At 41.2% G+C, this 144,179-nt stretch overlaps 2 protein-coding genes and 1 pseudogene across 6 annotated transcripts in view; all 3 read right to left on the bottom strand.

Annotated features, from left to right (window-relative positions):
• CDKAL1 (CDK5 regulatory subunit associated protein 1 like 1) overlaps nucleotides 1-10,263 on the bottom strand; it is a 667,880-nt gene extending 657,617 nt beyond the window's left edge. Inside the window, exons 1-3 of one of the 2 annotated variants that reach the window (XM_053668249.1) lie at nucleotides 10,203-10,263; nucleotides 9,118-9,161; nucleotides 953-1,122 (exon numbers count right to left, since the gene is read on the bottom strand). In XM_053668249.1, coding sequence (XP_053524224.1) covers nucleotides 953-1,122 — 170 coding nt within the window. In that variant the 5' untranslated portion in view covers nucleotides 9,118-9,161; nucleotides 10,203-10,263. Of the gene's footprint in view, nucleotides 1-952; nucleotides 1,132-9,117; nucleotides 9,162-10,202 lie in introns of those variants that run through there. The other variant, XM_053668248.1, reaches the window with a different exon arrangement.
• Nucleotides 10,264-57,456: 47,193 nt separating this feature from the next.
• E2F3 (E2F transcription factor 3) lies at nucleotides 57,457-131,105 on the bottom strand. 4 transcript variants are annotated; one of them, XM_037153621.2, is made up of 8 exons: nucleotides 130,343-131,105; nucleotides 70,750-70,861; nucleotides 69,760-69,813; nucleotides 69,286-69,505; nucleotides 67,937-68,095; nucleotides 64,967-65,081; nucleotides 63,029-63,164; nucleotides 57,457-60,972 (listed from the first exon to the last, which is right to left on the bottom strand). In XM_037153621.2, exons 1-8 carry the CDS (start codon nucleotides 130,739-130,741, stop codon nucleotides 60,710-60,712), a joined length of 1,458 nt encoding a protein of 485 aa, XP_037009516.1. In that variant the 5' UTR covers nucleotides 130,742-131,105; the 3' UTR covers nucleotides 57,457-60,709. The 4 variants fall into 4 exon arrangements, with proteins under 4 accessions (XP_037009516.1, XP_037009517.1, XP_037009519.1 ...); XM_037153622.2 differs by having other exon boundaries at nucleotides 69,286-69,487; XM_037153624.2 differs by lacking the exon at nucleotides 69,760-69,813 and having other exon boundaries at nucleotides 69,286-69,487; nucleotides 130,343-131,104.
• Nucleotides 85,743-85,857, bottom strand: LOC119055424 (uncharacterized; annotated as a pseudogene).
• Nucleotides 131,106-144,179: the final 13,074 nt, after the last annotated feature.

Raw genomic sequence — 144,179 nt, 5'->3', positions numbered from 1 at the left:
AAAAGGGCTTTCAACTTGGACTGCCCTAATAATTTATAATTAAACAGAAATTGCCTTAAGGACAGGTTCAGGAAAAACTTGTGAAACATCAGTCATTTTTAAAATAGAAGCAAACAGCCCTGACTGGTATGGCTCAGTGGACTGAGCACTGGCCTGAGAACAGAAAGGTCACTGGTTCAATTCCCAGTCAGGGTACATGCCTGGGTTGCAGGCCAGGTCCCCAACTGGGGACATGCAAGAGGCAACTGATGTTTCTCTCACACACTGACATTTCTCTCCCTCTCTTTTTCCCTCCCTTCCTCTCTCTCTAAGAATAAACAAATGAAATCTTTTATAAAAAAATAAGTAAAATAGAAGCAAATATTTTCATATATTTTAAAAGCTTAATGATCCAAACAAATTCGAGTATATTAAAATTTCCACAATACTAAATAAATAAATATAAGCATATTAAATTATGCAACTGCATAATCAATCATTCCTGGCTAGGTTTTATCAGAATTTCTCCTGAGATTTAATAATGTAAACAGTGCAATAATTCGTTTCTACCCAATGCCTTTACCTGAACCATAAGTATTTGTAAGTTCGCGAAGAAAAATCAAATGCCCAAACCACCTCTCTATCATAAGAACCACAAATTCCAGTAGAAATTTTAATTTGGAAATTACAGAAAATTACATACCAGCTACAGTAATATCTAAGAGGTGAGGGTAGGGTCCTATCTACACAGCCAATACTGTCCCAGGCCTTCAAGGAGCATGCATTTTAAGACCTTTTTTTAACCAATTACATTGCTAAATTAAAATACATTCAAATAAAAAAATTAATCTATACACTTTCTCTCAAAAGTTTGAAGATTTTTAAAAAAGAGATCTTATGCATATCACATAGACCAGTACTATCAGCTTCTCCCCTGGAATGATATGGAATTAAAAAAAAAAAAAAAGCTTACCTGTCACTTGGTGGACTCTCTTCCTCTTGCAAATATTGTTGGGTATTTCTTTTTCGCACCTTTGGAACAATGTGCTTTCTTGCAAAATGCCTCTCTTGTGGCTTTGAATCTTGCTGCGACACAATATCTTCTATGTCATCCAGTAGTACATCACAGGATGCAGAAGGCATCTTCTCCATCACATAAAAAAGTTATAAACGATACAAGCTTATGAGTCCCTCAGAAAATCTCTTTAACGTAGCTTCACCTATAAAGTACCTTGCTGAACTTGAATCCAATAAAGCATTTTGGTTTAACTTCATGTTTACAGAAAATGCAGAGATAAAGAAACATAAGGACACAATTAGACAAACCCTATTGATAGTGGGACATTCCAAGGCTAAAATTGAACTATGTCTTCAACAAATCAGTATCACGGAGAAAAAAGCAGGAGAACTGTTCGAGATCAAAGGAAACTTAAAAGCACACCACCTAAATGCAACGCATGTTCTCGATTAGATCTTACTTTGTCCAATCAGCTGCAAGACACTTGGGGAACAACTACGGAAATCAGAATGTGAACTGGGTGTCAGATAATATCAGGATAGTGTTATCAGTGATTTTCAACCTTTTTCATCTCATGGCACACATAAACTAATTACAAAATTCTGTGGCACACCAAAAAATAGATTACATTTTTTACAGATCTGACCAAAAAAGAGGTATAGTTTTGATTGATCTACAAAAAAAATAGTAATAGTAGTAATTACCTACTTTTTTTGTTCCAAAGTGACTTTTGAAAAAATCAGGTGCCTATACTTGTATATAAGGATTTCTGGTACCAAGAATTAACCAATTCTTACTATACAACATGACCAGTAAGATGCAATTCTATTGTATGACCTATGTATTTATGGTTCAAGACAGGGCATTCACACCAGATGGGTATTGTGTTGTCTGCAGTCACTTTTTTTGTTTGGCAACCTAAGGGAAAAGAGGTCAGTGCTAACTAGTAAGGTACTGCGTGCTTTAAAATTTCTTGAAGCATATCAGTTCAAAATCATTGCTATATGTCACCAAATATAAAGTATTGCCCCTATGTTTAAAAATCTTACTTTTTTACACTGAATACATTATTTATGTATTATAAGATAGCTTTCTTTGGAGATGCATATTGAATATTTGGAGTTGAAATGTCATTATATTATAATTTACTAAAATAAAAATTAGATTAAGACATGTAGAAAAACATTTACGACTCTTAAATCTAGGAAATAAATGTATTGGTGCTCATTATCCTATTCAACTTTCTGAATGTTCAAAATTTTTGTTATCAAGAAAAGAAAATGTGGACACAGCTTCCAGGAAGACAGAGTAGACATGCTTTTCCCTACCTTTCCTGATAAGTACAACTAAAATTCTGGACATTATATATAAAATAAACACAAGAAGACTTTGAAAGGTGGAAAGAAAAAAATAACAGGCTGGGGACCTTGGAACCCAAGAAAAAATACAATGGTGAGTTCCTTGTGGTTTATTTTTCCTCCTGTCCCCAGACACAGAGCTAAAGAAGCCAGCAACCCAGAAGTGCCAGCACACATAGATAATAAAAGCCCCCAACTAAAGCCTGTTTTCTTGTCAAGGAACCAGAAAAGGGGCAACCAGCAAAGACAGAAAACTTTGACAATAACTATTCTGCATGTGGAAAAAAAAAAACTCTACAAAACAGAAAACTATAATCCCACCTGCAGACAAGCCACAAAAGGCCAGGTGGGGACCCTGGACTTCCAAATTAACCCACAAAGCAGTAATGAAGCCCTACTCACCCACAGTGTCAGTGCAGATTAATTAAACTGACGTTAAGTTTGAAATTAAATTCCTATCAAAATCTAAAATAACTGGTAAAAACAAGAAAAAAGTGGGACAAATTAGATAAATTTTAAGACTTATTAAGTAACCAAGACTGTGTAGTATTGGTAAAATATAAACACATCAACAAAACATGACAAAGAACCTGGAAATAGACCTACACGAATAAGCCCAAATGATTTTGCACAAAAGTACAAGAGCTGTTCAATGGAGGAAAGAGAGACTCCAAAAATTAGTGCTGGAGCAATTGTACATTTATAAACAAAACTGTAAACTGCAACCTAAGTCTCACATCTTATAAAATGTACCATGGACTTAAATGTAAAATATTAAGACTGTAACTTTTAGAAAAAATCACAAGAGAAAACTTGCTAGACCTAAAGCTAGGTGAAGAGTTCTTAGAGTTGCCACCAAAAGCACAATCAATAAAAATAAAAATTACATCCAGATATCATCAAAATTAAAAACCTCTGCTCTGTAATGGACCCTTTTGAGAGAATGAGAAGTCAAAGTACAGAGTAGAGCAAATATTTGCAAATCTGACAAAGGACTACTATCTTGAATTAAAAACACAATACTGAAAAAAAATCCAATTAGAAAATGAACAAAAGAAAGACATTTCACCTAAGAAAATATACAGAAGAGGTAGGACAGGGGGAGGGGGGAGGAATGGTGAAGGAAGGAATTTCGTTTGGGGTGGTGAACACACTATTCAATATACAGATGGCATATTACAGGATTGTACTTCTGAAACACATAATTTCATTAACCAGTGTCACCCCGTTATGTTCAATTTAAAAAATGCAATAGCTACAGATACACAGAGGCCTAATAAGCACATGAAAAGAGACTCAACATTACTACGCAGCTATCAGAATGGCTAAAATAACAAATAGTGAGGCCCTGGCCAGGTAGCTCATTTGGTTAGCATGTCATCCCGACATGCTAAGGTTGCAGGTTCAATACCCAGTCAGGGCACATACAGGAAGCAACCAGTGAATGCATAAATAAGTAGAACAACAAATCAATGTTTCTCTCTCTCTCTCTCAAATCAAAATTTTTTTTAAATAGTGAGAACACTAAATGCTGATGAGTATGCAGAGTAACAGAATCACTCGTACAGCCCTGATGGGAATATAAAACGGTACAGTTGATTGGAGAAAAAAGTTTGGCATTTTCTTTAAAAAATTAATTATTTAACTACCATGCAACCTGGCCATTGTATTTCTGAGGGCTTAATCCATGAGATGTAAAGAGTAACAATCACAAAAAAACTGAACACAAATGTTCATAGTACCTTTCTTTGTAATAGCCAAAACCTAGAAACAACCCAGATGCCCTTCAGTAAATTGAACAGTTAAACACAAATGTGGTACATCCTTACTCAACAGTAAAAAAGGATGTACTGTTGATGTATGAAACAACCTGGGTGAATGGCCAAAGAATGATGCCGAGCGAGCAAATACAGCCAATCCCAAAAAGTCACATGCTGCATAATTATTTATGTAACATACTTGAAATTGAAATTAAATTACAGAAATGGAGAATAAAATAGTAGTTGCCAGGGATTAAGGAGAGGACAGCTAGGAGGAAAGTGAATGTGAGTGTAAAAGGGCAACATGAGAGAAGCGTGTGGTGGTGAAAATATTCTGTATCCTGACTGTACAAATATCAATATCCTGGTTCTGGTATTATATTGTAGTTTTGCAAGATGTTACCACTGGGGGAAACTGGATAAAGTGTATAGCTCCTCCACATAATTTTTATAACTGTAGGTGAATCCATAATTATGTTACAATAAAAAAAATTCTCAAAGAAACTATCTTGAAAAAAAAAGAAAGAAAAATAAGATATACTTGAAAGTACACTTCCTGGTAGCACTACTACTAATCCTATATCCAGACACAAAGAAGGTGCTTGGCGTCAACTCATTAACCATTCACAACTCCATTAGGCAGACAGTGTAATTATCCTCACTTCAAAGCAATAGGAAACACAGAAAAGCTAACTCACCCAAGGCAGCACAGCAAACATTCCATGCCAGGTGAGCCCAAGCCAATGTGCTGTGTGGCACTCTACTGCCTACTTACTTAATGTATGTACAGAGAGTGACCGCTCACCTGGGCCACCAAAGCCACTGTAAAGAATCCTATACTGTCCTCTGGTCTCAGCCTTTCTGATGAATTTTCCTTCTCTTCATTTGCCAAATTCTCGTCTTTTAATTAACAACTTTCAATTAAGAGTAGCTTCCAGCCATGACTCTGTAGCTCAGTAGGCAGGGCACTGACCCACAAATCAAAAGGTAGCCTGTTTGATTCCCCATCAGGGCACATGCCTGGGTTGCAGGCCAGGACCCCAGTTGGGAACATGCAAAAGGCAATTGATGGATATTTCTCTCCCTCTCTTTTTCCCTCCCTTCCCCTCTCTCTAAAAATAAACAAAATCTTTTCAAAGAAAAAGAAAGAGTGGCTTCCAGCCAGGCTCATTCTGTGCCTTTTACTGTAATATCCTCTTTACAACTATAACAAATTATGCCCTGTAAATCACACAAACCTATGTTCGAATCTCAGCTAGCGTTACACAGTTAGTAAGAGCAAAATAAAAAGATTACAATAACCCAATAATCCAAATGACAATCAATCAAGGACTTGCTAAATTAGTTAAAATGCACACCATGTGGGCATGGAGGGCTGTTTGTGGGCTGTCAATCACAAACCTCCTCCTTCCATAGACACGAGACGAGGTGACATGACCCAAGCCTGCCAGAGTAGCCCATCCTCCTGGCCACAGTGACCAGTTCAGGGTTGGATATCTCAAGCCCTACCAGTCAGAATCATCACCAGGACTTCTGTGCCAAGCTAACGGGAGAGATGGATCCTCTTTTCACTGAAGTAGCTAAGTTGGGAGGATGTCAACTTGATGATGCTGGAGACCACCTGCAAGTCACAGGGCAGAAAGCCACCTAAAGAATGAACTACAGCAGAAGAGATAGAAGCCATACTGACTTATTTGAGCACCCAGATCCAACCAATGCCTGAAGCCTGATGCTGCCCACTCTGCCCGGTCATGTCAGCCAATAAATTTCTTCTGTGGCTTCAGTTAATTTGAGTTGGGTTTTCTGCTCTTGCATACAAGAGTCCTGGCCAACTCAGCAAACTCGGTAAGGTGAAATGAACTAAGTTAGTCTTTCTCAAATTGGTTCCATTTGATATATTAACTATCAGTGAAAAGATGGATCTGTGGTCAAATTAATAGGAAATCTTGCCTCCTTATAAATTCTCAGCATGCATAAGTAGAGCAAAGACTGTGAAGAACTGCTTTCAGTAAAGAAACCACCTCATTTATCTTAGAAATTTTCCGAAAATAATTTTCTCATAGACCTCCTCTTAATAAGGGTAATGATCATATTGAAACAGAAAGCTTGAATGAAGCTGATCTCAGATGCCCTCCCACATTCTATAGGTGGATGACTTCCTTCGTTTACCCAGAAGCAGTTCTTACCCATGTACTCAGCCAACCAATATGTTGCTATGAATAACCGTCCACTTCCCTAAGAACACCCCCTGTACTCTGACCTACTCAGGCAAAGAATTCCAGCAATGCTCCTTGTTCCAGCAATGCTTCCTGCTTCTCCTTCGCATATTCACTAATTGTCCCCTTACTAAATCATTACTATCTGGATATAAGCATACTATTATTTCTCCCATTTGAAAAACTAAAACCTTATAGCTGGGATGGGAGAAATAGACAAAAAAAAACTGTACTTGAAAAATAACTAAATAAAATTTTTAAAAAAAAAACCTTATCTTGACCCCACTTACTCCATTTACCTCCCCATCACATTTCTCTCCTTTAAAGAAAAACTGCTTGCAAGAGCTATCTATACTTACAATCTCTAGTTTCCCCTCCCTTTCTTTCACGAACCAAGCTTTCACCCCCATCATTCCACCAAAACTGCCTGTCATGATTTCAATGATACATACAATGATCAATTCTCAGTCATCTTATATGACCTTATCTGTAGGACAACACACCCCCCCAAGTTTTTCTCCTACCTCATTAGCCACTCCCTAAGTCTCCTTTGCTGGTTCCTCCTTGTGTCTGTTACAGGACCCCTTTTGATCTCTACACAACCTGTTCTCATCCAATTCCACAGCCCTGAAAGACCAACTATATTATATAACCAGTCCCAGTCCTCCCCTGAACTTCAGACTCACATGTCCAACTGCCTATTCAACAACGCCGCTTGAATGTCTAATAGCTATTTCTACCTTAAAAAGTCAAAATGAGACCTAACTGGTGTAGCTCAGTGGACTGAGCACTGGCCTGCAAACCAAAAGGTCACCAATTTGATTCCCAATCAGGGCACATGCCTGGGTTGCAGACCCTTCATCACCTGCTTAGATGTTTTCCTTCTTTTGTTACTATTTCTTTCTACTGCAATATACTCTGTGTCTGTAAAGGTTTTTGTGTGCTCTGTTCACTGCTTTATTCCAGGTGGAGCCTAGAACTATGTCTAGCATATTGCACGTTCTCAATATTTTTACTATAGACTATCCAGTCTAACAAAATATGGCCCCTAGCTAACCCCTCTGTCACCTCCCACTCTGTACCAACTGTACTAACCTTTTAGATATTCTCTAAGTATGCCAAACTAGTTTCTGACTCAGGGGCCTTCACAATTGCTATTCCTCTGCCTGGAAGATCATCTGACAGAAGAATACCATCCTCTGCCAGAATATATCCCCTCTGCCTGCAATATCTCTATGGCTTGCTGCCCACTTATCTACTCAAATGGCACCTCCTTGGAGACCGTTCCTAAACAGCATGTCTGAAATAAGGACACAGGGACCGAGCATTCCCCACACACTCTCACTAACCTCTAACCCTGCTTTATGCTTCATTTCTCTTCATAGCACTAACCTACCTGATACCAGATATACAATTGCATCTGTCTTTCTCATTACACTTTAAGCTCCAAAGGCATCATCTCCTTTCCACCACTATATCTAGAACACTTTCCAGTATTCTCATGTGTGTAGCCATGGTTGTAAAACAAAGTTCTACACCAGTACTTTTCAGTGTGGTTCCCAGACCAGCACAATTAGAATTACTAGGGAACTTGTTAGAAAAGTCTTGAGCCCCACCTTAGATCTATTGAATCAGATATTCTGAGTAAAGCCCAGTAATCTTTAATAAGCCTTCCAGATAATTTTGATGGCCACTAAAATATGACAATCATTTTTCTAGAGTTATTCTTTCATATAAGTCATCTAGCATGTTTGTCAAAAATGCATTACCTAGTCAGCTGATTTTCAACAAGGATGCAAAAAAATTTCATTGGGGGTAAAAACAGCCTTTTCAACAAATGGACAACTGGAGAGCCACATGCAAAGAATGAAGGTGGATTCTACCTCTTATCATATACAAAAAGTTAACTCAAAATGGATCACAGACCTAAATTTAAGAGCTAATACTATAAAACTCTTAGAAGAAAACATAGATGTAAATCTTCATGACGTTAGATTAAGCACTGGTTTCTTAGTTACAACACCAAAAGAACAAGCAACAAAAGAAAAAAAGATGACACCTTATCAAAATTCAAAAATTTTATGCTTCAAAGGACACCATCAAGAGAGTGAAAAGACAACTCCAACCAATGGGAGAAAAGATTTGTACATCATACTTCTGATAAAAAGTCTTATATCGGAACACATAGAAAAAAAGTTAAGCAACAGAAAGACAAATAACCCAGTGCAAAATACAGACAAAAGATTTGAACAGACAACTCTCCAAAGAAAATAGACAAATGGCCAGTAAGTACGTGAAAAGATGTCAGTATCATTAGCTATCAAGGAAATGCAAATCAAAATCATGATATATCACTTTACACCTGCTAGGATGGCTAGATTCAAAAAGGAGAGAACAGCACTGTGGATTAGAACACCCAGAGAGAGAAGAGAGAAGAGGAAAAGGGAAAGGGTCAAGTCTTCAGAAACTCCAGATTTAACTGCCAAATAAAAGAGAACCAGCTTTTAATGGGAACCAAGATGCAGCCACCACATACAGGAACGAACCAGTTGGTCATTAAAGGCAAAGGCGGAGAGCATGTCAGTGGACTCAGTCAGTGTAGCCTAACACAGACGGAAGGTTAAGTAGAATAAATGAAAATGTTTCTTGGATTTAGTGATATGGAGATCATAGCTTTTCCATGTAATAATGGTGGGAAAGTTACTAAGAGCTTGGGCTAGCTTTCTGCACATTATATAATGTGTAACATGTCACTCAAACAAAAAAGATTTAAAATAAATGAGTACCTTGATTATCTGCAATTACTCTCAAATCCTCTTGAAATACAGGTCTGGAAAATAAAAACTGATTAGAAAAAGCAAGTTCACAAGTTCACAAAACCACAGTAAGAACTCTTTAAAAATTACCCAAAAGAAGCCCTGGCTAGTGTAGCTCAGTGGATTGAGCGCGGGCCTGCGAACCAGACAATCGCGGTTCGATTCCCAGTCAGGGCACATGCCTGGGTTGCAGACCTGTTCCCTGCAGGCCAGCTCCCAGCAGGAGATGCACAAAAGGCAACCACACATTGATGTTTCTCTCCCTCTCTCCTTCCCTTCCCCTCTGAAGATAAATAAATAAAATCTTTGAAAAAAAAATTACCCAAAAGAGATTAGCCTCCATAAAACACTGTCTTATACAGCAGGCTTAATTATGATCCATACTATTTGCAACTTCTTACTGATTCAAACAAGTGTGTTGACATCTACCGTATTTGCCATGACTGGAATCCAGCGTCTAGCAACAGTAATACTGTCCGGCACTATCACAGTCTGCATGATTCAAGTAAAACCAAAAACTACAAAACGGAAATGAGGAATGAAATAGGTAGACATCCAGATCACCTTCCATCTGAAAGACACGTGTTGCCCTGAGATGCAGACTGATTTTATGAGTAAACAAGAATGAAAAGTGAAAACACAAGACACCTACTCTTACGACTCCAGTTTAAATTCTTAATGAGATACAGCTCTGTGAAAGCTAAGTAACTGCGACAGCCTCCTCCTGTCCTACACATTCACTAACGCAGAAAGTAGGAGAACGAATAAAGTTTATCTTGACAACAAGGAACCGAGATCCCTTAACACTCCGTACAGCTCTGCACCACCTGAAGCCAAAGACCCTGTCCTCACTTTTGGCAGCGCTCCCAGCCTCCCCGTTCCCCGTCCCAGCTGGCAGGTCCCCCTTTAACTTCGAAACAAACCAGCAAAGACTGAAATTGAGGAAACAGGACTCTGCCATGAAACGAGCTCCGCCCGTACTGTGCCCCAAACTGATCTACCCGCCACCCTTACCCAGCAGTCGAGAAATAACAAACCAAACCAAAGAGACCCACCGCTCTCCGGAACAGCACAGACTTCAGATGGAGCTCGCCATGACACTTACGTCCCGCCTCGTTCAATTGCGCATGCTTGGCGACGGTGGCCCGGGGAGATCAAATTGCACCATTGTGAAGCGCGAGTTCTGATTTAATTTAATTTAGTAATGATTATGCTTACGTTCCTTTTGGTAGCAGAGGCTAAAATACACGCCCAAGGGATAGTGTTCTTAGAACCAGTTAACTTCTCAGTACTTACTGTATGCCAAGCACTGTGTTAAGGTTAAGGTCTTTGCATAAACATCTTCTCCCGACTTATTTATTATTATATATTATTTTACAAAAGAGGAAACCGGAGTTTAAGTACTTGCCCAAAATCACTCCCCCAGTAATACCTCTGTGATGCATCCAGCTATTCCTTACTCCCAAAGAACCTGCTTTTTTCATTACATTTTCTAGCTTACTCAACCTTTTGTGGAAAGAGGTCATATTAGGGAAGAGAATAGAAAAAGGACAGAGAAAGAAAATTGGTAGATTAAATTTAACATAGGTCACTAAACACCAAGCAAGTTAGCAGCTAAACTGTAAAGCAGTTTACCAGAGAAAGAGAACTTCCGTGGAGTATACTGATTCTGACCTGGTTGTTTTACACGTGTTATCTCACTTTATTATTCTTTCTCCAAGACAGTATTTGACTTTCCATTCCCCAGAAGACTTTACAAAGTGGAGGCCATGAGCCACGAACAGAAAGTCAGAAATCATTAGCTATGTGTCTGACTCTGGGTTTCACAGTGCCTTGGAGGAATTGCCTTACTTTCTAAATGCCTTTCCTAGTGCAATTCCCTCAAATTAAAACGCCACCCTTTGCTCATCCATATCCATGAAGACTCTAAACTGTGTCCAGGGACTCACTGCAGACTTCACCCAGTGAATTATAACTGTTTATGTTGTCTCCTCTCTTTCACTAGACCCCAAAAAGCAGGCCCTAGGCAGTCTTCTTGGCTATAATCCCTCTGCATAGCACATAATCACCACTCAACAAACAGGAATGAAAGAAAAACTCCACTCCTTTTCCCTAAGCTCTAGTTAAATTCAGTTAAAGAAATTTTATCTTGTGCACACCACATGACATCAAACACTGTGCTTGATGCTAGAACTAGAAATGAAAAGATCACTCCCACTACTATTTCAGTCTACTTCAAGGAAATAGTTTGAGTGGAGAATAGCAATCATCATGGAAAATGAATGTGGACCTGTGGATCACAAAGGGCAGGCTCCTCCTCTTGCAGGAAGAGGTCAAGATTTCCCATAGGATGAAGTAAGAAAAATGGATAAGTATAGTCCTGGCTGAGAAGACAGAGAGCAAGTTCATGGACGCCTGAAACTGTGAACTATTCTTGTACATCATAAAAGCAAAAAGAGTTGGGTAATGGTAGAGAAGGCTGGAGAAGGAAAGTGCATGGAGCAGATTAAGGTGAGCCTTGTTTGCTAAAATAGAGACAAGCATTTTAGTGCTTGAGCAAATTCTTCTCTCAGGAGGATGGGTGGAGTACAACACTTCAGATATGAAGAAATGCTGAAAGCCTAAGTTAAGCTGGAGCCATGAGGAATTAGAAATGCAATAAAAGGACAGAAAAGATACTGAGGAATAATATTAGCAAGATTTGGTGATTGATAGGTGCTGAAGAAAATGATACAAAGATGTTTCCAAGTTTTTGGATAAAATGACTAACACCAGTACCACTTTGGTGAATTCTGCCTAGTTAGGGACTTAACTCTGAATCATATGACAAGCCAGTGGCCCTCCCTCCAGGAATTTACATTGCAGAAGTGCTCACAATTAACAGAATGACATATGTGCTAGATTATTCTTCGAAACTGCTTGAAATAGCAAGACTGGAAACCCTCTCATTTCTAATGAGGAGACTAGTCAAATATATTGTATTTGTGATATCTACTATGCAGCTCTTTAAAAAGAACAAGTTTGCATTTAATGTGATAAGACATTCTTAAGTGAAAAAAGAAAGTTGAAACTGTATATACAGTAGATGAATATACTCACTGGAAGACAGATAGTATCTTCGGTAGAATATATAGAAAGTAGTAATGAGGTTGTCTCTAGGATAAGGAACTGAGTGGCTAAAGGAAGATCTGTTTTCCCCCATATAACACTTTGTACATTTTATTTTTAAGTATATTTGGTTGATTAAGCTATTAGAGTTGTCCCATTTTTTTTTCCTTTTATTCCCCTCTGCCCTCTACCCTCCTCCCTCCAACATTCCCCTGCCTTAGTTCATGACCGTGGGTCATACATATAAGTTATTTGGCTTCTCAATTCCTGTACTAGTCCCAACTTCCCCCTATCTATTTTGTGCCTACCAGTTATGCTTCTTATTCCCTGTACTTTTTCCTCCATTCTCCCCTCTCCTTCTCCCCACCAATAACCCTCCATGTAATCTCCATTTCTGTGATTCTCTTCCTGTTCTAGTTGTTTGCTTAGTTTTTTTTTTAAGTTCAGTTGTTGATAGTTGTGAGTATGTTGTCATTTTACTGTTCATAGATTTTTATCTTTTTTTCTTAGGTAAGTCCTTTTAACATTTCATATAATAAGGGTGTGGTGATGATGAACTCCTTTAACACTACCTTATCTGGGAAGCATTTTATCTGCCCTCCCATTCTAAATGATAGCTTTGCTGGGTAGAGTAAATCTTGGATTTAGGTCCTTGCCTTTCATGACTTTGAATACTTTTTCCAGCTTCTTCTTGCCAGAAAGGTCTCTTTTGAGAAATCAGCTCACAGTCTAATGGGAACTCCTTTGTCGGTAACTATCTCCTTTTTCCTTGCTGCTTTTAAGATTCTCTCCTTATCTTTAATGTTGGGTAACTTAATTATGATGTGTCTTGGTGTGTTTCTTCTTGGACCCAACTTCTCTGAGCTTCCTGGACTTGTATGTCTAGTTCCTTCACCAGATTGGGAAAGTTTTTTCTTCATTATGTTTTCAAATAAGTTTTCAACTTTTTGCTCTTTCTCTTCTCCTTCTGGCACCTTTATGATTCAGATGTTGGAATGTTTAAAGTTATCCTGCAGGTTCCTAAGCCTCTACTCACTTTTTAAAATTATTGCTTCATTTTGTGCTGGTTGGATATTTATTTCTTCCTTTTGTTACAATTTGTTTATTTGAGTCCTGGTTTCCTTCCCTTCACTGTTGGTTCCCTGTATATTTTGCTTTATTTCACTTTGTGTAACCTTCATCTCCTCCTTTATTTTGTGACCATACTCAGTCATTTCTGTGAGCATCCTGATTATCTGTGTTTTGAACTCTGCATCTGATAGGTTATCTCATCGCTTAGTGCTATTTCTGGATCTTTGATCTGTTCTTTCACTTGGGCCGTATTTCTTTTGTTTCATTGCAGCTGTTATGTTAGAAAGGGTAGAGCTGTAGGTATTTGCCAGGGTGGGGAGACCCACATTGCTTCCTTGTTGGCACTGTATATGGGGAAGGGGTCCAAGAGGGAACGGTGCTGGTTGCTCATCTCTCACCCCACTTTCCATCACTTCCCTCACTTCCCACAGATTGTGCCCTTTCAGGTGCTGATTCCCTGGTGAGTGGGCTTGTGTATGTTCTAGGACCTAGTGGGTCTCTCCAATGGACTTTCCTGTGAGACTGGGAGTTTCTCCCACCACTGCAACCCCTGCAGGTTTTTACAGCCAGAGGTTTTTAGGCTTTAGTTTCCCACGCTGGAACCCTGTGCTGCAAGCTCTGTCTCACTCCCCAGTTGTTCTTTCTGGTTTATCCGCACGTGAATGTGGGACTGCCCGGTCTGGCACTCTCCACCTTGCCTGCATCTTCCCCACTCCAGTTTCCCATCTCTGCCCCTCCTCCCAGTCTGGATGAATGTTTTCTCTTTAACTGCTTCATTGTCAGACTTCCATGAAGTTCAGTTTTCTGGCAGTTCTGGTCATTTTTTGTCTTTAAATTGTTTGTTATCCTTCTTTTGGTTGCTTAAGGACATGAAGCATGTCTATCTACCCATGCCTCCATCTCAGTTGGAGTTCATATTTTTGTGCCATACAAATGCATTGTTTATTCAAAAAATAAATGAATACATTTTATTAAGGAAGTTAAAATAACATTTGATGATTTATAATTTACTGGTTTATCTGTTACATTGTACTGTGCAACTTTAATTTTCCCTGTTATGAATATATAGATTTTAAGTATTTTATCGTGGTAAAACCTCCAGAACATGAAGTTTACCATTTTAATCACTTCTAATTATACAGTTCAGTACAACTGCACTGAGCAAATTCACAATATTTGTGCAACTGTCACCACCTTGCATCTCCAGAGCTTTTTCATGTCCCCAGCTGGACCTCTGTGCCCATTAAACAACTTCCATTTCTCTCTCACCTCAGCCTCTGGCAACCACCATTCCACTTTCCGTCTGCATGAGTTTGACTGTTTCAGGTACCTCTTATCTGTCCTTTTTTTAACTGGTTTTTTTTTCCACTTCGCATAATCTAAGGTTCTTTCATGTTGTTGTAGCATGTCAGAATTTCTTCCTTCTTTTTTAAGGCTGAATAACCTTCTGTTGTATGTTTATTTCACATTTTGTTTACAAATTTTAAGTATTTATGCTTTGTCTCTCAAATAAGACTGTAAACGTCAAAAGAATAGACACTTCATATTGTTAATGGATTTAGCCCATAACATAGTATTAAATATTTTATGAACGTTTGGTGGTGAAAAACCCAATTGTTTTATAGTACTAAAAATGCAAGTGAATCTACAAAATAATAGTAAGAGTTATCATGTTTAACAACTTAAAAATGTTTGTCATTAACTATATTATGCCCTCTGTGAATTAACAAATTTATTCATCACAATAACTCTCTAAATAGTCTGACAAATTAGGAGTACTCTTTCCTCTCATTAGCCTTTGTTTTGTTTTGTTTTGTTTTGTTTTGTTTTGTTTTGTTTTTCTCAAAGGAAAAAACTGAATCTTAAACAGATCGAGTTCAGTTTTTTATTATTTTTTATTTTTTAATTAGAATTGACATATATTTTATTAGCTTCAGGTGTACACCCCAGTGATCAGACATTATGTAATTCACTAAGTGATCATCCTGATAAATTTCATACCCTTCAGACACCGTACAGTTATTAGAATATTGTTGACTATATTTCCTATGCTATACTTTTTTCCAATCTTTATTGTATTTTTTCTATTATCATTTATCCCCTTATATCCCCCCCCAGAAATCACCACGCTATTGTCCATGTCCATAAGTCCTTTTTCCTTCTTCCCCATGACTGTTCTGTAAGAACCAATTTATACTTCTTAATCACTTTACCTTTTCACCCACCTATGCCCAACATCTCTCCTATCTGTCAAAATGTTCTGTGTATCTGTATGTCTGTTTCTGTTCTGTTTGTTCATTTATTTTGCTTTTTTTAGATTCTGTTGACAGGTGTGTATTTATTGGCATTTTTTTCATATTTTTTCTTTTTCTTCTTAAAGAAGACCCTTTAACATTTCATGCAATACTGGTTTGATGGTGATGAATCCCTTTAGTTTTCAGGGTTTGTTTGTTCATTGTTTTGTTTTGTTTTCTCAAGAAAGCTCTTTATATGTCCTTCAATTCTAAATGGTAACTTTGCTGGGTAGCATAACCTTGCTTTTCATCACTTTGAATACCTCTTGCTACTCCCTTCTAGCCTGCAAAATTTCCATTGAGGAATCAGCTTACAGTCTGATGAGAGCTCCCCTGAAGGCAACTAACTGTTTCTGTCTTGCAGCTTTTAAGATTTTTTTCTTTGTCTTTAACCTTTGGCATTTTAATTATATGTCTTGGTATAGGCCTCTTTGGGTTCATCTTATTTGGGACTCTCTGCCCTTCCTGGACTTGTATGTCTATTTCCTTTACCAGATTAGGGAAGCTTTCTGTCATTTATGTTTTTAAATAGTTTTCTAAATTTCTTGTTCTTTCTCTTCTTCTGGCCCCCCCATGATGAAGCATGAACCAGACCATTCAGATGGAAAAGTTACTGGAAACTACTTGGGTGGGCCCACATGTTGTGTAGGATGGAGTCTCAGAAAATCATGAGGGTGGGATGAACAGTGTAAGCCCTTTTGATGGAGACTCATATATAGCACCCCACCTGCTGACTCTGTTGAGTGGGGGGGCAGGGGTCTCAGAAAAGCAACAGTGGCCTTTGCCAGCATTTCTCTCTGGCAGAAAGCTGCCCCTCTCCCCCATATCTGCTACTCCAGCACTGGAGGTCAGAGGGAGTGAGTCCAAGTAAGTCCATATGTGGACCCTTTGAAAGAAACTGCTTTGGACTCCAGAAGCCCTCTATCTTTCTCAGCCTCAATTTGGCTGGTTTTTACAGACAGAACCCTGGGCTGGGGGGCCTATTGTGGGGCTGAGACCCCTCAATCTTCAGGGGGGACCTCTACAGCCAAGACATTTCTTCTAATTTTTATCTGCCACAAGTGGGTGTGGGACCAGCCTGTTCCTATTCTCCATCCCTCCTACCAGTCTCGATGTAGCTTCTTCATTAAATCCCTAGCTGTAGGATTTACATTCAGCTAGATTTTAGTCAGCTCAACATGATGGTTGCTCTGTAGTTTAGCTGTAATTTTGATGTGGTTGGGGGAGGATGTGAGTACTGCGTTTTACCTACGCAGCCATCTTGACCAGAGCTAGTTGAATTTTTTAACAACTCCATAGGAATACTTTAGAAAAAAGAAACTGCACACTTTCTTTAAAAATGCAATTAGAGAAAAACATTGGAGGTAAAAGAATGGTAAGGGGAATTTGGAATAAAATTAATAAGCCTTCAGAGTGATTGATTCCATTATTTATGTTAGTCTTTACAGTGAAAGTTGAAGTATGAACAATAATAAAGTTAGAGAATTCTTACCTCCTCAGCTACCAACCAAAAAGAGTAAATTATGAAAATTGTAATAATTTAAGAACACATAGTTTAGATTTAGCATACTATGATCTGAGCAATTAGCAGTGTGCTTATAAATTTGTACCAATAAATATATTTTTATGGGAAATAAATTAGATATTTAATTCACTCAAACAATGAGCCCTGGCTGATGTGGCTCAGTGGATTGAGTGCTGGCCTGTGAACCAAAGAGTTGTTGGTTCGATTCCCAGTCAGGGCACATGCCTGGGTTGCAGGCCAGGTCCCCAGTGAGGGATGTGCAAGAGGCAACCTCACATTGATGTTTCTCTCCTTCTCTTTCTCCTTCCCTTCCTCTATGTACAAATAAATAAATTGAATCTAAAAATAATAATAATAAAAATTAGTATACATGGAATTTCCTGTGTAAAATATTTAAAACTATTAAAAAGTTTTCATAGAATGAAATTCAAAGTGGAGTAATCTTTTTTTATATAAGGTAAGAAAAGTATAAGTAATGTGTTCTCAATTTTTTTTTTTATATCTTTAGAGAGGAAGGGAAGGAGAGAAGGAGAGAAACATCAGTGTATGGTTGCCTCTTGTGAGTCCCCTGCTGGGAACTGGCCTGCAACCCAGGCATGTGCCCTGACTGGGAATCGAACCGCGATCATGTGGTTCGCAGGCCCACGCTCTATCCACTGAGCTACACCAGCCAGGTCAATTTTTTAAAAGATTTTTAAAAAATTTATTTATTTTTAGAGAGAAGGCAAGGGAGGGAGAAAAAGAGGGTGAGAAATTGATGTGAGAGGGAAACTTTGAATGGTTGCCCCTCATACATGCCCCTACTGGGGACCAAACTGGCGACCTTTAATTTTGCGGGATGACGCCCAACCCACTGAGCCACATGGATCAGGGCAGTGTTCTCAATTTTTAAAGTTCAACAGGTCAACATGTATATGCAAGCATATTGTTATTTATGTAAGCTTCCCATCGCATGTGACGGAAAGCTAATTGTGTTTTCTCAAGCAAGAAGTATCAGGGGGAACATGATAGTTAATGGTAGACCATGGATTTTCATTGCAATTGATTAATGTTAGAGTAAATTCCCCAGATGGACACCATACAACTGAAACGTTTTTTAAGAAGATTTTTTAAAATATCAAAGAACCTATGCACCACAATGTTCATAGCAGCACAATTTACAATAGCCAAGAGTTGGAAGCAACCTAGGTACCCAACAGTAAATGAATGGATCAAAAAATTGTGGTACATATACACAATGGAATTCTATGCAGCAGAGAGAAAGAAGGAGCTCCTACCCTTTTCAACAACATGGATGGAACTGGAAAGCATTATGCTGAGTGAAATAGGCCAGGTGTTGAAAGACAAATACTATATGATCTCATCTTTAACAGGAAGCTAAACAACAAAACGAACAAGCAAGCAGAATAAAAACTAAGACACTGAACTAGAGAACAAGGGGACAGTGACCAGAGGGGAGAGGGAAGGGAATTTAAGGGGGAAGGGGGGAGGGATTTGGAGGAACAAATGTGAAGGACACAGGGATGAGAGCTAGGGGGTGTGGAGATGGGAGGGAAGTGGGGAGCACGGGACGGGGCGGGGGCTGGGATGGGAGAAATAGACAAAAAACTGTACTTGAAAAATAACTAAATAAAACAATTTAAAAAAAGAAAGGTTCAAGTACAAAAAAAAAACAAAATAAAATAAATAAAATTAATTTTTCCTATAGTCAAAAAAAAAGAAGATTTTTTAAAGTATTGCTTTTCCTAAAGTACTGAAGATGAGGAAATAAGTTAGGATACTATCACAGTAGTTTACAAATGAAGCCAAGAAACAAAGATGGTGACCATAGAGATAGAGGAAAAAGAACTATGGCAAAGAAAATTTGCCCCAAATTGGTATAAGCTTCAGTGCAGAGAACAGAAGAGAAGGACAGTGATGGTCTTTAAAAAACTGAAAAAAATAATATAAAAGCATGATGTAAAGTAAGTGAACCCGCTGTTTTCTTTGGACTAATGCTAAATTTTCTCCATGTAATCTAACCACTAGGGGTCAGAGTGCTATACTTCTAATACCAGCTCTCCAATACTACAAATGTATGCACACTGGTTTGGCTCAATTCTATAATTAATTTGATCTTTTCCTTCTCCCACTCTCAGCACAATTGGTTTGGGGGTGTACCTGGGGCCCAGACCATAGCAATGAGAGCACCACATTCCTCTACCAGAGTGCAGGTAGCCCACCTGGAGCCAGAGCGAATTCTGGGTTCTCTCTCACCAGGGAGAATCTCCTGCCAGTGGGATGGTTCCAGGCAGCCATGTGGAGAACACCTGCCTGAGACTCAAGCCCTGTCAGAGGAAAGTTGAGCTGAGTGAGAAAGGGAGAAATCAGTAAATTCTGAAGACAACTAGGCCCCTGACATCCCATATGCCTGGAGCTAGGTTTACTTCTGAGCTGTTCAGTTTTGTAACCAAGTATATTACTCCCTTTTTAACCCCTGGAGCAAATTTGAGTGGGTCTCTTTCATTTACTACCAAAAGAATCCTGGCTCAACTTGTTTTTACATATTATTTTGACGTAATTTAAACAAATAACTTGTATCTGTTTTCTAACTCTCTGATTGCTTGTAAGTATGTGTGGGAAAGAGATGTATGATGTTTTCTGTCCTTCAGTAAGATCTGAATCAAATAGCAAACTTATTGAGTCATATAATAATTTATTTATTGAGTGCATACAGCAAACAAGGACTGTATTAATGCTCAGAAAAAAGGGCCAAAATCTCTACCCTCTTAAGAGTTTATTACCTGGCTGGTGTAGCTCAGTGGACTGAGCTCGGGCCTGCGAACCAGACAATCGAGGTTCGATTCCCAGTCAGGGCACATGCCTGGGTTGCAGACCAGTTCCCTGCAGGCCAGTTCCCAGCAGGGGATGCATGAAAGGCAACCATACATTGATGTTTCTCTCCCTCTCTCCTTCCCTTCCCCTCTAAAAGGTAAATAAATAAAATATTTTTAAAAAAAGAGTTTATATGCTAGTAAATATAGATAAACAATATACAATAAATGTGATACAAATAAAATTATATTTTCCATTCAAAGGTGATAAAAATAGCCAAAAAATTACAGCAAATTAAGGAGAACCAAGCATGAGTGCTTGCAATTTATAAAGATGTTGGTCAGAGTAGGCTCACTGAGAAAAGGGATCTTTAAGCTTGAAAAAAATAAGGAGATTAGCTAGGGAATGTGGGTGGGGGAGAGAAAATTCAAGGAAAAAAGAACATATCCAATGGCAAGTCTCTAATAAAGAAGCAGACTGGGCTTGGTCCAGAGAACGCAGGAAGATGAGTTGTTGGAATGGAATGAGCGATAACAAAGGAGGTTGAAGATGAACAAAATCAGGTCGTATATGGCCCCTGGGCCATAGTCAGAACTTTGGCTTTTATTCTGAAATGGGAACCTTCAGAGGGTTAGGAGAAGAGGAATGGATCAAGAAGTTAGAAAGCTTTTTCAATAATCCAGGCAAGCACTAATGGTATTCTGGACTAGGGATGTTACATTACAGGTGATAAAAAACTATTAGATTCTGGGCATATTTAAGGACACACTCCTAAAGTTTTGTGTAGAATAGATTGAGGATTTGGGGGAAAAAAAGAGAAATGGAGGATGATTTCCAAGATTTTGACTTGGACTACAAGAAGAATGAAATTTCCTCAGTGGAACTATAATAGATCCCTAAAAGAGAGCTAATGGATTTGAGGTGTTCTTTTTTTTTTTTACTCTTTATTATTTTATATTTTGAAATAATTTAAGATCTTTTTAATTTTCAAAACTATTACAGTTAATCCATGTGCAACTTTCACCCCACTCCTACAAATTATAACATTTTACAAAACCAAAGTATAATTATAAACCAGGAAATTAACATTGATATGATGCTATAACTGCCCCAATTCAGGGCAGTTTCTCCTTCTTTCTTTGTTTTTCATAACCTTGACATTTGTTAAGACCACTGACCTGTTGTTTTATGAAATGTCTCTCAATCTGAGTTGGCTGTGGTTATGAATATTTGGCCATACTACTACAGAAGTGATGCCATGCTACTCCTAGCCCATGACATCAGGAGGCACGTGACGTTTTGATGTGTCATTGCCAGTGATGTGCTTTGAACACTGTCTCTCCGATGTAAAATTGCAATTTTTCCCTTTGTTACTAGTAAGGGTCTTGTGGGATGATACTTTAAGATTACATAAGTATCTTGTTCCTCAGCATGTATTTGCCCACTAATTTTTGCATCCATTCAAGATTCCTGTAGGCAACAATTATTACCGCGCTCTTTGCCAAATGGTAATTTTCCATTTTCTTTTACTTTTATTATTAGATGAGCTGTCCCTTCTCATTATTTATTTATCTGTTCAACAATGTATATTAGTATGAAAATTTATTTTATCCTATGGCTTATAATTTACTAGCAGCATTATTCTGATGCTCAGATTATCTCATATTTGGTCATTGACCTTCAGATTGGCTTCTGTGTTTTTTTGACAAGCCTCGCCCCCACCATTTTTCTTTTTCGCACTTTCTTATTTTCTGGAACTGTTACTGAACAGAGGTCCAAGGGTGGGGAGGCAATATTTGGCCCACCCAGGGATGCCAAAAACTGCTACAGAACAACAGGGGCCCCTCCCAAGGACAGTATAATAATACCATCCAGGCCACCTACTGGGCTCATCTGTCCACCGCCAGAGGAAAGACATCTCTCAATGCCAGAGATTTGTGAAAAGGAAAGGAAAGCTTTATTTAAAGCTATACAGACTTAAAGTAGTGACCCAATGTCCCCATTAAAATGTCAAAGTCCTTTAGGAAAACCACAGATGCCCACAGCGCTTCCTTCCCCCCTGCCCTAGTTCAGGGTACCGTATCTCAGGAAAAGAAGCACACATCCGTGTTTCAGGTTGCTGGCACTGTCAGCTGTGTCCCCATCCGGGCAGGATCTCTAATTACTCCATAGCCATGTGGCACCTTCTCATGGCCTACTGGCAAGAGTTCTTTCACCCTTCTTCCAGGTAAAGCCTCTGCTGCTTCCTAGGCCATGTGGCCAAAAAGAGCACTCCCAAAGCTGCGTGGGCCTCCACTACCAAAGCTGCAGGGGTCTGCACTCTGGCCAAAACCGAATGGTTCTTCTTCTCTTCCTACATGGCTATGGGAGTCCCTATTCTGGCCAAAAGTGTGTGTTTCTCCTCACATGGCCAAGAGGAGGTCCTCACTCTGCCAAAACAGCGTCGTAGCTCTCCCTCCTCAATGGCTGCCTGTCTGCATTTAAATCCCAGAGCCAGTTTCCTTTGCATTCCCATTTCCGACTCCTCCCACAATCGGTTACACCTGCCAGGACTCCTATATCTTCCCAACTTTACTGGGCTGCCATAGTGAGTCTGGGCAGGCGTGGCCCCATGGTGTGGAGCCAATCACCTCGAAGCACTCACTCAGGCTCTGTAACTAGGGGGTGTTGCCTTCCAATTACATCCTGGGTGGAAGTCACTCCTTTCTCCCTGGCTCAGGGCATAGCCATAGCTATTTAACATATCTATGAAACCAGTTAAAGGTTATAGGTATGTTAAATGACCATTTTAGAGGTTATATGCAAAACTGTTGCTATGCAAAACAACTCTCAATGGCCCTGCTCCATTTGTCCCTTCCCCCAGCTGACATCTGTGGGGGGATGGGGTAAGGGGTGAGGACATCTTATATGTCTTTCTAATATTTCCTGGACAACTTGAGTTCTGGACCCCATTCCAAATTCCCTTTTTGGGGGCCCCCCTTTTGGCTACACCCTCTTACAGAACTACAATATGCTCCAGGATCATCTGGTACTTTCTCTGCCTCATGCCAGGAATCAGACAGTTCTCTAAGGAGTCATGATTCCTTTTAGTGGAAAATGGTATTTAGAAACCAAGATATGATCACTACATGTGCTCATCACAGCTAGGTGGCATTGCTTCAGGAAATCAGTTTTAAACCTGTTGAACTTGAGATGTCTATTAGACATCCAGTGAGATTGTTAACTTGGTAGTTAGATTTATCAATCTAAAGTTTAGATGAAAAGTTTGGGATAAAGATATAAATTAGAGAGTCATTGGCATATAGATGATATATAAAGCCCAAACACTAAATGAGATTAGCTATGGAATGAATATAAATAGTGAAGTGGACCAAAAACTGAGACCTGGGGCACTCCAATGTCAAGATGAGGGAGAAGAGGAAAAGCCAGCAAACAAAACTGAGAAGGAACACCAGTAAGGTAGTAAGGAAAGTAGGAATCGGGTATCCTAGATGACAAATGATAAAAGTACATCACAGAGGAGGGAGTGATTAACTGTGTCAAATTATGCTGACAGGTGAAGTAAAATGAAGTCCGAGAACTAATCATTGGATTGAGCAACTTGAAAGTAGTTTTGAAGTGGTATGTGTAAAAGTTGAATGAGGTTGGTTCGAGGGTGAAAAAGAGACAAGAACTGGAGGTGGCACATACAGTAACTCTGTGAAGACCTACTACAGAGTAGCACTGATATGGAACTACAGCAGTGGAGAATGAGGGTTTAAAAAGATGGGATTTTTCCACTAATGCATTTATTATATATTATTCAGATCAACATCCTTTGCAGGAAAAATTTTTTAAGATAGAAGAAGCGAGACTGAGCATGTTTATATTATAAATAAGAAGGATGTGGCCCTGGCCCGCCAGCTCAGCTGGTTAGAGCGTTGTCCCACTATGCCAAGTTTGCAGGTTCCGTCCCCGGTCAGGGCACATACAAGAAGCAACCAATGAATGCATAAATAAATGGAACAACAGAGCAATGTCTCTCTCCCTCTTTCTCTCTCTCTCTCTGCGTTCCCCCGCCCCTGCTTTCTCTCTCTCTAGAAAAAATCATACAACAAAAGAGAACAATCCCATGGAGATGGGAAATTTTGTTGGTACGGTACAGAGCAAACTATTGAAGTGATATCCCTGAGAAAGGATGGCAACTAAAACCTCAAGTACATTTGGCCGATATATTTTTTTAAGATTTTTATTTATTTATCTTTAGAGGGGAAGGGAAGGAGAGAGGAGGAGAAACATCAATGTATGGTTTCCTTTCGTGCGTCCCCTGCTGGGAACTGGCCTGCAACCCAGGCAAGTGCCCTGACTGGGAATTGAACTGCGATTGTCTGGTTCGCAGGCCCGTGCTCAATCCCCTGAGCTACGTGGCTGATGTTATTTTTAAAAATCAAATGTTTTTTAAAATGTGACTTTTTTAAACTAGAGCTTTCTAATAAAACATTAGCAGGGACTATCAAGAGTTGACTAAAATATCATCCTGGAACTATATAGTTCACTGGCAATATCAGATGTGATCACTGCCAGGAAATGTGGAGAGAAATGATCCTTTTCTTGTTTTTTTTTTCTTTTTTAACTATAGGACACTAAAGTGGCTTTAAAAAAAAATGTGCTCATTATATGCTCACTATTAGCCACATCTCTCACTGGCTTCTTTCCAAATATTTTCTTGCAAGCAATAAATCTGTAGGGGAAATTTAGAGATTTGCAATTCTACTGAGAGCAAATTTCTTTGAGAGTGAGTGGTGGGAATAACAAAGGCTGGCAAGGGCTTCACTAGTCAGAAACTCTGTCACAGAACAGAACAATCCTTGCAAGCTGATTTCATGGGAATTTACTCCCTGAAGCTACAGAGAAACCAGGTTGCATTGGCAGAGCTAGGAGGGGAGGAGGGTATTCGGTCTTGGTTTGTTTGATTTATTTGGTTATTCTAAATTTCTCAAAGACCCTCTTTAGGGTTGTTGCCCTTTCAATAGGAGAGTAAGAGCAAAGACCAAAAGAAAAACAACTAGGACGATATAAAGGAAACAAGATTTTTTTCTTGCCCTGGCTGTTGTAGCTCAGTGGATTGCGCATGGGCCTGTGAAGCAAAGGATCGCGGTTTGATTCCCAGTCAGGGCACGTGCCTGGGTTGCAGGCCAGGTCCCCAGTAGGGGATGTGGGAGAGGCAACCACACATTGATGTCTCTCCCTCTCTCCTTCCCTTCTCCTCTCTGAAAATAAATAAATAAAATATTTTTTTAAAGATTTTTTATCTTGATTTCTGGTTGTGTTGTCATAGTTTCCCTCTATAATTTCTCAAGAAATGATTTATAAGAAGAAAAAGGAAGTAGAAAAATGTTTAGTATAAAGATACTCAGTGAATAATTATAGCATTTTCAAAGCATATATTTAACTATGTTACATATAAATATGGACAGAATTCATATCCTAAATGAATGTGCCCAAAGAGAAACTACACTCCTAATGTTGATTTGTTTCTACACAATTATGATGTAATATTAGGCAAATGACACACATAAGTTTATTTAATTGGTTGTTGATTATCTTGGCTAATGGGAGGAAACAATGCTGTGGTTAATCCAAAACAATCTAAAGTCATTAGTATTTGACTTTGAAAAAATATTGTATGGTATTTAGGAATGAATGAAGATTATTTTTAATATTCTAAGATTTTTTTCAAACTTCAAACAAAACAATGAAAACACATTGAGTTTCTCAGCTTATTTATCTATTACTTAGCAACTATTTCAGATCATCATTGCTTTTCCTTATCAAGAAGAACTTACTCTAATTCTATGTGGCTCAGCCGGCATGGACTACTTCAGCAGCTGACTAAGACCAGTTCAATGAGAGCCTAGCATTTCTCTGACCTACATTACTAGATTTGATGAATACATATCACTTGTGCAAGCCCCATCATCATATCCTATCCTGCTGGCAATAGATTCATGGATGAACACAAGGTAATAACTATGGCTCCTCAACTGCCATTTTAAAAAATATTTTATTTATTTATTTTTAAAGAGGGGAAGGGAGGGAGAAAGAGAGGGAGAGAAACATCAGTGTGTGGTTGCCTCTCACATGCCCCCTACTGGGGACCTGGCCTGCAACCCAGGCATGTGCCCTGACTGGGAATGGAACCAGCGACCCTTTGTTCTCATGCTGGCACTCAATTCACTAAGCCACACCAGCCAGGGCCCCAACTGCTATTTTAAAAAAATGACCATACCCTCATGGACTTTGTTGATTGATCTAGAATTGAGCCCCGTCCAAAATTGGGCCAGTTACAGCTCTTTCTCCATGATTTCAAAGGTGAGACTAAGAAAGTCTATGGCCAGTTTTGACATCTCTCTGACAGAGGAGTTGTGTATTACAGATCTTTCATGTGAGTGTGAGAGAAGAGAAAGCTGTTCTAGAGAGAGAGAATGAGAGAAGAGAGAAGAAGTCAGGGAGAGGGAAGCAGAGATAAAAATGAAAAGTCCTTCTTCTTTTCCTTTAGACTAGGTTTAGTTCTCTGAGGGTAAAATTTGAATCTTCAGTTTATTTTTTTCTTTGAACCTAGCTCAAGTTGGTTTCTCATTGTTAATCAACAAAGTATATTAATTCTGCAGCCCTTGAAATTGCCATACTGGCAAAGAAGGCAGATGAGGGTTGCAAATTTGTAGGGCAGATGGAGTAGAAAGACAAGAGGAGAAGGAAATTGAAGGCACCAGAGAGAGGAAAGTTGAAATGGCTGAAATGAAGGTCGAGTAGGATTGAGAGGAAAGAGAAACCAAAAAATGGAATAAGCCCAACTAGAACAGGGAGAGAGCCAAGGGACTGGAGGGCAGTGTTAGATGATTTGCTACTTTGTGGGAGTCAGAAAGTGGGAGGAAGGATGCAGCATGAGAGTGAGATATAAGAGGTCGTAGAGCCTTAAGTTGTAACAAGATCCAGGACGTGGCTAGGAGAGAGGTCTGTTGAAAGGAAATAAGAGTTAGAGACTAAGGAACTCTGATGCTAAGCAATCGAGTATATAATATAGCTATGAAAGTGGCAGAAGTTATGTAGAAAAGACTGTGAATCAAGTGTCCAAACCCCAGTGTATATGTGTTTGTTAGAAATACAGGCACTTGACAGAATCAAATTATATTGGAAATTTTACTTTCTCAGTGTCAATATGAGAGACTGAGTGGATGAAGTATTATATAAAAGGTCCTGACTTTTTCAAATATAGAATTGATATCTGTAATAAATTAAATGAGATAGAGGAACTCTATAGGGCATACAAGTGTTCTCTAGGCTACCAGTGGCAATAAAAACAGAAATAAATAATAAAATATGAAATAAAAAACTACTTGCATAAGAACAATTTTAATTCTCCTAAATAATGACATATCAAGGAGAAAATTAAGAACACAATAAAAGTCTTTTTTAAATAAAGTACTTCTCAAAATTCTTGAAATGCAGGAGAACTCAGAAGAAAATAGATGCTCTTAAATCATTTTATTACTAATAGACAACTAATTAAATAGACATTCATTTTCAGATGATAGAAAAGAAAAAAATTTAAATCTTGCATAAAAAACGCTAAAAGCAAATAAAGCTAACTAGAAATTAAAAATGCACTTGAAAAATGAAATCAAATGTTGCTTTTTAAAGAGACTAATATAAGGAAGAAATGTCACATATAACACAGTAAATAGAAATGAGAGGCAGATACACCAAGCAAATCAAAAGTAATAAAAAATTATAAAATAGAATGTTATAAGAAGAATTTTTATAGAAGTCAAGAAATGTTTATATAAATTATTCTTTAAAATACCAGAAAAATGGAAAACAACTGTCCACAATCTTTCAACTAGTAAGCAGTTAATCTTTGGGACATACATCCAATGAAATATTATTCAGCAAGAAAAATGAATGAACTCCTTAACACATATGAAAGTATGCTGCATGAAAAAAAGTCAGATTTAAATGTATACTTACTGTCTGACTCCATTTGGATGACATTTAGTAAAAGGTAAAACTATAGGGACAGAAAACACATCATTAATTGACAGGAACTGATGGTGGGGGAAGGATTAGCTATCATTGGCATGAGGGAACATTTTAGGTGTTAAAAATGTTCTGTATCTTGATAGTGGTGGCTATCATATGATTCTGTACATTTATCAAAACTCAGAACTGTACACTAAAGGTGAAATTTATTCTATATACATTGTACCTCAATAAACCTGGATTTAAAAAATTATAATAGACAAAATATTAAACAATAATATTAAAAAAACAGGGAAAATAGTTTTTACAAGAGAGTATTACATAGCAATACAAATTAAAAAGTGTCAATAGTATGACACTGATATAATTAGACTTAAGTATAGGTAATATCTCTGACCTAAATATAAGTAATGGTTTACTAGTGACTCTTTTTTTCCTCTTTTCCTTCCCTTAACTTGTCTTCCTTTCCTCTGTTCCCCCGCCCTTCCTGAACAATTCAGTGAAAAACCAGTAGGCTGTGAGAAAGTACAGTGGTAGAGCTACCCTGGAGAAGTGTGGCACTTTCTTAAAAAACTCAACATGCCTTTGCCATAATGACCCACCAATCACATTCCTGGACATTTATCCCAGAGAACTGATGACCTATGTTCACACAAAACCATGCACACAACTGTTCTCAGTAACTTTAATTGTAATAACCTGCACTAAAACCAACCAACATGTCCTTCAGTAGGTAAGTGGTTCAACTATGGTATATCCACATGATGCATGCTATTCGGGAGTGGTGACTAAGCTTAGGATGTCAGTGCCTGAGTTGAGTGAAAAGGGTATCAGTGTAGGATGGCACTGGTACCAGCCTGGTGCAAAGTGTTAGAGCCCAGGCAGAGTGAGACTAGTGTCTGACAAAGGAGGGTGGGTGGTAACTGGTATAGCGTGTTGTGTCAAATCCCACCTGGGGTAAGGAGGGTGTCCATGACGGGAGGAGGCATAGTGGCCAAAGTGAGAGATTAGTTACATAGAGGAGGATTAAGCAAGTATGTTAATATATTGAAGATAATAGGAACCAAGTTTTCTCCTGTCAAATAAGAATTATAAATAGGATAAAAGGAAAATAAGAATAAACCCTGTGGTACTGAATTTGAATCAGAGATGTCAGTGTGAACTCATTCTTAATACATAAAAGTAAATATAAATGGAATGGCATGTGTATATACCATATGTGTGTACATACATAATAAGTATGTGGGGGTGATGTGTGTGTGACTGTCTGCGTATCTCAAGTAAAAGGGGTTGTTTAAATCTTAGGATGGATCATGCTTCAGGCAAAAGTGGATTTAAAGCCTCATATAATTTCACCCAGGACCCATTTCTCTTCATCTCTTGGATTTATCATTCATTTTAACTTCATTTTTATTCTCAGACCTGGAGGATGGTTAGCTTCCAGGCCAATTTCCATGTTCAAATCCAGGAAAGAAAAAAAAACATTATTTTCATTCAATAATTAAAAAAAAAACTTCCTTGCATGCCTGGAAGTTTCTAACTTGGTCTTGTGCTTATCCTTGCAAAATCTTTATGGAACAGGGAATGAAATGTATTGATTGGCTAAAGCTGAGTCACACCCACATCTGGAAGCAAGGGTGGAATAAGCTCACTGGTGTACCTGGATTGGTTGTGTGGGACAGGGTGGTTCCAAAGAGGAAAATTGGACTACTTTTGGTAGAATTACGATGAGTGTGTCTTGGGGAGCAAAATGGATTTTTATTACTCAGTTCATTCCTTTTGAAAGCTCAACTTTCCCACACACCCATTTTCCCATACATCTGTCTTAAAACATGTCCACTTCCATATTGAAATAACTTATGCAACCAAAACACATTCACTCATTCTCAAAATAAACAACTCAAAGTCCTATCTAGTTGTTCCATTGAAATACATGTCTCAAGTTCTTTGTATAATTTCATATTTTCTAGAAAAACCTGACTTAAATGATCAGGCTCTCTCTCTGACAAACACACACCCCAACATTTCCTAGATTTCCTGGATAGTCAGATCAACTGGTCATCACACTGTAGCAGCCATATAAGAGCAACCATCTGCTCTCAATTCAAACATGCTGCTCAGCTATGAAGAGTGCATTTAGCTAACAGCCTCCATCAGCAGCTCCTCTAGGACCTACCCCAGCTTGTCAGCTGAGGTCATGCCCTTCCTGGGCAACCCAGCCAAGCAATGATTAAGCATGACAGGCTTATTCATATCTAGCCATTTCTGTCCAGTGAAGCTACTGTAACTGCAATGTTTGCTAAGGAACTCTCCATTGCACTGACTCAGGCTTTGTATGATCTGCATTGTTCACCAAAGGCTTTCCCTACCCAATCCAACTTGCTGCACCTTTATCTTTTCCAGACATTACTCTCAGGAGTTTTTTAGAGTAGTATAATGTTGGTTTTTTTCCCCTGTGGATTTTTCTGGCACTCCCTAATAAACCTTTTGCACTCCTAACTGCATCAGCATCTGCTTCCCAATAGCCTCCAACAACTTTTCTCGGGAAAAGAGAAGAGTAGGAAAAAACAGACAGTGATCTACAATCTATAGTATAAATCATACACTGCGAGGCAGGGCTAGCAATGTCGTCAGCCTTCGCAATGGGCAAGTTTCTTGATCACTCAAACTGGTCCCTTTTCCTCTGTGGCCACATTTAAGGTGGATATTACAGAGGATTTCCCTTTCTGAGGTTATACCCCTTTAGCTATTAATCATGTGGCAAGAGTTTTCTAAATGAAATAATCATTAGTTTTTGTTTGTCAGACTTGGAGTTTAGTTAGTCCTTGCTTCCATGGAATTCTTTGGACTAATATCCAAAGTCAGATGAAAGTTGAGTCTAGAACTGGACCTATGGGTTTCTGTTTCTTAGCAACAGACTCCAGTGCTCTGTTGTTCTTCAATAACCCTTAGCTTAATGGCCTTCATCTCCACATCTGTCTTGAGTCATTCATAACGATGTTCAGTACAAGTAGGTGAAGCTAACCTGCTCCAGGCTTGCAGTTCAGCCACATTATTGTAAATGGTAACTGCCCCCTTTGCCAGGCAGAAGTACATTAAGGGAGGTGGTTGGATGGGACCTATGGGATCAAGAGTGTTTTTAAAGCATTGATGCTAGCTCTTAGATTTCAGGTTTCAGCCCTTTCAACCTAAGCTGTCCCTTTTGGAGTACCATAACATGGACCACAAGAAATAGCCAACACACTCTAAAATTTTCACATTGTCCAACTGTATTTTCTAACATTTAATCTTTTGTCAATACATGGTCTGAGTCCCAAGATAAAATACAAGATAGTCATTTGACCAGCTGTTTCACACTTCATATTAAGGATTAAGTCTTACCAACTTAGCCTAGGAAAGGGGGGTCTTCACTCTTATTGAAACTACTTGTAACTTGGATGGATCTAGAACTTAGTGTCTTTTATACTCCAATTCTGGTATGAAATTCTTCATCATTTAGACTCCTTTTTAGTTACAAACAATAGAAACTATAATGCAAATTAGCTTAAATAAAGATAAGTTACTGGTTTATATTACTAAAAAGTCTTGTTAAGATCTCGCTTCAATCAAGCTTGGATTAGGAAGAAGGTTAAACAAAAAAATGTCATCAAAATACCACTTCAATTTCTTGTCTTGAAAGGTTTGGTCCTGTTCTCTGGCTCTACAGGGTAACAACATGGCTGCCTATAAAATTGTCTTCCCAGATTTAATTCAATAAAGAAAAAAATTAAGTGTGCATTTCAGCAATCCCAACAAAAATCTTATTTCTTTTTATTAGCTTGATTAGATTACATAGTTGACCTGGAACAAATTCACTGTAGCCAGGAAAATGTAATACAGTGCATGGCAAAAATAAGTTTACAGTTGTGAGTACATGAAACACAGAGTTTATTCTTGTATTATTTGTATTTATTAATTATTGTATTATTTTCCATATGAACAACTGTAAACGTACCTTTGCTCTACTCTGTATTGTAATTAGTCAAACTGAATGAACATAAATTCTATTATAAATTTATTTTTAAAAAATTTTAAGGTTTCATTTATTTACTTTTAGAGAGAGGGGAAGGTAGGGAGAAAGAGAGGGAGAGAAACATCAACCAGTTGCTGGTTGCTTCTCACATGCTCCCAACTGGGGACCTGGCCTGCAACCCAGGCATGTGCCTTGACTGGGAATTGAACCAGTGACCTTTTGGTTCACAGGCTGGAGCTTAATCCACACCAGCCAGTGCTAAATTCCATTATTTAAATAACAGTTTTATTGAAATATAGTTCATATACCATACAATTCAACCCACATGGAAACAGGGCACATTTCTCTGGAAACAGGACATGGCGTGAACACCATCTAAAGCACCTAGACTGAAAGTCACAGAGGCGAGGTTTCCCAGAGAAAAATGGGCACCGTTATTAAAAGAGGGGTAAATAGTACTGGCCACCAAAAACTGAGCTTGGCTAGTGCGAACCAATATTGTAAGGATCCTACCTGACATATTGAAGCTTTGTACAGTTAACAGCTACTCTCTAGATTATCTCCAAAATGCACTACTTCATGGGCTTTGGCTTAAAATAACTTATTTATTGCTTTTCTATGGATGTTGAAAATGCCTTAAGTCCCAAGTTCTTATCCACAACTGTACTTGGCTCTGTGTTTTCTGCATAGTTGACACACAAAAAAGATTTATGAATTTCATTATTTACAACTCATGTTGTTCTCTGGCTAGTGTGGCTCAGTTGCTTGGGCATCATCTTATAAATGAAAGATCGTGGGTCAGGCAGGGCACATGTCCCCAGCTGAGGTGTGTGCAAGAGGCAACTGATTGATGTTTCTCACATCCATGTTTTTCTCCTCCTTCTTCTGCCCTTCCCCCTGTCTTTGGAGTCAATAAAAGAAAAAAAAACCCTCACTTTATTTATTTGAGTCCTAATGTTAATTCTTCAATTCTCCAGCAACGTCCTGGGAAGGCTCTGTGGCTGATTGGGAAATGACTAGACCAGTACTTCCCAGTCAGGGCTCAATGGCAGTGTGGGCTCACACGTGCCCCTGCAGTAGGTAAGGCTTCAGAGCTCAGACCTGGAGTCCTATAGCCCTAGCTTTGAATTCCAGTTATAACACTTTCTAATTCACTAAATTTGGGAAAGTCATTTAGACCCCCTAAACTTCAATTCCCTAATTAGAAAATTAAGATAATATCCCAAATGACTATTAGGAAGATTATAAATGAGATGACATACATATAGGAAGATAGAAAAAAATCACATTCTCCTGAATTAGTCTTGTGATCTAGTACATGAGTTTAGAAGAAATGCTTTGGCGTGCTTCTTCAGACCCTAGAGTCAAGCTCTGCTATCAAAATATACTGCCTTCTACAAAAGGGGAATCCTGTTAACTGAAGGCCTTTCTGAAGGACTTTTGTTTCTCTAAATGTTGAATAGAAGTTGAATATACAAAATTTGATGGGTAGGACCTGAGAGATGGGGTAACTCTGTGAGGAAGAAGAATGAATGGTCCTGACGGGTGTGGCTTAGTTAGTTGGGCATTGTCTTTTTTTTTTTTTTTAAGATTTTATTTATTTATCTTTAGAGGGGAAGGGAAGGAGAGAGGGAGAGAAACATCTATGTATGGTTGCCTCTAGTGCGTCCCCTGCTGGGAACTGACCGGCAGGGAACCTGCCTGCAACCCAGGCATGTGCCCTGACTGGGAATCGAACTGCGATTGTCTGGTTCGCAGGCTCGCGCTCAATCCACTGAGCTACACCAGCCAGGGCAGTTGGGCATTGTCTTCAAGCAAAAGTTCACCAGTTCAATTCCTGGTCAGAACAAATACCTGAGTTGTGGGTCCGGTCCCTGGTGGGAACATGTGCAAGAGGCAACTGATTGGTGTTTCTCTCCCTCTCTTTCTCCCTCCTTTCCCCTGTCTGAAAGTAAATAAATAAAATATTTAAAAAGGAATCAATGAGGTTGGTGTTGAAGGGGCACTGTATCCCAAGGGATAATTGTTGGCACTTCTTCCCAGGGCCGTGTTCAGCGACATCGTGCTGCCTGTATGAAATCGAACCCGTGAGAATAGTTGCACCGCCGCAGGTGGCAACTCTGCAGACGAGCCCTTCCCCCCTCCCAGCATGGCCTGTGGATGTTCACAGCACAGCACTTTGTAAAACATCCCTATCAGAGCAGTGGGGGAAGATGCTGTGGCACAGGGATGTCTAAGAGACATGTTTTTCACGGATCACTTCCTTCTTACTCTTCACTTGTTATCTTTAGTAAAGTTCCTTTTAATCCCTACTGTTTTCAATTCAAGTGAGTTTTTGAAGGAAATAAGGACAAAGGTACAGCTGCTAAGTACAGACAAATGGTAGCAGTAAATGTCTTTATTATTATTCATAACAACAAGGACAAATGGTGTCTTTTCTCCCTCATGTGGGTGCTCATGGAGCTGCTTTCCTGAGCAGAACAGATTTCTTTTCATCTCCTTCGTGACAGGCTATAAGCAGCTCAGGGTCCCCTATTCTGAGAGGCCATCACTCTGATCAAGTCTCACCCACGCAGAAGTTCTGAGGTAGTGACTTGGAAGCTAAAGCCCGGAGCTGGCAGTGGCCACGGGAGAGAGAGTGTGTGAGGAAGCAGGAACACGCTCCAGGCAGAGGGAACTGCAAATTCAAAAGCTCCAAAGTAGAAAAAAGGGCTGGTGAACCTGGAATGTATTCATTGGAGAGAGTGGCTTGAGATTAGGGTTAGAAAGTGTTACCAAGGAGTTTGGGTTCTTTTCTCCTGATATACAAGAATTTAGACCAGGGACACTAATAAAAGCAAAGGCTGATTTACTGAGGCCCTCGGAGGAGGATGAGAACACTGAGATAGCGTCCCAGGTTCTGCCCCTGGAGCATGGGACTCAGGGTTTTCATTCCTTGGGAACATGAAAGTTGCTGGGGTCAACTGATCATGGGGTGGGCCTGCAAGCATTTCCTTTTTTGAAACACTGATGTCCCGGTACCTGTCAGCCAAGCAAGAGATTCTGCAGCACTTATTATCGGATGCAGGAAGGAACATGGGTTGCCTTTAGAGCTGAAAAACAAACTTATAAGGAGTCAGAGTAGTTCCTGCACCATTGTTCTATAGCTTCCTGGTCATAACTGCCATACTTCTGGCAGGGCTTACCTCAATGGAGCAAATTGTTCCAGCAGGGCTTGATTCCATGCACCAGTTTTTGGAAACATTTTATGCTACCTGTTGCAGAAGTAGGCTGAAATCAGCCATGCTAGGCCTTTTATAACCCAAGAGTGGCTGTCTGGCCTCAAGGAAATTGTCAGGGATTACAATGCCAAATTTCCCGATGCTCAATATTAACTAAATCCTGGTTGACAGATACAATATTAATATAGGATTGCCTGAAGCATATGGAGTGCATGGCTGTCTCTAAAAATCTTTGTGTTAAGTTTGAGGCGCAGAGAGCCAGACTGCACTGTGGAAAGGTAGAATGATTTAATGTCACAAGGCCAAATTAAAGGACATGTGGCAGCCAGTATCCAAGATCACCCCAGTGATGCTCACCTTTGTCTATGCCCCTCCCACATTGAATCTGGCTGACCTGTACACACAGTAGGGTATAGCAGTGTGTAATTTCTGAAGGCTGGGACATACAAGACATTGTAGCTTTGTCATTTTCTTTCCTGGATCATTCATTCTGGGAAAGTCAGCTGCCATGTCATGAGGAAACTCAAGCAGCCCTTTAAAGAGGTCCAGTTGGGAAGGAACTGAAGCGCTCTGCCAACGGCCAGCACCAGCGTGCCAATCATGAGAGTGAGCCAAGTTGTGAATCCTCCACTCCCACTCAAGCCTTTGATGACCAACAGCCTAGCTGATGTCTTGATTACAGCCTAATGAGACACCTCAAGCCAAAATTACCTAAATAAGCTACCCCCATATTCCTGACCACAGATGCTGTGTGATATAGTCAATATGTATTATTATTATTTTAAGCCAGTAAATTTTGGTAATTTTTAATGCAGCAATAGGTTAAAGCAGACATTATAAGAAACATTCATAATCAACTATTAGCTACAACAATAGCACTGTTTTTAGTTTTGAGTTTTGGCAAGTTACTTAGCCTTGCTATACTTCAGTATCCTGATCTGTCAAAAGGGACTCTTTAATGCCCTGGCTGGATAGCTCAGTTGGTTATAGCATTGTCCCAGTATGCCAAGCCTGTGGGTTTGATCCCTGGTCAAAGCACATGGAAGAGTCAACCAATGAATGGGAGGATGCGTGGATTCATAGAATGAACTAATGTTTCTCTCTCTCTCTCTGTCCCTAAAATCAATGAATAAAAAAGATCTTTAAAGGGGCTAATTTACAATACCTATTTTTCAGAATGTTTATAGCATTAACTGAAATAATAGATGTAGATATTTTCAACAGTAAAATGGAATCAGAGACTGCCTGTAGTAGAAATTCAATTAATTTCATTATTATTATTTGCTGTTGTTATCACTGTTATTTAATTATTAATTATTATTTTTATTTATCTTCAGAGGGTAAGGAAAGAAGAGAGGGAGAGAAATATCAGTTTATGGTTGCCTCTCATGCATCCCTTGCTGGGAACTGGCCTGCAACCCAGGCATGTGCTCTGACTGGGAATCGAACCGCAATCCTTTGGTTTGCAAGCCGGCGCTCAATCTACTGAGCTACACCAGCCAGGGCTCGCTATTATTTTTTAATTTTAATTTTAACCAAATCTGTTTCTCCTCCTGTTTTTCAAAATTAGTTAGTAACAAAATGATCCAGACAGTCAAAATATCAGAAACCTGGACATTATCTTTGACAGATTGTATTCTTGTTCTTTATATCCAATCAACCATTATGTTCTAAGAATTGTATCTACTAAGTACTTTCATACTATTTTCTTTATCCCTACTCCCACTGCTTTAGTTCAAGCCTCCATCAGCTCCCATCTAGAGTACTAAAATAATTCCTAAATTGTTTCCTGCCTCTAGTCTTATTCCACCTGAAATGGCTTTTCACACTGCAGTGACCTGTCTACAACACAAATATGGTAAAGCCGTTCTCTGGTGAATACCTTTCACTGGCCCTCTGACAGCTTTATAAAGTCCAGTCTCCTGAGCATGACCTGGAAGGCCTGTCAGGAGCTGGCCACTGCCTGGCTCTCCTCTTATTGACACTGCGTATCAAGTCTTAATTCTCTTATTTGTTGTGTTTGGTGCTTCTCTTTCACTGTATTGATTTTCTTTAGGTGTTTGGTGGTTCTTCTTTTGTTTTATGTTTTTTCTTTCTTGTTAATGTTTGCTATGTGGGTCTAGATTAAACAGCTATTTCCATGCTCAAAGTGAGGCTCTAGTCCCCTATCCATGGATTCAAGTGTTGATCACAGAAAGCCAGTACTGATTGTTGCAGGTGAGAGCTGGACCAACGTGAAGAGTAAGGGCATTCACACTCTGAGACCTGGAGATAAAAAATTCTGTACAAAAGTAAATTATTAAAGAATACACAGATGCCTTTTCCACTCAGGATAGGCACTCAGTCCTGGGACAGCAGGATCTGCCTCCCTAAACATCCACCCTCACACTAACACTGTTCAAGCCCCAGAGAAACACGTTTCTTAATCTCACATCCACGACCCAGAAACAAACAAACAAAACAAGACAATCCTGTCAACTGACATGAAGGTTTGCAAGTTGTGCCCTATCAATTCCAGAAATGGGTATTGTTTCAGCTGGGAGGATTTGAGAGGCAGAAACATTGAGGAAAGAAAATACAAACCAATTATTTTGCTAAATCATTCCTCTCAATGAATGCAATAGTTTCTTGCATAATAAAGGATTATTTTCTAAGAAGGCTGAGCCTCTATTTTCTTGTTTGCTTTTGTGGATTGGCAGATTCCTTTGAATTAGCTCAATATATGAAATAATCGTACATGACAGCTGAATAAAATTTTGCAATATTAAATAATTCATGTTATTCTTATATTCAGACATAACAGACATATAGCATGAATTATGATCCTATTGGCAACTAGATGGATGATGAAAACTGAATTTATGACTAGCATTTAGTGTATTTATTTTTTAATTAATAACATTAAAATTATTTTATTGATTTTAGAGAGAGGAAGGGAGAGAGAGAAGGAGAGAGACATTGATTTGTTGTTCCACTTATTTATGCAGTCATTCATTGATTCTTGCATGTGCCCTGACCAGAGGTGGAACCCACAACCTTGGTGTATATAGATGATGCTATAACCAACTGAGCTACTCAGCCAGGGATCCCAAATAAAAATTATTTAAATTAAATTTATATTTCATCTTAAAAATTTAACATTGTAAATACAATTGTAATGTTGTCAATTTATTAACTGTAATTTGAGTTTCTAATGAACTTTAATAATTTTCAATGTTTTAGAAGAAAAACACTTTTGAAAACATGGAAAATAATTTTCACATTTAATTTATATGTTTTGAAAAAACAACTTAAATTTTGTACATTTTAAATACAATGAGATTTTATTCGTATTCCCTCTGGTAATTATTGTCAATGGAACACAGTTATATACAAATTTTGATTATAATAATAAAATGAATGATTTTGCTGAAATGGTCAAGAGAAATAAATGTTATAGAATAAATATATAATAATTTATGAATTATAGATTTTTAAAATATATAAACATGATTGACCCATTAATAGAATGTCCAGACAGGTTATTGAGAGAGATACAAAGAGAGAGAGAGACCGAATGTGCCTTGTAGTTACGGCAGCACCTTACTGTTACCGGGGTCCCTGGACATCTTCTGAAACACTGTTTTTGCTTTCTCTTAAAAGTGCAGTGCTTAAGACTTCAGTTTGGAATTTTTCACCTTGGCCAAAGTCTAGAGTCACCTCTGGCTCTTCCTTACTTAGCTCTCTGACCAAACTATCCATGATCATTTTAACTAAGGCCTTCCCTGTCATACTTAGAAAAAATAACATTCTCCAGGTTTTATTCTGGGAGCAAACTGTGGGTTAGCACATGGGAGGGTGCAGGGGAGCCAACAGATGCCATTGTTCCAAGTCAAATCATTATAATTGCTATAATGATGCATTTGGCCTCTTCTCTTTTCTTCTATTGACATACAATGAACTTGGGCTTTTTTAAGGAAAATCTGTTCTTACCCTTGAAATATTACTGAAGAGATTTTTCTCTCATTTTGTGTTTTGGCTACAGTTTCTTAATCTTCTTTCTTTGCTAATCTGATGCTATAAATATTCTATTTTCCAGGAATTCCTCAACTCTTTTATCTGCTGCCTACAGCCCTTCTAAATTTATGGTGTCATTATGAATTACTGTTTTTAAAATATCTTTCCTGACATTCCAATAGGCATATGCACAGGAAAGGAAATCATTATTTGTGGTTAACGTGTCAGCTCGATCCCAGTACATCTACTGGCATTTTTGTTTAATTATATTTTATTGATTATTCTATTACAATTGTCCTAATTTCCCCCCTTTGCCTCCCTCCACCCAGTACCCTCCATTTCCGCTGGTGATCTTCCCTCCTTTGTTCATGTCCATGGGTCATGCATCTAAATTCTTTGGCTACTCCATTTTCTATACTTTACATCCCCATGGTTATTCTGTAACTACCTATTTGTATTTCTTAATCCCCTCACCACCTCACCCATTCCTGAATACTCCTCTCCCATTTGGCATCTATCCAAATGCTCTCCATATTCATGCTTCTGTCTTGGTTCTCATTTGCTTAGCTTGATTTTTAGATTCAATTATTGATAGATATAAATTGTGGGTTTTTTGGACATTTTATTGTTCATAGTTTTGATCTTCTTCTTTCTCTTAAATAAGTCCCTTTAACATCTCATATAATAATGATTTGGTGATGAACTCCTTTAGTTTGTTTCTTTTCTGGGAACAACTTTATCTACCCTTTGAGTCTTTTTTAAAAAACATTTTATTTATTTATTTTTAGAGAGGGGGGAAGGGAGGGAGAAATAGAGGGGCAGAGACATCAATGTGCAAGAGATATCAATCAGTTGCCTCTTACACGCCAGCAGTTGGGGACCTAGAGTGCAACTCAGGCATGTGCCCTGACTAGAAGTCAAACTGGCAACTTTCAGCTTTCAGTTCCCTGAGCCACACCAGACAGGATCTGCACTTCAATTCAAATGACATCTTTGCTGGGTAGAGCAATCTTGGCTGCAGGTCTCTGCTTTTGATGACTGTGAGTGTGTCTTGCCAATCCAAGCCTGCAAAGTTTCTTTTGAGAAATCAGCTGCTAGCCTTCTGGGAACTCCCCTAGGGGTAACTAACTTCATTTCTCCTGCTGCTTTTCAGATTCTCTCTTTATCTTTAACCTTTGGCATTTTAATGATGATGTGTCTTGGAGTGAACCTCCTTGCATGCATCTTGCTTGGGACTCTCTGTGCTTCCTGGACTTGTATGTCTATTTTCTTCACCAACTTATGTAAGTATTCTTTCATTATCTGTTCAAATATATTTCCAATTTTATACTCTTTCTCTTCTCCTCCTGGCACCCCTAAAATGCAAATGTTGGACCTCTTAAAGTTGTCCTAGAGGCTGCTTATGCTATCCTCATTTTTTTGTATTCTTTTTTCTTCTTGTTGTTCTGATAGGTTGTTTTTTGCTTCGTTATGGCCCAAACCACTGATTTGAATCCCAGCTTCATCTATTCTGCTGTTGTTTCCCTCTCAATTGTTCTTTACTGGAATCATTTTCTGACTGAATCTTTTTTTGTTGTTGAAATCCTCACTAAGCTCCTTGAGCATCTTTATAGCCAGTGTTTTGAACTCTGCATCTGATAAATTGCTTATCTCCATTTGGTTTAGCTCTTTTTTCTGAAGTTTGATCTGTTCTTTCATTTGGGCCATGTTTCTTGGTCTCCTCATTTTGGAGTCTCTGTTTGTTTTTATATATTAGATAGAGCTGCTTTGACTCTGTGTCTTGGTAGTGTGGTCTAATGTAGTAGATGTCCTATAGGGTCCAGTGGCCCAGCCTCCCCTATCACCCAAGCTGGGTACTTGAGGTATGTGCTTTGTGTTGGCTGAGTACAACCTCTTCCCTTAGTTGAGGCTTGGTTGCTGTTGGCAGGTCAACGGGAGGCATTTACCCAGGCCAGTCAGCTGCAAGAATTATCTGTGACCATTGACTACCAACTTTCACCCTCCGTGGAGGATCTGCTGTGTAGGGGCAGGGTGGTGGTGCTCCAATGCAGTCTGTCACTGTCCACTAGGTGTGCTGCCCCTGGGGTTTCCTGGGTGGTGTGGGGCAAGGTCTGCTCCAACCTGAGTTTGCTCCCTTTATGCCACCCTGCCTGCACTATAAAGCAATCTGAGATAGCTACTACTTGTGCTGGGGTTGGAGATACCCAGGCAAAGCCAAGCTGTGAATCTAGACTGGCTGGTGCCAGTACCAGGACTGGTGCTCACTAAGTCCAGCTGTTGCTTGTTTGAGAGGATTTAGGAAGCTATAAAGCATGAGCCAAGACCAGCCATTCATATAGAAAAGCAGCTTGGGTGGGCCCGTAATTTTGGTGGGGCACATTCTCTGGGGATCTCCAAAGAAGGTCAAATAGTGTTAGCCAGGTTGATGGAGTTTCAAATATGGCACCAGCTTGCCAGTTCTTTGGCTCTATGGAGGCAATGTTTAGCAAAGGGACAATGGCCTCTACTCACCTTGATGCCAAACACTTTGGTTGCTCCCCTTATGCCAATGATTCCTTTCAAACCGCTACCTCAGTGGTGGGGCTCAGAGAGAGTAAATCTGAGTAGGTGAGTCAGTGTGTGGGTTCTTTAAGAGGAACTGCTTGTGGCTCCAGCAGTTCTTTCACCGAACTCCATCCCCATTGGTATTTGAAGCTACAATTGTGGGCTTTATCTTCCTGGTGCTGGAACCTTGGGTTGGAGGCCTGGTGTGTGGCTGGGACTTCCCACTCCTAAGATAATCCTCCTGAATTTTGTGGCTGTATGAATTGGCTTCATATAGCCAATTGATGTGGCTGTATGAAGAGGCAATGCATGTCTGCCTATGCTGCCATCTTGACTGGAAGTACCAGTACTGACATTTTTAATCTCATTGCCTGGCACTTGTGAGCTTAAGTGCTACAAGAATGCTTGAGTCCTCTACACCACTGCTCCATTATGCTCCTGAGCCTTTGGTCATGCTGTTTTCTTTTTTCACTCAAATATTCTTCCCACTTTTGCTCACCTGGACAACTCTTACTTATTATTCAAAACTTAACCCATGCATTCTTTTGTCTGGGAAAGAACTAATCAAATATATAAATAAAATAAAATTTCTGAGACACCTCAGTTTGGTTTAAGTCCTCCTTCTATAACATCTGTATACACTATATCTCTGAGATTCTCAGATAAAGTATTTGGGAAACACGTACTAAAAATTTTTTCATTGTTATCTGAAATTCAAATATAACCTGGCATCCTGTTTTTGTTTTCTAAATCTGGCCACACTAAATAGCTCCTCACTTGCTATACTGTATAGATTTTACCTTCTCACATGAGTACCCCTCGCTTGGGGACTCGCTTCGGGAATGAATTCCCTACAAGGAATTGGAAAAATTCCTTGCAGTAAAGAACCATATTTTTTTAGTGGGGAGTTGGGGTAGTGGTATAGAATACATATATATTTTTAAAATCTCTGTTCCCCTAGCAGCTGACAAATTGTCTGACATACTAGGGTATGTTAGTAAGGATCTTTTGGTTGCAAGTAATACAAACAAAACTGAAGCCCAATTAAACAATGAAGAATTTATTATACAGAGAATTTCAGGGTAAGAATGCAGCTGGCTTCAGAGCATGTGGAACTCATTGCTCTCTTTGTTTCTCAATTCTGCTTTTCTCAACCCCTGGGGTCCCTTTTTCTCTGATTGCCATGGCTTTCTCTGCTTCTCAGTTTATGTGAAAGATGGCTATACACACTCCTGAATGGTTAATCTTCTTCATTCAAGATATAGATGCTAGTGTCTCTTAATGCCAATTCAAATTCATGGGAAAGAGACTGTTTTCAATCAGCTGAGTCTAGGAAATGAGGGTCATGTAATAACAGAGGGTCCACCTGTGAACCTATGCTGTGATCATGGAAATGAAGGAGGGGTAGATGCTGAAAAGGTTTCTACCATGTAGATGCTGCATTAGTCAGAGTTCTTCAAAAGATAGAATTTGTAGGGAGTGAGTATGTGTGTATGTGTGTGTATGATTGGATGCAGCCCACCCACATTAGGGAGGGCAATGTGTTTTATTTGAAGTCCCCAACTTTAAATGTTAATTTTGTCCAGAGACATCCAGAAAAATGTTTGACCACGTATTTGGGCACCATACTGTAGTGAAGTTGACATATAAAATTAACCATCACAGATAATCAAAAAATATTTGCTGAATTCAAGAATTTTTGTTGTTTAGTAAATTTAAAAAGTGTTTTTCCTATGAAGATTCTCAGAGAAACTGTCAATTTGGGGTCTCAGAACCAGGAATAGTTAGACCTTCTCCTGAGTTCTGCTTTGTTTCATCCAATGAACCCTGAATCATATAGGTGGTCATGTTTCTCTGTTCATGTTGGTTCTGAAAACAGTGAAGTTGAATTAGTGTTCCTTTTACACCAAATGTGCAGTGGTCTATGGATGCATTCTGCACACTAATCTCACTGCTATATATATTATCTTTAAGACAACTCTAATGCACGACTTCTGGTCAAGACAGAGGAGCAGGTGGACATGCTTCATCTCCTCATTCAACCAACCACAAAAAGAATAAAAGAATTACAACTAAATCTCAAAATAAATAACACCAAGAACTGTCAGAAAATCGAATTGTATGGAAGACCAAAAACCAAGGATTTAAAGAAGCCACAGTCATCCAGACAGGTAGGAGTGGCAGAGATGTGGAGACAGGGCAGAGAGGCAAGAAGACAGGGTATGGTGTGGCGAGGTGGTGGCCATGGTGTAAAAAGCATGGGTGCTCCCACATTCCCGTGTGTGGATAAAAGTTGGGAGGGATGTGATCCCAATCCCACGCCAGAACACACAGCCCAGGGTTCAAGCACGGGGAAGATAAAGTCCCATAACTTCTGGCTATAAACATCAGTGGGGGTTGGGACAGTAGAAGAAACTGTCAGATTTGCAGGAAACTTTACTTAAATGGTCTGCATGGTCTTAAAACCTATGCAAACCCAGCCACTTGGGGATTCAACACAAGGGTATAGCTGGAAGGGTGCATTTGCATAAGGAAAATCAGTGAAGTTACTGAAAATGAGGCAAGTGCTTTGCAAACTGCCAGGAGCCAGGCAACAGTACAGTCCCCTTTCTGAGCCCTCCCCCAATACAGATCCACAAAGCAGTAAAGCAGGTTTCCCCACCCTGGAGATTACTTCAGGCTCTAACCCACACAATTTACAGGTGTCTTTTACAGGGAGTCAAAATAGCTCTACCTAATACACAGAAAGAAACAGGGAGGTTGCCAAATTGAGGAGAAAAAGAAATATGTCCCAAATGAAAACACAGAACAAAAACCCAGAAAAAGAACTAAACAAAATGAAGATAGCCAACCTATCAGAAGCAGAGTTCAAAACACTAGTGATCAAGATGCTCAAAGAACTCATTGAGTATGGCAACAACATAAAGGAAGACATGAAAGTTATACTAAGTGAAGTAAAGAAAAATCTATAGGGAACCAACAATGAAGGGAAGGGATTTGAAGCTGGGATTCAGATCAATGAATTGGGACATAAAAAAGAAATAAACATTCAATCAGGACAGAAAGAAGAAACAAGAATTCAAAAAAATGAAGATGATATAAGAAGACTTTGGGACATCTCCAAACATGCCAGTACATGAATCACAGGGTTCCAGAAGGAGAAGAGAAAGAGCGAGAAATTGAAAACTTATTTGAAAAAATAATGAAAGAAAACTTCCCTAATTTGGCAAAGGAAATAGACATGCAAGTCCAGGGAGCACAGAGGGTCCCAAACAAGATGGAATCAAAGAGGACCACACCAAGACACATCATAATTAAAATGCCACAGGTGAAAATCTTTTTTAAATTTTATTTATTTATTTATTTATTTATTTATTTATTTATTTTTAGAAAGAGGTGAGGGGAAGAAGAAAAAGTGGGAGAGAAACATCAATGTGTGGTTGCCTCTCATGTATCCCCTCCTGAGGACCTGGCCTGCAACCTAGGTATATGCCCTGACTGGGAATCGAACCTATGACCCTTTGCTTCATAGGCCCTCACTCAATCCACTGAGCTACACCAGCCAGGGCAAGAGAGAATCTTAAAAGCAGAAAGAGAGAAGAAGTTAGTTACCTACAGGGGAATTCCCAGAAGACTGTGAGTTGATTTCTCAAAAGAAACTTTGCAGGCTAGAAGGGACTGGCAAAAAGTATTTAAAGTGATGAAAAGCAAGGACCTACAACCAAGATTACTCTAACCAGCAAATCTATTTGGATAGACTGGAAGGGCAGATAAAGTGCTTCCCAGACAAGGTAAAGCTAAAGGAGTTCATCATCACCAAGCCCTTATTACATGAAATGTTAAAGGGACTTATCTAAGAAAAAGAAGATCAAAACCATGAACATTAAAAAGACAAAACATTGATGTCCTATGCTGACTTCTGGCCAAGATGGAGGTGTAGGTGGAAGTATCATGCCTCCTCGCACAACCAAAATTAAGGACAGCCCAGATTTAGAAACAAAAACACAACCAGAACAGACAGAAAATTGAACTGTTCAGAAGTCCGACAACCATTCAACCACACTGGTAAGAGGGGTGGAGTTGGCGGCCCATGGAGAGGGGTAGTGGCAGGAAAACGCGGTGGCTGCCAGACCCGGGAGTGCAGGCAGTGTGGGGCTGACTGTGGTCAAACATTTGCGCTCAGATAAACTAGGCAAAAACGGGCAGCAAGACAGACTGCGCAACCCAGGGCCCCAGCGATGGGAAATAAAGCCTAAAAGCATTGATCGAAAAGGTGCTGGGAGAGACTCCCAGCCTCATAGGGGAATTCATTAGAGAGACCCACCTGGGAACCAGCATCAGAAGAGCCCAATTTGCTTATGGGAAGCGGCAGAGGGGTCTGAAATCTGAGAGAGAGCGGAACAAGTGCCATTGTTCCCTCTCTGACCCTACTCCCACATACAGCATCACAACCCATCCACTGGATTGCCCCGAACTGGTGAACACCTAAGGCTCTGTCCCTCATATGTAACAGCTGCGACCAGACCAAAAAATTATGACTCAAGCAGAAGAACAACTCAAAGCCCCAGAGCCAATACTTTTAAGCGACCAAGAGATAGCCAACCTATCAGATGCACAGTTCAAAGCACTGGTGATCAAGATGCTCACAGAACTGGTTGGATTTGGTCGCAAATTAGATGAAAAAATGAAAGCTACACTAAGTGAAACGAAGGAAAATGTACAGGGAACTAATGTACAGGGAAAGGAAACTGGGAATTAAATCAATGGAGTGGACCAGAAGGAAGAAAGAAACAACCAAACAAAAAAGAAGGAAGAAACAAGAATTAAAAAAGATGAGGAGAGGCTTAGGAACCTTCAGGACATCTTTAAATGTCCAACATCCAAATTATAGGGGTACCAGAAGGGAAAGAGGAATAGCAACAAGTGGAAAACTTATTTGAACAAATAATAGAGGAGAACTTCCCCAATCTGGCAAAGGTAATAAACTTTTAAAAAGTCCAGGAAGCTCAGAGTCCCAAAGAAGGTGGACCCAAGGAAAAACGCACCAAGGCACATCATAATTACAGTACCCAAGATTAAAATGAAGGAGAGAATCCTAGAAGCAGCGAGAAATAAGGAGACAGTCACCTACAAAGGAGTTCCCATCAGCCTGTCAGCGGATTTCTCAAAAGAGACCTTACAGGCAAGAAGGGGCTGGAAAGAGGTATTCCAAGTCATGAAATCCAAAGACCTACAGCCAAGATTGATCTATCCAGCAAAGCTTTCATTTAGAATGGAAGGACAGATAAAGTACTTCTCACATAAGATCAAGTTCAAGGAGTTCATCATCACCAAGCCATTATTATATGAAATGTTAAAGGGACTTATCTAAGAAAAAGAAGATAAAAAAGATGAACAGTGAAAGGACAGCAAACTCACAGTTATTAACAACCACACCTAAAACAAAAGCAAACTAAGAGGACAGCTAGATCAGGAGTGGAACCACAGAAATGTAGATCACATGGAGCGTTAGCAACAGGGGAGTGGGAGGAGGAGAAGGGGGGAGAAGGTACAGAGAATAAGTTACATAGACAGTGGGGAGAAAATAGACTGGGGGAGAGCAAGAGTAGCGTTGGAAATGCAGAAGCTAAAGAACTTATGACACATGGACATGAACCAAGTGAGCAGAAGGGGGTGTGCAGGGTGGAGGGAAATGAAGAGGGGGAATGGGACATCTGTAATGGCATAATCAGTAAAATATATTATTAAAATAAAAAAATATAATATATTTTAAAAAGGCAAAAAACCTCACAACTATCAACAACTGAATTTAGAAACAAACAGACAACTAAGTAAACAACCAGAACAGGAATAGACTCATACATATGAAGATCATTTCGAGGGATATCAGTTGGGAGGGGAAAGGGGGGCATGGGGGAAAGGTGTAGTGATTAGAAAGCATAATTGGCACATACAAAATAAACAGGGGGGTGTTAAGAATAGTATAGGAAACAGGGAAGCCAAAGAACTTATATGCAGGACCATGGACATGAACTAAGCGGGGGATTGCTGGAGGGAATGGGGGTGTCAGGCAGAGGGGGGCAAAAAGAAAATAATTGGGACAACTGTAATAACATAATCAATAAAATACAGTTAAAAGAGGCAACTTTAATGCATTTTGCACACTATTAATATGGGAGTGAGCACACTATCTCACTCCCATATTAACCTTAAGACAACTGCAATTTTTAATTCTTTTTTAAAAAATATTTTATTTAGTTTTTGGAGAGAGGGGAAGGGAGGTAGACAGAGAGGGAGAGAAACATCAATGAGCAAGGGAAACATTGATCGTTTGCCTCTCACACACCCCCAACCAGGAACTTGGTCTGCAACCCAGGCACGTGCCCTGACTGTATAGGATCCGTCAATCTATTGGTTCACAAGCCAGTGCTCAATTCACTGAGCCACAGGCCTAAATTTTTCATTCTTAATTGCCTTACTATGTTGCTTGGAGGTGGTTGTTATGTGTTTAAAAATTTGTAGTCACCATGATGTACATTCCATCTCCGAAATTTACTTATTTTATAAGTGAAAGTTTGCACCTTTTAGTCACTCTTTAACCTACTTTACCTCTCCCTCACTCCCCACTTCTGGCAACCACCAATCTGTTCTCTGCATCTCTGAGTTTGTTCTTTTACATTCCACATATAAGTGAGATCATACAATATTTGTCTTTCTCTGTATGACTTATTTCACTTAGTATAATACCATGAAAGTCCATCCATGTTGTTAAATGGCAGGATTTCCTTCTTTTAAAAAAGCTCAATAACATTCTACTATATAGAGCGACCAGCAGAAGTTAATACCATTGAGTGTGGTTGGCAGGGTACTTGAATGTCTTGCACAAGATGGACAGCAATTTGAACATTTTACCTAAAGTGTCACATGTGTGCTTGACTGTGATATTGTTATGTTACAGAATTACATGCTTATGATTTTGTAATAAAAGTCTTTATGTAATGAAAAAGGGGCATTATTTGTGGACCCTGTATATGTAAAATAACACATATACCTATATAAAATAACTTTATATACATGTAAAAAATATATAAAATAACATTTGTTCCGTTCATCTATTGATGACACTTAAGTTGTTTCCAAGTCTTAGCTATTGTGAATGATGCTGCAATAAACATGGTGGTGCAGATTTCTTTTTCAGGTAGTGTTTTTTTTTAGATACATACCCAAAAGTGGAATTGGTAGATCATATGGTAGTTCTATTGTTAATTTTTTGTGGAACCTCCAGACTGGTTTCCACAGTGGCTGTATCAATTTACATTCTCACCAGCAGCACACAAAGGGTCCCCATAGTAGTTTGTTTTTATTTTATTTAACACCCTGTATGGAAAGACTATGAATTAGTATAGAAAGAAAGCAAACACCTGTTGAAATTCTTGATCTACTTTTTATAAAGACCAGATTTCTTCATTTTTAAAAAATTTTTACAGATTTTATTTATCTTTAGAGGGAAAGGGAAGGAAAGGAGAGAAATATTAATGTATGGTGCTTCTCATGTGTCCCCTGCTGGGAACTGGCCTGCAACCCAGGCCTGTGCCCTGACTGGGAATCAACCACGATCCTTTGGTTCACAGGTCTGTGCTCAATCCACTGAGCTATACCAGCCAGGGGCAGATTTCTTCATTTTTAATGATTTTGAGTGAGCAGTTTATATATTTTTATGAGTCATCATGTGATCTGATTCCCACATTCTTCCCACTCAGCATTCCTGTTCAGAAATGTAAAAGAAACTCAGCACATATCAATATCTTACCATTTAAAGCAAAATGAAAGAAAGGCAAGTACTCAGTGCTGCAACAACAAAACACCTCCGGGCATTTTTTACAAACCAGCCCAAACTGCACTTATTCTACTGTCCTAAAGCATATGCTCTTTTGTTCAGACCTTCAAAAATGTTGACTTCCAGAAAAGGCCCTTTGCCTAGTGGTGGTAGAGATGAAAAGTGAGGGAAAATGAGACAGAGTTGTTGGGAGCAAAAACAGAACAGAGAGAAGCATCTTTGTAATTATATATAAATCTGTTCAACAAGTATGGCTGGCATTAGAACTTTCCTGAACAGTCTGGAAAAGTCTCCTTAATTACATTGCTGTATACTTAAGTTTGGAAGGTTACATTGAGGCCACCATATTTTTGATAATTGAAGCAAAGGAAGTTATTATTATATTTCACTCTGAGTTGAGGTGTTCCATGTACTCTTCATTTGGTACCCTGCAAGCAGTCTGACAAGGCAGCTTTAAGGGACAGACACCAAAACAGGAAGAGGCCAGAGAATGGTCTCCATTTCCTTTTCTATTATCATGTCACCTCCTTGTCCTGGTAAGAAAAATAGTCATCTTCAAACAAGAGAAGTTTTCTTAAATGACACAGAATTTCATTGAAAGGTTAGTACAGTGTATTTCAGTTATGCTAAGTAATTACCAGAAGAACTAAAAGAGGAAAAAAATGGTAATTTTACCATGAAGAGAATACCTTTGTAATTTTGATTTAAGAGGCTAAATAATTAAAGGATTAAAAGGTCCTAAAGAAGATTTTAAGAGTTGAGTGGCTATTTCCGGAAGGTATATAATAGAATATTGTTTTACAGCCTCTGATCTTTCATTAATTGCATGCTGTGATAGCCAGAACAGTAAGTCCCAAGATGCGACGTACTAAGCCTGGGTGGTAGGAGGGGATTTCTGCTGGTGGAGTGGGGATGTCAGTGCTGGGCAAGTGCGTTCAAGTCAAGTTCACACTGATTGTGATAGCCTGACAAACACTGGACCAGAGAGGAAAGAAGAGAAAGCAAAGAAGATACAAAATAAGCTGTGGAATTTGGGAGTGAGACAGGCAAGAAGGAATAAATCAGCAAGAATGGTTCAGAAAGGTCTTTGTTACTCTGATTTTCTTTCCCTAGAATTTTTTTGAAATTACTCCAAAAAGGGGCAGGGCACCCAGTGCAGAATCAGTGGAGGCTTCCTCCTCAGCTCTTTCTGCTGTTATAGGCCCAGCCCTGCTGACACTTAACCCCCAGCAAGTTGTCCCTGGGGCCATTATGGAGAAAATAAGTGAACGCAACTGGACAAGGGGCCTGGAAGAAAAGCATGTTTAATCAAGAGTGGATCCTGGAACTTAGTATGCATGTATCTGCAATAATTCTTGGCCTTTAAAAAAAATGAATTGTAAAGAAATACAAGTCTTTAAAAAATAAAATAATGAATTGTAAAACATTGACTCTCTATTAATCCTACCCAATTCTCTATTCTTATCTCTCCTTTAGAAGTCTTTGCTGCAATGTACAAGAGAATTCAATGTACGGTGTGTTATTTTTCTAATGCTAGTTGGCAATACCGGGCAATGAAACATCACATTTAGAAATCTAAAGGTCAGTTGGTTGTCAAGGAACCTGTCAATCCTTTGCCTGTATCCTTCCGGCATTTTAGGGCCCAAACTTAAGAAAAAATTTTAATTGTGTGATTATTTCATGTACGAAAGATATGTAGTATGAATGTAAAATTAGATGCTTAATAAAAAATGAGTACTTGTGAACTCACCACCTAACTTAAGAATGAGTCAACAATATTTTTGAATTAAATGATGTTCAAATTGTCAATGTTTTTTTCACAGATCATGCTTTTGTTATTGTATGTCAAAAGTCATCACTAAATTCAGTTTGGCCTGGATGTCCTTTTATGTTATCTTCTGGAAGTTTTTTGATTTGTGTTTTACAGTTAGGCCTATGATATCTTTCAAGTTAATTTTTGTGAAAGATGTAAAGGCTGTGTCTAGATTTATTTATTTTTGTATGTGGGTATCCAGTTGTTCTATGACCATTTGTTGAAAAGACTATTCCTCATTGAATTGCCTTTTCTCCTTTCTCAGAGATCTGTTGACTATATTTGGGGGACCTATTGCTGGACTCTCTATTGTGTTTCACAGATTTCTTTGTCTATTCTTTCCCCAATGCCATACTGACTCGAACACTATAGCTTTATAGGAAGTCTTCAAGTTGGGTAGTGCCAGTCTTTCAACCTTATTCTTCAGTATTGTGTTGGCTACCATGGGAGTTTTCCCTTTTCATATAAACTTTAGAATCAGTTTGTTGCTATCCCAAAATAGCTTGTTTAGATTTTAATTGGGATTGAGTTGAATCTATAGATCAAATTGGGAAGAACTGATATCTTAATAATATTACCAAATTTTTAGGACTATAAGGCACACCGGACCATAAGACGCACCTAGGTTTTAGAGGGGGGAGACTAGGAAAAAAATTTTGAAGCAAAAAATATTGTAAAATATTTAATAACCTGTCACCCCACTCCATTGCCACCCCCCCACAGTGAGCCAGGTAAGCTACATTCATATTATAAAATGCACCCCCATTTCCTCCCAAAGTTTGTGGGGCAGAGTGTCTTATAGTCTGAAAAATACAGTAAGTTTTTTTTGTCCATGAACATGGAATAGATCGCCATTTATATAGATCTTTGATTTCTTTCATCAGAGCTTTGAAGTTTCCCTCATGTAGATCTTATACATATTTGGTTAGGTTTATACCTAAGTATTTCCTTTTCTTGGTGCTGTTGTGTTTTTAATTTTAAATTTTTATTTCTGGTATACAGGAATACAATTAATATTTATATATTAACTTTGTACCCTGCAATATTGCTATAATCACTTATTAGTTCTAGAAAGTGTTTTGTAGATTTTTTGGAATTTTCTACATAAACAATCATGTCACCTACAAAGGACAGTCTTACTTCTCCCTTAACAATCACTTCGCCTTTTATTTACTTTTCTTGTCTTCTTGTGTTACCCAGGACTTTCAGTATGTTGTTAAATGAAGGCGGTGAGAGGGATACCCTTGCCTTGGTTCTAGTTTTAGGGGGGAAGCATCTAGTTTCTCATCATTAAGTATGATATTAGCTGTAGGGTTTTTGTAGGTGCTCTTTATCTATTTGAGGAAGTTCTGCTTTATTTTTAGTTTTCTGAGAGTTTTTATCATGAAGAGGTATTTTGTGAAATGTTCTTTCAGCATTTACTGATGTGATTTCTCTCCTTTAACTTGATGTTATGGATAGCATTAATTCATTTGCAAATGTTGAACCAGGCTTGCATACTAGAATAAATCCCACTTAGCTGCAGTATATAGTTCTTTTCATATTTTAGTGGATTTGATTTGCTAATATTTTGTTGAGCTTTTTGCATCTATGTTCTTGAGAGATATTAGTCTCTGGTTTTCCATTTATATAATAGCTTTGCCTGGTTTTGATATTAGGGTAATGCTGGCCTCATTGAATGGTTTGGGAAGTATTCCCTCTGTTTCTATTTTCTGAAAAAGATTGCAGAAGTTCTACCTACTCCTTTCCTTCATTACACTCCTATGCCTGTTCTTGCCTTTAGCATCCATCCATTTTATTCCCTTAATATACACCCAAACTCTGAGTCAGTGATGATGGCACTTCCTCTTTAACTAAAGAAACACCCATTCTTTGGTTTCTTGCCAATGACAGAATTTAGCTTGTGGCTCTTTTTGAGCATGTTGGATCTCCTTCTCTCTCCTCCCATCTCTAAGCACACACATTCTATTCCTATCCCTAACCCATTTAAACAAGCTCTTTTTGTTGATATGATTTAATTTTTATTTACTTATGTTATTTCAGTTCTCTTCTATGGAATTGCTCCTTGGGTCTCCGGAGTGTGGTCTGATGCTAACTGGTTTTCTTCCTCTGTTTACATCACTGCCCACACACTGTTCTGTCACTTGTAGATTGATTAGTTACTTCTGCAGCTGTTGCCATCAATTACAAAAAGTTTTAGGTGAAGAAACAAGGGATATGAAAATACTATGTAAACTGTAAAGCTCTGTACAATGCTAAGGACTAGTCAGAGGTGAGATACAGTTTTTTAAGGGCGTCCAAAGCTGAAAAGTGGTCTGTATTAGGAAGAGAAGCCTGAGTCTTATAGGGGAAACAGAATATCCTATTAGGAGCTGCAGCCAATTTGATTCATCCTCTATTTAAATAGAGTGCATTTATTTTCGTCAAAGACCGAGGACAAAGAATCACTGAGAACTTCTCCAAACATACACTTCCCACAGCTTCCATCTCTCCCAACTTGTGCCCAGCGTAGGCACAGAGAGAGGATAATGGTGGCTCGCACCATGGAATGTGGTAGGAGGAGTGGGAAGAACTACAGTGCTATAGCGGACAACACGACAGGGCTCTTCTTCCAGAGTCTCATGCTAATTCGAAGTGATGAATGGACCGGCTATGTATGGTTCCAGGGTGGAGACTGGGAAGAGGCAGTTTTCTGATGAGTGAATTTGAGCAGGGAGCTAAGAGACCTTATGGATACAGTAGAAAGAGTGTTGGACTAGGATTCTGGAGACTTTTCTTTGAAAAAAAAATTGATAACCGATTGTCACATGATGAAACCAGCTTCTTGTTGGGTATAAGGTTGGTTACCTACCAACTTGAATTCAGTGATTCTATGATCATTGCCAGTTGACAAGGCTTTGGCTGAGTTGAAAAACTAGGCCTTTGTTAATGTTTTTGTTTATTTGTTTATCTTAATTCCTGGGGTTTTAATCTCATGTTTCTGTGTTCCTGACTTGTGTGCAGTCAGCCACTGAGGTTGATACAGAAAAGAGAGGATGCACACGTCTTCCCTTTCCTCTGGGAATCATCTGCTCTGCCCCATGGTAAAGGCCCAAGTCCCAACACGTCCCAGTGGAAGCATTGCTGGAATTCCAAGTTGCTTCCGAGGCACATCCCTGATAACACAGAACTTTGTCCCTCTGTGCCCCACAGCACTTCCCAGACACTGCAGCATACACAACTCCAGAACTTTTTGATAATACTCTTCACACACAAAAAAGCATATTAATTTCTAGTACTATAAGTATTAGAGAATATTATAATACATTGTTCTATTTGTCTTTTCAGTTAAGTCCCAGATTTAAGGGCACAATGGAAAGCTTGCTTTTTGCATTCAACTTCCTGCTATGAATGTTACTTCTTTTAACTTCTGATCGACTCCTGGCTGATAAATTCTAAGTAGCCAGTGCAGAAATTCTCAGCAATACCTCAGTGCATGATCATTTACTCTTGTCATTTTCCTTCATGAAATCAGGTTGTAGTCTAGACGTAGAGTGAGGCTCCCCAGCTCCCTAGGTTCTAGGAAATGCATCTGTTGATTTACGTCTGCGTTGTGCCTACTCAGCAGCCTTCTGCAAGCACTTTGCATCCAGATGTACAGGTCCCTGACCCACTCGGATGAGAATCTCTCCTGCTTTGTAAAGGCTTCATCCTCCTTTCATCTCCACTTCTGCATCTAACCATCTGTCTTTCCAAGTCTTCAAACATGGCTTCAGTAAGAAAAAAATACTTTTTCACTATCTGGCCCTCAGTATTTGCTCCTTCTAGCTAAAACTTGTTTCCCCCTCAAACTGTAAGCTTCCTCTTGCTGTCAGGATTGTGACTTTTCCTCTTTGGACCCCAACACTTCAAGCAGTCCTGGCATAATCACTTTAGGCTTGTTCAAGAGTAGAATGAATAAAAGAACATCAGTTTCTCTTAATGGACACTGTGTGAGTGAACACAATTAATTTTTCTACAATGGCTTCATTTTCTCTCTTAATATTATTGAGACCAATTTCTAAATTATTCCCAGAATAGAAGAAGGCCACTTATGAAAAAATACTCAGGTTCTGAATCATAAAATATTTACACATCCTAGTCATACGTGCATGTTTTTAAAGGATGCAGCCCTATATGATTGATTCACATTTATCTTGTCTACATTTTCCACTCTTTTTGTATGTGGGTAATTCTTGTTTTTTTTTGTTAGCTCTGACCACCTCTTGCCTTCAGTAGTCTAAATGCGAGAAGGAATACATCTTAGTATCATTTTGTTCAGATTTTATCACTGGTTTAACTATAGAATAACTGCTGGCCAAAGACACAGGTATTCTTGCATTGGGTATTGGGTATACAGATAGTAGCTATGTTGGATGACAAAATCAGGTCATCCAACTCTGGGATTCATGGGACTCTAGACAGAACTAAGGATGAACGCAGAAATGCAAAAATAATAATAATTTCAGGACAAGGTACAAAATGTGGAAGATGACAGCACAGGTGAAAAGGCTTGAAGTTCATTCTATCACTGTTGCCTTGGGTTGTTTTTAGAAGAAAATTCTTCAGCCTCAAACTCTGTCTACAAAATGGGAATAATTCATTCAAATATGTATAGGTGTTATGTGCCAGGATGCATCCTAAGCACTGGGGGCACAATACTTATTGGAAGAGGAGATAACAAATTAGCAAGAGATGTATGCTTTGACAAGAGTGCTCAATAAAGCACTTACAATAGTACCTAGAGTTCCTGTAGCCAAAAGGTGAAAACAACCCTAATATTCAACAACTGATTAATGGATAAACAAAAATGTATAAACAAATTTTATCTATTAATGGATAAACAAAAAAAACATACAAGGGAATATTATTGGATATAGAAAGGGATGAAATACTGACACATGCTATAACTTGGATGAACCTTGAGGACATTATGCTAAGTAAAAACAGACAGATGCAAAAGGTCACATATTGGATGATTCCATCTACAGGAAGTATCCAGACTAGACAAATCCACAGGGTCAGAAAGCAGACTAGTGGTTGCCAGGGGCTGGAAATAGGAGATGGGGAATAACTGCTCATTGGGTATGGGGTTTCCTCTTGGGGGTCAGAAAATGTTGTAAAATTGTAGTGATCTTACACAACCCTGTGAATTAATTAAACATCTTTAATGGGCGATGTTGTCATTAATGGTGTTTTACCTGGCAGAATATAAACAGTACCTGGCATAATATAAGCATTCAATGCTATATATTACTTTATAGCAAAACAAACAAAAATCACTCAAATACGAAATCACCTAGGTTAATAAATTATTAAATATATTTTTAATTACTGGAATGTTATGCAGCCTTTGGAGAATGAACATGATCTATAAGTACTCAAGGAAAGAAAGATGTGTAAGATGTAGTTAGTTAAAAAAAAGACCTAGAGAGGTGTATTTTTGGTATGCTTTGTTAAAATATACACATCCAGGCATATACGTTTTTATATAAGTGCAGTGAACAATGGGATCGTGAATAAAAATGAAAACAGTGGTTACCTCTGGGGTGACCAGAGTGGGAAGGGCAGGGAATGGCTTACTTTTTTGTATACATTGAAGTTTTTAGATGAGCTTAGAGTTAAGAGTGTGACGAGGCAGGCAAAAAAGCCCTAATATGGCATTACAAGAAATACAGAATAACAAGGGAAGTAATTACCAGAATTGAGAAAGAAACTTTATTGGCTTCATACTCCTGATGGGGAACAAAACTGGACTTGTCACTATCTCAGGGTGAAAGCCCTCAGTGCCAGAGCGGTCTCCGCAGGGGTCAGAGACGCGGCAAGTGCCCGCTCTTCCCAAAGTGGGGCCGTGGGGCCGCCACCAGGGCTCCGCAAATGCTTGTTCCATGTTCCTGAAGTGTCCCAAGTGGGAGGCAGGGCATACAGTGTTTTAAGCTTGTGTTCAAACTTTCTCCTTAACTTGTTACAGCAGGTCTTTAAGCATGAAATTAATACAGGAGCAGAAGACTGCAGTAAGAAAATCCATTCACAAGTCTGAACTCTTAAAAAAAATCATTTTATTGATCCTTTACCATACAAAATTTATTCAAATTACACCCATTTGAAGTGGTAAGATCACAGCTAGAGAACAGGTTACCCTGTAACAAATCTATTTACAAAATCCATCATAAAAGCTTTTTTTTTTTACATTATATTACACATTTTCTTTTTCCAACTAGCATACGACACAAAGCTAAACTGATTAGTAGTTTGCCTTCTCCCAATTTGGGGAGAAATACTTCCTTTTGACAAAATCTTGTACCCCAGAGGAAAAGCAATTCCCACAATCAGACAATTGCCACCCGACTCACCCCTCAAGGCGTCTTCCCTCAAACCCCTGCTCTCACACACACACGAGTTGTCATGCACACGCCGAGTTCTTCCTTCTTTTTCCTGAAAGCTAAAGCTTTAAATACTGCCATTTTATTTACAGATCTACACTCAAAACAAAAATGAAACAAGAACCACAACAAAACCCAAAATATAACACTCTTAAAAAATTACAAACCAGCTAGAAAATATTCTGGCAGTGTTTACAAATTAATTGCTATCTCTGTACAAAATTGCTAGATAATGAAAATGTGAGTAGACTACATACCAACTTAAATAGAACCATTGCTATGCACAAGTCTGTACATATAAACACATACCTTAACACTGTTTGACAGCTCATGTGTTGCCCTTTATACAGTTTATTTTCTAAGGCTCACACAGTCATAATTCGCACACTTGTAACTTTTATATTAGCCATTTCATGTGTGAGCTTTAATAGCAGCAACTCAATGGTACCAGGAAACCGGCATACTTTTTGACTTAAAGTTAACACTAATACTGGACAACTAACCCACTTTGTGTGCCGGATACTGTCTCAAAAAGAAAAGGACTGACACAAACAGAATACAGCATGGACATTTAATTAATTAATGTGCACCAGTTAAGCCCATTAACTGGAGATATCTTATGCGTGAAGGAACTTTTAAGACTTATTAGTATTCCTTTCATTAAAAAAAATAAATACGGCATTACATTATGAAAGGTTTAACGAGAAATTCAACAAAACACAGAACAACCTAGCCAGGCGAGCTCAGTCTTCAGACTTTGGGGAAAAGTCAGCTCCGTGCAGCTGGCAGAGAATCACACAAAGCTGGAAGCAGAGGCAGCTAACCAGATGAGATAAATATGGGAAACGGGGAAAAGCTTGGCATAAATGGTTTCCCATACAGGAAAAAACCCCACAGTGCATTTCCAGTAGGCACTTGACACAAAGCTCTCCCTCCCTCCCCCCCCCCACCCCAATGCTTCATCTCGGACCACATGATATTTGTACCAAGTCCAGTGTGTGTGAGGGGAGGAGGCTAAGGATGGAGGCAGAAGAAAAGAAGGGTAATCTGCACCTTTGTTTTTCTTCCCAAACACACACTCATACATACCTACACAAATTATTTAAAGTGCTGGTGTCATGGTTTTGACCCCACCACCACTTTGCATATTGTGGAAATCTATCTAGAGTTTGTGGTTTTGTGTTTTGTATCTTTCCTAAGGGATATTCTCAGTTCCATTACACATGTGAATCGAGTGCCTACTATGTGCCTACCACTGCGCCAGGCACACAGCATTTCAATTTCTGTTCGTTTTAATAAGACTCCCTCATTCCCGTTAGCATCCAAGGAATGGATTTGAGGTACTACGTCACATTCCCGGTGGGCAATGGCCATCTTCCCTGACCAATGGGAGAGCCTATCTTGGACATAACTGGTGGGATCTGCAGCTTACACGAAGCCTCCAACTTGGGACACCATCCCTGAAGAGTAAACCAGGGAAACACCCTGTCATTCTATCACTTCATTTTCCACGCCCGCACTTCCCTTGGTCCAACTTAACTTATTCCTTCATAGAGGAAGGGGCAGGGGTTCTGGCCAGGGGTATGGCAGCCCCCCACAAAGTGGGAGCTCCCTGCTCTCACCAGCTTGAGTAAATGCCACTGATAGGATGCCACTCACACAATGGGATGTCTTTCTCCCTAGAGGCCTCTCCATCTGACCCCATCCTGAGAAGTGGTCTCCCTGAGTGCAGTGTAAGAGAGCCCTTTCCCGGGTTGCAGGGCCCGGGGAAGCCCAAGGACAGAGGGGTCTGCACCTGCTGCTCCTCGGGATTGCTACGTCATCTGACCTGGTTCTCCTTGCAAATGGGCCACCCGAGCCAGCGAGCTCCAAGACCAACTCGCTCCGAGCTCCCCCTCCAGGGAAGGAAGCCAGATGGGGCAATGCTTCTTGCAGAGGCTGATAAACCTTAGATCACACGTTTACATGCTCTGATCAGAGAGGTTCTCTACCTCTGCTTAAATAATTTGAATTAGTAAAAACTGCTTCAAAGTAAACAATTGAAATGGTGCTGGGTGCCACAGGAATGCTTAAATGGCAGCTAAAAAAATAAAAACTCTAAAACGATCCACAAAGAACTCCTAAGTAGGCATTTGCTAAAAATCAACTTTAAACTCACAAACACGTTGGGGGCAGGGGAGTGGGAGTGGTTTATGGAGACGGGAAATCCACAACAGCTTAGAGTGGCAGAACTTGACTATTCTTCTGTATCTGCAACAAGTATTTGAAAACAGGTTCTTCATCCAAAAGGCTGTGGAGGTTCCCTTGACCTTCTAGTGCGGGACACACAGTCCATAGCTTACACTGAATTATGACAGTAAGTAATTTAAATATTCCTAAGAAGAACTGAAGAAATTCATTTCATACTTTTGCATGACTTCAAGTTTACAGTTCCTGCAGTTCCATTCCATATTAGCAGACCCCAAAGACATGCATTCTGCAGAGAAGGCACGGCTTGAAATGCTATTAAGGAAGATTGCTGTATTCCAGTGGGCCAGGTGGCCAGACCCCATTCTACAGCCCATCCGTCAGGCACGGCAAGCCAATCTGGGAGGGAGGGTGGGTGGGAGGAAGGAAAAGTATGGGCAAGAGACACCTGATTGCACATTTTCTCACTTGCTGACTCATCCAGGAGATTTTGGAGCCTGGGGAAAAGCAGGGTTTTCCCAAGGGAGCCTGCAACTGTGCGTTTAGACAATTTATTAAAAAACAAAAATCATTAAAATGTCAGCTTTGTTCTGAAGTTTGTAGTTTACTTCATGATACTATCTTGGAGGAAGAAGGTAGGAAGGGACAACACTGCATGACAGGTGTTCTGGTTCCATAATAAAAAAATATTGGTTTATAAGGGGAGTTCACAAAGCATAATCAACTACACATAAAGTCTTCCACCAGCGGGAGCTTTTCCAAATCATAAGCATCAAAGAGATCGCTGATGCCTTCTTCCTCCCCGAGACTTAGGAGATAGTCTTCTTGGAGCAGGGGAGGCAGTAAGTTCACAAATGGTCCTTCTAGGTTGGAAGGAATTTGGTCCTCAGTCTGCTGTAAAAGGTTGGTGGGGGAGGCCAGAGGAGAAAGGTTTGCCATAGAAATTGAGCAATCGCTATGTCCTGAGTTGGTTGAAGCCAAGTCTGAATGGAAAACATTGGCGAAAACACAAAAGTAAGTTAGGAGAAAATCAAAATGATTTTCCTTTCAGAATATACAGGTTGCTGCTTTAAAAGCATTCACCCTCTGCTAATAGCAACTAGACAACATCATGACACAGTTTGCCTTAGGGAGTCTTGCTTGTTCTGGTGTACTCACTCATCCTTTAAAGTACCTGCTGTTAAACAAGAATGCAAAAACCTTCAAAGGTTGGAGGTTAACAGGTGAAAACACTTCTCTCTGATGTTAGTCGTTATTTAAGGAAATATACATAGTGTAACAAAAGGAGGGTTATAGTTGTGAGTACTAAAAACACAGGATTTATTCTTGTATTATTACCTATTAATTACTGTATTATTTCCATACAAATAACTGTAAACCTACTTTTGACCCCCCCCCAGCATACATACTGTAAAGTTTGCTGCTTAGTAGAAACTCACTGCTTTTAACTTACTCTTTTTTGAACAATGACTTATTAAAGATACCTCTGAAAAATACAAATAACAAGACATACTCACTTTGAATACTTATGGGGAAAAAGAGTCTTTTGTTTTACTATTTGATGTGCTGTAAAGTAGTCCCATCTCATCTGAGGTTTTGCTTTCCTTGGTTTCAGAATTACCCACAGTCAACTACAGTCCGAAAATATCAAATGGAAGATTCCAGAAATAAACAATTCCTAAGTTTTAAAGTGCCACCATTCTGAATAGGGTGATGAAATCTTGCGCTGTCCTGCTCCATCCTGCCCGGGATGTGAACCATCCCTTTATCCAGCATCTCGGCACTGCAGACACTCCCTGCCCGTTAGTTACTTCGGGACCATCTCGGTTATCCGGTGGACCGTTGTGGTACCGCAGTGTGTGTTCAAGTGATCCCTATACCGCCTAATGCTACCTCACCATGCCTGTCATTCATCTTTTTTATCTTATCACGCAGGCACCGTGTCATCTCACATTATCACAAGAGGTATGGTGAGTACCGTCCAGGATATTTAGAGAGAGCCCACAGGCACATAACTTCTATTACTGTATACTGTTATAATTGTTCTATTTTATTAATAGCTGTTGTAGTTAATCTCTTACTGTGCCTAATTTAAAAATTAAACTTTATCATAGGTATGTCTAGGGAAAAAAACTGTCTATATAGTTGACCCCTGAATAACATGAGTCCACTTAAACTCAGATTTTCCCCCCAATAAATACTTGTACTGTCTTCGATCAGCAGCTGCAGCCCACAGGGGTCCGAGAACTGATCCCCTTTAGTTATTGAGAGACAACTTAAGTTTTGGGGGAGTCAAAAGTTATATGTGGACTTGGCTGTGGGGCGGGGCCCGGTGCCCCTAACCCTGTTGTTGTTGAAGGGTCTACTGTACAGGGTTCAGCACTACCCCCAGTTTCAGCCATCCACTGCAGTGTTTTGCTCCTTATTAAACCAGACCTATTCACTTAAATCATTGATTCTTGTTGCTATATTGGGAGATGGGGGGAAAAACTAAATACACATCCCCAATCAGAAACTGAAAAAAAAAAAAATCACAAATATCTCCCTTTGCTCTAGGGACAGTGAAGGAAGAAGTAGAATGATTTTGCTGGGGATTTCCGCCAACATCCTCTCCCCATCACATCGAAGGGAGGGAGGGGTAGTCAAGACAAAACTTCTTTGACAGGCTTTTCTTTTACAAACGTTTTTCATTTCTCTCTCGAATGATCTCCGCGGCATCATGCAAAGGTGTGTGGCTAAGTGTAGCCGATGATTCACCCAGCTCCACTCCTACTTCGGCTGGTTTTCCAAACACGGGGAGGAAATGCTTTCTGCCAATAGCAAGAGCCTGAGGGACTCCATTAGCAGGTGGGGAAGTCATTAGCCCGAGACCATTATTTTATCCTGTAAACTACTCAGAATGCCTTTTTTAAAATGTTACCTTAATAACAATAATAACAGAAGATTCTGCGTCCTGCTTAGACCTGTGGTTCTGATACAGGATCCTTGTAGTCACCTTCATTTCAAACAGTTTCCAAATGACAAAAACAGAATTTTTACCTTTGGAAGTGGGTTTAGGGATATTCCCATTGTGGTCTTGGTTGGTTGTTTTCACTGGACTGTGTGTTTCAGTCTCTTCGGGACATAAGTAAACCTCAATGGGTCCTTGGGTACTTGCCAAGTGTATTTGTAGGCTCTATGAACAGAAAAGACAAGAGTTCAAAGCGAAAGTTCTTTGTAAAATAAAAGCTATAGTCATTTTCATCTGAAAACGTAAGGTAAGCATAATTTTCATAGGTCACTTTGCTTTTTTCATAGGTAGTCCACCTTTATCAGTGATTGTCATCCTCTAGAGAACAGGTCAGCCCAAGCCCAGTCCACGAAATGATTTTGTATTGGGTTGGCCAAAAAGTTCGTTTGTTTGTTTTCTATAAGATGGCTCTAGTAGTGCTTAGTTATTTTTAACTGTATTTGAAACAATTTTGTTAGGCTGCATTGTGACAGCTGTCATATCAGCATGCTTTGAAAAAAAAAACCATCAAAATCGGTGAATTTTTGTGTAGCCATTTTAATATCGAAGGTGAAAGAATATAAGTGACATTTTTGGCACATTATGCAAAAATATTATGCATATTATGCTTTATTATGTGAAGAAAGGTGAAAATGCAACTGAAACACACACAAAAAGACTTGTGCAGCATATGAATAAGGTGCTATGACTGATTGAACATGTCAAAAGTGGTTTGCAAAGTCTGGTGCTGGAGAATTTTTGCTGGATGATGCTCCACCGTTGGGTAGACCAGTTTAAGTTGATAGTGATGAAATTCAGACATTAATTGAGAACAATCACATTATATCACAAGGGAGATAGCTGACATACTCAAAATATCCAAATTAATAAGTTATTGGTGAACATGAAAAATGTGTTTTTTATTTTACAGAAAAAAACCTTATGGACTTTTTGGCCAACCCAATGAATAAAGTTTTATTGGCACACAGTCATGCTTATTCCCATTACTAATGCATTGCCACTGACTGTTTTATTTTTCACGCTATAATGGCACAGTTGTGCGGCTGGATAGTCCCAGCAGAGACCATATGATTCACAAAGCCAAAAATATTTACTGTGTAGCCCTTAAGAAAAAATCGCTGACCCCGGCCCTAAAGGAAGTGAATTAATGCTCTCCAAATATATCCTTTTCTTTTGCAAACTATTAAAAGGTCCTTTTAGTATTCCAAATGCAATATTTCCATGTTACTATTCCTTTATGATAGGGCATTTTTATGTTGAACTTTAATAACCACTGGAACTGAGTTTAATAAGAGAATGCAGCACACTAATATTTAACATTCCACTTCATCTAGGTCACAGAGCTATTATTATCACTTAAGGTGAACTCTACCTAGATGGAAGCTTGCAAATTTCATTCTTTTTATTTTCTATGCATATTCTTTTTATTACATTTCTTTACCTTAGAGTCTAGTTCTATTATCAAAAAATATCTAAAATCAATCACAATAATATGCCCTTACTTTCGTACAATATTCTAGTCTATCAAATAACCCAAAGTCCCATTTCATTCCCTAAAAGTAAACATAATATAAATGATAAATTCTTAAATGTGGTAAGTTAGGGCGATACTTTAAAACATTTGTATCTGTTTGTGGTGGGAACCAGAGCAATCAACATAAAATTCCCTAGAAATTCAAATTGATCAGAAGCAACAAATTATGTAAAAAAGGAAGTACAGAAGGGATGGAGTTTTATGCCATTTTTAGCTGAGCGCCCTGTAAATATTAAAATTAGACTTTTTGGACACTCAATGCATCATACTGAACTGGTGAAAAGCTCCTAAAGCTAGGATTAAGTAAAATAGATGGTGAAAGAACTTCCAAGTTTTTGGAGGGTATGAACTTGAAGCAAGAATCAACGATTCTTTAACTTCCAGTCTTCCACAAAAATCTCTGCAGATGAACAAAGATGTGTCGTCTCCTTACCTCTAATGGGTCAGGCACTTCAAGTCTTGTTTCTGGAGGGGCTTTCACAACTATGACAGTTTGGTCTTTAAGGCCACTAATTTTTCGGATATCTTGATATGTAACATAAGCTAACGTAAAGAGCGTTAAGGAAATCTTCCAACTAATTGCCTCAGATGTAACCATTATGAGGAGATAACAAAAGAGATGCATGGAGAATTCTTGAACTATTTTATATTTATGGTATCCATGAATCTTGTTTTCTGGGTGATTCTAAACAACAAATGTATAGTTTTTTTTCCTGCACATTAAAAAAAAAATCTATGGCTATTTAAAAATAATGAACACAGAAAACAGAATAGTTCAAATAAATTACCAAAAGAAAACCAAAGCCTAATTTGGGATTTTCAAACCAGATCCTGCTGGAGCACAAGTATCCCATGAGCTCCAGTGAAGTGCGTTGTCACTCAAATCGAACGATGGCAGACCTCAATTTATAGGAAAAAAGAAAAAGCTCTATTAAGTGTAATGTTTTAGAAATTCCAATAACTTCCATCTTCTACCTGATTATTAGAAAGTCTCAGCAGCCACCCAAATGAATGAATGAATTAGTAGCAAATAGTTATTAATGGGAGAAGACAATATTGTTTAGGCAGGCAACAGGTTTTCTTAAGTGTACCTAGGCTGCTTGTGGTCATATATTGTCTACTGGTAAGAGTCTTTCTCTGTTAGAAAATTATCCTTTGTATGATATTATTATCACTATTTCAGTGTTCACAAGAAGGAAAGCATCTTCCAGATCGTCTGCAACCTGCATGAATGAATTTGAAAAACACTACTTTCTGAAAAGAGAGTAACAATATATTTCAGTACTCTGGCAGCCAAACCTAGGAGGACATCATGAGAGAACATGGGTACTATTACATGATAAAAGTATCCATGCAAGCTTGTCTAGAGAGATAAGCTTTTACTTGGCGCTAAAACAGAACAGGCTGCATGGCTTTCTTATATAAGTGACATGAAGTAACACAATTAGTATACAATGTCTTTAGCCAACATTTTTCTTTCATAAACCTGCAAAAAACGCCTATGATAAAACAGCAAATCACAACTCAATGAAGGCATTTCTACAGGTAATATAACGTAGCTAATGGACTTTGTGATCTAATATATTGAACACAGAAATAGGACTTAGAGAGCCTGGAGGAAATAATGTCCCTTAGAATAGTAGCTTTTTATTAGAAATTGAAGGAAGCTAAGAACCTAGTCCTCAGAAAAACAAACACACCCACCCTAAATCTTCACATACATTTAAGGGCATTTATCAAGACTATCTTCTTTAAGGCTCAATAATTGAGACAACAGCCCACAGTGTTGAGCTTGACTGGACAGCTGAGCAGGATTCCAGGTTTTCTGGCACTACTTACCTCATCAAGAAAGCCAACTGGTGCCCTTACAAAAGGCTGACAATTCTGAATTTTTACTGAGAACACTGGGGAGACCGATCAGGTACTTACACCACAGCCCACCGTCAAAAGCTATGTGACAAGAACTCATTAAAATAAAAACTCATCTACAATTACTCAACATGCTACAGGAAAGAAAATTTCAACACATTTGTGAACAAGCTGTACCAAATTCGGAACTGAATGGCAAACTGAAATAAGTTGTGCAAATATATTCTCTAATCTTAAAAGTGCTTCCATTGCGGCTCCCTCCAGAATTTGCTTCTTGGGTTAGCAGGCCCCTGCAAGGAAGCTTTCATTTTCTGCAATAAAGGCCCCAAAGAAAGCTAATGTAGGTGACAGTGTCATAAACCACAGCTGCCAATCACGTGCGACTGCACATCTTCCTGCTGGGGCTCCCGACTAAACGAGGACTCAAACGGCCCATCTGGGGCTACTCCTGTTTCTTGCCGTGAACCCACTCTGGCCACCACTTGGGGCTGCACGCTGGCACCCCTCTTTCTGCATCTCATTCATCATCAGCTGGCAAGGTTAAACTTTTGGTCAATGGGAAATGAATGACTGCAGTTTCAAAAAATGGCCCGAACTGGAAAATAAATGTCTCCATACCCTCTGAGGGAAAGCCTGTTAGAGAGGAGACACTGTAAGAAACTGGGAAGAACAGATTTTATTTTCTCACAAAGGTAAATGTGGAATAATTAAGCTTGGAACGGAAGTTAGGGATGGGGAAACTTAAAATATTGGTTTTGTTTTCAACTAATAACTCAGAATATTGCAAAATCTCCTTGCCAAAATGATGAAGTATTCTCCCTAATTGTTTTGTCTGAAGTGGCATGATGAATAGTAGGTTGTCCTGAGTAGGTCAACAGACTGTCAGCCTACTGAGAGCAGGAACTTGCTTTTTGTGTCTTTATTTCCAAAAGCTAGTGTTTGTAGATGAGCGGATAGACTGAGATTTCTCAGGCCTTGCAGTGCTTCTGAAATCAGTTTTTAGTGTTCTGAATCAGCATACATAATGCTCTTTAAAAGTTATAGAATAATTTTTTATACTCTCTGGATTTCCTCAACTGTAGCTCAATCAGACAGATTCAACAAATTCCAATTGCTCCAATATCTGATGAAAAGAAAACAGAATGTGAGAACCCCAACAGTGACAGCTAACACCCACCCAAAATCTGGAAAGCCAAAGATGAATCTGCAGAATGTTGTCATTAATATTAATACTGACACCACACATATCTTATAATAGTGTTGCCTTACGCTATGAGTGTTTCCATATGCGCCAACCACACATGAATAAAACAACTTAAAAAGCAGGTCTGTCCTTGCTATAAAATAGATATAATAGGTGATTATCTTTCCACAAACACTGACTTTTAGTATAAAAATAAGTGGATTTAGACATATGCGCGCGCGCACACACACACACACACACACACGTGAGCATGAAACCAGAGAAGACGGTCAATTCTGGAAATAATCTAGGAGATGCTAACCACCGATGACCAGGTGGCACAAAGGATATCTTTGATTCTCTGAATCCTCGGTTAACAGTTTGAGGTCCAGGGTGCAGCTTTGGATCAGTTCATCTAATTTCTTCTCTTCCTGACTGAGCTCGGTCACTTCCTTTGACAGGCCTTGACACTGGGCCAGCATGCCCCCATCCTCAGACAGACTGCAGCCCCTAGAAACCCAAACACAGACTCTTCATGGCTACTTGAGAGGCCGAAGGGAGGGGGGAAATGAACAATCGAGGGAGGGCAGGGAGACACGATCCTTTGGGTAAACGCAGCCTCTTGACGTAGGAGGTCACACTGTTTGTTTGCCAAGTGTTGAAATCAGAACACTTATACATATTTTTTAATATATGCAGTCCTTTACTTTTCACGCCATAGAAATTAAGTGAAAAAACCCTGCTATTTCGGGGTCCTTTCCAATAGTGGAGGCCTGTTTATTGAGAAGGGTCAAATTTGAAGGGCGAAGAGGCAGGCAGCTCCTTCCTTTCATATGCCTCCCGGGGGAAGAAAGCAGATAGGAAAACATAGAAAAGAGGAAAAATTGAAAGAAAGATGGAATGACCCAAAACATCATCCAAAAAGCACAAAAGGCCTAGGTCATTTCTGAGGGTCTGACACCAACAACTAACAAGGGAACGGAGGGTACGGAAGCAGATGCAGGCACCATCCCCACGAAGAGAGAACACCCAGCGGGTTTCTCCTAGACCACAGGCCACACCCTCTTCTCAGGTTTGAAGTAGTTTTTTCCAACCCTCACAACATCTTTATTCCTTCCACTATGCTTTAATAGTTCCTTCTAAAATACTGGCTGTTCAGGTGTTTGTCATAATTCACAAATTTAATCACACATGCAGATATATAGATGATAAGCATTATCATCTCTGCTTTCTAGAAGGAACTGAAGCATTTAACTCTGTTCATTTATTCAGAAAGTGAGTTAATCTGCCATGAGAAGCATGGATAGAGATATTCGGTGACTGTGCACTTACACAGATGTGTCAATACACAGCCATAGTTAATGTCCAAATTCCCATTAGAGTTATGGCATGTGCAAGCATCCCTGAAATCACACACAGGGACCTCATAGTCACAAGTGAACAGCACTCCACTTCCCATCTGCAGGACATAATTCATCCCAGGGTCCCTTCACTCAAAGTTAAGGGAATACAAACCCCTTTATCTCTGACTATCGAAATAAGTCTGTTCCTAAAGAGACTTTGAACCTGTGGCTAAGGAATTGGGGAAGGAAGAGAGGAGGAGACAGAAGAGTATGAGTTAAGAAGTCAAGTGCGGGTATGAATGTTTGAATGGGCCCCATCTGATCAGGGCATGGGGTGGGCGTGCGACTCATACTCACATCCATTGCACGTTGTTTTTTGACTTCTTCTTAATCAGGTGGATGCCTTCCAATACGTTGGTGATGTCGTAAATCCTTCTCTTTTGCACTTTCAGCACCTCTGCCGCCTTGTTCAAGTCCAAGACCCCATCAGGCGACTGGCTCAGCAGCTGAATGAACTTCTTGGTGAGGAGACCAAGGGATGTATCATACCGTGTTTTTTCTGAGGGAGATTTTGGAGCTTAAAGAAAAACAAAAACCGAGCGGTGGGGAATAGGGGGAAAGGTGAAGAAATGAAGGGTTTCTTTGCAGTTGAGCAAGCCCGCTTTCCCACTGCAGCCCGAGTGTTAGTACTGGAAGCAAAGCAGTTGTTGCTGTTGTTCTTGTGAAGTTACAGAGAAAGCGGTGAAACTGCTTTATTAGAAAAGGAAGAGACAGTACAAATTCCTATTTGCTTTCACTATAAGTTTCTCAGTAGTTTCTACTTTAGCTTACCCCATTTCCTGGGGCTAGTGAAGTGTCTCACACATAGCAGGTGCTCAAAAATGTCTGTTGAATGAATGAAAAAGTGCTGTAGCCCCATAGGATCCGCACGTGTGGAGCCTAACCTGATGGGGCCAGGTGACAAACCTCTGCAGCATCTTGTGACGGGGTGCAGACAAACCCACCACAACTGGCCGTTCAGGCTCCAGTATGTGTGCATGTGTATAACTTGCTCACCAATATTTCAAATCATGCAGTATTTGGATGAAGACTCAGGAATCTGGAAGAGTCTTAAATCAAATCTCCCATCCCTCTTGAATGAAATTTCTTATTTAGTACTATATCTATTCTCGGATAGGTAACAGGTCAAAGGTTTAATTTAGCAGGACACATAATCTGTGGATTGCCTAATTCATAAACTGCAGGGAAGGAGAGAGAGAACAAAGTCTACTTTACCCTTTACGTTAAATGCCTGAGACGTAAGGGACTAGTCAGCCATCTCCCACCTACTTCTCTGTCTCCCAAGGGAAATGATGATTGATTGTATGGGTGGAAAGGGAAGCGAGCTGCAATTCACTGGTCTCCGCCAAGTCTTATGCTGCCTCATGCTGAGCTGGAGATGGAGGCGACACAGACATCGGTGACTCTGGCACAGTTGGCCTACACCCAGTTAACCTCTGTCTCTGAAGTAATAATGTCCATTCAAGATAGAATTAGATTTCACTGTAGGACACGACAAAGAGCTTGTATTCTGAGTTGAAAAATGAAATTGCACACATTTTAAGAGGCCTCTCCTTAAGTCCGTATTTAGGAACTGGAGTGATTCTGTAAACTTTTTGCTGGGTGTCTGCAGACACTGTATTTATTTTTTGGATAGGCAGAGAAAGAAATGAAAAAGAACAAAACATGCTAAAATTATTCACACCTTGGCATCCTTCCAGCCACAAGCTTTGAAAGTTGGGAACCCGCACCACAGAGAAGCAGAGATGAAAGAATCCTTACTTTTGGGACTGTCTGGGCTTCGAAGTGCAGCTCTCCCTTTGCCCTTCGGGGTTTTTAAACCATCCGAGAGGTACTGATGACCGCTTTCTCCCAGCTCCAGCCTTCGCTTGGCCTGGAATAAGAAAGTACAATCACTTGTCCCAGTCATACGGACAATCGCGAGAGGTGAGGCTGTGTGGAACCTGGCCGCTGCCTAGTGCTCAGTGCTGCAGGCTCACGCCTGCTCTCACACCTCTGAGCCGCTCCTCACTCAGGTCTTGCAGGTCCCCACAGCCAGCGTTCTGGCTCTGGGGGCCGAGCTGTCGTGAAAACTCTGTCTTCATCCGCAGTGATCATCTGTGTACACTCAGATGGACAAATCCAGGATCCTTTAGGATAAGGTCCAGGAGCCACTTTGTTCCTTTATTCGCTGATTCAATACATGTGCCAAGCACGGGGCTAGGTACTGAGAATACAGCAGGCACCAAGGCACTGAAATGAACTCCTCCCCAGTGAAACTTTGCTGCCTCTCTCCATCTCTGACCCGGGCTGGGCCCTCTTCCTTGTGATTCCCCAAACACTGTGTTTATTTGTATCATAACACTTATTGGATATGAGTTATTTTACTAATCTGGTTCTCATTTCCTTCCAGGCAGAGACTGTTCCCCATTTATCTTTGTATACCCAGTGCTTGGCGCAGAGCCTGGGCTCCTGCAGGTATTCAATCTTTCTCCCTCTCTTTAAGTGACTGAATGGTAACACAACTAGTCACAGACTACAGATGGCCATTCATCAGAGTAACAAATAGTGCAAACACCCAATCTTCAGCTTCAACTATTAATATTACTCCTGCCACTTTGTCATCAGATCTGGCAAATGAGAAGCCCTCACCTTACTTTTAAGTTTAATTGCATTTCACTTAAAAAATACCCACTTAGTGTCTTCTATGTCCTGGGCACCGGGCACAGGGAAGAAAATAGAGGAGTCCTCAACTACCTAGGGCACAGAGTCCATGAGCGAAGACGGATTATTAAAGAAGTAACTGCGTTGGTCTGATGGGCGCTCAGACAGAAGCGGCACCAACTAGATATTCCACATGGCAATGTGTGTCGCAGCTCATTTTAAGGCAGGTTCTTCTAGTGAGGAAATTCACAACTTCAAAATAACTTCCCATGAATAGAAACGAAAGTAACAACTTATCAGCCGATGATAAATATTCAGTTTCTCTACAGAAAGAGATCAGCAGTTTGTATTGTTCACTACAGTAAGCAGCTGGCCACACGTAACCCATCCGAACCGACTTGGGCTGTAAGTTCTAAATGCTCACTGGATTGTGAAGACAGTTCAAAAGAAGGATGAAATATCTTAATAATTTTAATATTGATGATATGTTAAAATGTTTGTTGGCTTTATAAATAAGATAGTAGTAAAGTTATTATTTCTCCTCTTTCCCTGTTTTTTTTTTTTTTTACCATGTGGCTTGCATTAGTGGTACAGATTATCTTGGTATTGCCTAAACATGACTCTGAAGGCCTACGAGTGACAATTCACCAGTTTGTTTTCTCAACTTCATTCCTCCCTCCCAGATGTTGTGTCCAATCCTTGTGTAGTCCTGTTGTTTTGGTTGGCCCAGCAAAATTCCCTCCCTCTTCACCGGGCAAATGCTCTGACATTTGCCCGGTTACCCCCCACCCCTTGAAGTCTAAGCTGCAAACAGGTGGCCCAGGCCTGGCTGGTCATCATGGTCCATTCTCCTGTCCTTCACAGCACAAGGACCGGTCAGGATGGCACACAGCCCAAGCTGGGTGAACAAAGGCAAACTCCAGAAATTGTTCTGTAACTATTGGCAAGAAGAGGGTATACCTTCCTAGTAAAATTGACATGTGGAAGCTGGAAGCTACCTGAGAATGAAGCTCTGCAGGGGAACGCAGAGTAGAGAGATGGAGAGAAAGGGGCCTGAGGCCACCATTCAAAGCTCTGGATCAGGTCATACAAACACTGGGGTCAACAACGGGTCTTCCCCAGACTTTCCAGTTAGTCAATAAAATCTCCTTTGTGCTCAAAGCACCGGGAGTCGAGAACCTGAAAGTGTGTTTCTGCAGGTGGCAGCATGTGGGCTTAGCTGAGCAGGGTGCAACAGTGGGGCTGGCAGCCCTGCTGAAGGGTAGCAGGGTGTGGGGGCCACTTCCTGTGGCCTTTGAGAAGTGATCACTGATAGAGACAAGCCTCGTTTGAGGCTGGCCTACCGAAAGATAGAGAAGAAAAGAGCTTTGCCATGGAGGCCTTTTTCTCTGTATAATGCAACCCAAGACGATAGACAGCTGTATTCTCTGCCCATGTGGAAGTCCACAGAAGGCAAATGGAAAGAGAATCTGGGACCCCCAACTCTGTGGTCCTAAGGCTGTGCTCTCCTTAAATCTTCATGACAGAGAACCAACCACTGACCAGCAGCCTGGGGAATATTAGTACTTTTGGCTCCCCGTCTGAGGTTATTGTTTCAAACTGCTCTGAGGCAATGGCCTATGGAAGCAGTAAACCGATAGGCTAGGGAAATTCTCCAGAAATCTGTTGCTGAGAAACTGAGATGGAACTTTAAGGACTAGGACTAGCCATGATGTGTGACTTTGGTTACTAAACACCGAGCTCTAGAGTTCACCAAATCTAAGTACCAGATAGAAAAATCTACTAAATTTTAAAGGCGTTTGTATCGCCAGAGACTCTCTATATCCAGAAAACAAAAGGTCTATGATGTCTCAGCCACTAAGACAGCCACTGAGCTTCTAAATGCACACCAAAAAGACCCAGGCTTTGAGAGGGTAGAATCTGAGGTAGCCACACTGACTCCACAAGCCAGTCAGGTCTCCAACAAGTGCACAAGTGCCAGCATTTGCGTCGAGAGGACACGAAGTGCCACGAGGGCGACCCCTGTGTTACTTTCCTTCTCCAAAAGGTGTTTTCTGTTGGGTTTCCCCATTACCTTGCCCCCACTGTCTAGTGAGTGGGGGCTGAACTTGCAGTTCCTAGACCTGCGGATGGGCATAACTACTGGGCTCTCTTTTCCAGAAAGGCTAATAATTTTGACATATAACTAAGCAGCACTACTTTTTAAAAAATGACTTTAATTTTTTATTTACTGAGTTTAGAGAGAGAGAAAGGGAGAAGGGGAAGAGAGAGAAAGAGCAAGAGAGAAACGTACTCATGCATTCATTGGTTGATTCTTGTACATGCCCTGACCAGGATCGAACCCGCAACCCTGGCACATTAGGAGGACACTCTAACCAAATGAACTACCTGGCCAGGGCTTGGAGCAGCATTACTTTCATTTAGCAAATTCAAGAACACATCAATGGGAAGACACACAAAAAACTAAAACTGGATGGGCAGATTTAAAGAGTGCAGGTGATGTCTGCCTACACCCCACCCTGCCCTGAGAGCAGATGAAAGTCTCTTCCCGTGGTCATTTCAATGTTTGGTTACTGTTAGGGAGAGCCCCTTGCTGGACTGAGTTATTTGGTTTATAAACAGATTTTCACATTACATGGCTCCTGAGCCGGAGTCAAGGCTACACAGAGGAGATCCTGTGCAGATCACCCACACGGCACCTTCCCGGAACCTCAGCTCCAACTAAGATCACACTCCTCATAAGAAAATAACAGGATTAATGGTCAGGCAGCCGAGCAGTGGGCTGCAGGGAGCACCATGGTTTCCACCTGCCCGACATCTGCTGCCTCCATTTTCTTCTGTTGGGAAAGGAACTTCAGTCCACGTGGTTGCTATGTTTCCAAGCCTGAAAACAAAAGGTCTGATATTGCTCAACATTTTAAGCTGACCCTTCCCATCTGGTTACAAAGTGGAGTACTGTAATCTGAGCCTACTAATCAGCGCATTCCAGTCTTTTAACTAAGACGACTGGTTTAGAGATGGGCCCCATGAAAAAAAGTGGAATGAATCACTCAGTCCTGGGATTTTTGTTGAAAAGTACTGGGTTCTTTTCACTGGAAGTTATTAGGCAGTAGGGTATAATCCTGGAGTTGCCTGGGAACTGAGCCAACGTAGGAGAAAACAGAGCTAAGCACCGGAGAAAGGCGAGTCCCAATCCCTTCAAGGGAGGTGGAAGATACAGCCACGCCCAAAGGCGGTCCTACCCTAGACTTTCACTTGAGTGGGCCAGCGAACGCCCTTTTGTGTTAGGAGACAACTGAGTTAGAGTACTACCCCTAGCAACCAGGAGCCCGCGAAGGTATGGCCCTTTAGTGTTAACTATCACACAATGAACATGTGAGTGCTTACTGTATATTATGCACCACGTTAATTGCTTTCCAAATAATTGTTATCTCATTTTCATACAACCTCACAGAGTAGTTTTTATTATCTCTTGATTTCATAGGAGAAAACTAAGGTTTAGTGTTTAAATAACCCTTCCAAGGTCACATGGCCAGTAAGCATGCCTACACCAAAGTTCATGCTTATAACCAGTTTATATAAAGAGCTCATTATATTGATACCATCTTACTTTATGATTACACATAAGTAATTTTATTTTCATAATAAAAAACCCTCCCTTTAAATAAATAGCCATGGTCATTCAAACAGCACAAACAGATATACATAGAAAGCATATTTTCTCCTAACCTTGAGCCCTAATTCCCTTTCTTAAAGGCAAGTGCTATTAAGTTACTTTGACATGCTTTTAGATAGTCTACGTAAATACACATACCACGCCTTTTAAAATGGTATACAAATAGAAGCAAACCACATACTATTGTTACAACACACTTCAGGGTTTGAGTACTATCGGCACACTTAGAATGACCTTAGTTTTCACAGCTGCACAGTACTGTATTACTACACCACATCTTGTTTACGTAATGAGGAACGTACTTGACTGGGGTGTCTGTACCTCCTTCCCTAGGAACCTAGCACTGGGGGTGGGCTCCGGGCAGCTACTCTCCCGCCACCTGCTCAAGATGGTCCACCTGGATCCCAAACAGCAAGGATGCAAGAACATGAGCTTTTGGAACCCGAGAATCTTAAGCAGGAGGTCAGTGAGAGGTATTCCTCAATGTAAACAAGTCTCCTGAAATACCTCTTTTGGAGACCTTTTTGTATGATCACTGGACCAAAAGCTCAGTCCTTAGCAGCTTAGTTTCTCCAGAGCCTTGCTCATGGCATGTACTCAGTCAAATTTACTTATTTTATGTATGTATGTATGTATGTATGTATGTATTTAGAATGAATCGAGAAATAAATTTCCAAAGGCTCTTGGCAGGTAAATTATAAAGCTCAAACGTTACCAACCTGCAAGGGGAATGTTTAAAACGTGTGTATGTGTGTGTGTCTGTGTAGAAAGAAAGAGAGAGATGTATTTATATATCCTGGAGATTAATCTCTACATACAAGGTGGGATAAAAGTAGGTTTACAGTTGTGAGTACCTGAGACAGTTTATTCTTGTATTACTATTTATTTATTATTATACTATTTTCCATATGAGGAACAATAAACCTGCTTTTGTCCCACTCTGTATCTGAAAAGACTTCCAAGAAATATAAAGAGGAAAAATTACAGCTGCAGTAAGATATGTATCACATGATTATATAGGGGTAAAAAAATTATAAAACTATAGCCCTCACTGTAAAATTTCCATGTATCCATAAAGGAAAAAGTCTGGAGAGATCCACACTGAGTGTTAGCGGAGGTAATCTCTGAGAACTAAAATACGGGGTATTAATTTCATGCTTGTAATTCTGTAGCGTTTGACTGTATTTTTAAAAGTGATGTGTCTATATATGTGTTACACCCTAGTAATTCCACTTCTTGGAGATATTCTGAGACCATTTATGTTGTTTCTAGGGTTTGTACATTAGAAGAAGCACAGCCAGTTTTTAAAAAATATTTATGTTTTTCCTCATTAGTCCAACCTAAATGCCCAATCTCAGAATAATTCAGTAAGTTGCTGTACATTTATATAATGGAATGTTATGCAATTAATAGTGATGTACATCCATGCGTGTTTTTAAAAAGCAGGCGTGAGTAGTAAAATTGTGTTTTCATAGGGAAATTATATGCGCAGGAATAAGGTATCTAAGAGCACATACCAAACAGTTTTGGAATTAATCTTTGTGTGGTAGGATTCTGGTTTTATTTTCTTCTTAGCTTTTTATATTTCTAAATTATTTTAGGGTGAGCGTGGGTTACTTCCATTACAAGAAAAACAAAAATCGCTTCCATTTGAGGTTAAACAAAACAAGACTGGCAGTTTATTTTTTAAGACCGTTGAAAGTCTCACGCAGCATTCACTGTGTATGGCTCTGGATTGAGCACAGAAGTGGGCTGTGCTCCAGAAAGAGCATCCCAGCCTCACGGTGGGAAGGCAAGTGGTGTTCTTATCTACCATTCAACTGAGCCACCGGAAAATATTAAATTGAGAAAAAGGCATGGCCTGCTGTAGGTTAACAAACTGTGAACAGTAAAATAAACTCCCTTTAGCCCAGTCAGTAGGAGATCTGGGCAAGGGAAAGAACTAGATATATGATACACTTTGTCTCAAAGCCAAACATGAGACAGGCATTTTGAACAGAGGAAGAAGGGAAATAGAAGAAAATGGAAATTAAATGAAAAGAATGAGGACCAGGTTAAGCACGTTAGTGAAATAACCCAAAGGAGAAATCTCCAGCTGGAGCCCAGACCACAGCTGAGGCTCCCTTGGATTTTGGCCATCAGCTCAGCAGGTTAGGGCAGGAGGGTTTTAATAAAGGGATACCTAGCTTCCAACTGTAACTACTATATTTGATGCAGACTCACTGCCTTACTCATTCAGTCATTATGAATGCAACGACCACACAGTACACTCACCCCCACCAACCAGTACAGTGAGGTCATCATTGCCTGCACATGTGCACTCCAGTCCACTCTCCTCGACTGCCAGGTTGCGTTGATGTTGCACAAACCATTCTTGTTATATCAACAATGGCTGGACTTCTCCCAGACAGACCGTACCTGAATGCTTCTAAAGGAAAAGGAATCTCAAACTGAATCATGCCTTTTGGAATAGAAGTCATTTACCTATAAACTGATGGACTACCTTTCTACATCTATTATTGTTTTAAAAATAATTTAAACAATTTAGAAAATCAATGCACCCGACTTTTAAAAATCTACTAGCTCAGAGAGCTTATGACTACCTCCCCAAGGTCACCTCTGTATCTCCAAGTGGGAAGCTTACACAGCCATTTCCGGGTCTAGCCATTTTCTTTATTTATGTACATTTCCTTCATGATACCATAACTATCTCTTCCACACCTTTCCCCAATAGTTACATCATTATTTTTGTTTGAATTAAAACCACTGCTGTGCATTTTGACTACACAAATACCATTCATAGCAGAGTTAAATAGTGTACTGGGATCGCCTTTCCTGCCCTGTGAAGCTTGTTTGTTTTCTTGGGAGTTTCCAATTGTCTTTCCTGATTTTTGGCACCATTTGCCTTAACCACATCCTCAACTTTTCCACCTCTCCATATCGTATCAAATACTCTATTTAGTCTCCATTTTTTCTTCTGCCTGAAACCCTTGGACCTCCTGCTGTCTAGACATGAGACTGACTGTTCTCCAAGCCTGTCTCACGGCTGTCTTGCTACAGTTTTCCCTCACTGCATGTAGTGTTGATGTCTAAGGTGGATACGTGTCATTTTATTTGAAACGCCCAGCCTCTAAACCTGCATCCCTACTGTTAGAAGTTCCCCATTTTGACAGTCTTGGTGGGAGGCACAGCCACCTTTTTACCATAGAAGCAGAAGACCCCTATTGCCCTTTCTCAGCTTCCCTGAACTGCCAGAGCCATTACCTAGGCTGGCACGGGCAGGCATACCCTGCTGGACTTGGATCTGGAGTTGCTCCTGTGAGGAAGCCCAGTGGTAACAGCCCAGGAGCCTGAGAGAAGGGACTAAGGGACATTGGCCTTGTTCTGTGGTTTGATGTGTTGTTGGCTGTGGTTCAGGCTATTGACCCTCCTGTTTCTGCCTGTTCTCCAAGTCCGGTTCTCTAAAAATGGTCCTGGCAATTTATTTAGTTATCTAATATTTTTCAATAAATTACTTTCCTGCTTAAGTTAGCCAAAGTTGATCACACTGTTATCACCTGTTTTCCTGGAACACACCTGAACGAAATATGGGGGAGAAAATTTGCGCCCTTATGTATCTGAAATGCGTTTCCAGCCTCACACTTGATGGTTGGGCTAGGTGACCACCCCTTGACTTGGAACTCTTGAAAGCACTGCCCCGGTGCTGCTGATAAGAAACCTACAACCGCTGATTCGCACTCCTTTGAAGCCATTCTACTTTAATCGCTCTGTAACCTTCCAGGCCTGTCTTACATTACTGTAAAATCTCATAATGTATTCAGGTACGCATCTTCTCTCACTCAATGTGTAAGAAACTCACGGGCTCCTAAAAACTACATGTTTTGATTTCAGCTTTCAGAAATACTTATGTTTTAAACCATTCCCTCGTTGTCTCTGTTTAACCTTTCTAAAATCCCTATTCCTTTTAGATCGATCCTCTAAAGCTCTTCGTTCCTTCGTTTCCTCTTATTTTATGAATAGCACAGCCTCTCTGATGCCACTTATTATTTCCTTTAAAGTTTTCTTTTGTTTCCTGTTTAATCGGTTTTCTTCAGTCATATTTTCCTATCATTTAAAAACTATCTTGATCTCACTGTATGATGTCGTACTCTCTTCTCAACCGTCAAGTCGAGCTTTGTACCTGTTCATATTTGAGAGTAGAGAACACACTGACAACTGGGAGCTGCATGATTTAAGTTGAGGAGATACCTTTAAATGCTAGAATGGAGTCAGTTCATTTACTTTGAGCAGATTTCTCAAACATTATTTGTTTGGAAAAAGACCCCTGCATTCCAGACATCGATTCAGTGCAAAGAGGTTCACACGCCTCCCCTTTTGGCCCTTGGGCCACACCTGGGCTTCTGTGGTTCTTGAGAGCAGCCCGACACTGTTCGGGGCCACAGCTGCTCCTGCTGCACTATACTGCTGGTCACTCCTCCATCCTTCCTGTTTTCCAGACATCCACTGAATTACTGTGTCCACTAAAATCCCCACTCTCATCAGCAAGTGGTACTGACTACTCACTACATGTAAGGCACTGTGTTGGGCACTTCATATTAGTAAATGAACTAGGCAATGATTTCTTTTGCAAATAGAAGCTGAAGCCCCAAGATGTTTCCTACCTAGGTCTCTACCCCAATTATTGTATGTTGATCTTAAAAACCAAAACCCCTTGAAAATCTCTTATCAATGGATGCATACACATAATCCATCCCAAATGAAGAGTGAAGGGATAAGAAGTTTAAGAGAAAGCCCCGATTACTAAATTAAATAGATCCAATGTTACCCAGTTGAAATAAGAGAAAATGAGTAATATTTTTGGACTTACGGTCAAGATGGTGGCATAAACAGGCATGGTTCGCCTCTGTGCACAACCACATCAATATTATAACTAAAATATAGATCAACTATCACTCAGAACCATCAGAAACTGAGTTGGATGGAAGTCTGACAACTGTGGAATTAAAGAAGCCACATCCATACAGACTGGTCGGACGGGTGCAGATATGTAACAGGCTGGTCCCTCACCCACGTGTGGTGCATAAAAATTCGGGAGAGCTATCTCAGGAGTGAGGAGCCCCGACCGCACACTAGGCTCTCCAGACCAGCGTTCCAGTGCCAGGAAGATAAGCCCCCACAATTTCTGACTGATGGTAGGAGAAATTGCTTGAGCCCTGAGGAGGTTCTCTTAAAGAACCCACACACAGACTCAGCTACTCAGACTCTGTCCCTCCAGCACTGAGGTAGCACCTTGAAAGGCACCAGTGGCATACAGGAAGAAACTGAAGTGTCTGCATCGAGGTGAGCAGAAGCCATCGTCCCTTTTCTAAATGCTCCCACCACAGAGTCACACAGCTAGCAAGCTGGCACCATAGTTGAAACTCCATCCCCCTGGCTAATGCTGTTTGACCCATGTTAGAGATCCCTAGAATTCCACCCCACCCAACTGGCCCATCCAAGCTGCTTTTCCATATGAATGGCTGTTCTTAGCTCCTGATGCACAACTTCCTAAATCCTCTCAAACAAGCAACAGCTGGCCTCAGTGAGCTCCAGCCAGCACTAGCAGCAGCCATCTCAGACTGCTTTATAGCACAGGCAGGGTGGCCGCTGGGAAAACAAAGATGAGGGCTAACCTTGGCCTGCAACACCAGGGAAACCCCAAGGTCAGAGCATCCAGTGGACAGCTACAGACCGCGTTGGAGCACCACCACCCTGCTCCTGAACAGCTGATCCTCCATGGAGGGCAGAAACTGGTGGTCAGTGGTCACAGCCAATCCTTGCAGCTGACTGGCCTGAGTAAATCCCTCATATAGATCTGCCAACAGGTACCAAGGCTCAACTAAGAGAGGAGGGTGTACTCAGCCCACACAAAGGACGTACCTCGAGTACCCAGCTTGGGTGATAGGGGAGCCTGGGCCACTGGACCCTACAAGGACACCTACTACATTAGGCCACAGTCCCAAGACACAGAATCAAAGCAGCTCTACCTAATACATAGAAACAAACAGAGGGAAACTGCTAAAATGAGGAGACCAAGAAACATGGCCCAAATGAAAGAACAGATCAAAACTCCAGAAAAAGAGCTAAACGAAATGTAGATAAGCAATCTATAAGATGCACAGTTCAAAACACTGGTGATAAGGATGCTCAAGGAACTTAGTGAGGAACTCAGGAGCATAAAAAAGATCCAGTCAGAAAATAATTGAAATAAAGAAGAATTGAAAGGGAAACAACAGCATAGTGGATAAAGCCAAGAGTCAAATCAATTGATTTGGAGCAAAACAACCAATCAGAACAACAAGAAAAAAAATACAAAAAAAAATGAGGATAGCATAAGCAGCCTCTAGGACAATTTTAAGAGGTCCAACATTTGCACCATAGGGGTGCCAGAAGGAGAAAAGAAAGCAAGAAATTGGAAATCTGTTTGAACAGATAATTCAAAGAAATCTTCCCTAATATGATGAAGGAAGTAGACATGCAAGTCCAGGAAGCACAGAGAGTCCCAAGCAAGATGGATGCAGAGGCTCACTCCAAGACACATCATCATTAAAATGCCAAAGGTTAAAGATAAAGAGAGAATCTTAAAAGCAGCAGGAGAAACGAAGTTAGTTACCTACAGGGGAATTCCCAGAAGACTGTCAGTTGATTTCTCAAAGAAACTTTGCAGGCTTGAAGGGAATGGCAAGATATATTCAAAGTCATGAAAAGCACAGACTTATGAGTCCAGATTGCTCTACCCAGCAAAGCTATCCTTTGGAATTGAAGGGCAGATAAAGAGATTCCTAGACAAGAAAAAACTAAAGGAGTTCGTCATCAGCAAAACCATTATAATATGAGAATTTAGAGGGACTTATTTAAGAAAAAGAAGATCAAAACTATGAATAAAATGGCAAAAATACTTACTAACAACTGAATAAAACACAAACTAAGCAACCAGAAGAAGAGAGACAGAATCATAGACAAGGAGAGTTTTGATGATTGCCAGATGGGAGGGGGTTGTGGTGCAATGGGTGAAAAACGTGAAGGGAATAAGATGTACAAACAGGTAGTTACAGAATAGTCATAGGCTGTAAAGTACAACATAGGAAATGCTATAAAGCCAAGGACTTTTACAAGACCCACAGACACGGACAATGGTGGGGAGATTGCCTGTGGGAAAGGCGGGGTGCTGGGTGGAGGGGTGCCAAGGGGGAAAAAATCAAGACAACTGTAACAGAATAACTGATAAAATATAATTAAAAAAATAAAAGAACAAAAACAAAAAAAAAGAGAAAATGAGTAATATTTTTAATAAGAGAAATGCTGTGATTACTTTTTATATCCATGAATCACAGTGGTCTCTAAAGCAGAGTGAACAAAATGTTTTCATCTGCCATAAAGTGTTTAAGCTCTAGTATTACCTTCGAACTCTAAATTTTATATTGTTTTTCTGAAAAATAAGCAGCAGAGAAAACTGCAATTAAACCACTAACTTCAAAGAGCGTTTTAAATTTGTTCATATTACCAAATTCGTATTTTCCTTTTTAAAATAATTGCTAATCTTAAAATGTAGTTATTGACCATAAAAGGGAATTTAAGAATTCTCTTCAGATATGTCCATTTCCAATTTGGAGATTGGCGAAGTATTTCAAATACATTCCAGGATGAGCTGTAATGAAGCTTAGGCTCTAATTCTGCTGCTCAGATGCCTTCCACCACAGTATAATTGAACCTCCCACCTGAGTAAAACTATTTAGTTTATCTCTACTTCTCTTTCTGAGTCCTAGTTTTTGGTATTAAGATTTTACCTCACTTCATCACCAATGGACTACACCAGAAGTTGCCATTTTCTGTAAAAGGCCACGTAGTAAGTATTTTAGACCTCATGGAACATAGTTCTGTTGTAGCTACTCAATTCTGCTCAAGCAAGAATACATAAATGCATGGGCTTCTCTGTATTCCAATAAAACTTTATTTGCAAAACTGGCAGTGGATCAGATCTGGCCAGCAGGCCAGTTTGTGGACTCAAGGGATAAGCCATTACCCTGTAATTATTATTGTTTGTTAAAAGATATCTATATTGCTCACAACAAATACTAAAACTTTATGAAGTGAGAAAGTCAATCAATCACCTTTTTGGATAATTGAATTACATCTCTGACATACTTTGTGTTATTGTAAGGACTAGAAACCAGCCCTAAAAATAAAAGCAAATTTACACTATCCATTTGAAATAGCTGCACCTCATCCTATCCATAGAAAACAAAGATAATTAAACACACGGAGATACTTCTTTTTATGACAATGACTCAGTTAAAAAGATAGCATGTTTTGCCATGTATAATGTGCTCCCATGTATAATGTGCAACCACATTTTTGGCCCGAGCTTTCAGGGGGGAAAAACCACCCCAAACACCGTCTGTTTTAATGTTTTAATTCAATTATTTATTTATTTGTATGGAGAAACAAACCAAATATCATATTCCAGGGTATTATTTTGTATACGGGTATTGTTGCTTTCTATAGCTACACTTATAAGGCATAAGGATAAATAAAAGAATTAAAAACATTTATATAGATACAGTATTAATACTACCACGTATAACGTGCATCCTGATTTTTCCCTCAAAATTTGGGCAAAATTGTGCATTATGCATGGCAAAATATGTTAGTTTATAGGTGCAATGAAAAGCTATAAAGAAAGACTTAACTATGGGTTCATCGATTCAGAGAGTAGTAATCCAATTGCTTCATTCTTAGTATCCTCAAAATCTGTCAGTACACTTTCTCCCACTGAGGTATTATTGACACATCAGGTTAGTGAACAGTTACTGTAGAACCTAGTTGCTACAATGGCTTGCAGCAGAGTGCTAGCAGCGCAGTCCCAGAAAAAGAACATGTGTTTCTTTAACCCTCTAGCTCTAAGGCACAGGGCGCTTGGTGTTGGCAGACGTAGGTTCACCCACTATCTGCAGGTGCAGGAGCATGGTAAAAGGACCCCAAGAAGTAAGAATACTCTTGCAAGACTTATGAACCTAAGAACTAATTACCTACTTTAAGAAATACAAAGAACTTTATCTAATACATAATTTGAAAGCCAAAAAATGCTGCTTTCTTGCTCACTCAATTTCCACTTACTGGCAACTTTAATTCCTGTATCTGAGGGTGAGGAGTTTCAGGGCTGCAGTACAATAAGGAAGAATCTAGGAGGAGGCCAATAAACTCCCTGAGCAGAGAAGGTGGAGGTGGGAATTCTAGGTACTTTGATTTAGAATTCTGACAGACTGCTGGAAAGGAGAAAATTGTTCAGAGAGAGAACCTTGGAAATCTGCAGAACCTTGAGAACGCAGCAGTGTACTAATCAGTACAACACATGTGAGAAAACTACTCAAGGTCAGGAGAAATAAATACCCGAAAAGGAATAGAAAACAGTGCCTAGAGCTTCTACAGGGCTTGAAATAAAAGACATACTGTTCAGACAACTATTCCTACTAGTCAGACAGGAAGAAAACAAACCCAAAACCCTTGTTATTCATAAGGCACAGGCTAGAGTACCCAAAAGGGTGTTTTTTTCATTAGTGAGGCAAAAGTAGCTCTAGAATAAATACTGCTCTCGTTCTGTCTACTAAAGCAAAACTTCAAAGACAAAACTGTTTCTAAGAACCATAGCTGCATCTCAGACCACAAATTCAAGAATAACTACAGAAGTACAGAAATGTCTAGCACAGAACAATGACCATCATCTAAGCAAAAATTAACAGGCTTCCAAGGAAGCATGAAAATATGATCCATACTCAGAGAAAAACCAGTCAAAACTAACCTAGAACCAATAGAAATATAAGAACACAGAAAAGAGCTAATGTAACTGTACTCTACATGTTCAAAAGGTTGGGTAGAGACATGGATGATATAAACCTAGTTTCAAGAAGCTCAACAAATCCCAAACATAAACACACATACAATGACACCAAGATATGTCACAATCGAACTACTCAAAATCAGTGACAAAGAGAGAAAATCTTAAAAGTAACCAGGGGTCAGCTGGGGGGCGGGCGTTGGGGTAGAGTGGGGTGGGGGTGGGGGTAGAGTGGGGTGGGGGTGGAGATGTTACAAACAAATAAAAAATGATAGATTTAATTTGTAACAGTGTAGCTAAAAGAGTGTAGCAACATATTTAAAAGTGCTGAAACTGTCAAACTAGAATTCTATACCCAGCACAAATATCTTTCTAAGATATCAACAAAATCCAAGGCAAAACAGACTTTTTCAGAGATATAAAAGCTGAAAGAATTCTTCATTGGCAGGCCTTGCACTAGAAAAAATGTTAAAAGAAGTTCTTCAAGCAGCAGGAAAGGACAGTGGAAATATGGAGCTACTCAAAGCAATTAAGAGCATTAGAAATGGAAACTACATTGGTAAAAGGTAAGCGCTCCACACATTTACTTGAATTTGCATGTCGTCCTTGTGCAGGGCCCATGATAACCTTCTTCGTATAGTTCCAGTTTTAGGACGTGTGCTGCCAAAGCGAGCACCCCACCCTCCATATGTAAACCTCTTTAAAAGATGACTGTCCAAACAAAAATAGTAAATTGTGGTGTGTAGTTCATAACAAATGTTAAGATACGTAACAGTAATAACATAATGCCAAAGAGGTGAAAAATAAAAGCATATTAAAAATAAGTGGTTCAATTTTAAGCAGACATAAGAATGAATAGGGGAAGTACGAAGAGCCAAGAGTCAACAAGACAAATGATTTGATAGCGAGACTTGCCTTACCAGATTCTAGATTTTTAGTGTAAAACTGTAGTAATTACAGACAAATGCCAATTAAAACCACAATGAGATATCACCTCACACCTGTTAGAATGGCTATAATCAAAAGTAAACAAACAACTATCGGTGAGGATAAGGAGAAAGGGGAACCTTGCACACTACGGGTGGGAATGCAGACTGGTGCAGCCACTGCGGAAAACAGCATGGAGTTACTTCAAAAAATTAAAAATGGAACTGTCTTATGACCCAGTGATCCACTTCTTGGAATTTAACCAAAGGAACCCAAAAACTAATTTGAAAGAACATAAGCACCCCTATGGTCACTGAAGCATTATTTAATAATCACCAAGATTTGGAAGCAGCCCAAGTGTCCATCAGTAGATAAGTGGATAAAACAGCCACAGTACATTCACGCAATGGAATACTACTTAGCCACAAAAAAGAAAATCTTACCCTTTGCAACGGCATGGTTGGACCTGGCAAACATTATGCTAAGTGAAATCTAATGAACAAACTGAATTAATAGGCAAAATAGAGACAGACTCATAGATAGAGAGCAGGCTAACAGCTCTGGTGTAGGAGGGGGTCAAGGATGGAGGGAATCAAGCAAAAAAGAAAACAAGAAAGAAGTCACAGACACAGAAAATTCTGTGGTAATTGGGCGGGGGCAGGTAGAGGTGGAAGAGGGTATGGGGGGATAGGTGGTAATGGGGAAAAAAACCCACTACTACAGTAATTAGTGAAATGTATACCAGCACAGGATTAGGCAAATAGGCTGAGGCTAGAATAGAAAATCCTGAACTCCACACAAACATGTAAACGTCACATATCACAAATGGGACACTGCAGATTACTGGAAAGGATGGACTATCTAATAAATGGTGCTGGGACAACTATTTATCTGAGAAGAAAAAATATAACTGAATTCCTTCCTCAACCAACACAAAATTTAACTCCAGACCTAAATAAAGTTTTGCTCCAACCTCTAAAGCTCAAGTTATGAAAAGAAACAACGAATACTCGACTTCATGAGAAAGGTCTTCTTAAAACAGAAATGCACAATCATACATGCAAAAAGCTGTATTAAAATGAACTGCGGTCATCAAAAGACCACAATGAAAGTATGAGGCCATGCCGCAGATTTGGAGAGGATATGTACGATGCACGTGACCTCCTTGGAATTATCATCCAGAATAGATGACAAATTAGTAGAAACCAACAAGAAAGGGGCATAGGACCCAAGAGAAAAATAGCTAAGAAATGGGAATTAGGCAATTCCCAGAAGAGGTTAGTAAATGCTTACAATATTAAAATATGTATTCAGGGAAATGTAAATGAAAATAACTTTTTCGTACTCATCAGATTGTTAAAAATTGCAAAGTCTAAAAAGACCAAGTATTGAAAACATGCAAAACTGTTATACCCTGCTACTGGGATGATGGAGGGACCCCTTTGGAGAAACATTTCATCCATATTTAGTGAAAATGAACTCCTCAGTCTGCAAATAAATTCTTACACATATATACAAGGAGATGTGAACAGAATTTACAGAGTAGCATTACATTAATATTGGACCATGGTAATCAATATAGATGAATCATACAATACTGAGTAAAAAAAATACCTAAGAATGTACATGGTATCCATGCCATTAAATAGCACTAAAATAATACACATGTAGCAAAATAATACATGCATAATCCATATATAGAAAAGTGTGGAAATATAGGAAAATATAGAGGAAAAAGAGAACATACAATTGGGGAAGGAAACAACAGTCTTTAATGTCATTACATGGTGCTCTTCTATTAAAATACATGATGGAAGAGCCTCTGTTATTCTAATGGTCCAAAGAAGCATCCTGCTCCTGGTGAACAGATTACTTAAAATGTACTACACACACAAAGAAAATACAATTGTATTCCCTTTATAATGACAGAATTTCACCAACTGGCTTTTTTTTTTTTTTTTTAAGAGAAATCCCCTAGGGTTTAAAGGTGACAGAATGGAATCCGGAAAGCGAGTCAAGTAATACTGATAACACATGAACTAGTTTCTAAGACCAGAAGTGAACATTCTTAAAAGACACAACAAAGAACAGAAATCCGTCTCCAAACAGGACCACTAGTGAGCTTCCTAAGGCTGAGTACGTGGGTAAGTGGTCGGGGAGGTGTTACCGAAAGGCTGGGTGAACCAGCAGGCTGTTTAGCTGCAGTGATTCCCCCAGCAGGTACTGCGTGACCAAAGATTTACAGACCCCTCGATCTGGACAGCATGAAGGGGATCCTCTCATTTTTGATCTTCAGGGCAAAAGAATACAGCCATCAAATTAGAAAAGGCACAAGTCCCTGAAAAGGAGTCAAATTCCTCCACTCCTACATTGTGCAATTTTATGACATGTGCAAGGTTTTGACACAGGAACTGGACTTGAAGTCCCTGTTATGTGGGCCAACATTTTGATAGAGACCATGATTCAGAAGCCTCTCACCCACTAAAGATTCAGAACATAATGAGCCACACTGCCTTTGAGGTACGCACACACAAAATGAAACAAAAACCTACGACAGAGACTGCTAATGAATACATACGAAATTGTGTTCATTTTCAAATGCACATAAAAATCTTGAAAACATACTAGGAATAAATGTTATGAAGATGTGGAACAGAACAGTAGTGATACAACAGCTCTGAAAAATATACAAACGACACTGCATTCAATGAACTAAGAAAAATGTTCTTTAATGAGGTTTTTTTGGGGAAAAAAGCTAATATGTTGTAGAGGAAAGGAATGATAACACTAACCTTTATTAATGACAAAAATTAATAACAAACTATGAAGTTTATCAAGGACCTGGCTTGATCCATCAGCTCAGAGATTACAGGAAAAACGACCTTTTATTTGAACAGAACTTTAGCTCATGTGGAGCGAATGAGGCTGTCTCAGGGGCAAAAGGAACAGCTGTGTTACTACACCGATAGCTTGTTCCCTTTATTTTACAAGTCGGTTTTTTTCTAACCCACTTCTCTCTTCACTACCTCTAGCCTCTATACCTTATCACAATTCTAGGCACCAGCTGTTACCTCAGTAGATGTTCAATGGGAGACTAAGAATCTCAAAAAGTACTCTAGTTGGACCTGTTACTTTGGAGAACAATTTCTTCCTAGTTTGTAATTAATCCCTGACGTAGGCGAGGGGAGCGAGTGAAGGGGAAACACCCTCTTCATCTCTGAAGCTCCACACACATGGGATCCGCCCACTGCCTCTCCTACCAGTTCTCATTCTGGGAACCTCATCTGTGGGCAAATGAGCTCACAAACCCAAAAGGCATCTCTTTTCTTGATGAATCACCCTGAGTGAACTTCAAAGAAGTCTGTGTGAGGTCTTACCTGAGAATTCACCAGAGGATCCTACTACCAGTGTTAACTTTTTTTTGCAACGCATCATCACAAGTGCAAAATAAGTACCTGGTAACACAACAAAACAAAACAAAACAAAAAACAAACAAAACAAAACAAAAAAACCCTGTGTGATAAATAAAACTTCATGATCCCTACAAATCAGTTAAAGTTTACAAGATCTCGGACTGTTAGAACTTTATAAATTAATTGACAAATCCAAAAAAGCCTGTTCATTTTATTAAACATGATTAGTGAATTATGATTATTTTGGTACTTTTTTCAACTAATGGACTGACATTAATGTTTCACAAAATCTGTTTCTATTTGTATTCATATGTGGCATTGTTCACTAAAATCTGTGTGCGTGAAGCCAGCTACTTCATATAAAAAGCAAGGAAGAAAATAGGCAGAACCATTTTTTGAATCACAATTTAGGAAAATGCTCTTTATGATGTTCTCAGAGTGGTAATTCTTTTTCTCACTTTTCAAAATACAACAAAAAATTCTTTAACTGTGAGATTGTGAAGAATCGCAAGAAAACCTGGCCAAGCATAACAGAGCTTTCCAGGGTCTCAGTTTCCTCATTCGTGCAAAGTGATTAGAATCAGAAAAATCCCTGGAGCACTTTCTAGGACCTGAATGAATGGCCGAGAGCATTTGTGCCTCCCCGCCCCACCAAGTTTACCATTAAAAACAATTTCCCCCTCTTTTATTGATTTCAAAGAGAGGGTAAGGAAGGGAGAAAGACGAGGAGAAAAACAGCAATGTGAGAGAGAAATATCAATTCTTTGCCCCTCGTACGCGCCCCGACTAGGGACTGAACATGCAGCCCAGGCATGTGCCCTGACTGGGAATTGAACCTGAGACCTTTCCGTTTGTGGGACTGTACTCAACTAATTGAGCCCCACTGGCCAGGGTGCGAGTTCACGGCCTGTCCTCTTGGGCGGCCATCCCTGAGCAACACTACCCGCCTATGTGTGCACTGACCAAACCTAACAAACACTAAATTCACCAGAAATTTTAGTTAGATTACAGTTAATAACAGGCAGGAAAAATACACTTTGAACACCATTATAGAACCCTAAGCAAAAGTTTAATGGGAAAAGTCTCTTGATTGGGGACTTAGCCAAATGTACCAGTTCTTTTCCTGGCCCCTTCAACTGTTAAATGGGAGGAGTGGCTTACCTCGGCCACTCAGTCATCTCCCAAGCTCTCTCCATGGGCTCCCTCAGGGTTTGGATCTAGAGCCACCTGGAGTTGTAAAAGGGATGACACAATTCCCTTCTGTCCTCACCCTATTACCACACTGTTTATGACCAAATGGCACCTTTGTCAGAACATTAGGGACACCCTGCCCCAGGGCCAATGTGAGAGAATGTTCACTCTATTGGGAGCAGGGCCCTGTCTCCAGGGAAAGCAGGATGTGTAGAAAGGTTTGTGCTCAACCCTCACCTCCCCTTTCAGGCAGCTATGACGGGCTACGGGGAAAATCGTACAGCAAGGTCAACTAATAAAATGTTGGACTTCTGGAGGGACTGTCAACTGCTGCTGTGGACAGTGCAATATCTGATGGACCAGAAGGCAGGAGAAGGTCTAAAAAGGAGCACGGCTTTCCCAGGAGCTCTCTGAGATAGAAGCTTCTGGAGATCCAAGGTTCCAAAGGGGGGTTGAATCAAAGTGCAAAATGCATCAACGCAGAGACACTGGGAAAGTCTAACAATTGACCCCTGTTGATACTTTGTCACTTTCCCTGCACCCAACATAATTAGCAGACTGTCACTATGGAACAGAGGATGCAGAGAAAGATGTGCTGCTACACAGATCCTTCAAACGATGAGAAAGTCATGGAAAAAGGAGGCGAATTTCAGTTTCAAGCAAGTTGCTACTGAAGTACAAATTTCTTATTCTGATTGTATTTGGCATCTTTAGAACCACGTTCTTGCATGTTGTAGTTCTGTTATGAAGTCTTTTTTGTTGAAACCAAAATCACTTTAAAGGAAACACACAAGTTCTGGTTCCCAAATATGAATACACACTGAAATCGAGTGGGAAATTTAGAACTTCCCACTCCTGCACCCTGGCCACGATATGTTCATTGCGTTATAGGAGTATAATCTGGGTGGCAGGATTTTTGGAAGCTATGTGGCTGATTCTAAGATCCAGCAAAATTGCAGAACCACGGCTCTGAGCTGGTTGGCAAATAGACTCAGAAGATACTACTGTTTACAGGAAGTATGCCTTGTCCTGCCAAGCATAAGCACAATTATGATGTGGCAGACAGTCATCAGAAGTAAATGTGATTCTGTTCTGATATCAAATTATTTTTAAAGGCAGAGGGGCAAGGGACAAGAAGGAACAATGATGCTTTTGTAGGGTAAGAGAAGTTTTCAATGCTCCTAAACTTCCTAGCATATTATAAAAACCAGTTTTGCTGGTTTTTTATTATATGACAAAGGGAAGCACTGACCCAATGGGCAGAATTCTGGATGTAAGACGTACTTGTCCAAAGCACTAGTAAGATATCTGTGACTCCTGGAAAAATCCAGAAGTTTTCTACTCTAAGAATACCACTGTCAAAGAATGGACATTGTCACTTCCTGCTAGTCTTTACATTTTTCCACGTCAAGATAAGGACTAAACTTATCCAGCGAGAGGGCAGCACTCTGAAGTTGCAATTTTCCATTGAAGGATTAAATATAACTTGTAAGGTCATGAGCCTCAAACTTGAGCCTGCTCAGAATCACCTGCGGGGCCCATTAAATGCAGATTGCTGGGCTCCCCCCCCAACAGGACCACTGATTCTGTAGGTCAAGGACGGGACTTTCTGACAAGTTCTGAGAGGCTGCCCCTGCTGCTGTGGGGACCAGAACTGTTCTAAGGGCTCACGAATGGCAACCTCTTTGAGCAACTAAAAAGCTACTCAAAGTTACTAAAAAGTTACTCAAAGCCTGCTTTAGGTTTTGTGACAAAGAGACAATTTACTTTGAGAGAAACAAGACATTGTCTTTAGATAAATCTTGAGATTAATGTTACGAGACAAGATTTTATCATCATTCTATAGAGGAACAGGTGGGTTCAGTTAACTTCATTCATTCGCATACTCATGAGTAAACACTACCCTTGGAGGGGAAGGTGGAAGAGCTGCTGCCTATAAGTTAAAAAAGGAGGACCTCAGTATTTCCCCCCCAAAAAAACTTGACCCATGGTTTCTGTTTCACAAGGAAATAGTGGGAATTTTTCATTTACCAAATGTTTAGTTTATAACGTGGCTTTACATGGGGGTAAAGTTGGGCTTTTTCACTAAGGAGTTAGGTCGACTGAGTATTGTCTGGAAAAAAAGAAAGTTGAATTTGTACTTTACAGAAGAACAATGGAAGTCTCAAATGGAGCAAATATTTAAATGTAAAATAACACAGAAAATCTGCAAAAAAGAGGGGGTCAATTTCTAGGTGTGTCTGTGGAAAAGGGATAATGGAGGCCCCCTGTGATTCAAAATCTGGAAGCCATAAAAAAATGGAAAAAAAAAAGCATTAGATAAAAATTAACTTCTATATGGGGCAAACAAAAAACTTCAAAGATTAAAGAAAATGCTAAACTGAGAAAAATATTTGGAGGTCATGTCATGGACTTAGAGCTAATTAATCACCCTATTAATAAAGAGCACCACCAATCAGTAAGAAAAAAAAGAACAATAACCCAATAATAAAGCAGATGAAGTACAGGAACAGAGTTTGCCAAAAAGGAAACACAAATGGCCTTTAGGTGATGTGATGACTGACCTCAAACTTCTCTAAAAAGGCATGCAAATGTAAACCAGATCAAGATACTATATTTTGCATATTAGACTGGCAAAGATCTGAAAGGGTGATAACCCACCCTTGAAGCTCTCCGAAGTTGTCGGTGGGAGTACACAACAAAGTGAGTCCCAGAGAAGGAAGAAGGCCAACGCTATCACAAGTACCTATGCACCTTCACGGTGGTGGAATTCTAAGTTTCCTTGCAGGAAACTACCCTGTAGATAGGCCTGCACGTGTACGAGGTGATACTCATGCAATTTTGTTCATAATAGCAGAAGACTGAAAGACTCTAAGAGCCTATTCATTAAAGACTGGTTTAATAACTATGACATATCCATACGATGGAATATCATAGAGCCTGAAAAATAGTATGAGGCTGTCTTGTATATTCTAACATGGAAAGCTTATGAAATTATTTGATAGTTTTGAGAACAGGGTACAGAATAGGGCAGAGTTGTCATACTTTCTAAGGATAGAAAAAGTAAAAATTTTTTTCAAAAATTCAAAAAAATAACTAATAGAAAATGATGACTATAAAAAGTGCAAGAGGGTGGAGAGGATGGGAACTGGCCCGAGAGTGAGATTTGTGAGTATACCTTCATATAAAACTTCCGTGGTAATTGTTACTAAAATCAAATAGCAGAAGTATATAAAAACAAGAAACCTTTGTTATATATAAAGTTTTTTCCCTTTAGATGTTTCTTAGCACAATTCAAATCCAAATTAAAAAAAAAAAGTACTTAGTAAGCACGAATCGAGTGGTGCTAGGCCAAAGTCACTGACCTCCTTGGGGCCAGAGAGGAGATGGCAAAGTCCACTCAGCGGGTGAGGGCTTTTCAGAACAACATTCACTACAGCGGGTCTCTGAAGATGGGGCGCCAGGCTTTTAGTTTCACTGGATCATTCAATTTCCATAAATACTCTCTTCCAATTAAGCCAATGAATTTACATTTCTTTGCAGATCATGCTTTTAAGGCAAGCTCAGATGTTTTGCCACAGAATGTTTTTCACTCTGCGGCAATCTCTCCCACCTTTGTTTTAATAAATAAACAATCAACATAAGCACCTAATTAAACACTTCAGGAATATAAAATTTTCTAGACGAGACAAGAAATACAATCTACCCTTCCCCCCGCCTCTCAAAATGTGTGCTTCATCTACCCAGAAGTGAGGAAACGTCGGGCACTGCACAGAGCACGCCACGTGTGGTCTTCAAGTAAGTCTTATTGACCAAGGGGTTTAGTGCCTCCACGTCCACCCACGATTCCTAAAATACCGTATTTTAAAATCATCCCCCTATGCTCAGACCCTTGTCACATAACACATACAAATTCAACATAAACTTTAACATTTATGTCACTTAAAAAAAAAGACAAATGCATTTAACTTACTCTGGGTACATGTCGAGTCACCAGAGTTACATTTCTACGACTGTCTGTCATACAGCAATGAAAGAAAACAGGTCTGCTGACCTCTCCTATACGGCTTTTGTTGCCAGGAATTTACAGGAGGATATTTACCAGCAAGCGCAGAAACATGCCGGTCGGCATGGTGCTCCTTGGAGAGCTGATTATCGCTTCTCTGGAGATGTTTCTAAGCTATGCATGGAGAACATTCATAACAACCAAACCAAAAAAGCCTACTACACAAACTAGATCTTCAGCATCCCTGGCTCAGTTTCTAAAAGCAGCACCTGTAATCTACATGGAAAAAAGAATGGGTTGGAAGATTGAAAAACCTTTCACATCAACCCCCAGGAATGAAATTTGAGTAAAACGATATCCATGTGTTACCAGGAAGCACAGTAGAAAGACCTGGGGGGCAAGGTATCAAGAAGGACCAGTTTTCTAGTCCTCATTCTGTCCCTAACTCACAGTGTGATCCTGGGCAAGTCAACTTCCCTCCCTGGGCCTCCACATGCTTGTCTCCAAAAGGCGGTGGTGGTGCTTGAGGCCTCATCAAGGGCTTTCCCAGGACTCACGAATGGAGCCTGGAATCTAACTCTACCACTCGAAAATCCAAATTTTTAAAATAGATTTTTTAAAAGATTTTATTTATCTTTAGAGGGGAAGGGAAGGAGAGAAGGAGAGAAATATCAATGTATGGTTGCCTCTTGTGCGTCCCCTGCTGGGAACTGGCCTGCAACCCAGGCATGTGCCCTGACTGGGAATCAAACCGCGATCGTTTGGTTCGCAGGCCCGCGCTCAATCCACTGAGCTACACCAGCCAAGCTGAAAAGCCAATTTATCGGCAAGAATAAATTATGGCAATAATTGTGGGTTCTTCTGTTGGTGAGTGCTTACAATTAATGAATGTGCTGCAGTCCACCTCGTGGACAAAATGACTGCACAACCTAACGCTTTAGATTTTCGGTCTCCTGATTATAGAGTAGTCTCTGCACAAGATGACATGATATAAAAATAAATTCTCTAGTCCATCCCACCCCCTACACGTAGAAGCTGGATCAGCACAAATCAGTGACATTAAGAGAAAAAGAACGGCCAGAGACAGTCGCGGGTCTCAGTGTGGTGCACCGATGAGCTGCCTCCAAGCTCTGCTCTAGTTCTGAGGCCGGAGCAGAGAGAGAAGTGGCTCGGGAATATGATTACGTTCCTGTGCTGAGGGCTGGTTGTTGGACATAAAGCAAAATGGCCAAACGTATTGGCTGTGTGTGTGTGCCTGTCACATGCAGACGTGGATGCACGCACACACACACCCCCGACCTAATAATGCAGTATTGTGTAAGTCATCTATCTGTACCTTGAGTAAGAATCCTCACAAAAGACATGCCTTTTCCCCATGTCTGTCCAAAGGTGCAGAAGGCCAGTAATTAGCAGGTCCTAGTCCCCTTCAAAATGACATTAAACAGGGTAATGTCGAAGTTCCTGGCTCCACTATGCTCCAACAACCTATCTATTTTCCCTGACAAGAAGACACAAGCTAATACGTTAATCTAACTTATTACACCGCAGCCTGATAATACCCAAGAAATACGATTTAAAAAAAACCATCACCTTCTGCATCCAAGTGGCAGTATTTCTTTATAAAGATGCAGTCCAACGCTGACATTTTATGAAGCTGCTTTTGTTATCAGGATTTATTTTTCACTTTTAACTTCCTAGGTTCCCTCTAATGTATGAGTTGTCTATCCTGTCAAAAATAATACAGGGAGTGGATTACACTTTTCATACCCTAGTCCAGAAGTAGGTATTTCACTCTGGGGTCAACAGTGTGTCCAGCCCTAAGTGCCGCCGAGGCCGTGACAGGACACCTGTACGTGTCAAGCAGCATGGGCTCTTAATGCCACTGAGTGTGAGTCCCTCACCTTGGGATGAGACAATTATACTTCACGTGCACCGAGTTTCTGCTGAAAGTTGAGCTGCTTTGCTAAGAAATACCATTTCGTTTTCCCTCAACTTCTGTCACAGATAAAGAAACTTCATGTCAGCCAGAAAGTAGCAATGTGGACATTTGAAAACAAGTCCCTCTACTACCAATTTACCTTCAAGAGGGAAGACACAACAAATTCCTCAGCTCTAAGAAGCTAATGATTGCAAGATGTAGTTGCAATGATGTACCCCAATCTCATAAACAAATGCGGAGGGAGATCAATGGTAAGATGCATACCAACACAGGGGAAAAAAAGCAAGTCTTAGAATACGGAGAAGAGATAATCATTTTTGCACAAAAGGAACAATTCACCCTGACCTGCTCCCCACTTGCCACCCCGACTGAAGAGGAACCTGAGGCCAAGGAGTGGAGGGGCTGAGGCAGTTCAGTCAAAAGACAAAAGACTGCAGTGAGCACCTACCATGTGACGGCAACTGTGCTGGGCCTGGGTACTCAGTGTGAGCCCGGGGAACACACGCCACCAGAGCACAGGCCCGGGGGTCCAGGCCCAGTCCTCCCACACCTCCTCCACCATTCGTGACTCAGCGGGGGCTTCCCAAGACCTTTGGACTGACTTGCAACACTTCTCCAAACTTAATAATAAAATCTTAAGTTGAATGGTTAAACAATGTGTTTTCTCTGTCCTTTTTATTGTTTTCTGATTTTGACATAATAGTTCACTTCCAAGGACTTTGCTTTTGGGTGAGGATATACACAAGTGGCGCAGAACTGTACGGACGGCACTCGCTGCCTTCCCGTGTGCTCTCCCAGGTGCAGCTACAGGGAGGGACTCGCTCAAAGGAAGGGATTTACAACTTGACTTGAGGTGGAAAGTGATACCGTTTGAAGGCCCACTAGGAATCGTACTAGTAAAGGAATGAACTAAGAAACAGACAAACTTTTAATACAACTAAGTCAATCTACTGAAAAATGGACATCTCAAAGATTTGAGTCAAGTTTATTTCACAAAGAATGAATTTGTTATGACTCACAGGTAGCTAATATTAAAAATCTCTTTGTCTAGAAGCAATGTATCAAATCAAATCATGTGGCATGTACCTACAATATACAAGGCACCATGGGGAAATTAACATGTAACGTTCCTCTCCAAAAAACTTACAATCTAGCTTACAAACTTAAAATGATAGAATGCGAAAAGCATTCTATCATTTTAAAAGCTAACCAATAACAAAATACTTGATAGCAAATTAAAATAAATGAAATGGAACAATTAACTTCCATTTGATGAAAGATATGCGATATATGTAAATACGGTAACTGTCAGGCAAGTTCTACAGGCAATATACCTATCAGAATCCACACAGGCCAAGACAGTATCTGAAACACTGCAGTTCTCAAGACATGTTATTTACAACCCCATATGGGATTCTGGCCTAAGAAAGTATATATTTTGTAAAAAGTGAAAGTATGGGGGAAATTACGAGTTGAGATACTAGACGTGTTACTGCGCTGGGCACAAACATAACTATGTGCAGTAACTCCATTCAGAGAAAGAGAACGCGGGTCTATAAAGAGCACATTTGCGGAGAGCGTCACAGAAATAAAAGCAGACGTCTCTGCCCCTACTGGTGCCACCCCCGCCCCCCACAGTGGTGTGCTCCCGCTCTAGACTGGCCCCTCCCCCACTGCACCCCAAGGCGAATTTGTAAGCAAGCCCAGCTTTCCTCACTGCCTGGCACGTTCATTTCCTTATCTGCCAAAACACACAAATGTTTCAAAGGTTAAATTTTTTTAAATGGCTTTGAGATTTCTATAAAAATAATTATTCAAGACACCTAAATGTTCACTAAAGCCTTTGTTTATATTGGTCAATGAAAAGAATCACTTCCAGACACACACACACACACACACACACACACACACACACACACACACACGGTGTGAGAGCATTTCAAAAGAATACTACTTTTCTTAACTTATTGTTATTATATAATAGTATTAAAAAGTTGAATGTTGTAGAAACTCAAATAATTCTAAACTCTGCTTTAAAAAAATACAAAAGTTACTAAGATGATCGGTAAAACAATATCTGACATGCGAGGAGCCCTTCCTTTGGGTAGGCAACACAAGATGAATTTTTCATTTGGATGAACCTGCAGCTAGAAGATGGTTACTAGGAGAATTAAAAGACTCAAAGGCAGACTGTTTCTGGAGGAGGCAATGAGCTGGCTCCTTTTACATTAAAGAACACAAAGTGGCCCAGCATTGACACTGTGGCCACGAGGAGCCTTCCGGCACCTCATAAACAGCCTTGCACAGCCAACCAGCAACAACTGAACTAAAATGCTCCTTTCACGACCAAAGTGAACTCACCACGCAGCAAAAATGGTCACTCAAGGAAGGCCCAGTCATGAATGAGGTCCTGGTGAACAAATGAGAGTTAGGTGACATCCAGAGGTGTTAAAACAAGGGTTTCTGCCTTGTGTGTGGCTGGTGGAAATGTAAAAGGTGCAGTGGCTGTGGAAAAGTTGGGCAGTTCCTCAAAAAAAAAAAAATTAAACACAGGATTATCCTGTGATCCAGCGACACACTTCTAGGTGTATACCCAAAGGAACTGAAAGCAGGAACTCACACAATGCTTCTACACCAGCATTCACACCAGTATCACCCACAACTGTCCAAAGCTGGAAACAACCCAAAAGTCCGCCAACACATAAACAGATAAACTACCAGGGGTATGTACACAATATAGTATTATGAAGCCCTAAAAAGGAATGACATTGTGATACGTGCTACAACATCGACAAACCTCGGAGGTGTGCTAAGTGAAATGGGACAGACTCCCCTTACGTGAGGAAACCAGAGTCAACAAATTAACAGACATTGAATAGAAGAGCGGCAACCAGGGACCGGACAGGACAGGTCCAGGGCCAGGGGCGTGGAGTCGCTGTTCAATGGGGCAGAGTTTCCGATAGGGATGGACGATGACAAAATTCTGGAAATGGATAATGGTGATGGTGGCACATTATAAATGTACTTAATGTCACTGAATTCCATACCTACGAATTATAAAGTATGTTTTGCATATTTTACCACAATAAAACAAGGGTTCCCAAAGGACACCCTCACTCTCCCTGGTCTGCCCCCACTGGACTGATTGCAGGTCCTCCCGCCCTGCCTCTGACCACGCCCCCTCTCCCTGACCATGTGTTTACTCCCCCACGTAAGATGTCCACTGAAATTACTGGTGGCTGAAGTAGGCTCAGATCAGCCTGGGAACCAGAGTTTAAGCAAGAGGTTTATGATCCTTACTCTTGATGTCCTACTGTTAGCTCCAGCATGGGACCTCCCCTGCCAAAAAAAAGATAAGTCATTCTTAAAGAGTTTTCACAGAGATGGTAAGAAATCTACAGTTTCTCCAGTGGGTTGCAGAGAACAGATTAAATCCTAAGGTTTTTTTTTTTTTTTAAAAAGGGCTTTTCTTCCTGGTACCACTAACTTCCTACCAAGAAACCCAAGAAAGAAAGGAGACAAAAGGGGGCCAAATTTTCTCCTCTCTTCTTTGGGCTGAAGGATACAATTCTGCCATTACAACTGCCCAGAGAAGCAGGCCCAGGCTCAGGTAAGAATTCACGGCAGCCATTTGTTGCCGTGAGTAATTCTGGAAAATGTTCAATGTAAGATACTGTTGACTCTATTAATCAAAGTTATTATAATTTTTCTGGATTACCAAGTTAAATAACTGTTATGCTTTCTTTGGTAGCAATGTGCCTGTCCCAAAATATGCATTAGTTAGGTATTCATGGAATGAAGAATAAACACAACTCCCTCCAACGAAAGATGAGTTCAGAATGTGTGACAGAGCTCACGGTGCAGTACCACGAGTAAATCCTTGAGACACAGCAATGGGAATGGAAGAAACCGTGAAGGGGCGGGTGGCGTGTGACATTTTGATGAGGAAAGTTGACTGCAGGCGACGCAGCACCCTGGGCAGGCCAGATGTGCCAGGGCTTTCTCCACTGGACGTGATAAATAAAACACAAACACACAGAGAGAAAAGTATCAGTATAGGTCATAAATTAAAGTATTTTCTTTATATATGCTTAAGTAGGATGACATTTGTGAGGTCAGGGAAACATAAGTTCACCTTTTCTTTCCTTTTTTTAAAAGAAAAAATAGAAGGAAAACAAACAAACAAAAAAAAAGATGGTGGCGGAGGGACATGTCACTGAAGTTAAGAGTGTGTGGGAAGAACTGCAGTATGGAAATCAGACCAAGGAGAGAAACGGTCTGATTTAGGAAGAAGAAATTAGGAAGTAGAATGAGAGCACAAACAAAGAGAAAACATCGGAAAAAGCCTCTTCCTCTCTCCAAAGGGCAGCTTGCTTCATCAACTCAGGCTAAAGGGTGGTCTCAACATTTTGGAACTCAGTTCAAAATTTGAGCAATTCTGCTGCATTCTGCTTCCTTCACATTGACAAAATGATTCTTTGCTGCTACTTATTTATAATTTAACTCCCCTGATAGTTCTAAAAACAAGGGAAGAAATATTTTCAAACAAAAATCATTATTTATACAGCTGGAATTTCCATTTAGTTAGGAAAAGTAGTAGAAAGATGGTCAGAATTTAAGGTAAGTTTTAAATGTTTCACAAAAACTTCATACCATCAACTTCCGTATCTCTTTTACTATGTTTAAGTTTTTCCCAAAGTCAACAAGGGAAAGCCCCCAAATCAACTAAATTAATGGGTTCTGAATTGGGCCACTCCTTTGGCAAGAGATGGAGGATCTTGGAACCAGCAGCAAAAATAGCTCAATTAAAATACCATTCTAATATGCAGTTCGTTTTTGTTTGAAAATGGAAACCAGCAACTTGCTTGCATGAGTAAACAGAAGACAGTTATTCAGGCTGGGTTCTGCAGATCAAGAGCAAGAGCAAAAGAGACAGCTGGCAATTATCGGGCTAACTTAACCAGATAATTCATGCCTAAGTAACCACTCTGGTGCCCGAATTTCCCAGATCGACTATATTCACAGAAGAACTGAAGAGTATAATTACCAAATCTCCTTCCAATCTGTGCTGCCAAGGCTGTGTGCCTAGGTGGGCTGTTTTAAAACTGATGACCCCATCATAACTATATTCAGTCCTCCACTTCCCCAGTGAAGAGCATGCTAGGAATTTCATAATATAAATTTGGATATTTACTTAAGTGCCCCATGACCCTAAAGAAAGCAATTATCATATAGCAAATAAAGTAGCAAAAATTTCATGCTATCATTTCTAGCAATAAAGAGTCTAAAGAGAAAAAACAGTGTAAAAGCAGAGAATTTTTAAGAATATGCCAATTAGAGAAGTCAAATTTTTAATGCCTTTTTAGCCTATTACCAAAGATGTGAAATTAACACCATCATGTTTATTTAGCATTTTATACTTTTATAAAACCATTCACAATTTATTTGCACAACTGTGTAAGGTAAATTGGGTGAGAATTATTATTCCCATCTTATGGATTAAGAAAATAGATCCCTGGCTGGTATAGCTCAATGGATTGAGTACCAGCCTGTGAACCAAAGGGTGGCTGGTTTGATTTCCAGTCAGGGCACATGCCTGGGTTGCAGGCCAGGTCCCCAGTAGGGGGCGCATGAGAGGCAACCACACATTGATGTTTCTCTCCCTCTCTCCCTTCCCTTCCCCTGTCTAAAAATAAATAAATAAAATCTTTAAAAAAGAAAAAAAGAAAGAAAACCACACTATTAAAAAAAGAAAAAAAGAAAGAAAATAGGGCCCTCAGATTTGCTGAAGCAAAGCTAATGTGATATTCACCATCACAAATAGTCTTAGTGTCGACACATGTCCTTAACTAAATGCTATAACCAAGCTTGGCCTGAGAACACAGATCACAAGGGAAGGTGGTGATGATGAAGGCTTTTGTCCACTAGTTCTGTGTGAGCTTGGGCAAGGATTTCTCGGAGACCTGATTTCCTAATTAGCAAAGCAAAAGGAGTGAGTGGAGAATCTCAAGTCCCTTCAGCATCAAGCTGATTATGAAACTAAGTGGCTTCAGTTTTTTTGTTCCCGCCTACTCAGAATTCAAAACGCCAGCTTTCTTCTCCCCACTCTGGATATTAGATGCTTCTCCAAGTCAATGGTCCTCTACTCTCCTCAGCTAAATGAAAGCAGGGTTCTAAAGCGCATTTTACCAACTTTTGCCCAGCTTAACTAAAACAATATTTAACACTTTAGAACAAACATTTTTACAATTATTTAACGTTCTCTGAAGGTTACAACACTGCTGAGTTCCATTTCCAAACTCGATTTGCATCAGCCAATTTTTTACTTTCCAGATAGATCAAGGGTATTAGAAACCAGAAAAAGAAAGTCCTGCCCTAGACACAAAACTCATTCCTTTTAAATTGATGCCAGTTCAAATGCTGATAAATCCTATTCAGAATTACCAATTACCTACAGATGGCAATAACTGATATTATTTTTTATTTTCCATATAAACTAGGTCCAACCAAAAGGATTCTATTTCTCACCTGAAAACAGTGATTTTTGATGTTTTAAAAGGTATGAAAGACTTCCCCACACCCTAAATGGACTCAACTGTTCTAGTTTCATAGAGGTTCATATCAGAACTTCACCATAACTCAAAGGCTTAAATTATGGGTAGAATGCTCCCTTGGGCCTGCCTCCCTGCTCCTGTGGGTAGTTCTGTTTAAGGGAAAAGGACCTACTAATGAGGGAAAGCATCTTAAGTATGAAAATCGAGAATCTCTACTGTACCATAATTGGAGATAATGCAAACATTCCTTTTTTTTATAAAGACAAGTCTATAGTGTATGATCCTTTGAAGCTCTTTTTCTCCCCCCAGGGTAGGTTGAGAGGGACAAGAAACCAAAGAAAAAAGAAAGATCTGTAATAATACGAATTATTATTAGTAGTATTCTATAACAACAAAAGGCCATTCTTTTTACCTCCTGTATCCCTTTAATTATGGTATTCAGCAAGTCAATGACTTTTAGTAATATTCATTGTTCCCTCAATATTCTTAGTTGATAAATGGCTTGGTCAAATTTTACAATGTTTATTATGCTACAGTGGTCTGGTCTCATTGAATCCAAAGAACAAACAATACTTAAATCTCCTTGATATTCGGACTTGACTATTAATTTCTTACATGACTTTGGGCAAGTTATAACCAATGGAGGTCTCCAGTTCTTCCTCTGCAAATGGATACACTACTAAGCTACTTCAAAGAGCTGCTGCTGGGAAGAACAAATAAAAAAAAAAAACCACCCTGAAATATTTTGAAACGATCCATCAGGACCTCACTCATGCAGAGCCACACCCATCTGCACATGGGTGCTGAGCGAGTACCTGGGGTCAGGTGCCAACTGTCCTGGCTCAGGCACCATATTCCTGTGCCCTCCTCTCCAAGGCTTGTGCCTGGAACTGGTCACTCCAGATTCCCCACCCACTCTTTCCCTGCCATGCTGATTGTATGTATGCATGTGCCTTTGCTAATTTTGAAGAGCAGAAGTCATTGGTCCTGCTCAGCATTGTCCATGGCACGGGCCCCAGTTCTCATTCATACCAGGGATGGCCCCCAGCATCACAGAGCTTGCAGCAGTAAGCCGAGTGACTGGGCAGGGAAGGGATGCTCAGGTACCTGGTTCCCTCCAGGTCCTAAATGAAATAAAGAATTGAAGCTCTAAGGTGCAGCAGTTAATAAAGGAATTCGGAAGAAGTCTACGTTTCTCTGTACACTTTCTAGAAAGAGCAAGAAGACCACTTCTGGTAATACTGGAAAAATCCACTGATACATTTAGGTGCTTTTAGTAGGTATTAAGACTTAAGTGGCATAGCAGAATCCAAACAGATGTATTACTTAAAAATTTTTCTCCTGACACCCTGATATTACAGTTTAAACTATATCTAAGTATGCCACAAAGGGTAGTATCTTCAAGTTTGGAGGTTCTTTAGATCCTAGCGACCAGTCCCCCTCCTAATCACATGGGCTACAAACCATAAAGTGACCAGTATGAGTTCCTTGGCTCCCTTGTGCCAAGTTCGGAACTCAAGCCTCCGATGCCCACTACAGCACTCTCATCTTTATATCACAACAAGGATTTGCTCGTGGTGATTTTAATAAAGTCTCGCCACAGGTGAATTTTGGCTGTTTTTCATTAAGGTCTTAACCAGATCATTTGACGAGCACTGCCTCTCCTAAGGCAGGACAACCTTGTTCTGACCAGCTGTCCTAAGATTTTTCTGCTCAATCATCAAACTTGCAATATCCAGTTACAGTCCTGACAAGGTACCTTTTCCAACCACACCGAAAGAAGCATCCCTCATAAAAGGTGCATCCTGGAACTTACAAAAGACCCAGAGGCACAGATTCAAAGGGAATCAATAAGCCCAGAGCAGGGGATGGGACCATTTTTGACAGGAATCTTTACTAACATAATTTAAGCTGAGATGACAGGGCCTCTGTTTTGACATAGCTCTGCCAAGGCTCTTTGTGCCACAGCTCCTTTGGCCCCTGGTGAAACTACAGACCCCTTTCTTAAACTAGTATTTTCATATACCTAGTGGTTGCAAACACTAATGTTTTTAATTCCTTTGTAATAAAGGAAACAAAGTTCTTTACTGAAGTAGAACTACTCAAAATATTAAAAAGCAATCTATGAACACAGTGCTCTGTGTGCTTTCAATAAAAAGATCCAGTAGTGGGCGAAAAAATTATTGTAATTTTGAAGTCGTGATGAGCATATGTGATATTTCAAGATAGTCTGCAACATGTAACGTGATATGAAAATACCTGGGATTTCTGTGGGTGATAAAGTTGTCAGCACTACCAACATGACTGTGGTTTATTGCCTACACTCCTAATGGGAGGCAATGCTGAATTTCAGTTAGAGGGTGGTAAAAATAAAGAAGTAATATCCAGAACTCTATTCAGGGACTCAGGTTCAGAACCACACAATGGACTATGACCTCCTTGAGGTCTTAGTCATCTTTGATTTTCTGATATCTAATTAGTACTGAGCATGGAACAAAACAGGCACTGCGTATAAGTTTGAATTGAACTCAAAATCAATGTAATGGAATCAATCAAATTCTCGACTTAAAAAAAAAAAAAAAAACCAGCCCCATCAGGAAGGAGCTGAGGAAGTCTAGGCTGACATTCCAAACTCCCAAAACTCCACTAAGTCTACTCACTGCCCCACTACTCGGAGTTCTTCATTCATTTAGCAATATTCAAGGAGCACCTAGTAAGTGTAAGAAACATTTTAGGTGATGGTAAACACCAAATCCTAACTTCAGATGGCAATTAATGTTAAGAAAATAAAACATGAAAAAACAAGGGGAAAAAAACCATGAAAACAGGGTAGAGTTACAGGTGGGAGAGGGGCATTTTTAGAATGGATGGTGGTAAAAAGAACTTTCTGGAGTTTCGGCTGAGTCAGTTTCAGAAGTGAAGCCACGGTCTCATGCGGTACGGGCCTAGGCCATTCCCGGCAGGAGGAACCACTTTGTAAAGGCTCAGAGGCAGGAAGAGGCTTGGCACAGGTCTTTTCTTACCTCATAATGTATTATTATGTGAAGAGCTGTTGATCCTCCCTGGTTCTGCCTTCCCTCCAGCACAACACTGCCAACACATCTCCCTTAAACACTTTTGTACTGTGGAGCCCTTGCTGAAACATGTTCCCTACTACTCAGTACACCTGGACAGTACTACGCCTTGTTCAACATTTCCTCCCAGTCTTTCCCATAAACCCTCCAGCCTCTTCTGAAGACCCTGGAAGAGGCTCTATTCATTTCTCCTATACCCTTCCCGTCTTCCCCTCCCTCTATCACATTTGCAAATGCTTCAGGCACACTGACTTCTCAGTCAGAGAATTTCAGGGCGGAGGTTTCATAAATCATCTAATTTATCCATGCCCTTAATAATCTGACCATTCTCTCCGTGATAAGAAACTCAACCCCGCTGAAGCAGCGTGTCTCCCCTGAACTTACGGTTTATGCCGTACAGCCTGTCCCAAACAAACCTAAACTGTTCTCTGCTGGTAAATGCCTAATGGTCTTAACTTCTCATTTGGACTTTAAGTTCTTTCAAGCTAGCAGCAGCCTTGCCTTGTGACTCTTCTCTGGAACGTGCGGGGCAGAAGTAGGCATCAGAGGCTGCTCCGTACATTCAATCCCCCTCTAAATGCACAGACCCAGCTCCCCAAGGTCATATGGTAGGCATGATGGGAAAGTTTTGTGAAAACAGCTACAAACTTGTGACCAAATAATTATGTTGGGGTAGCTTGTATTCTAGATGAAGTTTTTCTTCTCCACGGGTGTTATGACATGAATTGTGTCTACCTCAGAAGTCCTAAGTTGAAGTTCTAACCACTACTACTTCAGAATGTGACTGCCTCTTGAGACAGGGCCTTTAAAGAGATGATTTACTTAAAAATGAGGCTCTCAGGGCAGGCCCTACTCCAATCCGACTGGTGTCTTTACAAAAACAGGAGACTCGGACACACGGAGACAGAACTGGTACACGAACATACAGGCACCATATGAAGAGAGACCGAGGGGGTGACCCTTGGAAGCCGAGCAGAGGGGCCTCAGAGGAAACCTACCTCGCTGGGCCCTGACTGAACCTGGCCTTAATCTTGGACTGCCCAGCCTTCGAAACTGTGAAAAATAAATTTCTGTTGTTCAAATCAGTGCCCCAGCCAGTAGTCTTTTATTGTGGCAAGCCCAGAAAACTAATATAACATGTGTCTAAATTGCAGTTATTTCCAGCCCTGGCTGGGTTGCTCAGTTAGTTAGAGCGTCACCCTGATACACCAAGGTTGGGGGGCTCAGTTGCCCATCAGGCCACATACAAGAATCAACCAATGAGTGCATAAGTAAGTGGAACAACAACAAATCAACGTTTCTTGTTCTCTATAAATCAATTCTAAATATTTAATTTCAGTATTTCCAAAAATGAAGATGGAGATAAGGACTTGGGTGCAGGTTGCTTACTTGTAAGTGTCCTTAGGCAGCCGAACTGAGGGAACAGGAACAGGCAGGTGAGTTATTTAAGGGCACATGGCCATGGGTAACAGGGGCTTCATTCTGCGCAGCCTCCCTGGAAGCATCCAGAATGTCCCTAACACTGTCCTAGGAGACAGGGACATTTATCTACTCCTTGGCTTTCTTCTACTCCCAAAGAGTGGAGCGATGCCCGCAGGAGACGACTCTTCCTTGACTTGCAGGTTGCAGGGTGCGGGGAAGAGGCACTAGACCCTCCTCGGGAGAAAGCAAACAAACAGTGCTGCCTGCACGGAGGCAAGCAACTGTCAGCGCGGGGGAATGGGAGCTCCAAGGACACCGATCCACACAGCCAAGGAGAGGGCCACGGGGATGTGACGTGGCACCAGAGAGGGATGTGTGGTTAGCTGACCACAGTTGACACGATTTGTTCTTTCTCCAGAGGCGGAAACATTGTTGAGGCGGCCAACAGCAGCACGATTCTCTGATGGACCCAATCTGAGGCCACAGGGATGTAAAGATGCTAGCATCCTGTGACAGTTGCTTTCCTCCCAAAAGATGAATAGGGGTGTCATTAGATAATAAAGAGGAGTGTTGAAGAACACTCATTAGGGCATGCTCAGTTTCAGTACTCTTGCAAATTCAGTATTGTAAATGAGAGCTTTGGGCGGCCCTTTTTACTGTTTTCCCAAGCCACATGAATCCTTTTATAATCAACCTGATCCAGCTGCTGGAATTGGCGCTTCAGCTCTAAAATGAATTCTGTTGCTTATCGACAGCAGAAGGGGTTTAGATATTGTACAATCACCTAATTTAAGTTCTAGGTAATTCCTGGAAGCCGACACAGAAAAAAGTAATCTCTCTCCTATCCAGGTTTTGCCTCTAGACCTGAGTTTCCAGGTTGAATATATGGTACTACTGACTATCAGACAAGAGATTTCTAATGCCAGTTGATTCAAACCGCCCTTACAGATCAATGAATTGGATTAGAGAACAAATTGTCTAACTGACCTTCAGAAAATTATTCCCTTCTTTTGGGCAAATAATTGTCTGAGATTTACTATTTAACACTTTTGTGAAGTACAGCGTCCAAGATGAAGTTATGCAGGAAGACGTCAGACTCGAGTGGCATTTCCTGGTATTTTCCAGTCACTCCAAGTCCTATCTTCAAGGCAGCCAGATTTAGCAAACGAACATGCAGAACACTCAGCTGAATTATGATTTCAAACAAACAACAAATATATTTTTATTCTAAGTATATCCCTAATACTGCACAGGATATACTTACTCTAAAAGTATAATAAATGTTATCTGAAATGCAAATTGAACTTGGCATCCTATATTTTATAAGGCAATCCTACTTAATAATCCAGAATGGAAAAAAAAGCAGAATTATAATTTAAAAGAAGAACTTCTATTTAAAATATAAACATCCTGTTTTAACTTCAGTAAACCCCAGAAGAATGCTCAAAGCATAACTAGTCAGAACAAGCTGCTACTATGACAGGATTCATTTTAGAACTGATGGTTCATTCTAGCAATGAGGGTAGCTCCATTTGAAAGAAATAAAAGAATTTAAAAACAATTATTAAATTTCCCCTAGAAATCAAGATGTAAGAACAAAAGCCATGTATTATTTGTATAAAAAAAGAGCAACTAATATGTAGTAAGAATACATCTTGTTTGCATAGTTTGCTAAGTTTTTACTTAGTATTTACAAAAGCCAAACATCGATGCAGATTATGTGATACTGAGGGGGAAAAACCCACAATTCCACAAAAAAGAAAGCTCTTGAGGAAATTTCTGACTGGATCTGAAAGCTTTATATACCTCAAGCTATATGGAAGAAATGGCCCTGGAGTTTTCAGGATTTTGGAGATTTTTCACATGGAAACCTAGTATCTTAGAAAAAGAATACACTTGGTTTGACTTTGAAGGGAAGAAAACCTGCCAGCAATGGGAACAGGATTACCCGAGAGCATGGGTTCCGAGCTCAGCACTACTGACATTTTGGGCCCAATGATGCTTTGTTGTGAGGGGGCCTTTGCCCAGCAGAGAGACACCGGTACCATTCCTCCCCATCTCCAGGTACAACAACCAAAAATGTCTCCAGACACTGCCAGATGTCCCCTGGGGGGCAGAACTGTGCCCAGGGGACAGTTGAGAAGCACTAGCCTCTCCCCTGGCAACTATAGTCCTGAGTTCCCAGCAATTTTTAAAAATCGTATTGCAGTGCAGCTTAGAATAACAAGAGAGAGAAAAAACCATAACAAAGTTTCCATTAAATCTATGTTGACCGAAATTGCTCTACACATATTTACCTATAATTAAAATAAACAGGTCCATGTATCTAAAAGTATTTCTAATTCTCTTCAGACACAGGAAATTGTGTGTTAATACGGGACTTAGAGCAGAGACCCATCTGGAGTCCCATCTCTCCATCTGATCAGCACACACTTGTGCGAGAGCTGACCTCCCTGAACACTTGCCATGCTCCAGACACGTGTTCTCATTCAGTCCCTCCCTCCACCAACCCTGAGAGGTAGGCCATTAACTGTCCCATGTCAAAATTACCCGAGGCCCCACCCTGGTTGACATTCTAAACCCAAGTAACTTCAAAGTCTAACCCCTTAACCACCAGAGAGGTTTCTTTCATCTTGTGAGGAGAAAAGCCACTCAATGTCTCTGACTTTCATTCTGTTTTCTCACCTATAATTGGAAAGAATGTTTCTCAGTATTTCTCAGAATCGCTGCAAGACCTTAAAGCACTATCAGGAATGCAAATGTAAACAGTAAACATCATAATTAACCCTTAGGACTTTGAAAAGCCAAGTGAGAGACATCAAGTCTGGATGGGGAGGGGTATGGCAAGTGGTGGGAGGCAGGCCACTCCCAGTGACACTCCTTCTTTGCACAGGTCTGAGTCACCTCCAATGGTCCTTTCTCACGTGGGACAGGGTGCCTATACACCCTGGGAAGTACACGAAGTCATGGAAGGCCTGAGTGGAAGGGGGTCATAAAGATGACTCACATTTGACAGACAGAAACTGGAGCCAGCGAGGTGAAAGAACTGGTCCACCCTATCCAGGCTGTGACCCCTGGCCAGGTTGGAGGTCCCCCCGGACTGACTTCCACAGCGAACACCCGCTGCTTCCAAGGCCCGGGCTCAGGCCAACCCCTTTGCTAAGCAGCCTCTGGTTCTGGGTAAGAAAGGAACTGCTTGCTGTACAGTCTTGGCCTGCCTCCAGCACAAAGAAAGAGTCACATTTGCCAGGTGTGTATCTTGTAGGAGTAGTTTCAGGACCAAATTATTGTTTTTCTAAGAAAAAAAAGACCAAAACAAAGTGTTTGTATAACTCGGCCCGAGAAGCATAAATGAAATGATTAATCTTTGGGTTACAAAGTCTCATCAATAAGGTAAGAAACAGCTGTAGGAGCAAAATAGGGAGGGTTCTTGATTCCTATTACATGATAAGAAATGCAATTAGGCTGAAGTCTATTCAATGTGCTTGGGGGAGGCAGGCGGCAATGGTGGTGCCCATCTCTCTACTACAGATGCAAAGAAATAGCAAACACTGCTCCTTGTACAGAACTCTTCATTCTAAGTCACTTTTAGACGCGAATTGCCCCATCTCCCCCCAATATCACAGTGGAGAAAGAAGGTATAGATAGATGATTTGGGAAGCCAGGAGACCACCGACTATTTTTAAGAGAAAAATGTCTTACCCATCATTTCATGAAGCCACATTTAGATTCTAGGTCTAATTTCAACAGATATCAGCACAGTGGAGCTACAGTTACAGTGAACAGATCATTTGTCAAGAATGGAAAAAGCCAGGATGCCAGGGCAGAGGTGTGTGTGTGTGTGTGCCTGTGTGTGTGAAAGATATGGAGAGAAAAAAGTGAAAGTCCATTTTAAAGGAAAAGTGGAGAAAACTGCTAACATAGTGGGCAGATTAAAGCTTGAGCTCTGGCAGAAAGAGAAAGCCCAGGTCAGCCGAGGCAAAGCCATGCACCAGGGCTACGAGCACCCATGGTTGCCACCAGCACGGCCCCAGCAGGCCGGTCTGTGATCATACTCCCTGAGTGACACTAGGTGGTGATCAGAGAGCCACCAGCAACGGAGAGGGTGGGAATGGAGTAGATGTCCCAGCCATGTTTGCAGACATATGAAACAAAGCCGGACATAGTAATAAATAATAAAATAACACAAATAATAAAATAATTACACATTTACCTTTCGACCTGGAGGGAAACCTTGTCGGCTTTCACAAAATGAAGAGTGTGGTCATGCAGTCAAAAGGAAAATTCCTCTTCTGTTTTATAATGCAAGATTCATGCAATGTGGACTGACTTAAACAAGTGACCAAAGTACAACTATGTATTTTTACAAAGGTCTATAGATTTTAATATCTATTCCTCTATGCTTACACCAGTGATTGTTGAAGATAAGGTAAACTAAAGGATTTAGGGCATGAAAACAAATTTGACCTACTCATTGCCAATTTAATTACATGCATTCGAGAAATTCATGAAGCACCTAATCATTAATATTCTGGGGTAGTATTTCTGCACAGCTATTCTGTTAGATATTTTAAATTATAATTTCCAATGCACTCATTGTCACAGGCCTCTGAGTCTATTTTTACACACAAATCAATATACTTCTACTAATAAATAGGATTACTTTTCCAAGGCTCCCAGTGGCAGCTCAGCTAGACTTCTGCTCGGGAGGCCACTTCAAAGTTCTCCAAAGAATATTACCTTCCTGACGTTCACCCTTAAGAGTCAACAGACAGCACCTGGGAGAAACCAAGTCGAACGGCAACCACCTGCAGGATGGGAAGGTTTAGACTGCCAGGCAGATCGACTCAGCCGCAGAGGGAGAAGCCCCAGTTTAAATGCTCTCTCCCGCAAAGTGTTTCCAGACCCACCGCAGACCTCTGTTCCTCCACTTGAGAGCTAACCTGTGTTGCCTTCTCTTTGAAAAGGTACACACTCCTGGGGTTGTGTACGCCTTTTCCCACCAGAATGCCTGTCCTCCAGCATAGGGCTACGTCCTCCTCACCTCTGGGGTCCAAACCGCAGCCAGGGCTGGAGCTCTCAGAGCTGAGGGAGGGCTAGACAGGTGTTGGGCCCAAGAAGCAGCATCTGCTAACTGATTTCTCTCTTCACTTACATTTTACACTGTGGCCCGTGTGGACTCGTGTCCTAAGCTGGAACAAATACTCTCGGTGAGGCTGAATGTTTTCACCTCCTGCTGCCACCACACGCGAGTCCTCAGGGGAAGTCTGGTTAGGTCTTCCAGGTCACACAAAAAACACTGCAAATGCCACTCGCTGACTGCCGCAGAACACAGAGATGCCTTGTAACCACCCTAGACAAAGGCCTGTGAAGAGATTCCTCGTGTCTGGGTAGCACCTGCACTAAAGGAGAGGTTTGAAATCACGTGGTCTGGAGTCCTGTTTCTGCCACTGTCGAGAAGTGCAGCGGTATTAGATGAAATAATACAGTCAATCTGTGAAATGCTCATTCCTGGGGTACACAACTACCAGTAAGGTAGGCAATTATTCTTTCCTATTGCCCTACATCCACAGTGGATGGGGGAATCTACATATTTTCAATAAAGTGTGATAAGAAAATAAAAATGAGGAATACATGAGGGAAACCAATTTTAATAAAAAGCAAAACAAAACAAAAAAACAAGGATAAGATGAAAGGGGGCAGGATTTTCCCTATCGATAGAAAAACACACCACAAAGCTACTGTATTTAAAGCAGTGCACTATTTCCTCAGCGACAAGATGTCAACAGAGAGGAGAAGACCCTGACACAGACCCACGCAGATCCTGGCACCCACACATGGCCGAGCGCTCACTTCCATATGATGCAAGTGTATTTCGAATTCAAGGGGAAGGGCTGAACCATTCAATAAATGGCACTAGTTAATTGGCTATTCATTTGGGAAAAATATAAAATCAGTTCTTTAAAACATACACACCCTTCCGAAGACGTAAAAGGTCAAAATGTTAAAATTTTGAAGCCAGAAGTAGAAAATATGGACTATGGTTACAATTTGGGGATAGCCAAGGCTTTTGAAAACAACCACCAAATGCATAAGCTGTAAAGACTGTAGCTTTATATTTTTAAAAAGTGAGCAAAACTTCTGCAGAGAGATATACATCTCACAGATAAAATTAAAAGAAAAATGAGAAACCAGGAAAAATATTTATTTTAACTACGCATACACACCAGAGAAAGTCCAATACCTATAACTCATTAAAAGTTCCAATAATTCAGTAATAAAATTATAAACAGCCTTGTAAAACTGATATAGGATTAAATGTACTAATCCATCTCTCATTCTATGAAATGTGTACAATAATCAAAACAAATTCTGTAAAATAAGGACAACAATCATATTCACAGGGATGTACAAGTTTAAATCTCATATAATGTGCTTAAAACAATCCTGGCACATAAAAACTGTCAATCAATATTAGCTGGTAGCAGTAAGAATAGTACCAGTGGTGGTATGAACAGAGTTAAGTGTTAAAGAAACACAAAATAAAAATCAGGAAATACCATGCAGTATCACTAGCAAAACTGCAAAAAAGACTAATGTTTTCCAGCATTGGAAAAAGGAGAGAGAGCAGGCACTGGTGGCAGGTGTAAGAATGGTTTACCCTTTCTGGAGGACAATTTGGCCTCACCCGCCAGCATTTGACTATATGTGCCCCATGACAGAAATTCAACATACAGAAATCCGGCCTACAGAAACACACATGTGCACAAAAACATATGTACAAGGATAGTCAATGTAGCACTGTTTATAATATTGACAGTTAAAATGGGAAATAACAATTAAACGGGAAAAGCTAACTGCATTCTGGCATATCAATATCATGGGTGGTAATGCAGCTATTACCAAGAAGAATGAACATCGGTACAAAAATAGGTCTAATTCCTTGCTAAGTACAAACTGCAAGCCGCAATTTGCACTTTCGTATAAAATATTACATTTGCAAATGGATATGAAAGGGGAGGCCTAGCTGTCATGGTGGTTAACTCTAGGAAGGAAAGCAGAACTAGGAGGGAGTAAACTAGAGGGGTATTTTACATTTTACTCCACTGACATATATTCTTTGATTTCTTTAAATAATAAGCATGTACTAAAAATAAGTATTTCCTTAAAAAAAAAAAAAAAAAAGGTGCTCTGACTGGTGTAGCTCAGTGGATTGACTGCTCAGCCTCTGAACTGAAACGTCACCCTTTTGATTCCCAGTCAGGGCACATGCCTGGGTTGCCGGCCAGGTCCCCAGTTGGGGACGAGCAAGAGGTAACCATTCGATGTATTTCTCCTGCACTGATGTTTCTCTCCCTCTCCTCCCTCCCTTCTCCTCTCTTTGAAAAGGAAGGAAGGAAGGAAGGAAGGAAGGAGGGAGGGAGGGAGGGAGGGAGGGAGGGAGGGAGGAAGGAAGGAGGGAGGGAGGGAGGGAAGGAAGGAAGGAGGAAGGAAGGAAGGAAGGAAGGAAGGAAGGAAGGAAGGAAGGAAGGAAGGAAGGAAGGAAGGAAGGAAGGAAGGAAGGAAAGAAGAAAGGAAATCTTTAAAAAAAAAGGCAGCTAAGTCAGTGTTTCCTGACAGTCATCACTGGACCCCTGACCAAATGCCTGTGCTCCACCATACTCCTCAAACAGCCAAAGGGACTGCTACCTCTGCAGCTGGGCTCCAGAGGTGCTGCCACAGCCGGAGGACACTACTAGTCACTCAGCTCCTTTATTCTGACTCAGCTTAGAATCTTCTATCAGGAACACAGGGCAACACCGATTTGTGCCCCTGCCCACTTGGCAGGTGTTACTTGTCCAGGTAAATTAATAAGTCCGCACTCCAGTTCACTGGTCTCCAGAACTCTGATTCACACAAAATAGTCCCCCTGAGTTCCTAGTCATGAAAAGTTGGGGCCTATTTCTATTCCTACTGAAATCTCTTCTCTAAGGTGCAAAAACAGCAGGAGACCTGCCTTGTTTAAAATGGGTAGCCAACTAGAAGGCCATTTCAACAACATTATTCTTATGTTACAGCAAAGGAAAAGCAAGAGTCAGAAGAGCTTAACACATGGCAACCTGTTACTGTCAATGGTGGCAACACACATCTAGAGCCACCTTAACGAATATTGATAAAGCCCAACTATGTAGACAGCACGGCTCTCTTCCAGTTCCCCTGACTCCTCAAGGCAGAGGGAAGGCTCACTCTCGGGTCTGCAAACCTGGTTTTGGAAAGGATGGCAGTAGCTGAGTCATGCTGGAAATCAGAGGTGGCGCACATTGAAGGGCCACACCTTGGTCACCCTTGCTACACACATCACAGCAAACTTGCAAAGTCAAGGACGTGGAAACGCTGATCCTCACCTTCTCAGGCAAGGCAGGAAGCAAGAAATGAATACGCACGCCTTACTCTCCCAACCTCTGTAATGCGAACAGCCACAAACGGCAAACTGAAAACTGCCGCTGTAACCAGAAGTCGTTTTGGCCGAAGGTGCACAGAAAGGAAAAGGAAATGCCCACCGCTAGACAGAAGGACGTTTTTAGAAGAGGACCACCACGAATCTAGGTCATAAAGCCTTACAGTCTTTCACGTTAATTTTCAAAGTCCATTGTCAAAGGAACGGTCAATCCATCCCAAACACTCCCTTTAACAGGGTAGCAATGAATTAGCATTTGTAAACTGAAAATGGCTGTTACACTGACGAGTTACTTAAAAAAGACCCGGGTTTGGGTTAGTGCAAAACTAAAGAATTTCTACCAATCTGATTAGGGTTTTTCTCCCCTACCCATCTGCATGAAAAACCAGGTGACATCTATTTTTTTGAGTGTTTAAGTTCATTTAATTACCTATATATTTAATAAAAGTTTTAAATAATCAGAACTTCTGATTCCATGATTTTGGTTACAATTTACACAATGGTTATTCACACCCACTCAAACTGTGGGTAGTCGAAAGCTCTCCACACAGAGAACTGTGGTATCTATTCAGCGACTTTCTTGGTGTTGATGAATCGGGGGTAGGGGCAGAAATTGCACCACATTTATCTAGCCGCTCTGTGCCAAGCTCCTAGCTGGATGCGTTCCATGGCCTCTCATTTCATTCCCTCCTTACAATATCTTTAAATACCCAAATGACCTAAGGAGAGCAGCCATTTCATTCGTACATCTGGCTGGCAATTTGATTATAGATGCAAAGATTTTTATTCGTGCTGGATAAGAGGGTGATTAAGAGAGAAGGAATTAAAAGAAGGAAAATAACTGTCAAACAAACAAGCCGACATCTCTGGAGAAAAGGGAGGGAAGGTGTCCTGTGCACTAGATGATGAAAAGCCCAGAGGCAGCCAGCACTCGTACAATGATGGAGTTCTGGGCTGTACAATGATGGAGTTCTGGGCTGCGGCACACGGGACCCTCCCACTTCAAGGAGGGACTGTAGGCCTGGAGTCTCACCGGTTTTGAACTGTCTTCACACACCAAAGACTTTTGGTGCGTGTGCTTTTGTAAGTGCTGCTGTTATTCAAATTGCCCCGTGTAACACCTTCCTTGATGCACCACGTTTAACGCTGCAGCCCAGTGAAGGTCCCGGGCTTTCCCCAGTCCCTTCTGAGAAAGTATCTTTTCCCAAAGAGTGGCTCTCAAACTTGGTGCATGGAATACTAGGGGCCATGACACCCACTTGACTCATCGGTTTCTAACAAGCTCCCAAGTGCTGCAGGTCTGAGCCCACTGTTTAAAAACCACTGTTCTAAAAAAGCAGACCAGAATCCATTAAAGACAGAAACATCAACAAAAGAAAAAAGCAAACAAAATAAAACAGACATCGAAATTAAGAACAATCGAACAGTAACAGAAGGGGGGAGGGGAGACAGTGGGGAGAAGGGTTCTCAGAACTACTATGAAGGACACATGGACAAAACCAAGGGGGAGGGTGGAAGCAAGGGAGGGAGGTGGGTTTGGCTGGGGTGGGGGGAAAATGAGGACAACTATAATTGAACAACAATAAAACAATTTTTAAAAAATAAAAAAAATTAAGAAACAGGGTACTTACATGGCAAAACCTTCATCAATTATGACACAAGCCACACAGAGGCAGGGAAATCTGTCTGTGTTGACACTGTTTCCTCAGCACCTACAACGGGCTGGCATATCCCAGGTGCCTCATGTGCATCTGCTAAACAAGTCGAGTGGGTCAGGACACCCCACGGCAGGGACCAGCCAGCATGCAGACGGGTGAGCAGCAGTAAGGAGATGGCCACTAATGCTGAACTACCCTGCACGGGAAGCTCACCTTGCTAACGATGATGGCAATGACAGCACTAATAGGTTGACAGCAGCAAACATTTTAGGAGCGTGTAGCACTGACCAGCGTGGGAGCCACACTTTACAGGCACCGTGGCATTTAATTTTCACAACAACCCTACGAGGTGGGAACCCTCATTTAACAGGTGAGAAAACAGGTTAGAGGGGAGGTGATATGCCCACATCATCTACTAGCCAAGGTGAAGCTAGGATCAACAACCAAGTTGCGATGTTAGTCCTGAGCAGAAGGGCTCCTTTAATTACTCAGTTGAGTAAATGATAAATGCAAAACTTCCTTGGCCTGCCCTGAACTGCAGACTTTGACCCCTTCTCCAACTTACAGGGAAACCTCAAGTGGCCTGCTCATAGAATTCGTGATCACAAAACAGACCGGGTGGGCTTCAGCGGGCTACAAAGGGCAGCTGTATCATCTAGGAAGAGTGGGACCAGTGAATCACAGCTGTGGGGGTTCCGTGGTTAGGCGTGCCAAGGGAAAAGGTCTAGTTCAGTTGTTCTCAAGTGGGAGGAGGGGTACATTTGACCCCAGCAGACACCTGGCAATGTCCAGAGACAAACTTGATTGTCGTCACTGGGGATACTACTGGCACCTAGTCAGTGAAGGCCAGGAATGCTCCCCAGTATCCCACGATGCACAGGGCAGCCCCAGCTACAAAGATTATCTGGCCAAAATGTCAATGGTGCCAAAAGCCTGCTCTAGTTTCAAACTTTCTAAAGCCTTCTCTGCCAATGCTCCCCCCGCCACCCCTCCCAGTTTGGATGCCTAAGACTTCCCCAATATTTTCTCATGGCAATCACTGTCTTTCATCTTAAGTTCCTGAAAAACATGTTTCATCTGTCTTATCTCCCGATAAACTCCTTGAGGGTCAGAGCATCTCAGTCTCCTTTTAACCCCCAGAAAACTGGGAACAGCATTCTGCACAAAGCGGGTGTTTAAAAGTGTTTGCCCAATAGTCTCTTCTCCCTGAGGTGGGAAGAAATGCTAAGAATTTAGATTCGACTAAGAGTTCTTACCGTGGTGGGGGGTACACCCTAGTTAGGAGTATAACATAGTAAATTTCTTATAAACACTATTGCATGTAATTCTCCCAACCACTGGAGGAAACACGGACACTATTTTAGGTAACTACAGCTCACAGATACAGTTTGTAAAAGGTCACAGGCTGGTAAGTGACAGAGCATGTTTCTGGAGCCCGATCTTTAAGTCCTATGCTCCCTCCATACCCACCCACCACAATGTCCTAGGGCTGAAAACCTTGTCTCCTAAAGCCTAGTCCCAGAATTAGGGGGTCTGAGATGTGGACAAGGAAAATAGCAACGTGAAAAGCTGGAAACTTTATTACTATGATTTATTACCACATTATTACTATGACCATCACCAATTTTGCTAGTCAATATAGCAACGAAATTAGTCAATTCAAAGAGTGGTACAAATAGGGTTAAATACCAGTTACATATTTAAAGATCAATTATAAAGATACTTAGAATTTACATAGCTCTTTCCTTGAGAGTAGTACTCAAAGACTCCCACTTTGAAACTTGAATGTGCTAAAAATTCAAGACTTTTTAACATCAGCAAAATCGGAGAGCAGAGGACATAATGGCCAGAAGAGCCATCTTAGTTCAAGATGTAATTATGTGACCTTTCTGTATGCACAGCACTGCCCAGCTGGCTCTGTGCTTTCAGAGGCTGCAAACTGTGGGCTTCCTCGGAGCACCCGGGAGGCAGCCCCGGACCTGGCAGAGCATGTCATAAATAACATCTGATGGCTCATCTCTGGGCACCCTGACAATATTGATCCCCCAAAAGTCAACCTGATGAATCTGTCTCATTTTCATATCATAGAGGGAGAAGTGCAAATGATGAAAAGGTTTTTGTGGCACCATTTTTTTTAAGCTACAGAGACCAGTTCTTGGCTTGTGATTGCTCATCCAAACTTCCACTAAAACCTGTAGGCCAAAGCCACATTTCCACAGCTCGGAGCCCGCCTTTTGGAAAGCCCGATGGCCCCTGGTGTCACCCACAACCAGCTCAGACCTAAGGAACCATTCCCTGCACACAGTGCACACCTGACATAAGGAAAGCTCCACCTCATCCATTCTTGCAGCCACAGCAGTTGAACGTCTCAGGAGCCAAAGGTGTAGGTTTCTTTTCTCCCTTAGCCTGTCCCTCACTTCCATCTGCCTTTTCACACTGTCACTATAGCTGTCCTGCTTCCAGACCCTTCAAATCTGTAGCACCGTCCTCTAAATGGTATGCCCTGGTTCTCCTCCCAGGGACATTTCTGGCTCTTTATCCAACTGGTAACCTGCACCAGGCAGGCCCAGGCCTGACAGACTGAAAAGGCTTCCTATAATAGGGTAAAGTATACCCTTTGAGAGCAGGGTGTCCAGAATTATCCGTGTTGATACCTGGAACGCAGCAACAGTGCTCAGGTAAACCTCCAGGGCTAAGATTCTTCACCCATCGGGGAACCCCTTCTTGTTTTACCTCCTTTGGGTTTTGGGTAGCCCATCGCTGGGTGGCTTGCCTTGGCAAAGACCTGGAAATCCAGGTGTTGGAACCACAAGAGTGGATGTGGGGTACCAATGCACCCACCCAGGGCTGTTTGGTCCAACTGAGGAAGCAGGTGGAACAAACACGCACCAGTTCTGCAGGCGGATCCTGCATAACCTGGTCATTCATTCCAGCGTCAAGAAACCTTCGCTTGTGCTCAACTACCTACAGCTGTAGCAGTGTTCCCGAAGACCTCAGTGCTTCTCTGATTGCGGAAGGCAGAGGTGGAGCCGGGAAATGGCCACCTGGAACGAGTGCTACAGGCAATTCTTACGGTCAGGTGAGCTTAGAAAAACAGTGGATTACTTCTTTTGGACAGGTATCTTGGGTTCCTACTATGTAATTAATACAATTAGTGGAGAACGCGGGGGATAAAAACCAGACTTTGGAGCCAGGCTCCTAGGGTTCAATTTCAGGTGCCCCACTCATCAGTGGAGGACCAAGCCGGCCCCTTAACCCCTCAGTGTCTGCTTCTCCTCGTGCAGAACGAGCACGATCAGAATACCCACTTCATAGGCTGTTGTGTGGATAATGTGCTAATGCGCGTAAAGCACTTAGTTCAGTGCCCTCCACGCACACGGGCACTTGATAAACATTAGCTATTATTATCCAAGAGACCAGAGACTGCTGAGTGGCAGTGCTTAAGCCAAATCTGGCCTACAGACCTATTTTGTTTGGCTTTCACATTTTCCTTTCCAATCAAACCAACATTTAAAAACTGGTAGATTTCTGGTGCTCTAAGGTTGAAAAATCTGGCAACGAATGAGGCCTACCTTGCCCTCTGGCAGCAATGGCCTGGGACGGGGTCCCACGGCCCCCTTTTGATAGGGAATTTCTTCTTTGTTTAAGCACAACCCCCACACCTCTTATCCAACCCCTCCTCCCTGACCCCCACCATTAATTCCCTGCCTGGCCCTAATAGGAAGGCAGTATCTACTGTAGACCAGTTTTACCAACATAGCCAAAGTCAGGTCCTAGGATTTCCCGCATATTGACTCTAGTCCATCTGGTCTCTGCTTGTGCTAACCTACTTTCTGCCTCCCTACCTTCCCCTTATAATAATGTTCCCCTACCTCCCCAATTGTCCCGCTCCACCTAGCTCAGTGCTTCCAGTGGCGTGCACTGAAATGATGTGGAGCACTTGCAAACACCACCACCCATGTCTGGCCCCACCCAAAGATCCTAATTAGTCTGGGTGGGGCCCAAGTATTAATAACTTTTTTAATTGTCCATGTGATTCAACATGTACCCTAATGTGCTCTAAAACTTACAACCAGGAAGCCATGGTATCCCCATTTTCATGGCTCAGCTGGCACTTCCTGCTGCAACTGTACAGCTGAGGACTCCAGGAGCCTTGCTTTGCTCCTGACTCCTGTTTAGTCTTGTTTTGGAATCAACGTGTGTGTAAAGCCTGTCTCCCCAAACAGGCGGCAAACTCAAGAGTGGGTGGATCACACCCCATACTTCTTTGCGTCCTCAGCAGGACAACTGGGGCACTACGCACACTGTAGGTGTTTAATGAAAACGCCTCCACTTAAATATTTGAGAGTCTACGATGCAGAAGGCATTGCAAGGACTACATGATGAAAACACTAGGCCGATTGCTCACAACTTGTAGGTTTGAAGGAGTAAATCAAGAACGCCAATGGTGAGGATGCAAGGCAGACTAATAAGATGTGGTACAGGAGAGCAACAATGAGAGGGAAGGAGGGGTCCAAGCCTTGGGGAGTCAGGGAAGGCTCTGTGCAGGCTTCCTTGATGGGCCAGTGGGAAGGATGGCAGAGACAGGTAGAGTGGGAGGAGGAAGAACCCACACACAAACGAATGCACCAGAAGGAAACCTCAGCCACCTGAACCACTGAGCCATGCCGGCATCCGTGCTGGGAAACATAGGAAGCAAACTATCTCAAAGACAAGATTTTACCTTACATTGAAAACTAGGGAAAAAAGGCTGCGATCAACCTAAGTCACAGAAGCAGTCAGTAAAGGCTGGCATTCTGGCAACCTTCTAAAAGCCAGGCAGAAGGAAGGTGAGGGCGGAGGGGGAAGAACAGCGCGAACACAAAAAACTAGAGAAGCGGGTGGATGAGAATGGGAAAGGAAAGCCCAGAGGCAGGTTCCCCGAACTCTGGAGAGGAAAACTGCCCGCTCCCAATGGGGTCTCCAGGGCTACCAGGGCCCAGAGACATCAGACACCCCGATTTCTGCCAGTTAGTCTTAAGCCACAGTTTACTACACAGAAGTGAGATCATGTTAACAGTGCAATTCATATTAATAGTGTAACTGTATTAATCATATTTAATCATTAACACATTTAATCATAGAAATAAAGACTTTAGTCACAACACTGTTACTGCTGAATAAGTTTATTCTTCTCCTCCTTCTCCCAAGTCAAATGGACAGCAGCTTATAAAGACATACAGATATCTTAAAGAATATGTTTGGACAAAACCATCCCGTGGTTCACTCCTCCCCATCACTGCCATTTTCAGAAAGGTGTTGAAGGTTTCTGTGAACACCAGGGCGAGGTCAGAAAATAACCCACCAAAGGACAGCCTGGTAGAGGCCGTGAGAGGGCAAGGCAGTTAGTTCTACCACCTACCCACTGAACACGCATGTCCTCCTCCCACGTGACAGGCACTGGTGTGAGCACTTCCCAGACCCAAACTCCCACCTTCCTAAGCCCAAGGAGGCAGGCACAATTATTTCATTTTACAGGCGAGGACATGTGGACACACAGGGCAAATGATTCACCTCAAGACACAAGGCTAAGCAGTGTCAGAACGAGAACCAGGCACTCAGGCGCCAGGGACCATCGTCTGACTCTTACACTCAGCCAGCCCCCCACTTCACCTTTTTGTCGGAGGGTGTAGGTCGTGAGTCTGTTCCTCTCCTAAGGGCTGCCAGTCCCAGAAAGACTCAGATGTATGGGGCCACAGGGCTGCTGCCCTGGTTATATATATTTAAAGCCTTAAAACATCAGAAATAGAAAGGGCAAAGCAGGGGTTATACTTGTAGAGGCTTACATCCGATGACCCCAGTATCCAGAGCCACAACCTTCAGGATCCTGAAAACAAGTTGGGTAAAGCTTTTCTCAGCGGTCAGTCAAAAGCACACTGGAGGCGCGCAAAGTTTCTCTGGGACAGCCAGGCAGGAGCTGGCTGGGAGGACCAAGGGCATTTAGCTCCTCTGCTCCCTGAAAGGTGGACTCTGTTCACCAAAAAACCTTCCAGTGGAAACCAGGGTTACCAGTAAATACAGTACTCATCATTGCTACCTGACTGCTCGCTGGCTATAAGATCCAATCTACACGTGGCACCTTTCTGATGTGTGGACTGCAGACAAGCCACATATCCCTGCCCCTAATGAGTCGGCGAACTACAGCCACCTTGGATTATATTTCACTTTTAGGCTTCGGGACTTGAAGTGATTCTATTTTTAAGCTTTCTCAGTTCCACAAGTAAAAGAAGACATTTTAAGAAAATTAGTTCTGGCTTTTAGGGGATGGTGGCTGCCTCTGAAAGTTAATAGACCAGGTACTTGGTTAAACCAGAAATCTTGGGGGGATGGGGGTAGGGGGAAGCACCTAGTGTATGTTGGTTGGCAGGGTCCAGGGTCCTCTGAAGATACAACACGCAGGATGTGGATGGCCCTGGACAAACCCTCCAACTGCAGAGATACACTCTGCCTCTGTCCCAGGGAAGTGTTAAAATCTTTTTAGGTTTTATTCTCTGTGAAGTGTATGTTTCACTTTTTGAGTGAAACAATCAAAAGACAGAAGACAATCAAATTTGCATATAACTAATAAATCTTTTACAAAGACTACTATTATGTTACTCTTATAGTCAGTCATTCCTTCCATTTTTAAAAATTCCTTTGCATTTAACATCTAAAGAAGCTTCACTTATTTTGTATCTTTGAGAAGGAGCTGTTACTCCAAAATTAACTGCTCAAAGGACCCTTCTGTGTGTTTATATTTTTTAAAAATGTAACTACTCCTGAAGGCAATCTAAAATGTATTCTACACATCCCAATGTTCACATACAGGGCGCGTGAGACATAGTTAACTTTCTTAACTTTCTCTTGGGGAACGAGGCTGCTTCTAAGAATTCGAGTCTCCAATTTCAGTTCTGGCTTGGCCCCTAGCTAGCTTGTGACCTTGGACAAGTAACTCAACTGCAGTGGGCCTTAATTTCCTCTCCTACAAAACTGGGTCAGATGATGAGTGTTTCTTTACAGCTCTCAAACGTTATCATCTGAAGACCATTGGTAATATCGATTATTGTCTATGCTAACCTAAATTATTGTTCTTAGGGACTGTCAACTTATGAGAATGTTGCCTGCACACTACAAATGGCCCCAGACAGTTGGTTAAGTAACTGAGAGCGGACTGAAGTCCATTGCTTGTATTCTTTTAATCCCCTCCTATTCCATCCGCTGTCAATTCTCACTGACATAAGACCCTGCCTTAGTTTACAAAGCTAGGTGTGGCCCGCTTCACTCAGGTTCTCTAATAAAGCAAAGCACGTGGGCTTTGTGATAAAATCTGACAACCAGTGGGCTTCATCTCTTCTTATTGCAAGTTACATTTTAGACTATTGTGGCCACAATACTGACCCCCAGTTAAGGGTGGGAGGAGAATGAGAATGTATTCCTGTAATTTATGCCTTGAGATTTCAAAAGCACACTGCTTTGGGGGAACAGGGTTTGAAGCAAAAGTGAGAACAGGAGATAAACCAATTTCCTTCCTACTAAAGCAAAAACTATACGCCTTATCCCACTGTATTAACCCCCACCCACGCCCTCCAAGTTTCCTGTCCCCATCTCAACTGTTGCCTTTTTGCACCATCTGCTGTGTAACTTTTCTCTGTGTAAGATACATTTTCCAAGTCCCTCTTTGAAGCCAAAGAGAAGATCGGAGTAGGAGGAAGGAGATACCATTAGTGGTTTCCTATATTATGACTTTCCCAGTTATCTTACCTTCTTAGTTCTATGAAAATATGGATTAGTAGGGAAAAAAATGCTTCTTAGCAATTGTAAATATAGTCCCTGAAACACTATTTTAAGCTGCTAACAAGCATGAAAATATGCATTAAACCACACGCTTAGTACCTCAAAGAAGTCAGGGAAGTTCTCTTTAAAAACTAAAATGAACCAGGTAATCTGGTAAGAACTAAAACCTACCTTCTTTGCCTGGGTGGTTTCATGGGAATCTATGAGGGACTTAATTCAATGAGCATAGGCAATTCATATTCACGTATCCTAATTTAAGATGTCAGTAGACAGTGGGTGGTTAAAAGGAATGGGAATTGGTTTAGCCTAGAAAGTGGATGTACACTAGGCATACAATGGAATATACAGAAATCACATAAAATTAGAAAACCAGTCAGAAAATTAACTGAACACCAGACGCTTTGCCAAACGGGTCCAAGTCCTTTGAACAGGGGTAAAGGTGTAGATGGTTTATCTATGGGCAGTTAAAAGAAAACTACTGCACTATACCTCTGAGAAACGAGAATAAAACAACTCGTCCCCAGCCTTTCCACCTCCAGGTGCTGTTAGTCATGTCTAAGCTTAGAGTATTATTTTCTGTTTCAAGTTAACTTAACACTGCACATTAATCTCAGAATCTACGCTTCCAAGTACAAGGTGATGATATATAGAAAAACAACAACAAAAATCCTTTCCTGTTTGCAAGCTTGGGTTCTTTAGCTCATGGTGCCACATTTAAGGGGGCTTTGTTTCAGTGGATGACTAAAGTGGCGCCCTTGATACTGACTATGGCACTGAGCTATTTGTACTGCCCAAGTCTGGGCTGCATTACATTAAAACTTCCATTTCGGGGTGTGTAGTGACTAAAAATTCTCTCCTGGCTTAAACTTAGCACCAACCATGTATCTCAGCAGAAGCAACATTATCGAGCACTGAACCACAAAACCCCAGCATTTTTCTTCTTTTATACTTGCACAGGAAAAGAGACCCAACCATACCACCTATGGTGCCTCCATTCTTACACGGAAACTTCAAGCTTCCACGGCTCTCTCCCAAGGCACAGCCAGTGAGTGGGTTGCTATGACTGGATGACATTAAACCAGATGTGACAGGTCATTGCCTTTTGCATCAATAGAGCCCAAGTTCTCTAGAAGTAGAATGAAAGAATGTCAGCTTCTTTTTAGGAACGGCAGAAAATGATGAAGACTTTTCTGTTCCAGAAAATAACACTTCCAACTGGTTTCTCTAGAGTGCCTCCATTTCCAACAGTTCACCAGCTGAAATGGACTTTACTCCATGTCTCTGACTTGGTGACCATTAGAAGTTCAGTTCTCTAAAAGCCACTAAGCGTAAACACACTCAAAAGTTGATAGGTCCACGGGTCGAGAGTTGGAGGGAAACCTCGGCAAAAAAAGTGAGGATGAGGCGCTCTTTGTCAGAAAATAAGCACAAGCTCAGGCTAGGGCCGTGCAACGCCGCCATGTCCATGTAGGCCTGTCACGCTGGCCCCTACTGTACCCAGTGCTAGGATCGGCCTGTCATACAGATTTAAAAACCCATATGAACTAGGTACAAGTAATTACATTTCACTCTAGAAAACTTTTACCATTTTCTTCAAATACAAAGGGGCAGTTGTACATGTGGTCTTACACTTAAAAGGCAATATTCCTGCATACTCATGCTACTGAGCATCTACTATTTGCCAGGCACCGTGCTAAGTGTTTTATGTGCATTATCATATTTAAACCTTAAAAAAAAAAAAACCCTTCAAGTTAGTATTGTTACTGTTCCTGCTTCATAGAAGAGGAAACTGTTTTGAGAGACTTACTGGCCTAAGATCATACAACTGGTAAATGAAAGGCAATCAGCTAAAAAGAGAGCACTCATATATGCTTTTTCTTGTTTAAAAAAAAAGGTAAAGTTGTTCCTGAGTAAGTTCTCAGATGTTCTTGAGACAGAACATGGAATAAAGTGGATCTGCAATTCTGGCCCCTGAACACAAGTTCTCAACCACTGCATGGACACAAAGTGTTTAAAAAGTCTCTTTGCTCTCGGGCAGTCACTCAGCTATCCCCAAGTTGTCAGTCCTGCTCAGGGAAAGAATTATCAATTACTTTCAAGTATTAAGTAGAAGTCTAATGTAGTTTTGAGGAGAACAAAGCAAATCAAACTTTATACTCAGGGCTCATGACTTTGGAATTACATATATTCTCATGGCAAGGAGGACCAAGTTTTGAAATAACTTGGAAGATGGTGACGGTAGTTTTCATACTTTAAAAACCTAAATACAATGAACTACATATAAGTTTGGCTAGACAGTTTTGCAGACCTGGCGCAACAAGCAGGCTAAGATTAAAAAAATAAAAAATCAATGTGGTGGTCTTACAAATTCCTATTATCAAAACTCCCATACATCTGAATCCAATCCAAGAAGTATGTCAATAGCTGGTTGTTTAAGATTAGGCTTATGATATAGTAACAGAATTGTGTAGAAGGAAAATATGCTTAAAATTATGTCCAAGCATGTTTAGGTCAAGTCAGTAATAATATTTAATACTAATATAAGCATGGACTATTCTTGTGACTGAGAACCCCGAAGATGCATACTATATGTGTTAAATGGGTACTTGTACTGTTTCCCCCCTGCTGGCAGGCCCTAGTCACTAAAAAACCCCAAAACCAGAAAACCAATCACCTTCTTTGAGAATGTATCACACATCCTTAGCAAGTATCTCTGGGGCTGTAAGGCATTTAAGATACGACAAGGGAAGAAATTGGAAAGAGTAAGGAAATAAAATTTTTCTTTATTCCAAAATCCATCTCATTCTCAAAGTAATTCTTATGCACTGACTTTCTTAAAGATTCTTCCAAATATTGACCCTTCAAAAAACAAACCCATTTGGAGCTGAGACCAGGTGAGGTCAACGACTGGTGTTGTCAATGAACCATTTATCTAACTGAGTCTGGTTCATTTCTAGCCTCGTGGTGGCCAAGCCTGACCACGAGGGTGAAGACAGGAGGCATGGAGGAACGGAATGAAGGAGAGAAAAGGAGAAGGGGGTGGGGGGTGAGACGGACCGCCGGGCCACAATTCTAGTACCAACAAAAAGAGAAGCCGCATACTGACCTAAATCATCTCTCAAAGGCGCTTTATAAATTACAGGGACAAAGGAGGGGGTGGCGGGTGGCCTGGGAATCCTACGGACACCCAACCCTCTGACCCGCCCCCTCCCCCTCCAGCACAAGGGAAGGAAGACAGAAAACAGAGCTCAACTCGGCCATTGGCGAGAAGCCCCCTTCGGTTTTCAATTGCCCATCCACAGGCCCCCTAGAAAAAAAATACACGTAAACAGCAAACCAACCCCCTGGGGCAAACACTCGAGCTCAGAGGTCCCCAGAACCGGAGGCCGGGCATTTACTTAGTTAGATTTTTCTTGCTTACTCATTTCCCTCATGCACCCAACCCCCCGTTCCCACTCCAAAATCCCGCTCAACCGCCTACCCTCTCGGTTCCAGCCCCCAACAGAATTCGGTGCCCCAGTGGCGGCAGCAGCCCCCGCGCGATCCCGGTCACTAACCTGCTGCTGTAAGGGCATTTCCGAAACCAGCCTGGCTCCGGGGAAGGTGGGGGGCCGGCTGGAGAGGGGCCCGGAGGGCCGAGCAGACCAGCGGCGCCGGCAGAGAGCGGGCGTCCGGGGGGGGGGGGGCGGGTAGGAAGAGGAGAGGGAGGGTGGCCGTGCGGGTGCGAGGGCGCCGGGACTGTCCCAAGCCAGGGAGCCGGCGAGCAGGAGGAAGTGGGTGCCCCCTCTCCCCTCCAGCGCCCCCTCCCGCCGCTGCCTCCTCCCCAGTCACAGGCGCGTCCTCCGCGCACGTGTGCGAAACGTCACCGGCGGGTCCTGGGGAGAGGGACAGACCGGGGCTGCGGGACGGGAACGCGGCTGCACCCGCCCTTCGTCGCCTAGGGGCGGGGAGGGGGACAGGGCGGGGAAGGAAGGGGTAAGGGGAGAGGCGGGTCAAGGGCAGGCCCCGGGCCGGGAGAGGAAGGCCCGGGCGCTCGGGCCACGCGGGCGCCGCCACCGCCAGGATGCGCCCAGGCCGGAGCGCCCTCTCGCTAGCCCCTCACCCCAAGACACCCCACACCCTACCTAGCCTGCACCCGCCTGCCAGTTCCACCGCTTCCCCCAACATGTCCCTCTCCGTTGTCCCCAGCTCTTTTGTTGCCCGGAGTTACAGATCCCAAAATGTGACAAGCGCAACCCGGCAGAACCTCTGCGCTCCCAGCACGCCGTAGAGACCCCGGGCCGCCAACGTGCCTGCGAGGCCGGCGACCAGCCCAATTGTCCCCCGGTTTCCACCCCCCAGAGTCCCCCACTCCCCAGTCCACTACTCCCTCCTCCACCCCCTTCTCCATCCGGGGCGTGACCCCATCCTACGCCCGAGAAAGAGGAAGCTTCGAGTTGGAGGGGAGGGGACAGTGGGGGTAGGGAAAAGTGTAGGAAAAGAAGTGGGGGTCATAGAAAGTTTTGGTGTCTGATGTGGTTCGCGCTAAGGAGATCCCCACGACCCCGCGCTCCTTGCGGAGCCCCCCGAACCCACCGGCGCTGAGGGGAGCGCACAAGTCTAACAATAAACCCTCGCTGGAGGGGCAACCCAGAGGCCCATTGCGCTCGGCCTGCGCTCTCCCGAGACAGCCCGTAGCGCGCCCACCCCCCGCCTGGGCTGGAGACGGTGGGAACAGGAGGGGATTACCGGAGGGCCGCCACCGCCGCTGCCGCCGTGTCCTAGCGCTGGTGCCTGCTGCAGCAGCCCGGCTCTGCTGGAGGGTCCGTGCGGCGTGGTGTAGAGGAGGCTGCCGGCAGTCTGCTCCGCGCCGGGGGCACTGGGGAGGATGGGGCCGGCGGCGACGGCGCCGCTTTGGAGGGAGGAGGAACAGGAGGTGGTGGAAGTGTTCGTGGTGAGGATCTGGATGTACGCGCCTGGGGCGGCGGCAGCAGCAGCGGCGGCGGTGGCGGCGGGGAAGCCGGGGCTGGCTAGCAGTGCCCTTTTGTCCATGGAGGCTGCAGCAGCGGCGGCGACGATAGTCGCCCCCTCCCCACCCCCGGCGGTCACCAGGTACTGCTCCAGGGCGGGCTGGATCCCCCTTCTCATCTCTCGCTCCTGCTTTTTATTGCTACGATATATTAATGTATTTTTTCAATTTCTTTATTATTTGCAGTCGGAGTTTCCAAGTCTCTCCTCCTTCTCTCCTCCCCGCCCGGCGCTTCCGAGCCCCTTCTCTCTCTTTTCTTTTTATTTTTCGGTACCGCACCGGCCCCGGGGGCCAAAAATAATCGGGGCTCTGGAGAGAGGAGGGTCCCGGCCGCACGGATATCGGGCCCCGAGGGGGGATGGAAGCGTCGGGGGCGGCCGATGCAACGGATTGCGAGGCGGCGGCGGCAGCCCGGGTGCTACGGCCGGCAGCTGAAAAATGGCTCCAGGAAGCTGCTGCTGACAATGAATGAAGGGATACGGTTTACGCGCCAAGGTCCTCCCGCGAAACTCAGATTTCCCGCCGGCTTTTCAAACCATATTTGCATGTCCCCGCCCCTCAGCCCGCTGGGGACCGTTCCCACAGCCCATTGGGCCTCTATCTCCTTACTTCAGTTCCAATCGTAGGGCACGATCACGACTTGATGGTTTCTATTGGCTGCCGTGCATCATGGTTACCCGGGCGACGCGGGTTCTATTTGCATAGACTTGCTTGATTGGCTAGGGGAGAGCAGGGGTTTTTTAGAAGGTGGAGCAAAGCTTTCCTACTCTCCCACGGAAGACCACGCCTGGTACAGGGTCCGCCCCAGTCCCCGCCCTCCAGCCGGATGGGCGCTGCTGACCCGGGCAGGGACTCCGCGCCCCGCAGACTCAGTGTTGATCTAATCTGGAGCGCAAGTTTCGCTTTTGGAAATTGTCAAGGTGACTAAGGAGACATCTTCGGGAACTCTCTTTCTTTTGACCAGTCAGTGTAATAGAAGAACAACCGGAGCTTTTCCCAAATATGTGTCAAAGGCAAGTTGGACCATGCGGACGATGCCTGGCAGGTGGAAACTGAGCCCTTTAAAACAGGTTTCTCTCTTCCTGAATCCAACCAACGCCGGAGTGAGAGCTGATCCGGAGGCCGAGACTGATAGAAGCATGTGGGTAGACAGAATCGTGGTGGCAGAAGGTTGGACTGACCTTATAGCGGGCACCACTTGGTTAATATTCTAGGTCATTCCTGGTGGCTTGAGTATTTGCCTGGGTTGGATTTAAGTGAAAATTTCCTCAGCGTTTTGTTGAGTGAAATCTCACCACCGGTATTGGTATGAGTCTAGCAAACACCCGAGGCTGGCCCAGAAACCCCCAGGTAGTTAATCAGACTGGGGGTTTCTAATCCACCAAGCAGTAACCCGAAGTACACGTTTCCCACGATGACGTGTTGCTCCCAAGCAGCCCTGCTGCACGTCCGGGCACCAGCACTTACTTTTACAAGCTCGATTTCCTAGCAAGTACTCTGACTAAAAGCAAACCCGACCACCCAAACATTTCAAAATATTTTAAAAGATTTTTTTTTTTACTAAACTACAAACTGTCACCAGAAAAAAAAATTAAATTATTATCAAATGACTGTATTCGTGCAAGTATTCATGGGTCCTAAAAATTGAAGAATGCTCTGTGAGACGTAGAGGAAAAGGAACGCCTGCAGGAATGTGGGGCATGGTGTACATGTCAAGCAGTCTTATACGCTTCCACAATCACTGAGAATTGTACAAAGTAGCTGCTGCGCAGGTGTGTTCACTGTGTAATGAGGACTGCAATGCCTGAAGCCCTTTCCCAAAGACATTATTATTAATTTCCAAAACTAATGTACTTAGTCATTTTTAAATTATTTACCCACCATTACTTCCCCCCACCCCAGCCAAACCCACCTCCCTCAAAAACTAATATACTTAGTCTTATGAAAGACCTGAAAAGATGTGTCAGTTCAGACTCAAACGCCTTAGTTTTTCAGTCCTATTACCTTATCTGAAACAGAAGGAGCTAAGCATACTGTTAAATCTTGTATCAGCTGGAGTATTTGGGACTTGCATTCAAGCTAGTTGGGGATCCATGGCCTAGTACCCAACCATTTATTGACCCAAGTATTTATCATAGACACAACTGACATTAACTTAGGGACAGATTAGGTAGTATATCAATTCCTGATTCGGGTAGAGCCTAATGTATTATCAACTTCCTTAATGTTGTTCCATCAATTTTGTTTTCCACTGTAGGTCACTATGGAGAAAACTAGTAATGTAATTACTTTGGTATTACCACCTGCAAAATATTACTAGCAGTATGCTTTTGGTAGTGGTGGTGAGGGTTGTATGTGACAGGGCAGGGGGTGGTACAATGTACAGTCACTATAGACCTACATCTTCAGAGGAAAGACCAACGTAGGACTTGGGGCTGTATATAAGATCCCTGCTAGAGCTTCAACAAGTAACACACCCACAGCAGAACAAGTGTTCACATTCCATGTCCACACATGTGATTCTGGTTTAGAAAGGTTTGAGATATTTACCATTCTACCTTATCCAAGCTATATTCTTTAATGTAGGGTATTTTGCAGAGAAACAGATGTTTTGACCTTTTATGTCTAGTAAATCCCTGGATGAGAAGGTAGAGGGAAGGTTTCAAAGAGAGACGAGGTGTTGGAAGACAAGATGCTAACATTTGAGGTAGGCTATTAATATACAGAGGTAGCATGTTTTAGTAGAAAGATGGCTTTGGAGCCAGAGTGGTCTGGGTTTAAATTCTGACTATGCCATTTACTAGCTACATAACTTTAATCTTTAAAATCCTGTTTTTTCTGGCCCTGGCCAGGTAGCTCAGTTGATTGGAGTGCTGTCCTGATTCAACAAGGTTTCGGGTTTGATCCCTGCAACCAGTGAATGGGTAAATAAGTGAAACAGCAAATTCTCATTCTTTCTCTCTCTCTACACCTCTCCACCACCCCCCTCTCCAGTCTCCCTTCCCTTGTCCCTCTAAAAAAAATAAAAAGCCCTGACCGGTGCAGCTCAGTTTATTGGGTGTCATTCCATAAACCAAAAGGGGGCCAGTTTGATTCCTGGCCAGGGCACATTCCTGGGTTACACATTCAGTCCCTGGTTACAGTTGGGACATATACAAGAGGCAAGTGATTGAAGTTTCTCTCCCTTTCCCTTCTCCTCTTTGTAAAAAATAAATAAATAAAATCTTTTAAAGAAGTTAAAAAATCTTGGTTTTTTCATGTTAAATGGGAACCAGTATTGCAGATTCCATCGTGAAAGGTTATGATGAAAAGAAGGAATAATAAATGAAAGTGCTAGGCATAAAACAGATGCTAAATAAGTGGCAGCTATTTGTGATTCTACTTATTTGTGTGGTGGTGCTTTGCCTCTCTTTGTAGTCCAATCTGGTTCCTAGCACCTAATCTTCCTACTGCCCTGGATATCCACTTGCTGTGGCAGCTTAGCTTTGTCTGAGAGTGGGAGCACGTGTCCTGGTTAGTGTCCTGGTTAGTAGGGATTATAGAATCCTGACTCAGAAGTTTAGGGTAATGAAATAAAGTCAGATCTGCTGCTCATCCCACTCTAACCTTCTCCTGTGTTAGTGGCTAGCTCTGGGTGGTTCCTAAGTCTGAGCATTCTTGACCTCCAGCACTAGAGCCAGACTGCTCTTGCCAATCACTACTGCCCTTTCCCTTGCTCTGATGGTGGCCCCGGGCAGCTAGTTGTCCCAGAATTGGTCTGTGTCGTTCCCTGAATGGCGCCCCTCTCGCAAATACATCTAAGTCTTAATCTCCAGAACCTGTGATTATGACCTTATTTGGAAAAAGGTCATAAAATAAGTTAAGAATATCTAGATAAAAATCATTCTGGATTATCTATATGCAATAAAAAGATAAAGTATATTGGATGAAAAAGGCAGGTTATTTCAAAGGTCTGCATTTTCCTTGCCTTTTTTATTTATTTAAATTTTTATTAGAGAGAGGGAGAGAGAAACATTAATTCATTGTCCCACCTATTTGTGCATTCATCGGTTAGGTTTTTTTTTAAATACTTAAAAATATATGTTTATTGATTTTGGAAAGAGAGACACGTGAGAAAGAAACATTGATTGATTGTCTCCCATACGTGCCCCAACAGGGGATTGAACCTGCAACCTAGGTATGTGCCCTGACTGAGAACTGAACTCCCAATTGCTGGTGCACGGGATGATGCTCCAACCAACTAAGCCACCCCTGGGCTGATTCTGGGCCGGTTCTTTGTTTTTTCTTAATTTTATTTATTGATTTTTTAAAGAGAGGCAGGGAGAGAGAGAGAAACATTGATTTTTCATTCCACTTATTTATGTATTCATTGGTCGATTCTTTTATATGCCCTGACCAGGAATCAAACCCATACCCTTGGCGTATTGAGACAACACTCTAATCAATTGAGCCATCCGGCTGGGGCCTTTTTAAATTTTTTTGCCTTTATGAAGGCATCTTAATTGTAAAAAAAAATAAAGACCCAGAAAACCAAACAAAAGGAATGTATGGATGAATGAATTATAAGGTGAACACCCTTGTAACTACCCTGGTCAAGAATAAAACTTGCTCCGTACCCCTTTTATATGCCCCCATCATCACCACGACCCCTCCCTCCCCCCACAAGTAACCATCAGCCTGATATTTCTAGTCTTCACTTTTCTGGGGGTTTGTTGGTTTTTTGGTGTTTTTTTTAGTTTCCTCATCCAGATATACATCTCCAAGAACTTGCCCATTTAGAAAATGTTGATACTTCTTTTAAGTTTCTTAATCTATAGTTCCTCGTCCGTCCTTTTCACTTACTTTTGAATTTATCATGAAGAATGTAGTGAGTTGAATGATGGCCCCTCCCGACATATATGTCCACTGGAAACCGACTTTGACTTTATTTAGGAAAGGGGTCTTTGCAGAATAATTAAGGTAAGGATCTCAAAGTAAAATTATTCTGGATTAGAGCAGGCCCTAAATCCAATGTCAGTTATTTTATAAGGGAAGAGGAGAGGAGAAACATAAAGGAGCTCATGTGAAAGCAGAAGCAGAGCCAGAAGTGGTGTGTCTACAAACCAAGGGGCACGAAGGGTTGCTTGCAGCCACCAGAAACTAGGAGAAAAACAGCATAGAATTTCCATGAGAGCCTCCGGAAGGAACCAGCCCTGCTGACATCTCAGTTTCGGACTTCTGACTTCCAAACTGCGAGAGCCACCTAGTTTGCAGTCATTTGTTACAGCAGCTCCAGAGAACTCATTTCAAGAATCCGGACCATTTGACCTCACGGCCTGAATTTGGCAGACTGCACACTCTTGGTTCAGTTGACCGTTTTGCTCTATCCTCCGTATTTCCTGCACATTTGCAGCTGGATCCTGTCTGCATCAGACTGGAGTTTTATTCCTCTGACACATCTGAGGCATGTAATGTTTGCTTGTCACTTTTCTGGGATCTGAGCAGTCACTTATGCTCCATACTTCCTTTTTTTGTTATAATACGTTTATGTGACATTTCCTCAATACTTTTCTGTTGCTCATTTGTGTGTGAAATTAGTATTCTTGGGCTTCTAGAGTGAGGAGTGTTCAGATAAACCTGTCTGCCTGCATAGAGCTCCATCTTCTATTACTGTGAATATGGAAATCTACTGTCTGAGATTTCCTTATCATGCCCTTGCAACCCCTACTTCAGTCTAGCCTAGTTCCCTTTCCTTCTCCTCTCTTGTCCCTGTGCTGAACAGTTTTGGTTGCATCCCCAGCAGTTCCTCTGTGGTGTCTAGCTGCCTTATAAGGGGTCCCTGAGGGTCAGTTTTGACAGGAGCATGTGCTAAACTGTTGCAGTCCCTTCAGACCTTTCTACCTGGTCCCTTGCTCTCACCGGCTCTGGGAGGGCAAAGCCCTGCTCAGTTTCCGCTGCATTCCCCACGCCAACCCACTTGCATCACAGGGAAGATTTGCTGGCTCTTTGGTGCTTCTCCTGTTTGTAGGGCCAACAGGCGCTGACCGCTCAGTTCTTCTTCCTTCCTCATACCACTTGTGGCAATTGATGGTTTGCCCTCATTTGGTCATATTTTGGGGTTTGTGGGGCTACTCTGTCATTAAGTTGTGTGATAAATCTTGCCTGGGGATTTTGGGGTTTCCTACCTGGATGTTCTTGTTTTCACGTGAGGGCAAGGTGATATGGAAGGATGATGCCGCTGAACCACCATCTTCAGACTTATTTTCCCTTTCCTTTTAATGAATTTTTAACCTACCACACTGCATAGTCATTGAAACGATGCCACGGAGGCAAACATTTCCACAAGCATTAGGGAAAGAAAAGTTATGAACTATTTTATTTCCAGTTTCTCAGAGAGAACTTGAAAATGCAAGCTGGAGAAGTGAAGTCAAGATACTCAATTCACTTAGGCAATGATTAAGTAGAATGAGGAACACAGCTGCCTTTTTTCATAGTTGGTAGTCTGGTTGTACCTCTTTCTTGTGGGTTTTAAATAGGGAACATTGTTGGCAGCATATTATAAAATGGGCCTGTGGGTAGAAAGTTACATTTTTCTTCTCCACCTCGATTTCCTTGACAGTACCCCCTCTTGTTTCCTGTCCTTCCCCCTGGCTTTCTGCATCTTTTAAAAAATATATACATTTTATTGATTATGCTATTACAGTTATCCCAATTTTTCTCCCTTTGCCCCTTTCTGCCTAGTAGCCCCATTCCCTCCAGCATTCCCCCCACCTTAGTTCATGTACATGGGTTGTGCATATAAGTTCTTTGGCTTCTCCATTCCTATTGTATTCTTAACATCCTCCCTGTCTATTTAGTAACTGCCAATTATGCTTCTTAATCCCTGCACCTTTGCCTACATTCTCCTTCTTCCTCCTCCCAGCTGATAACCCTCCCAATGATCTCCATATCTATAATTCTGTTTCTGTTCTTGTTTGCTTAGTTTGTTTATTTAGATTCAGTTGTTGATAGTTGTGAGTTTGTTGCCTTTTTAATATTTAATGGTTTTGATCTTCTTTTTTCTTAAACAAGTCCCTTTAACAGTTCATATAGTAAGGGCTTGGTGATGATGAACTCCTTCAACTTGACCTTATCGAGAATCACTTTATCTGCCCTTCCATTCTAAATGATAGCTTTGCTGGAGAGAGTAATCTAGGTTGTAGGTTCTCACTTTTCATTAATTTGAATACTTTCTGCCAGCTCCTCTTTGCCTGCAAAGTTTCTTTTGAGAAATCAGCTGATAGTCTTATGGGAACTTCTTTGTAGGCAACTGTCTGCTTTTCTCTTGCTGCTTTTAAGATTCTGTCTTTATCTGTAACTTTTGACATTTTAATTATGATGTGTCTTGGTGTGGTCCTCTTTTATTACATTTTGTTTGGAATCCTCTGTGCTTCCTGGACTTGTATGTCTATTTCCTTTGCCAAATTAGGAAAGTTTTCTTTCATTATTTTTTCTAATAAGTTTTCAAATTCTTGTTCTTCCTCTTCTCCTTCTGGCATACCTATGATTCAGATACTGGCATGTTTGGAGATGTCCCAGAGTCTTTTTTTATCATTCTCTCTCTCTTTTTTTATTTTTATTCTTGTTTCTTCTTTCTGTTCTGGTTCACTGTTTATTTCTTCTTTATGTTCCAACTCATTGATTTGTTTTTTTTTAATTTTTTTATTTTTTTAATTTATTTTTAAAAATTGATTATGCTGTTACAGTTGTTCTATTCCCCCCTTCATTCCCCTCCACCCTGCCCCCCCATCCCCACCATTACCCCCCTTTAGTTTATGTCCATGTGTCCCAAGTCCTTTAGGTTCTATATTTCCCATGCTATTCTTGCCCGCCCCCCATCTATTTTCTATCTACTGTCTATGCTACTTATTTTCTGTACCTTCTCCCCCCATCTCCTCCTCCCACTCCCCTGTTGCTAACCCTCCTTGAGATCTTCATTTCTATGTTTCCACTCCTGATCTAGCTGTTCTTTTAGTTTGCTTTCGTTTTAGGTGTGGTTGTTAATAACCGTGAGCTTGTTGTTCTTTCACTGTTCATGTTTCTTTAACTTCTTTTTCTTAGATAAGTCCCTTTAACATTTCATATAATAAGGGCTTGGTGATGATGAACTCCTTGAATTTGATCTTATCTGAGAAGCACCTTATCTGTCCTTCCATTCTAAATGAAAGTTTTGCTGGATAGAGCAATCTTGGTTGTAGGTCTTTAGATTTCATGACTTGGAATATTTCTTTCCAGCCCCTTCTTGCCTGTAAGGTCTCTTTTGAGAAATCTGCTGACAGTCTGATGGGGACTCCTTTGTAGGTGATTGTCCCCTTAGCTCTTGCTGCTTCTAGGATTCTCTCCTTCATTTTAATTTTGGCTAATGTAATTATGATGTGCCTTGGTGTGTTTCTTCTTGGGTCCAACTTTTTTGGTACTCTCTGAGCTTCTTGGATTTCTTGGAAGTCTATTTCCTTTGCCAGATTAGGGAAATTTTCTTTTATTATTTGTTCAAATCATTTTTCCACTGGTGGTTGTGTCTTTCCCCCTTCTGGTACCCCTATAATTCGGATATTGGAGCGTTTAAAGATGTCCTGGAGGTTCCTAAGACTCTCCTCATTTCTTTGAATTCTTGCTCCTTGACTCTTTTCTGTTTGGCCATTATTTGCTTTCTTCTGGGCCACTTCATTGATTTGAGTCCCAGTTTCCTTTTCATCTCTATGGGTTTTCTGTGGAATTCCATTCATTTCCCTTAGTTTAGCCTTCATATGTTTCTCTAATTTGTGGCTATAATCCACCAGATCTGTTAGGAACCTGATGACCAGTGTTTTAAACTGTGCGGCTGAGAGTTTTGCTATTTCTTCGTCGCTTAGATTTATCTCTGGGGCTCTGAGGTCTTCCTGCGACATTTTTGGTCTGTTCTGGCCCTTTAAATGTGAGAAGCGGCGCTTTGGATTCCCAGGTCGCTGGGTTGTGACGCTGTATGTGGGGGCGTGGTCAGAGCGGGGAAATGGCGGCGCCCTCTACTGCCGCAAGCCACGGGGACCGCCGGGCCCGGTCCAAGCGCCCACTCCCTCGCCTGTCCGCTCGCCCACAGATAGGCAACCGCAGTCAACACGCAGCACCGCCTACCCACTGTCTCCTCAGCAGTCGCTCACCCGGTGGGTTGCTCGGTTGCTCACTAGGTCCAATCCTGGGTTTGGAACCCGTGCGTCTGGGTTCGCGCGTCTGGATTCCGTGCCTGGGTCCGTCCGACCGGAGTCCTGTGCAACCCCTCACGAGACGCCGGTTTCACCCCTTACTGGTCGGGCTGAAGAATTTGTTGTTACCGGACTTCTGAAAAGTTCAATTTTCCGTGTTCTGGTTGTGTTTTCTGATGCTCATATTTAGTTGTCCCTAAACTTGGTTGTGTGAGAAGGCACGGCACATCCACCTATACCTCCATCTTGGCGGAAGTCCTCCAACTCATTGATTTGAATCCTGGCTTCGTTCCTTTCACTGTTGGTTCCCTGTAGATTTTTTTTTAAATTTCACTTAACATTATCTTCATTTTTACCTGGGTCTTTTTTATGCTGTTGCCATACCTAGTCAGTTCTTTGAGCATCCTGATAAGCAGTGTTTTGAACTCTGCAACTGATAGATTGGTTATCTGTTTCATTTAGTTCTTTTTCTGGGATTTTGTTCTGCTCTTTAATTTGAGCCATATTTCTTTGTCTCTTAAATTTGGCAGCCTCCCTGTGTTTGTTTCTGAGTATTAGGTAGAACCTCTTTGACTCCCTGTCTTAGTAGTGTGGCTCATTGTAGAAAATGCACTTGTAAATTGTGTGGGGCAGAGACTTAGGTAATCACCAGGGTAGGGCTACCCATTCACTGCTTTGTGGCTCTGTGTATGGAGAGGGCTTGGAATGGGGACAATGCCACTTCTTGGCTTCTGGAGGTTTGCCCAGGAGGAAGCTGTCTCCTAGCATTCTCCCTGTGTCCAGTCACTTTCCTTCCCCTTGTATGTCGCTGGTGCCCTTCCAGCTATTGCCCTGGTGCTGAATTCTAGAGGTAGTGGGTCTGAGTAAGTCCTAAGTCCATTCGGGCTTTTTAAGAGGAGGTTCCTGAAAATCCAGCAGTTTCTTCCACTGCCCCAACCCCCACTGGTTTTCACAGTCAGAAGTTATGAGGATTTATCTTCCTGGGGCTAGAACCCTGGGCTGTGTGGTTTGGCCTGGGGCTAGGATCCCTTGCTCCTGAGGTATCCTCCCCAAATTTGATTGATGACATGTGAATTTGGGACCACCCGTTGTACTGCCTCTCTGCGCCACACCGCATCTCTGCACCTCTCCACCCATCTCCACCCCTCCACCCCTCCTACCTGTTGGGACAAATGGGGCTTCTTTAAATCTTTGGATGTTGGATTTCCATAAAGCTCAATTTTCTGATGGTTCTGGGTGATACTTGTTTTGTGGTGTAGTTATATTTTTTTCTGTAGTTGTACGAGGAGGTGAAGCATGTTTACCTATGCTTCCATCTTGACTGGAACCAGAAAGGGCTGCATCTTCTTTCTGGCCTTAATTTTCTTCTTTATTCTCTTAAAACTCTCTTTTTGATCTTATTATTATTATAGTAAAATATACATAACACCATATTTATCATTTTAACCACTTCTAAGTATACACTCACAATGTTGTGTAACCATTACCAGTGTCCCTAACACTTTTTATTATCCCCAACAGAATCTCTGTACCCATTAAACAATAGCTTCCTATGCCCCATCTCCCCTAGTCCCTGGTAATCACTATTTTACTTTCTGTCTCTATGAATTTGACTACTCTAGGTACCTCATACAAATGGAATTATACAATATTTATCCTTCTGTGTTTGACTCATTTTATTTAGCATAGTGTTTTCAGAGTCCATCCATGTTGTAAGATGTATCAAAATTTCATTTATTTTTATGACTGAATCATATTATATATAAGTATATATTACATTTTATCCATTTATCTGTTGATAGACTTTTGGGTTACTTTCACCTTTTGGCTTTTATCAATAATTTTGTCATGACCTTAGTATACAAATATCTGCACAAGTCCCTGCTTTCAATTCTCTTGGATGTGTCCCCAGCAGTGGAATTTCTGGATCATATGATAGTATTATGTTTAACTTTTGGAGTAACTCCATGAATAATCCTGACCTTAGCTACAACTTCAACTCCAGTTAATATAGTTTTGTCTAATAGAGCTTTTTACATTAATGAAAATGGTCTATAATTCGGCACTGTCAAATATAGGAGCCCCCGGCCACATGGGGCTGGTGATCACATGAACAATAACTAAGCGTGACCAATGAATTTTTGTTCTATTTGTTTACTTATTTCTTGCAATATAGAATTTTAAATTAATTAACTAATTATTTTTAGAGAGAGGGAAGGGAGGGAGAATAAGAGGGAGAGAAACATCAATGTGTGAGAGAAACATCAATCAGTTGCTTCTTACATATCCCCAACTGGGGACCAGGCTGCAACCCAGGTGTGTGCCCTGAGCCGGAATCTAACCAGTGACTTTCAGCTCTGCTGGACAACACTCAGCTGAGTCACGCTGGCTAGGGCCAGAATTATTAACTATAGTCACCATGCCGAATCACATCTCCATGACTTATTTGATTCGTAACTGGAAATTTGTAGCTTTTGACCCCCTTCACACATATAATTAATTTATAGACAGCATATTATCTATATGTTGTGACTTGTTCTAATTCTGTGTTTCCAACCTGGCAATTTTTTCTGAGTTTCACATACACACTTCCACTATTTTTCACGAACATTTTCAAAACTCATGTCGTCTTTATTTCTTATATGAACTGTTGCTGCAGACTCCAAATTTATTTTCTAATATGAAATTGACATCCAACTCCAGTCACTCTACTGCCAAAGTGATCTTGTTTGTTTTAACCCAGATACTTTAATTGGACAATGAGATCTAAAAATAAATACATAAAATCTTTAAAAAAGAAATACCTATAAATTTTTGTGAATATTAGAATGTTATTTTATTTTAATAAAATATTAGAGACTAATATTCATCTTTTAGGACCCTGATTAAGGAATGCTTCTTCTGTGAAGCCTTCTCTGACCACCCTTTCCCAATTCATTTATCCAATAAATGTTTTTGAGCAACTACTCTGTGCCAGAAACTGTGGATATAAGTGAGAAATAAATAGGCTTAAGGGTGTCCTTAGTGAGAGTAGGCTACCAAATAGGGAATTACCCCCTATTTAACTATATGTACAAATAGTATAACTATGTGTTATAGTAATAACTATAATACATTAAGTGCTGCAGTGTGAGGCAACACAAAGTGCCATCAAAACACTGTAAAAGGACACCTAACCCAGGCTTGGGGCAGAGTTTAGAGAAGGCTTCCTGGAGGAGGAAATCAGTAGAAGAACAAATGGAAAGTATTCAGGTGATATAGAATGGGAGCAGGGAACGTAAATGCATGGCTTCATGAAGGATATGAAAGTGGTTCAGCAGGGAATAGTGAAGAATCTTATAAATAATCATCAAGACATTTGGAATTTATCCTGAAAGCAATGAATAGCCATTGCGACCGAGTTGAGACATGACAAGATTTGGTCTTAGAAGGATTCCTCTGGCTGCACTATAGGGAATGTATTGGAGGGTCAGGACTGTGGCAATTATCTAGGTCAGGAATGGGCAAACTTTGGTCCCTGAGGCAAATCTGACCCACAGTCTGCTTTTGTACAGCCTACAGTCAAGAATGATTTTTATACACTTGGCATTTTAAAAAATACTATTATGATTTAGATTTTATTTATTTATTTTAGAGAGAAGGGAAAGAAAGGAGAGAAACAGCGATGTGCAAGAGAAATATGGATTGGTTTCCTCTTCCACGTCCCCAACTGGAACCTGGCCTGCAACCCAGACATGTGCCTTGATGGGAAATTGAACTGGGGACGTTTTGATTCACAGGCTGACACTCAATCCACTGAGCCACACCAGCTAGGGCTTGACATTTCTGAATGGTTGAAAAAAATCAAAAGAATATATCCCATGACATGTGAACACAAAGTGAAATTCAAAGTTTTGGTTTCCATTAATAATGTTTTATTAGATCATAGCCAAGCATGTTTGTTTCCATATTCGTTATGGTTGCTTTCAGGCTAGTAGGGCAGAGTTGAGTAGTGGTGACAGAGACAGTTAACCCATAAAGCGGAAAATCCTATCTGGCCCTTTACAGAAAGCGTTTACCCACCTCTGCTCTATCTAAGTGAGACTTCATAGTGAGTTAGACCAGACAACCTAGGTAGACTTCTCTCCTAGGTAGACAACCTAGATGTCTCCTCCTCTCCTTTTCCTTTACATGTGAATGAAGATGAAACTCTACTGAGTTCTTATTGTTCTCTATTTTTCTCACTTCCACAAAAGTGTGAACATTTCAAGAGCAGATTTTTTTCCTCAGTCAATGTTGTCTTTTTGATGCTTAGCACATAGTATATGCTTACTGTATGTTTGTTGGGTAAATAGATGTATGTGGATTATATGGGTGTGAC

Source organism: Artibeus jamaicensis, unplaced genomic scaffold (genome assembly GCF_021234435.1).
Source record: "Artibeus jamaicensis isolate MK-2021 breed Jamaican fruit bat unplaced genomic scaffold, CSHL_Jam_final contig_482, whole genome shotgun sequence".
Classification (NCBI taxonomy): domain Eukaryota; kingdom Metazoa; phylum Chordata; class Mammalia; order Chiroptera; family Phyllostomidae; genus Artibeus; species Artibeus jamaicensis.
This window is presented reverse-complemented; position numbering and strand designations above follow the sequence as displayed.

Coding starts and splice junctions, on each gene's coding strand:
- E2F3 (XM_037153621.2), bottom strand. CDS start 130,741: ATGAGAAGGGGGATCCAGCCCGCCCTGGAGCAGTACCTGGTGACCGCC. Junction 70,862..130,342: donor GCGGCGGTGGCGGCCCTCCG/GTAATCCCCTCC, acceptor TTCTTATTCCAG/GCCAAGCGAAGGCTGGAGCT. Junction 68,096..69,285: donor AAAAACAACGTGCAATGGAT/GTGAGTATGAGT, acceptor TTGGGTTTCTAG/GGGCTGCAGTCTGTCTGAGG.